At 49.7% G+C, this 144,179-nt stretch overlaps 1 long non-coding RNA gene and 1 pseudogene across 3 annotated transcripts; one reads left to right on the forward strand and one right to left on the reverse strand.

Annotated features, from left to right (window-relative positions):
- Positions 1–858: 858 nt before the first annotated feature.
- LOC136794359 (uncharacterized) lies at positions 859–104,112 on the forward strand. Of its 3 annotated transcripts, none has more exons than XR_010841017.1 (5): positions 859–1,027; positions 13,057–13,131; positions 66,842–66,939; positions 74,009–74,085; positions 102,465–104,112. It is a non-coding gene; the product is annotated as an uncharacterized lncRNA (long non-coding RNA). The 3 variants fall into 3 exon arrangements; XR_010841018.1 differs by lacking the exons at positions 859–1,027; positions 13,057–13,131 and adding an exon at positions 65,524–65,719 and having other exon boundaries at positions 102,465–103,597; positions 103,644–104,112; XR_010841016.1 differs by lacking the exons at positions 859–1,027; positions 13,057–13,131 and adding an exon at positions 65,524–65,719.
- Positions 62,685–63,525, reverse strand: LOC136794434 (NADH-ubiquinone oxidoreductase chain 1-like; annotated as a pseudogene).
- Positions 104,113–144,179: the final 40,067 nt, after the last annotated feature.

The raw sequence follows: 144,179 nt of genomic DNA on the forward strand, positions 1-144,179 counted from the left end.
CATTGCTGTAGAGAGATTCCATATATTACTGGCATAATTCCGTTTTGAGGCCTTTGTAATGGAAGGAACCTGTTACATAGTAGGTATCTGACGAATTTGCAGGTGTTTGACGAAATTGTAAGTACTTGAAAACAACCAAAGTGTATTTAACATCGTTTCCCAGGAAACTTAAAGCAAACGGGGCTATTCTGCTGTTAAATTGCCCCACCCAAACGGGCAATCACATAAATCGGCCTAGTAAGAGACCTCCTAGGGCCCTTTAAGCCATCCGTACCATCTACGCTACAGCCAGTCTCTTGGCTTTCACTGCCCAAGCTCCCTCAAGTTCTGCTTGTGGCTGTTTAAAGCCCGTCCTTACAGTTTTTGCCAAGAAGGCCCAGATGCAGCAGGTCTCACGACGTTTCAGTAAACGAGTTTGACCGGGGGGTCGGGAAGGTGGATTTGCGGTCCTCTTCGCAGAGGGGCTCGCCGCGGGGAAGCTCCACAGCCAGCGCGGGCCAGGGCGTCTCCTGGATCCGGGCTCAGGGCGCGCATCGAGAGGCAAGAACTCGTTTGCAGAAAGAAGCATCCGGATAGGTGACAGCGTTTCTCAACTTTGCCCCCGAAGGCGCCTCCCTGCAGATTGCTACTCCGAGGGTCTCCCTCCCCTTCGCTAAATTTATTTTAAAGTCATGTATTATTCTAAGAACGCATGCATATGTTACATTTACTTCCACAGCTTAGCCTCATTAGCTTCAATATAAAAATAAAAGCTCACTTTTCCCCACCTCCACGCACCTATTTCCGTTCCTGCCGCAGCGGAAGGTTTGCGTGTCCTCCCCGGACCCCGCCCCTCGCCGCCTCCCTGTAGGGAGCGGAGCCCACGACGTCCAGGGGAAGGGGAGGCCGAAGGCTCTCGCGTGGCCGTGGCCGGGCTTCCGAGACCCGCCGACTCCTCCCGACTGCGCCCGGCGGGGGCTAGGGGAAGTTTCCTGCGGACGGCCGGGATCCTGGCGCATGTCTGCGGATTGACCCAGTGCAAGAAAAGGTAACAGCCGCCCAGGGGCCTGCCCGCAGCGGCCAGGGCCGCATCTCCCGCGAGGGCTTCCCTTGGTGAGCTCATTCCCAAAAGCCGCCGAGCCGAGGCGAGCCAGCCACCTCAGCGAGGCCCGCCCCCTCCTCGAATTCGCTGGCATTCCTTCCCTCTCCTGGAAATCGAGTCTAGTCGCCACTGACCCATCCCATTTTCTTTAGTCGGATGTGAGTAAATAAGAGATGTCAATTTGGTTTCCAAAACTAGGAGAGAGAACCAGAGGAAGAGTTTAAATTTTCTATGTATTTGCTTCTGGAGAATGCAAGAACCAGAGAATTAGCCCCTGGGACTTCAAGTGTTGCTCCAAGTATGAGGTGTACCTGTGGGAACTCTGCTGCTTGAGGAAGACTAGTTTCATGATTGGGGTCACACAGCATAGGTGAGAGAGGGGTTTTGTTTTTCCTGTCACACTCTAAATGAAGACCATTTATTGAGGATCTCCCACAGAAGTAAAAAGCAGCTGATGTGGGACTTCCCTGGTGGCACAGTGGTTAAGAATCTGCCTGCCAATGCAGGGGACACCGGTTGGAGCCCTGGTCTGGGAAGATCCCACGTGCCGCGGAGCAACTAAGCCCGTGCACCACAACTACTGAGCCTGCTCTCTAGAGCCAGTGAGCCACAACTACTGAGCCCATGTGCCACAACTACTGAAGCCCGCGTACCTAGAGCCCGTGCTCCGCAGCAAGAGAAGCCACTGCAATGAGAAGCCCGCGCACTGCAACGAAGAGTAGCCCCCGCTCACCACAACTAGAGAAAGCCCGCATGCGCCCAGCAATGAAGACCCAATGCAGCCAAAAATAAATGAATAAAGACATAAATTATTTCAAGAAAAAAAGCAGCTGATATTGAGATAGCACCATTACTCTTTAAAGAGAAACAGAAAAGGTTATCCTTGCTTGATTTTGAACTTGGGGAAAATGTCAGATAAAATGGATATGTTTATCTAGGCAGTCACCTAAATGTGAAATCTTTAGATTGCCCTTAATTAAGTAATGTTGGGGCAAAAATCTCTCCTGGGTGTGCAGCTGTATAGGGCATTTGGATTACACCTGGGCAGTGAGACTCCCAGCGTGGACATCTCTGAAGACACAACAGCAGCAATAACATATTTATTGAGCATGTGCTATGTGTGATTCTAAGCATATGAAGTAGCTGATGTCGTTAGTCCCATTTTATAGACGAGGAAACGGAAACACTGTGTTTTTCAGGTGGGTAGGTGCCCTCATTCTCCAGCTGCTATGAGTATAGGCTGCCAACAGCTCACAGTTGTACCTTCTCTCAAGAACTGCCCTCGCTGATGGAAGCTGCCTTTCCACGACATGCCCAGGTGGTTATACCCCAACGCTTTCAGGTGTGGTCTGTAGCTAAAGGATGATTGCTAGGAGGACTCCTTCCTGCTCCAGAGGGAACCGGTTGGCAGTGTCTTTCCTGCTCCACAGCTGCTTGTGGGATCAGGCTGGGGTGGACTACAGTGACACCCACATCTTTGCTTTGCTTCTTCCCTTTTCCTGTCTTGCACGCCCCATTTCCTTATAGTTTTCACCTAAGAACCTCAGATCACTAGCACAAGAATCCCCACCTCAGGCTTCTGTGAAACCCAACCTAAGACAGTTACTGTGCTCTACAGGCATACCTCAGGTTCGGTTCTAAACCACCGCAATAAATCGAATGTCACAATGAAGTGATTCACATGAATTTTTAAAAATTTCCCAGTGCATGTAAGAGTTATGTTTACACTATACTGTTGTCTGTTAAGTGTGCAATAACGTTATATCTAAAAAATGTACATACCTTAATTTAAAAGTACTTTATTGCTAAAAAATGCTAACCATCATCTGAGGCTTCAGTAAGTCGTGATCTTTTTGCTGATAGACTTGCTCAATGCAGGGTTGCCACAAGCCTTCAATTTATAAAAGCAAAACAAAATGCAGTGTCTGCGATGCACAATAAAATGAGGTATGCCTGTACTCTATTGTGAAGTTTTCAGAATTTTATTTTTAATTCCCTAGAGTTAATTCTGTGGAAAGACAACCCACTAGTTTCGAATATATTTCAGATGAGTTTTTCCTTTGGTTAACACAATGAAATACATTAAGGAAGCTATGCTGCTAAAATACTACTTTATTTGCATAAAGGAAATAATAGAATGGCTTCTTTTAGATGCCGTTTGGCCAAGAAAACACTATTTCTACCAGGGATGGAGATAGCCAGAGTAGGTGATAGATAAGTAATTATTCATTAATTTCTTTTTTTTCCACTTTTTCAAATATATTAGGAGTAAATAAATACCCAGCTTGGAAACTAAAAGAAAAACAATGAGGTTGAGTACTTTTCTTAATCTATGGAAAATCTCCAAAGTTTAGTGTTTTGCTAGTCATATATTTTGTGATTTTTTAACATCTTTATTGGAGTATAATTGCTTTACAATGGTGTGTTAATTTCTGCTTTACAACAAAGTGAATCAGTTATACATATACATATGTTCCCATATCTCTTCCCTCTTGCGTCTCCCTCCCTCCCACCCTCCCTATCCCACCCCTCTAGCTGATCTCCCTGTGCCATGCGGCTGCTTCCCACTAGCTATCCACCTTACGTTTGGTAGTGTATATATGTCCATGCCACTCTCTCACTTCGTCACAGCTTACCCTTCCCCCTCCCCATATCCTCAAGTTCATGCTCTAGTAGGTCTGTGTTTTATTCCCATCCTACCCTAGGCTCTCCATGACATTTTTTTTTCTTAGATTCCATATATATGTGTTAGCATACGGTATTTGTTTTTCTCCTTCTGACTTACTTCACTCTGTATGACAGACTCCAGGGCCATCCACCTCACTACAAATAACTCAATTTCGTTTCTTTTTATGGCTGAGTAATATTCCATTGTATATATGTGCCACATCTTCTTTATCCATTCATCTGTCAGTGGACACTTAGGTTGCTTCCATGTCCTGGCTATTGTAAATAGAGCTTCAATGAATATTGGGGTGCATGTGTCTTTTTTTTTTTTTGTGGTATGCAGGCCTCTCACTGTTGCAGCCTCTCCCATTGTGGAGCACAGGCTCCAGACGCACAGGCTCAGCGGCCATGGCTCACGGACCCAGCCACTCCGCGGCATGTGGGATCTTCCCGGACCGGGGCACGAACCCGTGTCCCCTGCATCGGCAGGTGGACTCTCAACCACTGTGCCACCAGGGAAGCCCCATGTGTCTTTTTGAATTATGGTTTTCTCAGGGTATATGCCCAGTAGTGGGATTGCTGGCTCGTATGGTAGTTCTGTTTGTAGTTTTTTAAGGAACCTCCATACCGTTCTCCAGAGTGGCTGTATCAATTTACATTCCCACCAACAGTGCAAGAGTGTTCCCTTTTCTCCACACCCTCTCCAGCATGTATTGTTCGTAGATTCTTTGATGAGGGCCATTCTGATCGGTGTGAGATGATATCTCATTGTAGCTTTGATTTGCATTTCTCTAATGATTAATGATGTTGAGCATTCTTTCATGTGTTTGTTGGCAATCTGTATATCTTCTCTGGAGAAATGTCTGTTTAGGTCTTCTGCCCATTTTTGGATTGGGTTGTTTGTTTTTTTGATATTGAGCTGCATGAGCTGCTTGTAAATTTTGCAGATTAATCCTATGTCAGTTGCTTCATTTGCAACTATTTTCTCCCATTCTGAGGGTTGTCTTTTGGTCTTGTTTATGGTATCCTTTGCTATGCAAAAGCTTTGAAGTTTCATTAGGTCCAATTTGTTTATTTTTGTTTTTATTTCCATTTCTCTAGGAGGTGGGTCAAAAGGATCTTGCTGTGATGTATGTCATAGAGTGTTCTGCCTATGTTTTCCTCTAAGAATTTGATAGTGTCTAGCCTTACATTTAGGTCTTTAATCCATTTTGAGTTTATTTTTGTGTATGGTGTTAGGGAGTGTTCTAATCTCATACTTTTACATGTGCCTGTCCAGTTTTCCCAGCACCACTTATTGAAGAGGCTGTCCTTTCTCCACTCTACATTCCTGCCTCCTTTATTAAAGATAAGGTGACCATATGTGCGTGGGTTTATCTCTGGGCTTTCTACCCTGTTCCATTGGTCTATATATCTGTTTTTGTGCCAGTACCATACTGTCTTGATTACTGTAGCCTTGTAGTATAGTCTGAAGTCAGGGAGCCTGATTCCTCCAGCTCCATTTTTTGTTCTCAAGACTGCTTTGGCTATTCGGGGTCTTTTGTGTTTCCATACAAATTGTGAAATTTTTTGTTCTAGTTCTGTAAAAAATGCCAGTGGTAGTTTGATGGGGATTGCATTGAATCTGTAGATTGCTTTGGGTAGTAGAGTCATTTTCACAATGTTGATTCTTCTAATCCAAGAACATGGTATATCTCTCCATTTGTTTGTATCCTCTTTAATTTCTCTCATCAGTGTCTTAAGGTTTTCTGCATACAGGTCTTTTGTCTCCTTAGGTAGGTTTATTCCTAGGTATTTTATTCTTTTTTTGCATTGGTAAATGGGAGTGTTTTCTTAATTTCACTCTCAGATTTTTCATCATTAGTGTATAAGAATGCCAGAGATTTCTGTGCATTAATTTTGTATCCTGCTACTTTACCAAATTCATTGATTAACTCTAGTAGTTTTCTGGTAGCATCTTTAGGATTCTCTATGTATAGTATCATGTCATCTGCAAACAGTGACAGCTTTACTTCTTCTTTTCTGATTTGGATTCCTTTTATTTCTTTTTCTTCTCTGATTTCTGTGGCTGGAACTTCCAAAACTATGTTGAATAAGAGTGGTGAGAGTGGGCAACCTTGTCTTGTTCCTGATCTTAGTGGAAATGGTTTCAGTTTTTCACCATTGAGGACAATGTTGGCTGTGGGTTTGTCATATATGGCCTTTATTATGTTGAGGAAAGTTCTCTCTATGCCTACTTTCTGCAGGGTTTTTATCATAAATTGGTGTTGAATTTTGTCAAAAGCTTTCTCTGCATCTATTGAGATGATCATATGGTTCTTCTCCTTCAGTTTGTTGATATGGTGTATCACGTTGATTGATTTGCGTATATTGAAGAATCCTTGCATTCCTGGAATAAACCCCACTTGATCATAGTGTATGATCCTTTTAATGTGCTGTTGGATTCTGTTTGCTAGTATTTTTTTGAGGATTTTTGCATCTATGTTCATCAGTGATATTGGCCAGTAGTTTTCTTTCTTTGTGACGTCTTTGTCTGGTTTTGGTATCAGGGTGATGGTGTCCTCATAGAATGAGTTTGGGAGTGTTCCCTCTCTGCTATCTTTTGGAAGAGTTTGAGAAGGATAGGTGTTAACTCGTCTCTAAATGTTTGATGGAATACACCTGTGAAGCCATCTGGTCCTGGGCTTTTGTTTGTTGGAAGATTTTTAATCACAGTTTCAATTTCAGTGCTTGTGTTTGGTCTGTTCATATTTTCTATATCTTCCTGGTTCAGTCTCAGCAGGTGGTGCATTTCTAAGAATTTGTCCATTTCTTCCAGGTTGTCCATTTTATTGGCATAGAGTTGCTTGTAGTAATCTCTCATAATCGTTTGTTTTTCTGCAGAGTCAGTTGTTACGTCTCCTTTTTCCTTTCTAATTCTATTGATTTGAGTCTTCTCCCTTTTTTTCTTGATGAGTCTGGCTAATGGTTTATCAATTTTGTTTATCTTCTCAAAGAACCAGCTTTTAGTTTTATTGATCTTTGCTATCATTTCCTTCATTTCTTTTTCATTTATTTCTGATCTGATCTCTGTGATTTCTTTCCTTCTGCTAACTTTGGGTTTTTTTTTGTTGTTGTTGTTCTTCTTTCTCTAATTGCTTTAGGTACAAGGTTAGGTTGTTTATTCGAGATGTTTCCTGTTTCTTAAGGTAGGATTGTATTGCTATAAACTTCCCTCTTAGAACTGCTTTTGCTGCATCCCATAGGTTTTGGGTCGTTGTGTCTCCATTGTCATTTGTTTCTAGGTATTTTTTAATTTCCTTTTTGATTTCTTCAGTGATCACTTCGTTATTAAGTAGTGTATTGTTTAGCCTCCGTGTATTTATATTTTTTACAGATCTTTTCCTGTAATTGATGTCTAGTCTCATAGTGTTGTGGTTGGAAAAGATACTTGATATGATTTCAATTTTCTTAAATTTACCAAGGCCTGATTTGTGACCCAGGATATGATCTATCCTGGAGAATGTTCCATGAGCACTTGAGAAAAATGTGTATTCTGTTGTTTTTGGATGGAATGTCCTATAAATATCAATTAAGTCCATCTTGTTTAATGTATCATTTAAAACTTGTGTTTCCTTATTTATTTTCATTTTGGATGATCTGTCCATTGGTGAAAGTGGGGTGTTAAAGTCCCCTACTATGATTGTGCTACTGTTGATTTCCCCTTTTATGGCTGTTAGTATTTGCCTTATGTATTGAGGTGATCCTATGTTGGGTGCATAAACATTTACAATTGTTATATCTTCTTCATGGATCGATCCCTTGATCATTATGTAGTGTCCTTCTTTGTCTCTTGTAATAGTCTTTATTTTAAAGTCTATTTTGTCTGATATGAGAATTGCTACTCCAGCTTTCTTCTGATTTCCATTACATGGAATATCTTTTTCCATCCCCTCACTTTCAGTCTGTATGTGTCCCTAGGTCTGAAGTGGGTCTCTTGTAGGCAGCATATATATGGGTCTTGTTTTTGTATCCATTCAGCCAGTCTGTGTCTTTTGGTGGGAGCATTTAATCCATTTACATTTAAGGTAATTATCAATATGTATGTTCCTATTCCCATTTACTTAATTGTTTTGGGTTTGTTCTTGTAGGTCTTTTCCTTTTCTTGTGTTTCTTGCCTAGAGAAGTTCCTTTAGAATTTGTTTTAAAGCTGGTTTGGTGGCGCTGAACTCTCTCAGCTTTTGCTTGTCTGTAAAGGTTTTAATTTCTCCATCAAATCTGAATGAGGTCCTTGCTGGGTAGAGTAATCTTGGTTGTAGGTTTTTCTCCTTCACCACTTTAAATATGTCCTGCCACTCCCTTCTGGCTTGCAGAGTTTCTGCTGAAAGATCAGCTGTTAACCTTATGGGGATTCCCTTGTGTATTATTTGTTGTTTTCCCCCTTGCTGCTTTTAATATGTTTCCTTTGTATTTAATTTTTGATAGTTTGATTAATATGTGTCTTTGAATGTTTCTCCTTGGATTTATCCTGTATGGGACTCTCTGTGCTTCCTGGACTTGAGTAACTATTTCCTTTCCCATATTAGGGAAGTTTTCAACTATAATCTCTTTAAATATTTTCTCAGTCCCTGTCTTTTTCTCTTCTTCTGGGACCCCTATAATTCGAATGTTGGTGCATTTAATGTTGTCCCAGAGATCTCTGAGACTGTCCTTAGTTCTTTTCATTATTTTTTCTTTATTCTGCTCTGCAGTAGTTATTTCCACTATTTTATCTTCTAGGCCACTTATCCATTCTTCTGCCTCGGTTATTCTGCTATTGATCCCATCTAGAATATTTTAAATTTCATTTATTGTGTTGTTCATCATTTTTTGTTTGCTCTTTAGTTCTTCTAGGTCCTTGTTAAATGTTTCTTGCATCATTAATTTCTTGATTGATGAAACTGATTATGAGAAGGAAACCTGTTAATACTGTTTTTAACAGCTTTATGGAGGTATAATTGATATAATGAAGGTGCATATTTTGATAATATATATGTATACCAATAAACCATCACCACATTCAAAATAGTGAAAATATGCATCACTCCTCAAAGTTTCTTCAGCCCCTTTCTGGCTCCAGGCAACCACTGCTTTTTGTTTTAGTAACATAAGTTTGAACAAGGTCCTGAGCTTCAGGTGTTCAGTAGTTGGGCATGCCTGAGTACAAGACATATGGGGATTTCCATGGGGTAAGAACATGAGTGAAGTTGAAGTAACTGGGGCCAGGCTGCCATCTGCTTATTGGAAAGCAGATGGATACAAAGTTGTACGCTGATGACAACATTGGCATTCAAGGCAGAGATTCTTTAGCGTGTGGCAAATTCTGATGAGGTTCAGGCAAACTTTGGGATTGGGACAGCCTGAGGTTTTGTTACAGGTTAAAGGAGGCTCTGTGAGGGAGTGATGCCATCTTTGAAATGCACAACCAAAATAAAAACATACAAACAAAACTCTCCATCGAGACTCAGAACTCCCAGGCTGACACTGGAAAAGGAATATCCTGGGTGGCGGGGCATGGGAGGCGAGGGGAGTTGGACAGCTGATTTCTGCCCTTCCAGTTCATTGTCCTCTTGGTTCTCTTATTGGCAGCTCCTGGATACAGGAGACATACTTTCCCATTTTAACCCTTTGGCTCAAGCTTGCTACCTCGTAGTCCAGCTCAGAAATGATTAGAGTGTTCTGAGGCACTGCTGAAGGCTCTGGAAGAAGCAGCAGAGACATAGCACAGTGAGAGCCATAGTTCTAGAAAATCTGACATTTAAAACCTAGTTTTCTCATCTTTGCTTTATGGTCCTTTCTCCCATGCCTGGAAATCCCCTTCTTTGACTCCACAAAGTTCCAACCAAACCCAGTTCACAGCTAGCTCCTTTCTCCTCTCATTTCTTTGCTCCTTTCTGGAATTCTTAGAGCAAAACAATGGATGGTTAGCTTCATAATCTAGCCCTTGATCTCAGTGGTCTAGATCTCAATGGTGTAGGTCACTGCTGTCCAATAGAAATATAATAATGTGAGCCACACATGTAATTTTAAATTTCCAGTGGCCACATTTTTTTAAAAAGGGGAAGGGGACCAACAGGTGAAATTATTTTTTAATGATATATTTTCAACTCAGTATTTCCCAAATACAATCATTTCAACAAATAATCTATATAAAAATTATAATGAGATATTTTACATCCTGTTTTATACTAAGTCTTTGAAGTCCAGTGAGTACTTACAGCACATCTCAGTTTGTATGAGCCATATTTACGTACTGCACATTATAAGTCTAGATATAACATCATGGCCTGGATCCAAAATTAACTAAGTGTTCTGCGGGGAAGAGAGGAAGAATATGCATTTTCTTTTGGACACACTGAGTTTGGGGTACTGGTAGGTATTCTGTGGACAGTGACAATAAACTTTTGGAAATGCAAATCTAGAACAGCAAGACAGCATCTTTCAGCTTCATTTGTCAGAGCAACATATACACCTCCACAGTAAGTTTACAATTTCATCTTGTTTTTTGAATCCATACCTTAGAGTTTTTCCCCACATCCTAACTTGCATGTTAAACCATGTATGTTCTACTCCAGTCAGTTCATCTCCACGTTAGCTGGTTTTCCTGCACGTTTTCTCTATCAAGTAAGTACTTATCATATACATTATTTTCTGTATATTTAGATCGTCTCTCCTTCAGGTGCCTTGAAAAGAGTTGAGGAGAAGGATGGGCACTGTTTTACTTGAACATAAAGAACCATTTGGCTAATGAACTTTTATTCAGCATGAGCAATTATCCTAAATATAACTTGCTTAGTATTTTTTAACTACATCCTAATTAATAGCTTTCTAGTTTTAAGAATAGCAAAACCTGTAATGTCTTAATTTTTTTTCTAATTGTAAAAGCGATGAATGATAATGATATCACTCTGAAGGTTTAAAAAAGGGTGACAGTACTCAGTATTTAAAAGATACAAAGAAATGGGCACTTTTATCCATTGATGGTGGGAATGTAAATTTCTACACGGATTTTGGAGGGCAATTTGGCAATATTTATTACAATTCAAAATGTGCATACCTCTGTCTCTGCAACTCCAGTTTTAGAAATTTATGCCATGGGAATAATTGGATAAGTGCACAGATTTATGTGTGCAGGAATGTTGATTCTATTATTGTATTTTTATTTAAAAAAAGGAAACAACTTATATTTCAACAGCTATTTATTGGGCACTATAGTAGGTATGGGGCTACAATATTTACTCAGACATAGATGGTCCTTTATGGTTTAGGAAAGAAGACAGTCAACTAGACATTCATTGAGTACAGTGTTGACAGATAGATTGTGGTTGAAATGCATCTGAGGGGAGCTGAATCCAGACTTGGGAGGAAGTGAAAGCTTCTTAAGTGATGTCTAAACTGGGTTCTGAGGGGTAATTGATAAATTATATAATGGAGTACAATGCAGCTATTAAAAGTAACTGTGTACATGTGGAAAGAAGTAAATAGTATATCACTGAAGAAAAAAAAATCAAGCCAAAAAACAATAGTATAATTTTGTTTTTATAAAATTATGTATGTTTCTTTAGTGTGCAGATATGTATATATGTGAATATATATTCATGTACACACACAGAAACAGAGACACAGAGCTCTAGAATGCATCAAAATATAACTATGGTTGGTAGGATTTCAATAGATTTTCGGTTTTAAGTGTAAATATATTATTTTCATAATAAGAAAAAACTTGAGCTATTTTTTAAAATTTGAAATAAAAGTAATACAGGTTAAGTGTAGGAAATTTGGGTTTTAAAAAGATGAAGAAGAAAATAAAAATGACTAAAAATTCTATACCCAGGGTGACAGATCATCAATTATGACATTCTGGTATATTTCCCTCCATTCTTTATATGTATGTGAATATATTAGATCTTTTCATAATGATATGTGTTTTGTAGGCCAGTTTTAAATTTTAATATATTCAGTATTAAAAATAATTTGAACTTGTATGTATTCTATCTATCACAGAGTAAAAGTTAATTCCCCAAATTACAGTTTACTATGCTTAATAGAGTTAAATTCTTATATATATTTGGGGACTATATTGACATCAAATGAAACAACTCACTTGCCTCTGTTTTCTTTTTTTAATTTGGCACAATTAAATTGTTTATGTTAATCCTATCAGTAATTTCTTCTTGTTGCTGGCATTTGTATGAGTAGATTATGGGTAAAAATTCACTTTTCATGAGCACAGATGAATAATATTACTAGATCCCATTAGAACAGTGCCAGCCATGATAGGAGTGTGTAGTTTCCAGTGTAGGCAGGAGATGTAGTGAAGCACAGTTCCTTGATTTAAGGATTATGTGTTGCATCATCTCTGCTATATTGCTTGGGTAGACTGTGGTAGTGTTATCATTCATTCCATTTTAAAAATAGCTACTACAAACCAGAAGAATTAAGTCAGCATATTCCCTGTGTCATTGACAGGCATGTTAAACAGCCAGTTTCTTCCTTATATAGGAATTCAAAAAATATAAACTGCTTTTATGAGTTAATGGATGTAAAGTACTTGAAACAGTGCCTGATACATAATAAATGCTCAATAAATTGTTATTATTACTATTAATAAGAACAATCAAGCTATCAGAATACATCTAGGAGTATCTTAGATCTATATTCAGTTTCTCATCATTGGCTATGGGATATGAAGAGTAAATTGATATCAAGATTTGGCTGGAGGTCATGCTTTTTCATGTTTATGCCTAAGACCTGGAATAAAAAGTTAAGGAAGGACGCTGCATTGGGATAAATAAACTTAACTAAACTGAGTTGTATTTCACCTCATATTTCACCTTAGAGTGTAGCCCTCAGTCAGTAACACTGTTTTGAAACTGAATTCCCTAGATAAAAAGGAAACAGTTACTCTTGATACTTTTGTGTAGGTTCATGGAGTCTGGTGAATGTGATCTCTATTCAACTGAGCTGACATGAGAGTAAGTTACATTCATGGGGTGACTTGTAACAAGCAAACAACTCTCAATTTGCTATAATGGTCCTGTTAGTTAGAATCAAACTTGTCTATCTATAACATGACCAGTGAATTCCATGCTTGGTACTTTAGTTGTTTTAAGTAAATCTGTTTCTTAAAGTTATTTCAACAAAGTTTAAGTGCAAAGTTAGAAGTCACTATTACATAAATATAACACTCTATGTTACCCAGGCTATAAATGCTTTCCAAATTTTTAGAAGAAGTTGTATCCTTGGGGACAAGTGGGATGCATTCAATGTAAATACACTTTGTTTTACAGAGCAAAGAATTTGGAAAGCTGAAAACATTGTTGTTCATTCAGCCTAAGCAAAGAAGCCAAGAAAATCTCAGAGAGGTAAAGAAATTTTTAAAGTTTTTTTTCTGATAATGATTATTCCAGTGTTATTAATAGTGCTTTTCTTCTATAATTTTAAGCAAATACAGGTTAACACTATGAAAACATCGTGCCAAACTATTTTTCTTACACTTCTACTCTCCTAATCCTTGACTTAATTTTACTATTTTAGAAAACAAAATGGGATTAAGTAAAGATGGTTGTAATATTTATATTTTCTTTTGGTCTAGTGAAGCAATCTTTCATTTATTTCATATATGAATTAAAGAAATACTGATCATTGAGTTCCTACTGTGTGTTATGTTTGAGGTATGTGTTTAAGATAAATAATTGATTTTAATATAAATAAATTTATTTAAGCCTATTAAAATGTTTTCTGTAATTTTAATTTACTAATCTTTGAACAAACTTCAAAGCAATCCATTATGTAGCTATGAATTTCTGTTCCTAAGATATTAGGTGGACCTTCTCTACTTCTATTAAAGTTTTAATATACTTAGGTAAATTGGATTTACATTTGTTGTTTTTTAGCCTCTAAAGGATGTTTTGTAAACCAGCTCTAAAGTAAAAAGAGATATTGATTTTAAACATTTTAAGATATAAAGCATTTCAGAGTATCCTAAAAAATAAAGTGCTATATTACAAGTATTCATCATCTTTGGCATGAGACGTTTCTAAAAGTCACTGTTTTCTGTGCCTATGACATTGTCTTGAATCCACCTATACCATTTTAGTCCAGGAGATTCCAACACTGGTATCATAGCCATGTAAGTTCTTATAATAACGAGCTAAAATTCTTGTCTGGTTACAGACAGTTCTCGACTTAGCAGTGAATTTACAATTTGGAAAAAGGAGTATAAACAAACATGATTTAAGTTCAATTTATCTTTCTTACAGAATCTAATTTAAATACAGCATTGTGTTCCTGAAGGTGTAAAAATAGACATTTACTCACTCTTTATGAATCATAGGCGTACTATGAGAGATTTTAGTTTGGAAAACTTGGACATTCAGGTTGCATGGGTGAATAGTAATAACTGGATACAGCTGATTTGCTTTTATTTTGGGCTTCAGTTACCTGGGATTGAGACCCATTTATTTCAAATTACTGAGTTTAGATGAAGCTAAAAAATTTTAAAACTTTTTATGTTGATAATTTTAGGCTTACAGAAGAATTGCAGAGATAGTACAGATAATTCTGGTATACTCTCTACCCAGTCTCCCCAGATGTTAACATCTCATGTAGCCATGGAACAATGACCAAAACTAAGAAATTAAGATTGGTTCAACAAATACTGTAAATTAAACTACAGACTATTTAGATTTGCCCAGTGCTTCCACTGTCTTTTTTTCTGTTCCAGGATTCAAGTCAGGAGACCACAGTGCTTTTAGTCTTCATGTCTCTTTACCCTCCTTCAATCTGTGACAGTTCCTCATTTTTTTCCTTGTCTTTCATTACATTGACAGTTTTGAGGTGTACTGGTTAGATGTTTTGTAGAATGTCCTTCAGTTTGGGTTTACTTTTTTTCTCATGATCAAACTGAAGTTATAGACTTTGGGTGCATGACATTAATGTCTAATTACTGGCAATGTTATCCTTGATCAGTTGGCTACGGTAGTATCTGCCAGGATTCTCCATGGAAAGTTACCATTTCCCCTTTCCATATTCTGTCCTTTGGAAGTGAGTTACTAAGTCCAGCCCAGTCCAGGGGAATTGAGGTCCATCTTCTGGAGGGAGGAATATTTAAGAAATTATAGACACATGTTAAGCCTCCACAGTTATTAATAAATATTTTATGGGAGATACTTGGAGGCAATGTGGATACCCTGTTTCTCTCACACTAATTTTAGCATTCATCAGTGGATCTTCCCTGTAGCAATTATTACTCTGGTACTCTAGTGTTGATGCTCTGTTTTCCTCATTCTTTTTGCACTTATAATTCTTCTGAGAGGAAGAATTGCCTCTTTCCATTTATTCATTCATTCATTCACTTGTATATTTATATCAGACGGGCTCATATTTATTGCCATATGGATATTTATTTTATTCTCTGGGTTATAATTCTTTATTATCATTGTTTATTATATTGCTTAAATTATTCCAGCTCTGGGTATCAGGACCTCTTAAGGGTGGCTCATGTGTCCATTTGACAGACCCATGTCTTTTATTTTTATTTCATTTATAATAATAATTATTATCACCAACTTACTTTCTGGCACTGTAAGATTCTCCAGGCTTATCTTGTATTTTCTATGCCCTGGCCCAAGAACCAGCCATTCTTTAAGAAGTATAGTTCCTTTTATTGGAAAATGGTATTTAGAAACCAAAACTTGTCCACTAGGTGTTCTTGTTACAACTGGAAAGTAATTACTTCTAGGCCCTCTCAGTGCACAGAGCTGGCAAGTGTTTGTAGTATATTAACCCATTTATCTATATTCATTTCTGTATATATCCATCTGTATATATATTAAAATAAACATTCGTTCAAATGGATGTCTCCAACTTCAGCCTGTTACCATAGGATTTATTCTAGCATTCCTCCTTTGCTGTTTGAAACATCTTTCTCCCACAGATACAGACCTGACTGTCATTATCTGTTGTACAGTACCATTTGTTGGAGAGACTATCCTCTCCCCATTGTGCATTCATGGCACCCTTGTTGAAGATCAGTTGACCATACATGTGTGGATTCATTTCTGAGCTCTCTATTTTGTTCAATTGATCTATATCTGTCTTTATGCCAGTACCATACTGTTTTAATTACTGTAACTTTGTAATATATTTTGAAATCAAGATGTGTGATATTTCCAGCTTTGTTCTTCTTTCTCAAGATCATTTTGGCAATTTGCTGTCCTTTGTGGTTCCATATGAATTTTAGAATGTTTTTTCTGTTTCTGAAAAAAAAAACTGTTGGAGTTTGATAGGGATTGATTGAATCTGTAGATTGCGTAGTATGGACATTTAAACAATATTAAGTCTTCCAATCCATGAACATGAGATGTCTTTCCATTTGTTTGTATCTTCTTTAATTCCTTTCATCAATGTTTTATAGTTCTTAGTGTACAGATCTTTTACCTCCCTAGTTAACTTTATTCCTAAATATTTTCTTTTTGATGCTATTGTGAAGGGGACATCGATTGTGACAGTGATCTTAGCAATTATTTCATTGATATGACAGAAGCTCAGGCAACAAAAGCAAAAATAGACAAGTGGGACTTGGAACTTCCCCGGCAGCCCAGTGGTTAAGACTCTGCGCTTCCATTGCAGGGGGCATGGGTTATCCCTGGTTGGGGAACTAAGAGCCACATGTGGTGCAGTGCAGCCAAAAAAAAAAAAAAAAAAAAAAGCATAGACAAGATGGGACTACATCAAACTAAAAGGCTTCTGCACATCAAAGGAAATAATCAACAAAATAAAAAGGCAACCAATGGAATGAGAGATAATATTTGCAAACCATTTATCTGATAAGGGCTTAAAATCCAAAATATGTCAGAAACTGCAACAGCACAATAGCAAAAAAACAAATAACCAGATTAAAAAATGGGCAAAGGAACTAAATACACATTTCTCCAAAGAAGACATACAAAAAAACCAACAGGCAAATTAAAAGATGCTTAAGATCAGGAAAATGCAAATTAAACCACAATAAGATATCACCTCACACCTGTTAGGATGGCTATTATCAAAAATTCAAAAGACAGCAAGTGTTGGCAAGGATGTGGAAAAATTAGAATCCTTGTATACTGTTGGTGGGAATGTAAAATGGTGTAACCACTGTAGAAAACAGTATGGAGGTTCCTCAAAAAATTAAAAATAGAACTACTCTATGATCAAACAGTCTCACTTCTGATATTTTTCCAAAAGAATTAAAATCAAGAACTTGAAGAGATATCAACACTCTTGGGTTCATTGCAGCATTATTTACAATAGCCAAGATGTGGAAATTATCTAAATGTCCATCAACAAATGAGTGGATAAATAAGTTGTAGTATATCTGTCTAGTGGAAAGTTATTTAGCCTTCAAAAGGAATGACAGTTCTGATACACATAATCATATGGATGACCTTGAGGACATTATGTTAAGTGAAATAAGCCAGTCAAAGAATGACAAATACTACATGATTCCACTGACATGAGGTATCTAAAGTAGTCAAACTCAGAAGCAGAGAGTACAACAGTGCTTGCCAGAGGCTGGGGTGAGGGGGTTATGGAGAGTCATTACTTACTAGTTACAGAGTTTCTCTATGGGGTGATGGAAAAGATTTGGAAACAGTGGTGATGGTTGCACAACAGCATGAATGTAATTAATGCCATTGAAATGCACACTTAAAAATGGTTAAAATGTCATTAAAAATTTTAAAGGTATGGTCATAACATGTAGAAGTTGATACTTAAGGTTTTAAGCACCCTAAAATTTCAGAATTTTTAATCGAATTGCCTTTGTAGAAAACTTACCTAGCAAGTCATAGAATGAGGTCTTTTAGTTAGTCAAGTGTTTTTATAAATAGTAAATTAAGTCTGTACATCATAAATACCAAATTTCAAAAAATTAAAATAAAATATTAACACAAAACTATACTCATTTAGGAATTAAATGGAATTTTAATTATTTAGTAATGAAAAGGGAAATTTAAGGATCATCCTTATAAATATCCTTCAACAGATGAATGGATAAACAAACTGATATAGCCATACAATGAAATATAACTGAACAATAAAAAGGAACAAACTGTTGATTCATACAAGACACGGATGATCTTAAATGCATTTTGCTAAGCCAGACACAAAAGTAATGCATTGTATGATTCTATTTATATGATACTGTGGATGGTAAAACTGTAGGGAAAGAAAACAATTAGTGGTTGCCAGGAATTAGGTGTCAAGGAAGGGGTTACCTAAGAGTGGAATTGCCGGGTCGTATGACAATTCTGTAGCTTTTTGAGTAATTGCCATACTGTTGTCCACAGTAACTGCACCAATTGCATTCCCACCAACAATGCCCAAGGGTTCCAATTTCTTCACATCCTCATCAATACTTGTTATTTTCTACTATTACTACTACTATTATTATTACTGATGTGCTAGTAGGTGTGAAGTGGTATCTCATTCTGTGGTTGATTTGCATTTCCCAAGTGACTAAGGTGGTTAAGCATCTTTTCATGTACCATTTCATGGCCGTTTGTATATCTTCTTTGGAGAAATACCTATTCAAGTCCACTGCCCATTTAAAAATTGGCCTGTTTGTCTTTTTGTTACTGAGTTGGGAGTTCTTTATATATTCTGGGTATTAAACCCTTGTCAAATATGTGACTTGCAAATATTTTCTCCCATTCTATAGGTTTTCTTTTCATCTTCTTTGATAATATCCTTTGATGCAAAAAGTTTTAAGTTTGGATAAAGTCCAGTTTATTTTTTCTATTGCTGCTTGTGTGTTATATCTAAGAATCTATTACCAAATCCAAAGTCATGAAGATTTACCCCTATATTTTCTGGTTTAATATTTTTGGATGTTATATTTACATCATTGATCCACTATTTGAATTAATCTTTGTATATGGTGTGAGGTAGGGGTTATGAACATATCTTTGTTTTCAGACCTTTTAGAAATGCAAACATTTTAAAGATTTAGTAGCCACCTCATAGTTCTTTCTCAGTGATAGCAGGCAGATGCAATATTAATGCGTATTAAAACCTAATACTTTGGAAAAGGAAAAAAAAGGCATGCTTGAACTTTTTACCTCAAAGTCTTCCAGTAAAGGATTCCTGGACACCATCAGATTTTACTTTTCTGGTCCTTGGTTTGTCCTAACTGTTTTGCTGGGCAAGCTAGGTTCTGAAGTATTCCTTACCAACTTCTTCACAGAGGTTGAGGGCCTAACACCATGGAACTTCGTAAGTACTGGGGAAGACCATCTCCTCACTATCTCAATGTCTCCTTCCCTTCCATAGGAAAAGTTTTGCTCTGTTAGGATCATACCAAATTCTCATGAATCCAGATATGGAAGATTTTAATTACCAATGTCTATCACATAAAAAATGGCTGGACCTTGGGGAACACATAAAATATACTCTTGTTTTGGTTATCAGAAACGTTGAAGGGATCTGAGCTAATTGCAGAGCATCATAATCTTTTTCCTTTAGCTCTTTTCTATGCTATTATTTATTTTCTTTCTTCTTTTTTAAAAAGCTTCAACTATGTCTAAAGAAGAATAGGTCGTTACACAGTTTGCCAAATGAAGTACAGCTTTAACTTTGCCAGACCACAATCTATCAAGAGTGACACGAAAATATTCCATTTGGGTCTTGGCAATCCCCTAAGAAAAGCAGTGGCAGATGGTGAATAGAGTTTAACAAAACTTTGAAGACAAAAGACATGTTACAAATTGAATATTAATTAAAAGAAATGTGTAATAATTTGGGGTTTGTGCTTTGAACTCTGTAATGTAATGATGAATTTTCCAACCAACCTGAAGGAACCTAGAGTTGAAAATAGGATGAAGATCAAAACTTATAAGCAAAATTCCAAAACAATAAAAAAAATGGCTACTTATTTGTCTAGAAAGAGGAAAAACATGCCAAATATATTAGATAAGTTACCCTGAATTTTATCATAAAGTTGAAGTTGACATTTGCAATCTGAGGTTACCCAAAATCTTTTGAAAAAGCTCTACATTTTTATATTTCCCCATAATGTAAACCCTGCCATCTCAGTGTAGAATATTAACCAAAACAAAACAAGAATCTGCCTTTTCCAGCCCCTCCTCACTTTCTTTTAGCATATCAGTACAAGGTTTAGTTTCTGACAGATATATCTTCATGACTTTTGGTTTACAATTAATATATGGGGCGAGGAAGGGTAGGACATGGCACGTCCGTTTTGCTGGTGCAGGAACTGGCAAAACCCACAGGATTCTTTGTTTAGGTGTGGTGGCCCCAGTTTCCTGACTGTGGTGGAGACAAAGTGGTTCTGGGATCTGCCCAGCATTTTCATCAAAGTTATTCCTGTAAGTTTGGCTTAGAAACTATTTCACTAACCTTTCCAAAGATTCTATAAGCTATCTAATACCTGTAGTAAATCCTTTCTTTCTTTAAAGTGATCAGAGTGGATTCTTTTGTCTGGAACCCAGAACCCTGCTTAATACAAGATCCATTGTGTATGTGAGTCTTTCTTGGAAAAAGTTAAATAATGTAGTATTAACATGAAGCCTCATTTTTAAAATCATGGATATTTAGAAATTTTAATGGGGAGTTACTTTTATTAAGCACCAGGTCATTCAGTGAAGAGTGATATTCATATTTATTCAAACTTACCCTTTTAAAGGGAGAATAAAACCAAAATGAATCAGTGTATCTATAAATAATAATATTCATAGGTTCTTCTTAGAGTTCAATATACAATATACATGTATAGCCATATGTATATTAATGAGGACATTTTCATTTTTAATTGTGAGGATATTAAGTCTTCCTTTTTCTGTTCCTAACAGAAGTACTCTGATTTCTATATTTGTCAGGTTGGAGCAGTTGTAGCTATATACTAAACAAGAAAGCAATGCTTGAGGAAGATGATGATTCGAATCAAACTGTAAATATTCACAAGTGTGTCCAATGCTCTGGAAGTATAAAATTAAATGTTTAAGCATGAGAAACCTATTTAGTATTGGCTATTGAAGAATCACATCACTCATGCAGGCTATTGAAGAATCATTCCAGAGTTACAATATAATACAAAAGTAGAGTACAGGCCCATGTGAATATTTTATGGTTTACTGTATGTGTGGCGTTCTTAAATTTTAATGCTGCAGAAGAAATGGGTAGCCCTGGAGTCCTTGTGTCAACGAGATATAGAGGAAACTGGTGATCCAATTAGTGTAATGGGCATCTGGCAGCCAAATGATGCACTTCAAATCCTGGCTGGGAATGACTGGCTCTCATCTGCACTTGCACAGTATAACAGAGAGAAAACAGGATGAGGAATCCTCCTGCACTTTCTGTGATGCTTTAAATCCAATTGAGTGTTGAATTCCAGACTTTTTTTCATTAAAGTGCTTGTCCTAAATTTATTAGTTTTCAATTCCACACACCTTCTCCTTCCTTTTCCATCACATACTTATTACTGGCCTCATTCTCATGATTCCTCGGTGCTCCTATTGACTATTCTCCTATTCTTGGTTCATGGAAACGAATCATTATCTTGAGGATATTTCTGTGATGTGGCAGTTACTTCAGGAATTTTTGATATTTTGTTCAAGTCTACAGAATTTGAGTAGTGGTTTTTAAAAATTGCTATTAACATAATCGAAAGTCAGGAGTCTTTACATTGTAATCTCGTGATCCTTTTTTCAAAGGCAGTGAAAATAGCATTGTAAAACTTCTCCTTGTATTTTTTTCCTTTTGGAACTAGAGTCATCATTCTTTAGGTAACCATCTAGCTTTATTTTAAAATTCCATTCATTTGTATCATTATGCCCTGTATGTTGAGATACAGTCTGCTTGGAGCTTCTTGTGTGCCTAAACTTCTTACTGAATGTGCCAAAATCCCAAGGCTTTGACTATTCTTTTACCTGGGCCATTTCTCAGATTGTTTATGCAGCTGGCAGTCCTGAGAAAAGTAATGCATTGCTGTTCTTCATGGCACCTCGTTGCCTTCCAGACAAACCAGCTTGCTTACTGTAAGCCTGTTATAAAAGCATCAGATTCCCTATGCACAGGATCCTCCCCTGTGATTCACCCCACTGCATATGCAGGCTCCACTGGGCCCTCCACATTGCCTTGAGGGATTTGGGGACTGGTGCAACAATACTGATACTCTTGTTACTCCTTTTGCTGCAACTAGTAAAGTCCTTTGTCTCTGACTCAAGAGTCCCATGCCTTCTATCAGCATCTATGGAACTGTGACAGGCTTACTTATCAGCTTGTATGGTTGTTTTGTTGGGAGTTTTCCTCTTTCTAACTCTCCTTCACAACATCAAACTTATTGAAGTAGGGCAAAATCCCAATACTTTATAAAATATCTTCCTTTTGAATAATTAAAATCACTGCTATATATTCCATGTTTTTATGTCTATTAAAGTTTACCATGTATTATTACTAGGGGTAGGTTGTTTCTAGAAAGTAAGGGTGGACAAACTGCTATTTCTGGCTAAAGACCTATGAATAGGGGAAATAGCAGATTTGCAAAACTGATCTTGAATATGGTACTTAAAAAAAGTCTTGATAGGGCTTCCCTGGTGGCGCAGTGGTTGAGAGTCCCCCTGCCGATGCAGGGGACACGGGTTAGTGCCCTGGTCTGGGAGGATCCCACATGCCGTGGAGCGGCTGGGCCCATGAGCCGCGGCTGCTGAGCCTGCAGGTCCGGAGCCTGTGCTCCGCACGGGAGAGGCCACAACAGTGAGAGGCCTGTGTACTGCAAAAAAATAAATAAATAAATAAAAAGGAACACCAATCAACACCAAATTTATGTCTCCCAGAAAGTGAAAAATCTGGCTTTACATCATGAATTCAGCAATAGTAGTTTTAAAAAATACCTATATTTTGTGAAGTAGCAGGGCTCATCTAATGAATTAATTTGTAGGGAGACCTTCTGTTCTGTGGTTGTGTGGCACCCCTATTTTGCCTATTCATAAATCTACTCAGTATATATTCATTGAGTGTCTACGTTCTGAGCCAAACACCATTCTAGGGTCTGATGCTACAGCTGTGGACAAGTTGGCTAGGGTCCCTGCTTCAAGGTCTTTACCAGAAGAGGATGATAATTGCTTCTTAATAAAAAGTAAAATTCTTTACATATGAAGTTGACAGGATTTTGTTAGCCAGTAATGACTTCAAACTTACCATTTTACAGAAGAGATGTTTTTAATATTCTTTCTCCTGAGATTTGAAGCTGAAAGTATGATTCTAAGACAAGGACACGTACCCTTAGAACGCTACTTGGTTCTTGCTGGTCATTTAAAGGTCATGTCAAGTAATACAAGCACAAACAAAAATACCAACTCTGAAATTTTAAGTGAGTTTGAAGAAGGTGACTTTATGGGGTAACTACTATCTTAATTTCTGAGTCTCTCATCATCATTTTTTAGATTAAAATGTAAAAAAATTATATGTGTCATTGCATTAAAATAATAATGAAGATTAGCCCCTGCTCGCCACAACTAGAGAAAGCCCGTGCGCAGTAATGAAGACCCAACAGAGCAAAAAATAAACAAATAAAATAAATAAATTTTAAAAACTAATAATTAACATAGTATGCTATAGTATTGTCCTTGAATATTAAATTATTTCAGTAATTGAAGTGCTTAGAAAAAACATGTTTCCTTAACATTGTAGAGCCAATATATAACCTGTTATATAGTTTATCAATGTACAGGGCACACAACAAGATTCACAAATGATAGCTATATGAATGACTGACAAGTTAAATGAATGAGTTACAAACCATGTAGCTTGGAGGCAGGGTGGTATTAAAAAATAGAGAAATTATACCAAAACATTTATTGATTCAAGGAGCTCTTTTTAATTTTTTTTTTTTTTTTTTTTTTTTGGCGGTACGTGGCCCTCTCACTGTTGTGGCCTCTCCCGTCGCGGAGCACAGGCTCAGCAGCCATGGCTCACGGGCCTAGTCGCTCTGCAGCATATGGGATCCGCCCGGACCGGGGCACAAACCCGTGTCCCCTGCATCGGCAGGCGGACTCTCAACCACTGCGCCACCAGGGAAGCCCTCTTTTTGATTCTTTAAAGAAACTTATGCTTCCAAAATATTTTATGCAAAAGGGATAAGATTTAGGCTTAGAAAGGAAGCTTGTATGTAATGGTAAAACTTGCTTCATTTCTATATTTGGTCAAGGGCAGATTGGATTTAGATATCCTTGAATCCAAAAGTAAGTGTAGAGATCTTGGGAGGTGAGAGCAGTTGCTGGGATTGAGGTCAGATACCACATTGGAAACAATGCTAAAGAGTCTGGACTTAATTCTACAGGCAGTGGAGCTCACTGAGGGTTTTTAATTAGGGAGGGAGATGGATCAGATTAACATTTAGATAGATGACTGGTGAGATGATGTGGGGCTGTATTATCAGAGAAGGGACAGCATGGAATTGGAGAACAGTTGGGAGATCAGTGAGCAGACCCTGGACCAGGGCACTGATAGTGGGGATACTAATTAGGAGATGAATTCAAGATATTTTATTGGTAACAAATTCAATGAGAAGGGCAGAGAAGAAATAAATCAAACCTGATTTTTCCATGGCATTCCCACTGTTAAATTAATTATGAGTCGTCATCGGTGGGTAAAAAATTTCTTGATAGGTTGAGCAGTGGTTAAGGGTTGGCCAGCCTGGGCCTGAATGGACCCTCTAGTGCTAGAGGCTCTTTGGAGGCACTCTTAGAACCTGATGATCCTCCGTGGACTCCAAGATCTTCCCCAGGATCAGAGACTGGTAGTGTTAGATGGAGCCTCACAAGTCAGCCACACAGTGCCTTTCACTTTACGCCTTAATGAATGGAGAACCAGAGTGGTTCACTGATTGCTCACATTGACACAGGTAGTGGCAGAAATGGGAGCAGAATCCTGAATTCAGTGCTCTGGTCACTCTGCCGTGCGGCCCCAACTGTGTGCAGATTAAATAGAGCCATTGGTTTTTCAACTGAAGAGAGGAAACCTGGAGATTATCTGTACTGGCGTTTCTCAGCCGAAATCTGTACTAGTCAGCGTTTTCCAGAGGAACAGAACCCATAGGATATACTATATAGATATGTATAAGAGGAGATTTATTATAGGAATTGGCTCATACTTTCATGGAGGCCGAGAAGTCCTATAATAATTTGCTGACTGCAAATTGGAGGACTAGGAAATCCAGTGGTGGAATATGGTCCGAGTCCAGAGGCCTGAGAACCAGGGGGACCAATGGTGTAAGTCCCAGCTGGATTCCAAAGGCCTGAGAATCAAAGGGCCAGTGGTATGAGGTCCAGTCCAAGTCTGAAGGCCTGGGAACTAGGAATGCCAATGTCCAAGGCAGGAGAAGATGGATATTCCAGCTCAAGCAAAGAGATTTAAAATTCTTGCCACTCTCCTTTCTCTAGGATAATCAATCTCACCTTGATTCTTTACTGCTAAATCTTTCAATATTATAATCATTAAAGTGTTACAGTTTTTGTATACAAGTTACACTAACATCATCCCCCCTAACTGAGCATCATGGATGCAGGTCAGCATCTCTACCCCAAGTTTGCTGTCTTCGTAACAAAGCACCCTCTTTTCTTAGTAATAAAGTGTTGAGTGGAGCTAGAATATAGCCTTGTGCATGTTTGTAGATCATGCTGCTGTTTTAACACATAAATATTCCAAACTAAGAACTCATTCAGCCGGGCTTCTGTTTTTATAATGTAGTTTGGGGGCTACAAATTAATCCTGCTGGGGCTGATAGATCATATGACAGTCCAGGCCAATCATTATTTGTTAATCCTATAAGCTCAAGTTTTATTTAAAAAATCATTTGCTTACAATGATGCATACTTATAATTTCATATGTTCCCAGAGTTTCATTGTAAGAATAATGTCAGAAATTATTCTACAAGATATGCATTTGTTTTTATTTTTCAGGAAATTTGCCTTTCAATGAATGCAAATTGACCTACTTCAATTTTATGTAGAACAGGTGTAAAACTTCTAGTAATAAGTATTTGATGATATTCATAAAAATGATTGGTTTTTTTTTTTAGTTTTTTTGTTTAACATCTTTATTGGAGTATAATTGCTTTACAATGGTGTGTTAGTTTCTGCTTTATAACAAAGTGAATCAGCTATACATATACATATATCCCTATATCTCCCCCCTCTTGAGTCTCCCTCCCACCCTCCCTACCCCACCCCTCTAGGTGGTCACAAAGCACTGAGCTGATCTCCTTTTGCTATGTGGCTGCTTCCCACTAGCTATCTATTTTACATTTGGTAGTGTATATATGTCCATGCCACTCTCTCACTTTGTCCCAGTTTACCCTTCCCCCTCCCCGTGTCCTCAAGTCCATTCTCTACGTCTGCATCTTTATTCCTGTCCTGCCCCTAGGTTCTTCATAACCATTTTTTTTTTTAGATACCATATATGTGTGTTAGCATACGGTATTTGTTTTTCTCTTTCTGACTTAGTTCACTCTGTATGACAGACTCTAGGTCCATCCACCTCACTACCTCACTACAAATAACTCAATTTTGTTTCTTTTATATGGCTGAGTAATATTCCATTGTATATATGTGCCATATCTTCTTTATTCATTCATCTGTCAGTGGACACTTAGGTTGCTTCCATGTCCTGGCTATTGTAAATAGAGCTGCAGTGAACATTGTGGTACATGACTCTTTTTGAATTATGGTTTTCTCAGGGTATATGCCCAGTAGTGGGATTGCTGGGTCGTATGGTAGTTCTATTTGTAGTTTTTTAAGGAACCTCCATACTGTTCTCCATAGTGGCTGTATCAATCTACATTCCCACCAACAGTGCAAGAGGGTTCCCTTTTCTCCATACCCTCTCCAGCATTTACTGTTTATAGATGTTTTGATGATAGCAAAATGATTAATATTTTAAGGAAACTTTCTTGGGAAGCCTAGATAAATTTCAAAGCCAAAAATATTTACATTGAGAATGAATCCTAAGGCAAATTAAGTGTCTATATTTTTTAAAAATGTTAGATCTTAATGCTTTGTGCTGATGGGTCAGTGGATTTAATTAGATACCAAACCATCACAGATGTAGGTGAGGCAAAATTTTCTCTCTATCCTCTTAGGGTTTTTTTGCGAGGCCTGAAAATTAAACTAACATGAAACAGATTAACAGAAAAGCATACCAATTTCCATGAAAACCCAAAGAAGTGACAAAATCTAAATACTTTATACCATGTTGAACAAAGAGGCAATTGTGGGAAAGTAACTAAAATACATGGGGAGGCTGAAGGAAGATAAGAATTATTTTAACAAGATCTGTTTGTGTATAATTCTCTTGGCTTTGACTGCCCATGGAAGAATGTTTCTTTTGGTACAAGGAGGGCATCTTTCACATGGGAATTTTTAATATTCTATTTTCAGGAAGAAAAGGGAGATTAGAATACCCTTCTTAACATGTTGTTTTTTAAGTGTCTTTAGCTCTAAATAATTCTTATGACAAACTGGTGTATTTTGGGGTGATATATTCTGTCACCTATCACAGACCATAAAGATTTTTCAGGTATTAAAATAGATAATGCACATAAAATAATAGATCGGTGCCTGGCAGAACAACACTCCGTAAGTGGTAGTTGTTACTTTTGTTGTTACTAATTATAATAACAACAATCATGTGCTATTGATAGATACATGCCCTTCAAATTAACTTTAAAACTGTGCTTATAACTGCTGCATTGTTAATGAAGATGGTTGGCTGGTTCATTGCTAGGTTTATAATTTGAACTTAAAGTGCTTATTCACAGGGATGTGCTGTGATGCTGCTGAAATTCTTGCTGAGGCAGGAGTTGTGTGTGATTCTCTTGGTTGGCAGTTGAAGTGCATTTTGTTACACAAGCCTGTGTCAGGCGCAAAGCAGAGTTTTTCATTTTCATTATTTTTGGAAACTGATTTACAAGTGTTTAACAGTTCTTAGAGCAGGCTCAGGGGTGTATTGTCATTCCCGTATTATTTAAAAAATATTTCTCAGATAAATCTCATGAGACGTTGCATTAGTTTCAGGGTGTTGGTAATCCAACAGCAGCTGCTATAAGTTGTGTGTGTGTGTGTGTTTTTTTTATTCATTACTCAAGACAAATGGCTTTCCGAAACTATTTAGGCCATGTGTTCCTAATCTGCCTATAAATCTTGATGTGCCAGGTACTGGAGCGATTGCTTAGTTGATCCCTTGGGAAGCCTGAAGTGAAAGTATTGATTAGGCTTTTTTGGGCTGAGAGCCCTATTCAGCTCTTTAGCTGGCAGGAAAGTCTTCCTTTCTTCATTAGACAAGCTAGTGGCAGGAGAATCTTGCCTAGAGCCATTTATTACTTTTAGCATGGCCACAAGCTGGCTACTATCTACTCACAAGTTCTGTTGGTAAGCCATCTGGAAGCAAAGGAATGCTCTTGAATCTGTGTTTGTTTAGAATGTTTTAAATAGATATCTTTGTCAATACTTAGCAGATAAAGCTCATAAGATTTGCTGTATATTTGCTAGGATAAATCATTCTGTGATACACTCCTCGAATTCAGAGTGGAATGTACTATAATCTGATTTGAAAATGTCATAGGAAATTTCATGAACATTTTAGTATTGATAAATATCAATTTAATAGACACATGCTGTGTACTTCTTTACTGAACCCGTGCTGTGGGAACTTGATGGACTGTAACAGTTATGGCCATAGTAAATGCCAGTACTCAAATGTCCTATAAAAAAAGCATCAGAAATACGATGATGTGCAGGATGTGGTTTTCTTTTTAAATATAATATTTGATTTATTATTTATGGACTAAAAAAGGAAGGTGAGCTCCATTAACCCAGTGACCTTTATTTTTTCCCATACAGGATAATTGCATTATAATGGAAATATAGGAAGAGTAGGTATTGTAAATACAACTCCCTGTACAAGTGGGGCTGCTCACTTTAGCCTCTGAAAGCATCCAGTGGGTTTCAGCATAAATTTATAAGCAACTCAAATTCTTTACTACACAAAGTAGAAAAATGATGCCAATGTGTTAGCATCAGGAAAATCTAATAATGTTCCTGTAGTTAATCTTATATTTTATTTAAGTGTATTTTGTTCTCTTTAAAGTAATGGTCATCAGTTTCATTCAAGACTGAAATTACAGCCTTCAATGTCACTGTGGCATATCTCAAAGACTGCAGCCATGTGCTCTTATTAGGGAGTGCTATGCACATCTTGTGTGAAAACCACAAATTTAGGGCTCCTATTCTGTCCACTCCTCACAGACTTTCTGTATTTTTTGATCTGATCACATCTTCTGAATCTTAAGAGACTTAATTTTGAGAACTTCCTGGAATCCAGCCAGGAGAAGGATGGAGTCTCAGTTCTGCTTTTGGGTCCTTGGTGTTCTGGGGTCACAGAGAGATGCCCAGGGGAGGCTGTCAGTGGCTCATAAATGCTAGTTCATGCATCGTTGATATTCTCTGATATTTCTTCACCTGCCAGAGAGCAAATGAGAAAGATATGGACAAGGTATGCTTTTCAGAAAGCTGAATTTATTCAAAATTTAAAAACAAGGTCCTGTTTTAGATTTTCTTTTTCTTTCTTTCTTTCCTTTTCTTTTTCTCTTTCTTTCTTTCCTTTTATTCTCTTCCTTCCTTCCTTCCTTCCTTTCTTTCTTTATTTCTTTCCTTTCTCTCCTTTCTCTCTCTTTCTTTCTCTTTCGTGCTTAAGTATCATTTATTTCATGAAATAATGTTGACAGTCCTTGGTAGTTGTTGTTTTAACGTTCTTACTTGACACACACAAGCAAAAAAGAGGTTGCCAGCTGTACATCGTATTCTTCCAATGCCAAAATTTTTTAAAAATGAACTGAACAGGGAAATCCCCAAATCTGGATGCTAGTGTACTTTGTTAAACTGTTTTGTCTTTATGAGGGCTCAGAGCTCAGTGTTGGGAAATGCATCCTCTAAACTGCTGGTTTGCTATTACTAGTTTTATGTTATCTGTCAAAACAGCATTGCTTAGTCTTGAAGAGCCTGGGCTGTGAGCCCAGGCAATCATGGTTCCAATTTCAGTGCTGCCTCTGTGAGCACTGGGCCACTTATTTAATCTTTCAGAGCCTTAGGTTCTCTTCTGTGTAAACAGTGACAACAGATTCGTAATTCATAGAGGGTTGTGACCATCAAGTGAATTAATACATGTAAAATGTTTAGGATAGTGGCTGGCATATATTAACATATATGAATTTTGCAACTGATTGTATTTTTCTTCTTTGTTTTGGTAACAGAACATTTATAGCCAGACTTGTCCCTATTTAGCCCAAGACTGTCTGGGACACGATCAAGTGAAATCATATGGCTGGCCTTGGTTTTTCCCTAGCTGTATTCTCTCCACCCTCTGATTTTCTCAACTGCTTATTTCCACCATTGATTATGTACATTTTTAAAACATCCCACCAATATTGGGATTGGGGTAAGATATAAATACATTAAATAATTAACTTAAAGGACTTCCCTGGTGGTCCAGTGGTAAAGAATCCGCCTTGGAATGCAGGGGACACTGGTTCCATCCCTGGTCAGGGAACTAAGATCCCACATACCGCGGGGCAACTAAGCCCGCACGCGCCACAACTACTGAGCTTGCGCCCCTCAACTAGAGAGCCCACGTGCCTTAAACTACAGAGCCTGTGTGCCCTGGAGCCTGCACGCCACAACTAGAGAGAGAAAACCCTCACACCACAACTAGAGAGAAGTCTGCGTGCCACGACAAAAGATCCCGCATGCCTCCACAAAGATCCAGTGTGCCACAACTAAGACCTGACACAGGCAAAAATAAATAAATAAATAAATAAAATAAATAATAAATAAATCTTTAAAAAATGTAATTAACTTAAAAGTCCCATTTCTTGCACCAAGCCTTCACATGCCTCTTCAGGCTGGAGTGATTTCACCATCCTCTGACTTTAGAGCTGCTTTGATTATACAACTCACTTGGCCATCCATGGACTCTTAGAGTATTAGAGCAGGGAATGTAAGTGAGTTGGCTATGGCCATAAGGGTCTGTGGGACCCCAGAGAGCCAGCTGCCAAGAAGAGGCCATTGATAGAGCCAAGCCCAAGTAGGAGAAGATCAGAGGAACTGACACAGCTGTAACTCAGAGTATCAAACACTACCATTTATTGGACATGTTTTAAAAAAATTGGATTTGTGATAAGTATATTACTTGCAGTAATATTTAATTCATTTAAGTCTCATGATAACTCTATTAGCTGTTATTCTTATTCCCTTTCACAGATTAAAGAAAAAAGCTAAAGGATCTTTTAAAAGTTGTTCCAGGGTCCAAGACTAATAAGCTGTAGGACTTATTAGCCTCACAGTCAGAGTCCCTGACTCTGAAACTTTGCTCCTAACCCCTGTAGTTTGTCCATTAAGTTATCTCTAGGGAGTGAAGCAATGAAAGATATAGGTCTCCCAGAAAGTTCCAAAAGATTTCCCTGGCAAGCTTGGAGAGATAGTTGTGAAACTTCCTGATTTCCAGGATAATTACAAAGGCCTTTTACAGAAATATAGATCAATGGAACAGGATAGAAAGCCCAGAGATAAACCCATGCACATATGGTCACCTTATCTTTGATAAAGGAGGCAAGAGTATGCAATGGAGAAAAGACAGCCTCTTCAATAAGTGGTGCTGGGAAAACTGGACAGCTACTTGTAAAAGAATGAAATTAGAACACTCCCTAACACCATACACAAAAATAAACTCAAAATGGATTAAAGATGTAAATGTTAAGGCCAGATACTATAAAAAACTCTTAGAGGAAAACATAGCACTCTATGACATAAATCACAGCAAGATCCTTTTTGACTCACTTCCTAGAGAAATGGAAATAAAAACAAACAAATGGGACCTAATGAAACTTAAAAGCTTTTGCTCAGCAAAGGAAACCATAAACAAGACGAAAAGACAGCCCTCAGAATGGGAGAAGATATTTGCAAATGAAGCAACTGACAAAGGATTAATCTCCAAACTATACAAGCAGCTCATGCAGCTCAATATCAAGAAAACAAATAACCCAATCAAAAAATGGGCAGAAGAGCTAAATAGACATTTCTCCAAAGAAGATATACAGATTGCTAAAAAACACATGAAAGAATGCTCAATATCACTAATCATTAGAGAAATGCAAATCAAAACTACAATGAGATATCACCTCACACAGTTCAGAATGGCCATCATCAAAAAATCTACAAACAATAAATGCTGGAGAGGGTGTGGAGAAAAGGGAACCCTCTTGCACTGTTGGTGGGAATGTAAATTGATACAGCCACTATGGAGAACGGTATGGAGGTTCCTTAAAAAGCTAAAAATAGAACTACCATATGACCCAGCAATCCCAGTACTGGACATATACCCTGATAAAACCATAGTTCAAAAAGAGACATGTACCACAATGTTCATTCAGCACTATTTACAATAGCCAGGACATGGAAGCAACCTAAGTGTCCACTGACAGATGAATGGATAAAGAAGATGTGGGACATATATGAAATAGAGTTATTTGTAGTGAGATGGATGGACCTAGAGTCTGTCATACAGACTGAAGTAAGTCAGAAGGAGAGAAACAAATACCATATACTAACACATATATATGGAATCTAAAAAAAAAAAAAGGTTCTGAAGAACCTAGGGGCAGGACAGGAATAAGGACGCAGATGTAGAGAATGGACTTGAGGACACGGGGAGGGGGAAGGGTAAGCTGGGACGAAGTGAGAGAGTAGCATGGACATATATACACTACAAAATATAAAATAGATAGCTAGTGGGAAGCAGCTGCATAGCACAGGGAGATCAGCTCGGTGCTCTGTGACCACCTGGGATAGGGAGAGTGGGAGGAAGATGCAAGAGGGAGGGGATATGGGGATCTATGTATAGTATAACTTATTCACTTTGTTGTACAGCAGAAACTAACACAACAATATAAAGCAATTATACTCCAATAAAGATGTTAAAAAAATAAAAGGCCTTTTTATTCATTTGTGTCAAGATTTATTGTATAGCAGTCCATCCCATAACATGCCAGAACATATGTATGAACCTAGCTTTGTGGCCTGACTCACTGTCTTACTCACAGACTTGTACACTCTATGCTTACCGTCTGGTTAAATCACGGGTAGAAATGTTTACTTACTATTGTTTATACTTCCAATTTTCCCTAATTAAAGGTGGTGCTGGGTACTGAGCAGTAAGCAGTTGGCACTCCTAGGCCACTTTGCACTTGGCAGCCGAGCAGTCAGGGAAACATGAGCAATGGAAGTTCATCTCAGGACGTAAGCATGTCCCAGAAGTCCATGACTGCCCTGTATTTAGGATAAGAGTTTCATGCAGGTACCTCTAGTACCATGCAGGTATCCTTTTCTTGTCAGGCAGTGGGGTGGTCTCAGCAGTGTTTGCTTTTTGGGGAAAACAGTTACTGTGCTGGAGACTGAGTAGCCACAGGAAACATGGAAACCCTCATTTTATATTTTGAACACGTGCATTACAGGTTGTACCTAAAATTGAGTGGGTGGTTATCAGCAGTACCTGGTGTGGTTGCCTAAGAAAGTTGTAGTGGACATTACAGTCTCACAGTTTTCTTTTACTAGTTTTGTTTGTTGTTTGCTCAGAAACTCAATGCATCAAAACTATTTCAGGTTTTATGTGATCTGGAGTCCTAGAAAAGAGAGTTCTAATTATTGAGAACTGAATATTCCTTTGGGAATGGCAATGAAGCCTCTTCAGCAGCATGCTGCTGATTGTTCAGCCAAGGTCCATATTATGTAAAAGCTTGTCCCCAACAACTTTAGGAAATTGAGTGATTTTTGCATGTATTTTGCCCAGTTATTCACAGCACACTTATAGTTTCCAGTCTTGACTTTATTTCTAATTCAGTTGGAACAACTCATTTAATATGAGCAACTTATTCAAGAAGTCTGAAAGCACCGTAGAGTAGTGAACAGAGTTTTGCAGTCAGAGAGGGCAGAGTTCTAATCCTGGTTCTGTCACTCACTTGCTGTGCGACTTTGGGTAAATGACTTACCCTCTCTGAACCTCAGAGAACTCAGTTTTAAATAAGGAATGATAAGGCCTGTCATGCAGAGTGGGTGCAAAATGAATTCAGGAAAGCAACTCAAAGTAGTTACTGAGCCCTTACTATGTGTCAGGGGCTGTTCCAGGCTTATGAATACAATGGTGAACTTGAACTTGCCTTCAAGGAGCTTGTGTTCAAAGGAGAGGGCCAAGCTAATGAGTGATTACAATAAAGCAAGATGCAGGCTAAGATAGTTTGAAGCATGAGAGGCCTCAGGTGCTCAGGGAAAATAAGTAACTCAGTTTAGCTCAGTGGTTCTCTGCCTTGACTATTGATTAGAATCCCTGGAGAGTTAAAAAAAAAAAAAAAACCAATACCTTGGACACACCATTGACCAGTTAAATCAGATTTCTAGGCTGTAGCTTGGGGACCAATAATTTTCAAGTCCCCCCAGTGATTCTGATGTGGAGCTAGGTTTGAGAAACACTGGTTTAGGCTGTGATCCAGTGGGTTATCAGAGGAAGCTGAACTCTTGAGGCTGAAGCCTGCAGGATGATCCAGAGATGGCCAAATGTAGAGGGTTGTGAACCATATGTAAAACAAGAAAAGCCGTGTGTGTGTGCGTGCATGCGTGCGTGCGTGTGTGTGTGTGTGTGTGTGTGTGTTTATAGAGCTGCAGGGGAAAGGTAAACGATTCTGTCTGGGTTGAGCACGGAGTCAGAGAAGAGTGGGGTGGGATAGTTAAGCTGGGGTTGGAACCCAAGCATCTTGAATTACATTCTAATGAAATGGCTTGTGTAGAGGGCTTAGCGCTGGCTCATGGCAGGTCATCAGTAAATGATAGGGATGGCTATTAAGTTCTTAGACTCATTTACATCTGGGGTGGGAGGGACATTCTAACTATGTCTGCTCAGGGGTCTTAATGGAAAATTAATTCTCAGAACATTTCAATATCCCAGCCCTGTGAGCGGGAAGAAAAGGTTACATTGTCTAGGTTGTGGGTTTCACTCCATTCAAATTGTGCCTTCTGAGTCTAGTGAGTGACTAATTCCTCACTAGATTTTTTTTTGTTTTTATTGTGGTAGGATATACGTAATACAAAACTTACCAATTTTGAGTGTACAGCTCAGTGGCGTTAAGTACGTTCACATTGTTGCACAACCATCACCACCATCTATCTCCAGAACTTTTTCATCATTCCCCAGTGAAGCTCTGTACCCATTAAACAAGAACTCTCATTCTTCCTTCCCCTGGGCCCTCGTAACCTCTCTTCTGCTTTCTCTATGATTTGACTATTCTAGGTACCTTATATGAGTGGAATCATACAATATTAGTTCTTTTGTGTCTAGTGCTTTTCACTTAACACAATGTCACTAGATTTTAATAGGTCTTTTGCTTGGAACTTTTTTTTTTGTAAATTAATTTATTTATTTACTTTTGGCTGTGTTGGGTCTTCGTTTCTGCGTGCAGGTTTTCTCTAGTTGCGGCGAGCGGGGGCTACTCTTCGTTGCGGTGCACAAGCTTCTCATTGTGGTGGCTTCTATTGTTGTGGAGCACGGGCTCTAGGGCACGCGGGCTTCAATAGTTGTGACAAATGGGCTTAGTTGCTCCACGACATGTGGGATCTTCCCGGACCAGGGCTCGAACTGGCAGGCAGATTCTTAACCACTGTGCCACCAGGGAAGTCCCTGCTTAGACCTTAAACTCCAACCTTTTAACAGCGTAGGAGTAGCTTCAATGTTAGGGAGTTCATAATGTTTCAACCCAGCATAATATGACAAAGCAGTGTCTAGAGTATGCACAAAGTCCTGCTGAGTCTCCATGACAAACATATGAGCATCCTGAATTACCTGCTATGGCTTATCTCTCTCTGTTTCCTCAGATGACATAAGGACAACGTACGGGTTGTTATTCTCTCTTTATTTTTCTGTCAATCATATTTTTTGGTTGTAACTTATCACTGTAGGCTATTTATACCAGAGTCAAGTACTAGACAAATACAGTGGACTTTCAGATGTCTCTTTTCTTCAAGCTGGATAATACGTAGGAAATGGTTTTTAAATAATCTCAGTTTGTGTTTATATTAAAGCAGGAACAACTTCATCTTCACAACCTTGTGTTGTAATGAGTAGTCCAGTTACATGACTGATCTGTTTTCATAGTTTTCTCTGTCCTCTGAAAATATTTATGAATAACTACTCAAAAGGATGGAAAGCACTTGGCCTAACAGTCAGCTTAATCTTCTGGAAAGAACCTGAATTCTTTCTCTTTTTTTCCTTATTTTACTCTTTCCTTTCTTAAAGTTTTATTTATTCAAAAATATTTCGTGGGTCCCTAATATATGTCAAGCACTGCATTAGGGCCCAAAACAAACAGAATAGATATAGTGTCTATTCTTGTACAATCTAATGGGGTTGATATCGGTTATTGATTTGTAGAGTTGATTTCTGATTCACCATCATCTAGTGCTAAGTTCACAGGATATAAAGTGGATCATGTATTCTTACATGTTTCTTTTTTTGTAACATGAGAGGGTAGAACCACTTAAGAGGGTCTAGCTGACTGGCTGCTAAGATGCCCCACTGGTGAAATTCCTGTCATGTGGGTCTGATGTTAGATTTGTAGTTCCGGAAGTTTATGTGCCAGTGCCTCATGAAATACCTCCTGATATAAGAGGAGAAGACAGACTCATGTTAATGTATAAGAGAATGGTGTAAATCCAAATGTTGGTTTATTAATTTTGTTGGAGAATATCTGTTTCCAGCCACAAAAATATTCATTTTTATCATTCTATGAATCCTTTCTGCATCAGGGTAACTGAGGGGCTGAATTCATAGTCAAAGGATAACTTAAGTGAAGACAAAATTGAAGTGAAGTTATGTAAGTGGTCTCAAGGGATGTTTTATCCAGACCAAGGAGATGCCTGGTATAATCCAAACCCCGTAGCTGAGAGCACATGGAGAGTGAACCGATTTAATCCCCCCAAGGCGTGTCTGGCCAGTGATGGGTCCTTACTGCGCTTTCCTTTCTATGCCCTCTTTCCTTCTGGTTCTAGGCTGATTACTGTTCTGAGTGACACATTCCCTCATCACATATGCTAACATCATCAAGATTGAGCTATAGTCAGATCAGACTCTTAATTTAGCTATTCCATCTCTTATCTTTGCTTAACTCTGATCTCATCCGTAATGGGTTATGATTGCCAGCCAAACTCTAAGAGTTCTAGGACTCTTCTTGTATCTCTGTCTAATCATATTGTCCTCTCCCTCCACTTATCACTGCATTCAAAAAAGTGCTGGATTTCTTTAGGACAGAAACATTATCCTTACATAATCCATGAGGTTTTTTTAAAAAAATTAATTAATTAATTAATTTTATTTTTGGCTGCGTTTGGTCCCCGTTGCTGCACACGGGCTTTCTCCAGTTGTGGCGAGCAGGGGGGCCACTCCCCGTTGCGGTGCACGGGCTTCCCATTGCGGTGGCCCCCCTTGCTGCGGAGCATGGGCCCTGAGCGCGTGTGCTCAGTAGTTGTGGCACACGGCCTAGCCACTCCACAGCACGTGGGATCCTCCCGGACCAGGGCTCGAACCCATGTCCCCTGCATTGGCAGGTGGACTCCTAACCACTGCATCACCAGGGAAGCCCCTTGGTTAGGCCTTTCTATTCCTTTATCCATTGAATCCATTTCTACTGTATTTGCTTATTGACTAAATTTTAAGAAGTGCTTTGAACTGAATTCAGACTCAAGCTTTCAAGGAAAGAAGATTTGGTTCTTCATCATGACCTAGACTGCAAGGGTATAGTTTGAAAATATCAGAAATACCCATTTTTCACTCTTTCATCACTTTCTCAGGGATCCCACTTTGCCCTGAGACTGGGTCAGTTTCCCTGCTTCTGGATGCCAGTCTCCTCCTTTTTCTTGTGGGCCCTTTCTAGACGGCAATGTCTTGACTGGACCTACTTGAGTTATAACCATCTTGAATTTATGTGCCATTTTTATGAGAGTCTTTGAAATGTGATAAGGTAAGCAGCCATCTGTTTTATATGTACTAAGTCTGGACCTTTGTCCAGATGTCTTTATATTTTCAAAATAATACCTACTTAAATTTTATACTTTTATATTATATTCCTGACAATTTTACATTATCTTTCATAGCTGGAGAGAACTGAATTTCTTTTGTTCATGGACTTCTAACAGTGACTTCACTCCCCTGGACTTCATCACCCATTTGCAACCATCTGTTGGTAAATGCAAACTAGAGTTTAACCCTTCACACTTCCCGCGTGGGAATCTAGTACATTGATATCATCTTTGTCATCACTTATGATATTGCTTACCTCTGGAAAATTAATGTGCTGGCTAGTGGCATTTTCAGTTCCCATTTTAGCACTTTCGGGTGTGATGCGTTTTTATGAACTGTCCAGTATATTAATAATGGACGAGTGATGGAGTCATACAGGCACATGGGGCCTTGGCGATTAAGGTCCCTGGAGATTCAGAAGAGCAAATTATAGAGCACATTTTATGTCTCGGAAAGGGAGCAGCTACTATAATGAATTTTTAAGTTAGCCTTTTGTTTAGTCTTCTGAGACCCTGGGAGCTTGCTGAGTTTACAGGGGTAAAAAGCGCCTGCAGAGAGGAATTTCTCAGCCAGAACAGACATTTAAAGTAGTGGTGTGTTAATGCTGAGAAAGAAATCCTGCATGCATTTTTTAAAACTTCTAGCTTTTGCAGCTGGATCTAACGAATGATGCTCCAAGAGGTTGAGCCAGCGTGCCATTTTCCAGGCTCCAGTTCCATTATTTATGTCCTTTCTAATAAAGTCTAAGGCATATACTTAAATTAAAGACTTAGCTTTGCTAAAAGTACAGCCCAGCACCTGAATGGAGGCCTGTGTAAATGCCATTGGACCTCCATGGTTTTCTTCTTAACCCTGCTATTCTTATTTAGGTATACCCAGCGATTTAACTTAAAATCAAGTACGTTTTCAAAGATTCTGAGTTCTTGGGGCTCTTCTTTGAAGAATGAATCTTATGTGATTAGTGTTTGATTAAGTGTTCAAAGAGGACAGTTTTCATCACAATGTCAAGTGGAGATGTGTCCTAAAAAATCGGATCAGAACTCAAAGGTAAATTGAAGATTCCCTGAATTTTTATGATATTAGCACAGAGGAATTTGAGATTAAAAAGAGAAACCAAGTATTTTGGCCTTCAGCAACAGGCTAAAGATGTATGACCTAAATTCAAATGTAATCCTATAGGCCACAGTTTTTTTAAGGGACCGAAACCATGGAAGTAAGGAATATATAATCTACTCTCCTGTCCACCCCCCATCAGAGCAGAAGCTATGGACCTTGACTCTTGGACAGGCTGGCTAACTTCTGATACTGTGTTTGACAGTGCACACGTGAGCCCCATATAGGCCTTGAGTGCCCATGTAGTCCTATTGTTGTCCAGATCATAGTAAGTCTTGGCCACCATTTTATCCTTTCCTTAAATGTCCCTCCGTATTTCAGTCATCCCCAAGGTGGTACCCGTTGTGTTCTGAAACTTATGCACTCAAGTTCTTTTTCTGCCCTGGGAATGTTTCTGGTCACAGAGCCAATTCTAGACTATGATCTTTCGGTCTGTTGCTGGATGGGGTGGGCTTCTTCTCCAGGGCCTTCAGTTTCATGGTTAAACCTTCTTTCCATTACGGTTCAGACCAAGGCCTTGGACGGTGAAGGGGAAGACTCCATCCTATTCCATCCATCCATCTCCTTGTCTTTCTTCCTCCAGGCACCCCTGCTAACCCAGAAAAGAACGGATTCTTCAGTCAAAGAATGATCCACTTTGATTACCAACTCAGGCTGATAGATTTCTGCAAGGATCACTAGGTCATCAGTTCTGTAGACCACAATCAGTTTGGACACAGGACACTCTGCTGCAAATGCAGTTTACTTGAACAGCAGGAAATGAAGGAGCTGTAGAGATACACTAGTCAGTGCAACAGTGAGTTTTCAGAAAAGCTTAAAACACAAACAGGATTCATCCAAGGAATGTTAATACCTTTTGATTGATCTTTGGGATTCTCTGCTGGCCATGATAAATAGAACCTTATTTATTTATCCTTCATTCCTCTGTGCTACAACTGGACACTAAAAGAGATGTAAAAACTGTAGAAACTTCAAAATGGAAATTCAGTGTTTCCACACTCAAGAAGTAAGCCCTAAAAATGATCCATCATATATAACTCTTTTTCACGTGTGCATGCTCTCTTTCTCCACACACACACATACATTCTGTATGTTGTATGACATATCTTCCTTTTTTCTCCTTTATTGGCATATATAGATGTACTTCATTTTTATAAATTTATTTTATTTATTTATTTTTGGCTGCATTAGGTCTTTGTTGCTGCACATGGGCTTTCTCTAGTTGCGGTGAGCGAGGGCTACTCTTTGTTGTGGTGCGTAGCCCTCTCATTGCGGTGGCTTCTCTTGTGGCAGAGCACGGGCTCTAGGCATGTGGCCTTCAGTAGTTATGGCACGTGGTCTCAGTAGTTGTGGCTCTCGGGTTCTAGAGCACTGGCTCAGTAGTTGTGGCACATGGGCTTAGTTGCTCCGTGACATGTGAGATCTTCCTGGACCAGGGCTCGAACCCTTGTCCCCTGCATTGGCAGGCAGATTCTTGACCCCTGCGCCACCAGGAAAGCCCAAGATGTACTCCGTTTTTAATAGGCATATTGTATGGTATATTATGTAGAAAATTAGAATTTTATCAACTAGCCATTCATTCATGGACATTTGAATTATGAAATATTGTATTTAGAAACAAAGCAATATAGCAAGATTATCTGTCATAAATAACACTTGAATGCCTGACAGTGTCACAATGAATTTTTCAGCAGAATCAAGTCTGAATACTTTCTGTTCTGATGATTCTAATCAATGTTCACAGCAGCAAAGAACTCTGAAGAAGGATCTTGTTTTTGCTTATTCCATCTAAGTAAATCAGTTGTGTGTTTTAATTATAGGTTTGCCAAATCATTAGTGTTACAAGTGTGTTTGAGGCCATAAGTTTATTTCCAAAGCATTCTTGGAATTTTGTAGTTTCACAATTCACAGCAAGAACCAAACTGATTCAATTCTTTCTAATAAATAATATCTTTAATAACTGTCCTACTTAAGCAGGTAAATGATTATTCTTTGTTGAACAATAGAACCAGAACTGTGATTAATTAATTTTCTGGTTCTTTCTTTCTGTTCTGTTGTGCCTGCACTGCCAGCCCCTCCCTGTGTACAGACAGGTGAAGGAGGCCCTTAACCCCTGGCTTCTTGCACAGGCCACAACACTGTCAAGGTCAGCAGGAGAGGACTGTTGCCCAGTGGCCCCGCGTTGTTCAGCTTGGCCTGGACACCCAGCCTCCCCAGGGGCTCATCAGAACTGATCCCCTCAGCCTCACATCCCACCTGAAGTCCACACCCCTCCAAGACTTCCACATTGTCTGTGCTCTCTGCTACCATTCACCACCTCCACTCATCTGACCCAATTTCCCGCTGTTCTCCAACCTCCCAAAACTCCTCCCTGTGCCATTAGAATTGATGGACTGCCAGGGCAAACTGGTGCTCTGAAGGCCCTTACCACCTGCCTGACCTAATCGAAGCCCAGGTGCTTCCTATGGACATCACTTCCCCTGCAGCCCTCTTCAGTGGAAGCAGCTTATTATCACTCTTCTATTATTATTATGTTATTAATAGTAGTAGTAGTCACAGTGCAAGTACCACAGGCCCTTGAGCTTGAGGTGAGTGTCCTCCTAGCACCCCATTGCAGCTTCCAGACCATATCTCTTCTATCGTCCTTAGAACACCCAGCTCCTTTGAATTTTGTGCCTTCAGACTTTACTTCCCATCTCTTTTGCTGTTATTTACAGCCCCTAGGCCCTTCCCATTCATTGCTGACCAGACTGCTTCACTGTCTTCCTGTCACTAGTGCCTGGCATTGTTCTTGATATTTTGCATCCAGCACCTCGCTTCTTTGATCCTCTCCCACTCTGTCACTCCTACAGTCCTGACTTTGACCTTTCTGTCACCAGTAACTGGACTACCTCCCAGATCTTTACTGTGGACATTCATCTTTTTTTTTTTTTTTTTTGAGGTATGTGGGCCTCTCTCTGCTGTGGCCTCTCCCGTTGTGGAGCACAGGCTCCGGACGCGCAGGCTCAGAGGCCATGGCTCACGGGCCCAGCCGCTCCACGGCATGTGGGATCTTCCCTGACCAGGGCACGAACCCGTGTCCCCTGCATCGGCAGGCGGACTCTCAACCACTGCACCACCAGGGAAGCCCGGGCATTCATCTCTTGACCACTATCTTCTGTGCTTCCAGCTTGCCTCTTTTCGTCCTCACATTTCAGGTCATTTGGACCTTTACTCCTCTGACCTTTCTTTCTCTTTGTTTTTCTTTTACTATCATTCTTCTGCTCCTATTGTTGGTTCCCTCCATGTCCAACTTAGATTCTTTGTTCTGTCACTGTGATCACACCCCAGCAACTATCTGTACCCTTTCTTGTCCCCCTCCCTCTCTTAAACCTGAAACTAAATAAATAATGTTAGCCAGGCTCTCTTTAAATTCTTGGCCATGGCACCGTAATTCTACTTTATTTCCTTGATGTATTAGCTTTCGCTTTCCCTAAAGTGACAATTTCAATTATTTTCCGCTCCTGAATTCTTCTCCCCACTTGCATTGATCCAATGAGCTTGCCTTTTATACTGCTTAATCAGATAAATAATAAAGCAGGAACCCCCTTATCCTTCTGTCATGGTTCCATCGAACAGCTTCTCTCTACCTGTAACCACAGTCTTCAATTCACTCCTGTTACTGTGGATGAAGCTCTCCTGAGCATATTTTTTAATAAAAAAATTTTTTAATTGAAGTCTAATTGGCTTACAATATTATATTAGTTTCAGGTATACAACAAAGTAATTCAATATTTTTATACATTACAAAATGATCACCATGATAAGTCTAGTTACTGTCTGTCACCATACAAGATTATTATAATATTATTGATTATATTCCCCATGTTGGACATTCTTGAGCGTATTGAACATCAACCTCCTGTTGTGTCCTGGTCCTGTCATAGTGAGAGCTACGAGTTTCCGTTTTATTTGGGAACTTGCTGAGGACTATAGCCCGGGAGACAGCCTCTCAGTAGCTCTGAGGAACTGCTCTGAAGAGGTAGGAGAGGAGCCAGGATGTATATATGAATTTTCCAGGCTGAGAAATACATGTAGTCAAGCATACATCTTGGCAAAAGGTTACCGCTAGCCATGAGGATGACATATCTTAGTTAATGAATTTAGTGCTTTTCTATGTATGGGAAATGCAAGAGTCTGGGCTCATTGAAATTCTCCCTTAGATATGCATTTTAACTATCAAGGGGCCCATATATCCAAAACACAGAATGCTTCATCCTGAATTCCTCTCAGGGTGTCCTTGTAGGTCAGCGACTGCAGTGGCCAATGACTTCACCCTTGTAGGACCGGAAAGGTGGGCAGTATTCTTTGCTGACAGTCCCATATCCGCTTTCATTCATGTCTTGGGGTCTGGACTCCAGTGGTAATCGCTTGCCTTGGTGGCTAAGTACGCAGGCAAATCTCATCTCTGCCACCTCCTAGGTGCATTTAGGAAAATTATGTAACTTTCCTGTGCCTCAGTTGCCCCATCTGTGAGATGCGGTGTTAATGTTATATACTTTGCAGAGTTTTTATGCAGATGAAAGGTGAATTTAGTGACGTGCATAAGACAGGCTGTGTCTGCCTTAGCTGTTCGTCACATGTCAGCCCTTCCTTTCAGCAGGCAGACTTGCTCTAGTAATTTCATCTTGAACCAGTAGACCCTTCCCTTCTCTTTACATTTCCTTAGACCCCCAACTCCCACTTTGTTTCTCTGCTCCTCCAAACCGCAAAGCTTCTTGTTTTCATCTGCTTCTCTTCACCTTCAATCTTCTCACTTTAGTCCAAACTTCTCTTGCCTGGATTGCTGCAGTGGTTTTATGATACCTTCATTGTTAATCAGATAATGTGACCGACTTTAAAAACCTCTCCCAGGAATAAAACCAACACGCTTATTCTGGCATACAGAGCCCCATAAGATCGGGACTGGTTAGATATTGCCTCAGTGATACTGAGAAGCAAACCACCCTAAAAACTTGGGCTTAAAACAACTCTCATTCTCCTGGATCTGCTGATGTGCCTGCAGGTTGGTGGGGAGGGCCAGGGTTGCTGGCTGACCTGGGCTCTGCAGACTGGGCAGCCCTGCTTTATGCTGCAGGTTTGCCCAGGACCAGTCTGCTCCAGATGTCTATCATTCTCCTCTTGGCATCAATCACTAGTGGGCGGTAGCAGAGCACAAGAGGGCTGCCTACATACCTGAGCACAATTCTTGTGTCCTATCTGCTGACATCCCATCGACCAAAGAAAATGTCATGGCAAATCTGAAGTCCAGGGGTAGGGAAATACTTCCTCTTTTGTGAGAGGAGTTGCAAAGTGACATGGCAAAAGGCATGGACACGTGTGTGTGTGTGTGTGTGTGTGTGTGTGGTGTGTGTGTGCATGCACGTGAGAGAGAGAGGGAGAGAGAGATAGACTGGGTCTAATATTTCAATTTACCACACCATCCTCTGACATCTCACACCAGTTACCTCCTCGCCCACAATGCTCCAGCCATATGGGGCCTTTTCCCTGTTCCTTGAACACAACCGATTCCTTCCCATTCTAGGGCTGTTTGTACTACATTACACTATGTTATAAATTTACATGTAGATTTAGCACTAGTTTGTTTTCCAGAGGATTCCAGTGACATGACAGCTATTCCTTTTCTCTTCACTGTTTTTAGCCCTTAAATTTTATTTTATTTTTGATGATCTATTCCCTTAGAGTCTTCATTGACTTGAGGATACATCTGAAAGCCTTTCAGATTCACCATCAAATCAACAAAACACTTTTATTTTCCTCAAATACTGTGAAACCTGCCAAAAGATGAAAAACTAATTTGCTCTACATTTGCTCAATAGGAATAATGGATAACAGGCAGAACACTAGGAAGAAAAACCAAATTTAATGGAACTTTAGACTTTGGGAGTTGAGATGATTTGGATTTTGTGAACTTCATTTAATAGATGTCATTTTCTAAGCATTTGTGAGCTCATTTATTTTCTTTATTCACATTACAACATATTCAGCGGTCAGTTGGGTGTTAATTTGCCAAGTGCATCCCAGGCAGCTAGTGGAGTATATCCTGTGACTCTGGGGGAGCAGGGTTTGCAAAGACTGAAGGACCCAATATAAAGTGCAGGTTGGGGTTGGGGGTTGACCCAGGAGGCACTTCAGCAGCAGGTTCATGGATGAAAGGGACCAGTGGAGGGGGAATTCAAGGCATGGTACTTTTTGCTTCCAAGAGAGGAGTTTGGGACCTGGGAGACAAGGCATGCTGTTTTCTTATTCAGCAGGCATAGGGAGAGCAGGCAGGAACCACTTTCCTGGTGGAGAAAAAGGGCAGCTTTACAGCAGTACTTGGTGACCCCAGGCCCAAAGTTGGGGAGGTGTGTGTGTGCATGTGAGCGTGTGTGCGTGTGTCCTTCTGCACAACTGAAAGGTACATGTGTATCATGATCGTGATGAACATAACAGCAGTAGCTAACATAAGTGAGGGCTTTCTGCAGGTCAGCTATTATGACAAATGCTGTACAACTGAACTCATCTAACCCCTGTAATAACCCTCAGCAGCTCTGTTAGTGTCATTTCCATTTTAAAGATGAGTTAATAGAGGAGCAAAGAGTTTTCAGAGGACATTCAAGTGATAGAATCAGATTTGAGCTCAGGTCTGTCTGAAGGTAGCACCGTGCGCTTAACCGCTGTGTGACTCTGCCCCAAGCAGGGCTGCTACTGCCAGCGTTTCAGCCCCTCTGGGAGGGAAAGGTGTTGTGACTGCGGTGACCAGAGGTGAGGATTGTGGCAGAAGCAGTGAGCTTGTTGACATCTGGGTCAGGAACAATCTGTGGGACACCATGGGCCCCTTCTGGACACCAAAGGGCCTAACACCGCTAAGAGCCCTGGCTGAGTTGTATCAACTAGGAATTCACCTACCTTATTACCTATCCCATCATGTTATTTATTAACATTAATCCAACAAGGTACACCTGGAGCAGACACCCTGCCTTCTCATTATGAATATTTCTATTGCTCTTCAGGGAAGCAGCTGCAGGCTGGCACAGCTCCATGCCCTCAGATCTGATGACCAGGCTTCACTAGCCTGGGGCAGGGGCGGGGAGTTCCTTGGGTCCCACTACAGCCCTGTCCTGTCACTCCCCTCCCCTCTGGCCACACCCACTCCACTCCTGGGATTATTCGCGAGGACAAGGAATTGGGAGCACTCAGAAGGCGGGAACTAGAATGGATGAAGCTGGTGGGCATGAGAGCAGCTTGGAAGGGGCCTTGGCCTGACTTGGTCCCTCCCCTTGTGTCAGTATGATTGGCTGATGTGGAAGACCAGAAATAGCAGAAGCAGTGCACACTGATGAGTTCATTCAGCTGAAATGCTCTGCAGCATATTCCCACTATCCTGTACCTTGTGTCACCAGGGCCTGTTATCAGGATCAAATGAGATGATATAGATAGCCTATTTCATGAACTATAATCCTAGGTATAGGGTACTTTTTGAGCTTGCAGAAGACTGGTTTTTGTTTTTTGTTTGTTTGTTTGTTTTTGGTGTTTTGCGGCACGCGGGCCTCTCACTGTTGTGGCCTCTCCCGTTGTGGAGCACAGGCTCCGGATGCGCAGGCTCAGCGGCCATGGCTCACGGGCCCAGCCGCTCTGCGGCATGTGGGATCTTCCCGGACCGGGGCACAAACCCGTGTCCCCTGCATCGGCAGGCGGACTCTCAACCACTGTGCCACCAGGGGAGCCCAACTGTATTATTTATAAACATTTAATGTATCTCTGTGGAAGGATTGTTCATCCCCACCCTGTTGCTATCAGGCTTGGTCATGTGACTTGCTTTGGCCAATAACCTGTGACTGGAAGTGATATATATGTCATTTCTGGGCAGAAGCTTAAAGACTCAGCCATGGTTCTCCGTGTTCTCTCTTCCCTGCCTCTGTCTTTGTTAGGATGGAGCCTGTGTCAGCTTGGGTTCCCTTGTGATTCACTGAGCAAGCAAAGCCCATTGCTGACCCAGGATGGATATGCACATGAGTGAGAAATAAAGGTGGTTTTAAATTGCTGAGAGTTTTCAGGTTGTTTGATCCTGCAGAATAGCCTAGCCTAGCCTGAATGATACACAGATAAACCCTGAACATCTTCAGATATTTCTGGAAATTAGTGCTCAGTTGTGAAATGCAAATGCTGCTATCAATAACCAAGTTTGAAGCACTTAGGAAAAAAGCAGAGGAACAACCCTATCCATGGTTTCAGTTTGAACAGAATAGAAAGATGCCTTTTTATTCATTGTTGTATTTTTTATTTTTCTCCGTATCTTGTGCTTTGGTCTTCAGTGGGAGTTTGATTTTAAACTGGCATGTACACATCCCAGCATGCAGAAAGTGCAATACAGTGAATTTCTTTACCTTCACTGCACAAATTTTATATATTTTTTTATATAAGTGCTGGGGGATATGATAAAACTGATTATTGTCTTAAAAATTATTTTATACATTTGTATTCCATTATCTTTTTATGTAGTATTATGCACTTTGTGGAAAAATATCATCTATGACATAGATTAACTTGTTTGAAGCAATTAGTAATGTCACTATAATTTATATCATAGAAAATATGCAATTTAAAAATTAAGGAGAAGTTTATTTTAACAAATTTACTTTAGAAAAATTAAGCCTACCTGAAACTATCGTGCATTTATTTTTAAGTGAAAGTAGAAATACTTTAAAAATATTACTGCCATTGAAATTTATTTCATGAAATAAATGATGAATTTTTTTTTAACAAATCTGCACCCCAGGGAAGGTATATGAGATTAAAAAAAAATTCAAGTCTTGTGGCTTGACTGGAGGAAGATAGAGCAGATAACTTTCACAGAATCAAGGCCTCAGTTAGGGAAAGCTTCAGGGCCTGAGTTAGGCACAGCCTCAGGTCTTTACTTAAGGACAGCAACATGGCTTTCTTTCGGACAGTGTCAGGACCTTGGATAGAAATGTGTCAAGATATTAGCTGAGGATAGTGTCTGGATTTTAGTTATTGATTGTAGCAGGGCCCATGTTAGGGACAGATTCCCGGCCTTAGTGAGAGATAGTGTCAAGGGCTTATTTAGGATTAGTCAGGGCAGTAGTTAGGGAGAGTATTAGGGTTTCAGTTAGGATAAGATGCAGGACATTAGCTTGGGATAGAGTCACGTTCTGAGCCCGGGATAGTGTCAGGAAATTAACTAGGGTTGGTGTCAAGACCTTAGTTACTTAGAGAATCAGGGCCTAATTTAGGACCTGTCAGGGCTTCCGGTAAGGACAGTGTCAGAGCCTGACTTAGGGAGAACATCTAGGCCTGAGTGAGGCCTAGCTGAGCCCCCTAGTTGGATACACAGTTAGGGCATGACGTAGGCGCAGCATCAGGGCCTTTGTTGGTTCAGCATTCGGGTCATAGTTAAAGACATGAGCAGGGCCTGAGTTAGTCACAGAATCAAAGCCTCAGGGAAAGCTTCAAGGCCTGAGATAGGCAGAGCCTCAGGTCTTCACTTAATGACAGCGACAGGGCTTTCTTTGGGACAGTATCAGGACCGTGGATAGAAATGAGTCAGGATATTAGCTCAGGATAGTGTCCGGTTTTTAGTTATTGTTTTCAGCAGGGACCATTACGGACAGATTCCGGGCCTTAGTGAGAGATAGTGTCAAGGCCTTTGTTAGGATTAGTCAGGTCTTAGTTAAGGAGAGTATTAGGGTTTCATTTAGGGTAAGATGCAGGACATTAGCTTGGGACAGAGTCAGGTTCTGGGCCAGGGATAGTGTCAGGAAATGACCAAGGGAAAGCGTTAAAACATTAGTTATTGAGAGCATCACAGTCTTAGTTAGGACCAGCATCAGTGCCTAAACCACGACCACTGCCAGGGCTTCATATACGGACAGCGTCAGAGCCTAACTATGGTACAGCCAAAGGGCCTAAGTGAGGCCTATCTTTAGGGCCTGAGTTATGGACAGTGTCAGGACATGACTTAGGAGCAGCATAAGGGCCTCTGTGGGATCAGCGTGAGGGTCTTCATTAAAGACATTATCAGGGCCTCCGTCAGGGAGAGACTCAGGGCCTCATTTATGGACAGCATCAAGAATTACTTTGGGCCAGTTTCAGGACCTTGGTAAGACCTGGTCACGATATTAGCTGAGGATAATATCAGGACTTTAGATATTGGTGGCAGCTGTGCCTTAGTTAGAGACAGTGTCAGGGCCTAAGTTATGTCTAGCATTATAGCCTGTGTTAGGTACAGTGTCAAGGACTGAGCTAGGAGTAGTGTCAGGGCATTAGTTAGGGAGGGTGTCAGTGTCTGAGTTAGGTGTAGTGTCAGGGCATTTGTTCGGGGCAGTGTCAGGGCCTGTGTTAGGACGCGCCTCGAGGCCTCAGTTAGTGACAGGTTCATAGCCTCGGGAGTAATTTCAGGGCCTTATCTAGGGACAGCATCCGGGATTTAGTTGGCATAAGAGGAGCCATTCCTGCAGGCACCCGGAAGACCAACACACGCGAATGTAGAATTGAACCGTGCACGCTGCTATGAAAGAATATTCCACAGCAGTTGAGTTCAATTTGTTTAAGGTTAGTAAGAGTTTAAAAATTATTTTTTTAAGAAAACAATATTCACAAGATCAAAGAATTTCTTCCTAAAAATCTCTTTAGCTAAACTTGACATTAGCTAAGGACAAGGTTAGGTTAAGGTCTAGGGTTAGTGTCAGGTAATGACCTAGGGTTGGTGTCAAGACCTTAGTTACTTAGAGAGTTGGGGCCTAATTTAGGACCTGTTGCCGGGCTTCGGGTAGAGACAGCGTCGGAGCCTGCCTTAGGGAGAACGTCAGAGTCTGAGTGAGGCCTAGCATCAGCCAACTAGTTGGAGATACGGTCAGGTCATGACTTAAGAGCAGCATCATGTCCTTTGTTGGATCACATTCGGGTCATAGTTAAAGACATGAGCAGGGCCTGAGTGAGTCACAGAATCAAGGCCTCGTTAGGGAGAGCTTCAGGGCCTGAGTTAGGCATAGCCTCAGGTATTCACTTAAGGACAGAGACAAGGTATTCTTTGGGACAGTGTGAGGACCGTGGATAGAAATGTGTCAGGATATTAGCTCAGGACGGTGTCCGGATTTTAGTTATGGATTGCAGCTGGTCCCATGTTAGGGACAGATTCCGGACCTTAGTGAGAGAGAGTTGTCAAGACCTTAGTTACTGAGAGCATCAGGGCCTTCTTTAGAAGCAATGTCAGGGCTTCAGGTAAAACAGCATCACAGACTGGCTAGGGGCGAGCGACAGCGTCTGAGTGAGGCCTCGTGTCAGTCCGTTAGCTGGGGACACTGTCAGGACATGATACAGGACCTGCATCAGTGCCTTTGTTGGATCAGCATTATGGTCTTCGTTAAAAACATGATCAGGCCTTATCTTAGGGACAGCGTCAGCGCTTACTTAGGGACATTTTCAGGACACTGGTAAGAGATAGGTTAGTAAATTAGCTTAGGATAATGTGAGGACTTTAGATATTGAAGGCATCAGGGCCCTAGTTAGGGACAGTGTCAGGCCCTGACTTAGGCCTAACATCCAGGCCTTAGTTAGGGACAGTGTCATGGTGAGGGGACTCAATTCAGGTCCTGACGTCGGCACAGCATAAGGGCTTCAGTTAGGATAAGATGTAGGACATTAGCTAGGGACAGACTTAGGGTAAAGTCTAGAGATCGTGTCAGCAAATGACCTCGGGATAGTGTGAAAACCTTAGTTACTGAGAAACTCAGGGCCTTATTTAGGACCAGCATGAGGGCCGGACTTAGGGCGAGCAACAGGGCCTGAGTGAGGCCCAGCGTCAGGCCCCTAGCTGGAGACAGTGTCAAGGCATGACATTGGAGCAGCATCAGGGCCTTTTTTGGGTCAGCATTCGGGTCATAGTTAAAGACATGAGCAGGGCCTGAGTGAGTCACAGAATCAAGGCCTCAGTTAGGGAAATCTTCAGGGCCTGAGTTAGGCACAGCCTCAGGTCTTCACTTAAGGACAGTGACAGGGCTTTATTTGGTAAAGTGTCAGGACCTTGGATAGAAATGTGTCAGGATATTAGCTCAGGATAATGTCTGGATTTTAGTTATTAATTGCAACAGGGCCTATGTTAGGGACAGATTCCGGGCGTTAATGAGAGATTGTGTCAAAGCCTTAGTTAGGATTAGTCAGGGCCTTAGTTAGGGAGAGTATTAGGGTTTTAGGTAGGAAAAGATGCAGGACATTACCTTGGGACAGAGTCAGGTTCTGTGCCAGGGATAGTGTCAGGAAATTATTGAGAGCATCAGGGCCTTAGTTCCGGCCAGTGTCAGGGCCCTAAATCAGGACCACTTCTAGCGCTTCATATACGGACAGCGTCAGAGTCTATTTAAAATACAGTGAAAGGGCCTAAGTGAGGCCTATCTTCAGGTCCTGAGTTAGGGACAATGTCAGGGCATGACTTAGGAGCAGCATACGGCCTCTGTGGGATCAGCCTTAGGGTCTTGATTAAAGACATTATCAAGGCCTCTGTTAGGGAGAGCCTCAGGGCCTCATTTATGGACAGCATCAAGGCCTACTTTGGGCCAGTTTCAGGACCTTGGTAAGTAAGGCCTGGGTCAGGATATTAGCTCAGGATTATGTCAGGACTTTAGATATTGGCGGCAGCTGGGCCTTATTTAGAGACAGTGTCAGGGCCTGAGTTAGGTCTAGTATTATAGCCTTTGTTAGGTACAGTGTCAGGGTCTGAGCTAGGTGTCATAGGTGTCATAGTTAGGTGTCATGAGTGTCATAGCGTTAGAGAGGGTGTCAGTGTCTGAGTTAGGTGTAGTGTCAGGGGATTTGTTAGGGACAATGTCAGTGACTGAGTTAGGAGTAGTGTCAGGGCCTTAGTTAGAGACACTGTCTGGGCCCCATTTATGATGAGCATCTAGGCCTCCATTTGGGACAGTGTCATGGCCTTCAGAGTAAATTATGGATCTGTGTTAGGCATAGCATAAGGGCTTACATTAGCATAAGATTCAGGACCTTTGCTAGGGGAGATATAGGGTAAAGTCTAGGGGTCGTGTCAGGAATTTACCTAGGAATACTGTCAAGACCTTAGTTACTAAGAGTATCAGGGCCTTATTTAGAACAAGTGTCAGGGCTTCCTGTAGGGATAGCTTCAGAGCCTGACTTAGGGAGAGTGACAGGGCCTGAATGAGGCCCAGCGTCAGGCCCCTACCTGCAGACACTGTCAGGGCATGACTTAGGAGCAGCATCAGGGCCTTTGTTGGGTCGGCATTCAGGTCATAGTTAAAGACATGAGCAGGGCCTGAGTGTGTCACAGAATCAAGGCCTCAGTTAGGGAAAGCTTCAGGGCCTGAGATAGGCACAGCCTCAGGTCTTCACTTAAGGACAGCGACAGGGCTTTCTTTGTGTCAGTGTCAGGACCGTGGATAGAAATGAGTCAGGATATTAGCTCAGGATAATGTCAGGACATTAGATATTGGCGGCAGCTGGGCCTTAGTTAGAGAGCGTGTCAGGGCCTGAGTTAGGTTTAACATCAGAGCCTTTGTTGGGTACTGTGTCAGGGACTGAGTTAGGGAGAATGTCAGGGTCTGAGTTAGGTGTAGTCAGGGCCTTAGTTAGACTAGAGACTCCAGGACCTTCCCTGAGTTCCAAAGAGCTGATTTGAATAGTTGCTAATCAGGGAAGGGAGGGGATGCAGAGACCAAGGAGGAACAGACTAGAATCAACAGTGCAGCCTTGGGGCAAGATCCTGGTTTTGCCTCAAGGGATACAGTTAAGAGTATCTTTGGGCTGTTTAGCAACCTAAAACCCCCACAAAATAGAAGATTTTAGTCTTCTTCATTCCAGAGAAGCTCCTCAAGAGACTGTCTGAGGTCAGATTAAAGTGAGTTAAGGCCTTGTACACACACTAATCCTTAGGATCACCTGTGTCCTTAAACCATTGCTGTAAAACTCCTCACCAGATCCTCCTGCATTGGGACACATGGTTTTTGAGGGTAGGAGTTTTCTGTGTCCACCTTTGGCTGCCAAAGGAGTAAAGCTATTCTTTTCTACTTCCTGCAAACCTCTCTCTCTGAGATTCGATTTGGCACTGGTGCACAGAGGTTGAGTTTTCAACATCAAATTTAGTACCCAATGTGGGGCTGACTTGGGGATGGCCCCTGTGGGTCCCCTGACTTGATCGGACACTGAGATTTTCTCCACACTAGCCTCTATCGAGAGAGTGTATTGTTGGAGAATTCCTTTAGAGGCCAAACCACCTGGGACCCTTGCCTGGAAAGGCCAAGCCCCAGTCATCCCAGCAGTTAGAACTCTGGGGCAGGAGTAGATGGTGGAAGAGAGACCACGCTAGCAGCTGCAGAGGCCATCTTTGCCTTGAGGACGTGGCTGCGGAGGCCATGTCCGTGTGTCCTGATGCAGGGCCGGTGGGTTTGTTTTCAGCTGGGAGGAGCCCTGCCGGTGTGTGTGCATGGACTTCGCTCTCTGAGGCCCGATTGTTTCAGAATTGGTTGCATTTCCCCGCTGAGTACCAGGCTTTCCATTGCCCCACAGCCTGCTGATATTTGATACTATGTCTTTCATGTCTGCCATTATGGTAGGTGTCTGCACAGTATTTTTCTTATGCTTTTAATCCCTCGGTGGTTAGTGAAGTTGTGCATCTAGTGGTATTCATGGACTATTTCCTGTTGGTTTTAAAAAGTTTAAAAAATTGTGGTCCAAAACACATAACATAAAATTTAGTATCTTAAGCATTTTTAAGTGCACATTTCAGGGTGAAGAAGTAATTGGCACTGTTGTGCAAATCTGACCGTCATCGTCCTCCAGAACTTTCTCATCTTGCAACATTGAAACAGTCCCCATTAAACACTCACTCCCCATTCTCCCTCCCTCAGCCCCTGGCACTCAACATCCTACATTCTGTCTCTATGTTTCCGACTGCTCTAGGGGCCTGTATGAGTGCAACGAGCTCTGTGTGTTGTTTTGTGTCTAGCTTACATCACTGAGCATAATGCCCTCAAGGCTCATCCCTGCTGAAGGCTGTGTCAGAATTGCCTTCGTTTTTAGGCTGAATAACATTCCCTTGTATTGATGGACCGTGTTTTTCTTCTCCCTTCATCCATTAGTGGACACATGTAATATCTACATTCATTTCTCCTGTCATAATAATTGTGGAATAACGTCAGAAAGTCGTATGAATCAAAAGTCATTTGCCAGTGCTTCCCTGGTGGCGCAGTGGTTGAGAGTCCGCCTGCCGATGCAGGGGACGTGGGTTCGTGCCCCGGTCCGGGAAGTTCCCACATGCCGCGGAGCGGCTGGGCCCGTGAGCCATGGCCGCTGAGCCTGCGTGTCCGGAGCCTGTGCTCTGCAACGGGAGAGCCCACAATAGTGAGAGGCCCGCGTACCACACACACACAAAATAAAGTCATTTGCCATTAACTTTTTTCTTAAAGTTTTTATTGTGAAAAACATCAAAGCTAAGAAAAAGGGAAAAATACATGTCAGCTTCACTTGCTTTCAGGAATTAATGCTTTAAGAAATCACTTTATTCCATGTGTGTGTTCTACGTGTGTGCATGTGCCTGTTTGCATACATATGCTGTGCATGTGCATAGGTATGTGCACTTGCACACGTTAGTGTGTGCATGGGCATATGTGTGCATGTGTGTTCATATGCTAGTGTGTGAATATATTTGTGCTGTGCACGTGCACATGTTTGTGTGTGTGCTGTGTCTACCTGTGTGCACACTTGTGTGTTTTCAGGAACCACTTGCAAGTTGGTTGCAGACTGAATTGTGCCCTAGATATGTCCGCACGCACCTGCTCTAACAATCCTGCATAGCCACATAAAGTGCAGAGATCTCAGGGATTTAAATGGATGGAGAAGGATGTCCTGACACAGGGTCTGTCTTCCAATGACTGTCACTGTCTCGGTAACATCCTTCACACGTTCTTAAGCCCCATTCAGGGTCCAGTTTAGACCCCATTACATTCAGTCACCTGCCCCAGGTCCCTTAACGCTACAATGTCACAGTTGGAGAGCCAGACCAAGGCTGGAGGTGCTCGTCCTGTTGGCCTGGCCTCTAGGCCCTGCACTTGGCTCCTGTGTTCCCATCTTTCAGGCACGCCCCAACTTGGATGGGGCCACCACCTCTTTCCTCACAGGGTCCCATCGCCCAGTCAAGGGGGTTCATTCTCCCCCAAACTGAACATCAGGAGTGGGGGAGTGGGTGACAGTCCCCAATGAGTCTCCTTCATGTGAGACCCTGTGCTGTTGAAAGAGCAGGCACCCTGCTCTCGGGGGTGGGGGGCTGGGGGGTGGCATGCGGCCCACGATGGGTAGGCCGGTCCCTGGGTGGGGCGAGCCAGTGTGCAAGGAACTCCGCGGTGGGTACTCCTCTCCAATGGCTTCTGTGCCCCTATCTCTCCCCGTGCCTCCCCTTGAAGATAGCATGGTGCCTGGGACGGGAGCCATGGGAGCGGTCAGCCACTGCCCCCTCTACACACAAACACACACATGCACACACACATGCTGCAGGGAAACAGGACCTGAGTGCAGGGCTCTCAGCGGCCCTGAGCGCCCCGCCCGGAATCAGCCAGCGGAATGGACAGACAGGATCTCCCAGCCCGGACCCTGAAGTACTGTCCTGCCTGGGCTTCCAGTGTGGCCGCCTCCTTCTGGAAGCCTGGAGGCTGGAATCAGGCCACTTCTTGTCTGGCCTGGCAGCAGACTGGGCTGCACTCTAAGAAGATCTTGGATCACACGTGGATCCTGACCATCAGGTGGCCAGAGACACTGGTAACATTTCTGTTTGGCCTGTTGAAATGTTTAATGACAATGATATTGTTCAGTTCCCTGATGTGGGTGTCCAAAGATGAGAGACCCATATGTGTGATCTGTACCTCCTATGAGATCAGCCCTAAGCTAGTTTAAACATGATCAATTTCTGTCTACATGGTAAATTTAGACCTCTCCATGTCCTGTCTACTGTTTATGTTTAGAGCTGACCATGTGTTGTCTATAATAAGAAGATTTAGACCTGACCATGTTCTGTGTACGCTAGGAGTATGGAGAGGTGGGAAGAGAGCCAGCCTGGCCTCAGTACTGGGAAGCTCCGTGACTGCATCTGAACGTCAGTGCTTAGATGTCTGGGGTCTGCAGCTGAGGTGTGCTTGTCTAGGTAACAGCCTCTCTTCTGAGTGTGGTGACCTGGTCCTCCCAAGGGTCAGTGCTATGGTCGGGGCCTTAGTCTTTATTTCTGCAAGGTTCACCTTCCTTGGGGCTCGTGGAGAATCCTCAGGAGGGCTACCTGTCGATTATTCCAATTTACCAGCATGTGCATGGTGCGTAGGGAGGCAGGTTTAGCTGGTGAATTGATTGCAGGGCACGCAGATCGGGCAAAAGGCCGATGGGCAACAGCTGAGGCTGCTGCTGAACTCTCCTTCCTGTCTCCCGTCCCTACTCAGCAGCGTCCAGAGCTGCCCCTCGGCTTCCAGCCCTGCTGTCCTGTGAGTTTTCTCAACAAGTAAGGGAGACAAGAAAGGACTGCGCCTGCCAGAACCAAGTAATGTGTTCAACTCTAGCATGAAAGCTTTAAAAAGAGGTAAAATCACAGAGAACCAAAGTGAAAAGACAGGGACTTCTGTGGGACAAGTGTGGGGAGAGGAGACCCACCCTACACTTACTCCCATCCCAGGAAGTCTCAGGAACCCAGCTTGTTTCCACATTAGGGAGCCAAGAGCAGAGCCATGGTGCCCTGACCAAGGGGACGTGTGACCCCAGGTGCAGGGTCTGGGGAGGTGAGGTCACCCTGGAGTATGTGCACGTGTGACTCCAGTTGGGGGAGTCTGGGGAGGGCGGTTCACCCTAGGACTGTGGACATGTGACCCAGGTGGAGGGGTCTGAGTAGGAGGGGTTACCTGTTGTGAGAGAACGTGTGACTTTAGGTGCAGGGTCTGGGGAGGTGGGGTCACTGTGGTGAGTGTGGATGTGTGACCCAGGTATAGGGCGCAGGGACTGTGTGGGTCTCACCACATCTGCATGGGTCAGGATCACATGTATGGGGAGACCACATATATGTTCTTTGCCTGCAGTGTGTCTTTACCCCTTTGAGATTTCCAACCTCTGCATTAAGGGTGTTGCCCTGATTAACCTGTGGTTCCTTTTCTTCCCTTAATCTTGTCACATTCATATGAGGTCATGCATGCTTGAGTGGGTTGCTGCTCTGTGTTCTGGTGAGTGACAACGTTTGGTGGTGTCATATTAATATCATAGCATATCATATGTCTAATCTATGGGGGTCACCACTTCCTGGGTCCCACTGGACACAGGTCCAGTGAGCACAGACTAGGCCCCCCTGAGAATGGTCTCCCATGTGCCATGTGAGGGTACCGTGATGGTCCCTAAGGTAGGGGACTGTGTTTAGGCCTCCGACCTTTGTGATGAACGGGAGTTGAAATGGAATCTTATTTAAAAAGACATTATTTTATGAATTTATTTTAAGTGAAATAAAACACATGTCACATAACGTTTACCATCGTCATCATTTTAAGTGCACGTTTCTGAGGCATCAGATCTATTCACTTTCTCTTGGAGCCATCACCACCATGCCTAGAACTTTTCATCTTGCAAAACCAAAATTCCACAACCATGAAAATCTCCCTCCCCATCCCCTCACACTGGCCCTGGCCCCGGTATCCTCTTCAGTCCCTGAGTTGTCAACTCCAGGGTCCCCACTGGAGCGGAATCCTGCAGTGTGCTGATGGAGAATTTTGGAAGAGCTGACTTTCAGTCTGAAGCTCTGCCTGTTTGCATCTGAAGAATCTGCATTAAAGAAGGGGGTGTATGAGGAAGGGGGTGTCTGAGAGACTAAGGTGTCTGGGGTGCAGTTGGGCCAGGACCTGACCAGCTGCCTTTTGTGTCCTCTGGTCCCATCTCTTGGTCTGTGCCTCATTTGCATCATCACTGTCCCCGCTGGCACCCCTGGGTGTTGTTGTCTGAGTGAGATTCCCCTTGTGCCCCTGCTCTCCTCCCCTCCTCCTGCTGGTTGGGGAGGGAACTGCTTGCTGGGTGGTCTCTACTCCTGAGGCACGAAGGATCCTGGAGCATGGACCTGAAGAGTGTGGGGCGTGGTCCCCAGAGCATGGGATCCACATAGGACACAACATCGGGGCGTGACAAGTGCTAGGTTGCCTCATCACTGACAGGGAATGTTGCCAAGATCCTGCTCGGGAGGGTGTGGTGTGGGTGGCCTGGGACCCCAGAGGTCCATTGAACCAATAATGGCCCATTCCTATCCTGGAGCTTGGAGAGTGCATCCCCACGGGCTCCAGATTCATCCCACATCTCAGCCATATCCCTCTGCCCTGTCTTTTAACTCAGGAAAATGAGCTCTCTTGTCCAACAGCATAGGCCTGGTCCTGTTGGTATTGAGATTCTTTAATTTAGGCGTCGTGGGATAGCAGCCCTTTTTAGGCCTGAGAAGGAACAGCTCAGGAGTGTACAACAATTTCAGATGAAACGAATATTCAATGACTATCTCTAACTCCGTGGTTGTTGACTTCTATTAGTCATTATTCTCCTGGTTTTAGTTCTGATGTGGGGATTACAGAGGAGTCAACATTTAAATCTTCATAATCTGTATTTGTAGCTTCAGTATCATTACTGACCCATAGTTTTTATGGTTTGGGAAGAGTTATTGATTTCATGTATCATGTAAAGGATTCACAATGATGATAGGGCAATTAAGATGGCAATAATGGCTGGTAAATTGTTCAAATTTTCTCTACATGTGCATCTATTGTATGTATATGAGTTAGTTTAGTTTTCAATATTAGTGAAATAATATAGAGGACTAGAGAACTTCTTTTAAAAATCACTATTAATGTGTGTGATGAAAATGTAAAAGTTCTTCCATAATCGGTGATGTTGTATCTTGAGAGCCTAGATGAAATTGATATGCCTTCGTGATATACAGTATTTTAGCTTATAATTTAACTTTGAAAAATTTACATCACTTTTTACTTTTATCTCATTTATTGAGAAAGACATAATTGTTATGGTGTTGGCTTGAAAGTGGTTGAAAAGGACTTGAGTCCTTCCTTTTTTTACATTTACATAGGTAGGATCTTGAAACAGAATACGGTGGAGGGCATTCGTGCAACCATTGTAGGTTAAGAGTAGCAGTTTCTACTGCTGACACTTCTCATTTGTACACAAATGTTTTTCACAGTATGAAGATTATTAGCATTACTGCTGCTACTGAGATGAATGAGCCTTAAGACAAAATATTTCATGTTGCGTGTGCCTCAGGGTACTCAGACTAACGTAGTGACGTCCCTGAGAGGCCAGAAAGTGCTGCGGGAAGTCATATTTACTACTACAAATATACCTGTGAAGTGAGTTTTTGTTACTGCTGAGTTTAGTGTATAAGCTGATAATAGTGGGAATCTGTGTAGGAAGCCTCCTATAATAGTGAAACCTGCTCCCATGGGCACTACATCATGTAAGTGTGCTGCTACATAGTATGTATCCTGGAGGACAGTGTCCGGGGATCAGTTGGCTAAGATGATTCCTGTCAATCCTCCTACTGTAAAAAGGAAAATAAAGCCTAAAACTCATAATATAGTGGGAGGTCATATAATATTACCTCCGTGAACAGTTGCTAACCAGGGACTTTCCTGGTGATGCAGTGGTTAAGAATTGGCCTGCCAATGCAGGGGAATCAGGTTTGATCCCCTGTCTGGGAATATTCCACATGCCGCGGAGTAAAAAGCCTTTGTGCCACAACTACTGAGCCCGACCTCTAGAGCCCGTCGTGAGCCACAACTACTGAGCCCATGCACCAGAGCCCGTGCTCTGCAACAAGAGAAGCCACTGCAGTGAAAAGACTGTGCAACGCAACGAAGAGTAGCTGCCACTCACCACAAGCAGAGAAAGCCCACATGCAACAACCAAGACCCAACACAGCCAAAATAAAACAAGAAAAAAGAAAAATTAAAGAAAGAGTTGCTAATCAACTAGATACTTTTGCTTCTGTAGGGATAGAAGTAATTATGGTAGCTTTTGCAAAGTATGCTCCTGAGTGGACAGCTATCCCTATGGTAAACATATGATGGGCCCACAAGAGAAATCCTAAAAAGCCAGTGGACATGACTCATACTATTCCCAAATAGCTGAAAGATATTTTTTGTCCTAAATAGTATGTAATGATCTGTGAGTTTATAACAAACCCTGGTAGGCCATGAATACAGACTTCAGGGTGACCAAAGAATCAAAATAGGTGTTGGTATAGGATTCGGTCTTCTCCTGCAGGGTCAAAGAAAGTAGTGTTGAGATTTCTATCTCTTAACAGTATGTCAGTTCTGGCTGCTCGGACTGAGAGTGGTAATTATAGTAATATGGCTATAGTTGGGGAAGATTAAACAAATAATTGTGTTTGGTATTGGGGTATGACTGCTGGTTTTGTATGAAAGACTATAGTAATAAAAGTAATAGCAACAAGAAATGAAGAGACACCTGCTAAATGCAAGGAGGAAATGGTTAGGTCAACAGAGGCTCCTGCGTGGGCCAGATTGCAGGCTAGGGCTGAATACACGGTCCACTGGAACCAGAACCAGCTTCTACTATTGGTGATATGAGTAGGAGTAAGAATGATGGGGAAAGTAGTCAAAAGTTTACATGATTTATTTGGGAAAATGCTATCTCAGGTGTCCGAGTTATTAGTGGCCCAAGTGAGTTTTCAAACCCTGCAATATAAGGGGTACAACAATAAAGAAAATTATTACAAGTGCAGGGACTGTTATGACCACGTTACAGATTTGTGCATCTCCAAGTAGCGCTCCAGGTTAGCATAGCTCAGCCTGGATTAATATTCTTAAGGTGCTGCCTGCTACTCCAGCTCAAGCACCAAATAGTAATTATAAAATGCCAATATCTTTGTGATTTGTTGAAAATAATCAGCAGTGTATGAACAGAGGTAAAATGACTGAGCTAGCATTCGACTGTAAATCTGAAGACAGAGATTGAGCCCTCTTTCTCACAAACCCTGTGGTGAATCAACAAATTGAATTGTAATTTCAGAGAAGCAGCTTCAATTCTGCCAGAGATTTTCCTGCCTTTTTTCTTTTTTTCTTTCTCAAATGAAGGAGAAGGAGATTGAAGCCAGTTGACTAGAGGATTTGTCTGTTAACTAAAGTTTTCTGGGGTTAAAACTCATCAATATCATAAAGATTTGGCTTAATTACAATGTTTGCTTTACATTCAATTGATGTAGGATGAAGTCTTGCAATCCTTATTTTTAGAAATTAAATACATTTTACTTGTTTTGGGTTATGAAAGCTCTTGGTCTGAACTAACCTAAATTCCTAGTCCAGCACTGATAGAATGGGTGTTATGTGTAGTAATCGTCTGGGTATTATGATTGGTAATGATAGGAAGGTTATTTCTTTGAATGTTCAAAGTGTTTTATTTTTGTGTTGTTTCATGAAGGGAATAGAGTTAGTGATGTGGAGTATGTTAGCTGCAAGTAGAAATATATGCTGAAGACTGCTATGATGGCTATTAGTGTTGGTAGAATGATGTTATCATTTTTGTTATCTCTTGGATAATTATTCATTTGGGTAAAAGCCCTGATAGTGATGGGTGATGTCCTAATGATACTATAATGGTGAGGAAAAGGATTGTGATGGGAGTTGTTTTATCTCACGTGTGTGATAATGATACTCTTGTAGTACATGATCTGGGCATAAATAATAAGAAGAGAGTGTTGTTATGATATAAATTAGTATGTTTAGGATTGTTATAATTGGAATATACTTTATAATAGCTGTTATTCATCCTATATAGGCAATTGATGAAGAGGGTGTAATTTTTTCCAGATGAGTCTGGCTAAATCTCCCTCAGCCTCCAGCTATGATTTATAATATCACTATGATTAATAGTATATTTAGGTTGATGGATGGTGACATGTGGTATAAAACTGATAGGGTTGCACTTTTGTCATATTAATAACATCAGGCCTGCTGTTTATGGGACGCCTTGTGTGACTTCAGGCACTCAGAAGTGAAATGGGGAAAGTCCTACTTTTGTGACAAGGGCAATTGTCATGAGGGTGGAGGCTGCTGGATTAAAGATTTTTGTTATTCATTGTGTTCCTTGACCAGAGTATATTAGATTAATGATAATAGCCATTATAAGTAGTATTGGTGTGGTGGATTGTTTTAGGAAATATTTGTTGGATGCTTCTGTAGCTTATGGGTTCGTGTTTTTTATTAGAATGGGGATACCATTAACCAGTGTGAGCTTCTTATACAATTATATTTCCTGAGATAATGGTCAGTAGAATGAGAGTAAAAACAATGAGTGTTTATTAGTACAGGAAGGATATACGACAACATGTTGGGGGTATGGGCCTGAAGCTTACTTGGAGAACCTTAGTATAGAGCATGTGGTGTAATGTGGTAACATGGAGAATATAAAATTCTTAGAAAGAATTCAATTCCAGGAATAAGAGCATTGAAACCTCTATGATTTACTCTATCAAAGTAACTCTTTTGTCAGACATATTTCTTAAGTTTGTGGTGGGTTGCCTGGTATGATGACAGGTATTGAAAACTCTCATATAAGTCGGACTAATGTTAGTAGTAAAAAAAATTTTATAAGAGATGTAGACATTGATCATATCAAAATTGTGGGTAGGATGCTCAAATTCATAGAAAGGAGATTGTTAGATGTGTTTTAATGATGACTTGGGGTGTATATAATTCTGGCACCTAGGGATTGTGGAATGCTCCTAAAAATGGATTGTTGTGGAAATGTTTATTTTAACGAAATTGACATATTCTCTAGGAAGGACAGGGTGAATGAGCCTGCTACATTTTCTACATTGAAGACATATACAGGTTTTGATTCTACTTCTGTTAAATCAAGTGGGGCTTCATTGGATTTCTGCTACTGTGGAGATAATCAAATTCTGGGTAGTGGTCAAGAGAAGATTAGTCATAGGTGTTCTTGTGTAATAATTAGTGTTGAAAGTGTAAATGATCCATTTATCAGTAAGACTGAGAATAGAATAACTGCTACATTACTTCATATGAGATTGTCTATGCTACTGTCCCTAGAGCTCCAGTGAGTGAGTATTTTTAATGTGAAGCTCATCCAGAACTGAGGATGGAATAAATGGCTAGGTGTGATATGGCTAATATAAAGAGTATGCCTACATTTATATTAATTAGTGGATAAGATATGGGAAGAGGAATTCATGTTGTGAGAGCCAGGGTTAAGGCTAGCATTGGGGCAATAATATATAAATTGATGCTGTTGATGGACATAGTGGTTCTTTAATAAGTAACTTGAATGCCTCAGCGATGGGTTGTAATAATCCATGTGGGCAGATGATTGTTGGCCCTTTCTGGATTTGTATATAGCTTAGGATTTTCCATTTAGTTAAAATGAGGAATGCTATGGTGAATTAAATTGGGTAATTTGTGAAAGAATGTTGATTATAAATGTATTCTTAGGAAGAGGACTTGAACCAGTGCAGATAAAAGTTTCAGTTTTACATAATTACTGGGCTCTGCCACCATAACAAATCCTGCTCTACAGTAGGGTATGTATAAATTAACTGAATGTAGATTATATCATCATTTAGTTTGAAGACATTTTGTAAAGTAAGCCATATTGCTCTTGTCCTTTCATACTGGAAGAAATCTGCAATAGACAGAAACCAACCAGGATGACTCCAGTCTGAAATCACATCACGTGAGACTTTAATCGTTGAACAAAGTGACAATTAATAGCAGTTATACCATTGAAATGTTGTGATCCAGCATCAAGGTCATAAACCATATTGCCGATATGAACTCTAGAATACAATTACACCGTTATCCCTAGTAAAACTTGTTACGTTTATCAGTGTTTTAGAAGAACAGGTGATAAAGAATTTTGACTAGCTGGTCTAAATTGTAATCACTCAGAGGTGGTTTTATTCTCCAAAAATAAATGGCGCACGGTCTCAAGGCGCACCAGCTTCAGTAGTTGTGGCGTGCAGGCTCACTAGTTGTGGCCCACTGGCTTAGTTGCTCCGTGGCACGTGGGATCTTCCCGGACCAGGGATCGAACCCGTGTCCCCTGAATTGGCAGGTGAATTCTTAACCACTGCATCACCAGGGAAGTCCCAGAATCGCAGTCGCCCTTTTAATACACCTTAAGCCCAAAGAATCCATGGAAGATTGTTACAGAAAATAAGAGAATAAAATATTGTAAGGACTATAACAGAAGCATATAGTACACTGTTCATATAGACACATCCCAAGCAGTTACAAAGTATATTAAAAAGGAGGCTGCAATTTGCAAAGAATAACATAAATTTTACCCACAAACTCCCAATCTTTCCTGAAACGTTGCAATCTGAAACCCTATTGTGGGAAGCAGAAGATTCCAGGAGACATTCTACAAATGAAGGACTCTAAACCCTGTGGGTGGATAAGGAATTCTGGAAGGAAGGTATCCTCACCCAAGGAGAGCAGGTTCCTATACTTTTCTCACATCACATCCCTGTACAATTCCCATTGATCTCGGTCCAGGCATTCCCAGTCCTCTTGAGAGAAATCTATGGGCACATCCTGAAATGTCAGCAGTCCCTGAAATTAAAAGTACACATGGCATGTGGCCATGGGAAGAGTTCATAATGTGACCCAAGAAGAAAACAGCAAATTAAGAGAACTGGTTTTAATTTCGAAGAGTGTCTTCAATTATCCACTAATATATATATATATATGTAATTTTTATTACAAAGTAACTTTCTCTATTTCTGACTACAAAAAAGGAGTATGTCATGTGATCCACAAAACCAGTATAGAGACTATACTTATCTGGAAAAGAAATGATAAAATGATGGTTTCAACACTGGCATATGCATTTTTGACTGTTTTATTTATACCAAACTGGATAAAATGTGTGTATTTCTCAGAGATAAAAGACATGTCGAGGTAGAAATGTACCTTTCAACTATTCATGGGTCCACAAGTACACTGGGGAGATTGTAAAATTGCAGATTCTGGTACAGTAGGGCCGGTGGGCCTGATTTCTATTTTTTTTAACAAGCTCACTTTTAACTAGTGATGCCACAGTCTCTGATTCATTAACGACAATTGTGAATAGCAGAGACATAATAAGGAAAGGTAAAAATTCATAGTTAACTTTTAACATCAAGTGTTTTATGGATTTCACATGTTTAATACGATAGTAAGCACAGCAGCAACAATCATTTGTGAACATTTACTGTAGACCGTGGATCTTTCTGACTTTTTGTGTAGGATTCCAGGGAAAAGGCCTGCGCTGCGGCCACAGTGGGCGGGGCCCCCAGGCCGGGCCGCCCCTCCAGGACCCCCGACGGGGCCCTGCGCTCCTGGCGGCTACTCCCCCGGCGCCTCGCTCCCTCCCGGGAGGCCTCGGGGCAGAGCGGCCCCACCCGCTGCGCCCAGAACGGAGGCCGCGTTTCCGCAGAGCTGGAGCACCCGGCTGGGGGTCTCTTCCCTCCGCTGTCACGGAGCTGCCCCGGGGCCCGAGGGGAGGGCGGCCTCACTGACGCTGCCGGCTGCGGAGGGGCCCCGGCGGCCGAAGCCGCGACAGTCGTGGGGACGGCGGGCTGGGTAAGTGAGTCCGGTGCCCAGGCGGCAGGGCAAGAGCAGCTTCTGAGGGGCAGGGGTTCGCTGCCACCTCCCGCTGCTGTGCAGAACGAGCGGCGCCGGGGTCTGGTCCCGGGGAACTTCGGCCCCTCCTCTCGGCCCTGCCCTCGGCCTGGCTCGAGGGACCCGGAGGGCGTGGGGAGGGGGCGTCCTGAGCGTCCTGAGGGGACATTGGTCAAGGGACCCGCAGGGTCCGGCTGCAGCGTCAGCGCCCCTCCTTCCAACGGCGGGGAAAGCGGCCGAAAGTTCCTCCCGAGGCTCGCAGGCTTCTTATTCAGCCGAGCCCCTCTGCGCCCCTTCCTCCCTGAGCTAAAGTACCGGGGCGGAGGGGACAGGGCGGGGGGCTGGCGCAGGTGATGGGGGACGTGAAAAGGTGATTGTCAGCTAAGGAGAACCTGCTCTCCCAAGGTGAGGAATGCAGGGCTTTCCTTTGTATAGGAAGAGGCCTCACCGAATTCCTTCCTTTGATATACACCTTAGCTCTCTGGGGCCTGCATTCTGTATTTGCATATCCTGAATGCCTCAGGGCCTGCCGGCTCACATTGGAGGGCCACAGGTGCTGATGGCTGTGACATCTTTTGTTTACTGAGATGGCAAGAAATATTCCATTTCTCACAAGCTTGAGGGGCAGACAGTGAAAAAGAGTCGGAGAATCTCACTTGGCATGTACTTTGGTTTACATATAGATAATATTTATACTTACTTAACTGTGCTAATAGAGGCTCTCGAGTACAATCAACTTGTACTACTGCCCTCTGTATTAATGTCATCAATATCATAAGATAAATGCCTATAGAATTGACTTAATCCAGTTAAATAACATAATGATTTTTAAAGGAAACGTAAGAGAAATATAACAACAAAACCTTTACCACTAAATGCTGGGTCTGGAACAACCTAAATAAATTTTCCATTGTTAAAATATTGAAAGAGTATTCAATAGAAATATCAACAAAAATGACAAATAATAAGGGCAGCAGAATGTTGAAATGTTCTATCTTTATCATTAAAGTGGCAGAAAATCATTTATTAGTAGGCACTGGGGCAGAAGATGCCTGATTTTATATCTTTGTCCTATTTGTGCAGTTGTTTCAACAAGTAACTTAAAGACAAAATGGAAAAACAAGGAGATTTGTGCCTGAGATCATGTTGATGTGAAACCAGGGATGTCCACCTTGTACCAGGTGAGTTAAGTTTACCTCGCAGGTAGACCTCAGAGCTCCTGAGAAACAAGGGTTGGAATTTTTCTTCTGCAATGAATAGGAGCTGTTGAGTCCAGTTCAATGAGCAAGGAGTAGGTCTTGTCTATTACGTATTTGGTTTTTGGAACGGTATCTGTGCTAATTTCAAACTCTTGTTTTATGAATAACCCCACCACACCTTTCCCCTGAAGCAGGCCTAAGTGTTTTTTCTAATTGTGTGACTCTGTTCTAATTCAGTTCATGTGTAGCCATGTTTACATTCCCTCTATAAGTGATATGTTATGATAAGTTTCTTTTTCTGTGTGACCTATTTCACTTCGAATTATTGTACCTAAATCCACTCATTATGCTGCTACTAGACTTATGACATTGATTTCATGGCTGAGTGATATTCCATTGTACATAAGTTCCACAACTTCTGTATCCATTTTTCTCTTTCCTGGGATATTGAACGTGTACCGAAGTCAAGGTTCTTGTAAACAGAGCAGCCCTAAGCTTTGGGCTGCCTGTGTCTTGTTGATTTTTAGTCTTCCCAAGATATACGCCCATGAGTGGAAGTGCCCTATGCTCTGTAGCTCTGTTTTTTAGATGTTTTAGGCAACACCATACACTTTTGCAGAGTGTCTGTCAGCAATTTTCATCCTGCCCGTCAGCGTAACAAGGTTCCCTGTTCTCCATGGCCTGTCCTGCATTTGTGGGTTTTACACTTTTTTCGGATGGCCCTTTTGACCAGGGGGAAGTGAGACTTTTTGTAGTGCTGATTTGCATTGCCCGCTTGCTTGGTTGGCCAAAAAGGGCATATGCGTTTTTACCTGAATATATTCAGGAAAGAACGCTTTAGCCCTTTTTGGCCAACTGCATCATTGTCCAAGTTCTGCCGCTTTTCATGTGCTGTCAAGGCCAGTCCGATCTACCTCTTGAAATCTGTTTCCCTGCAATTCTGCCTTGCTTTCAAATCCTCTTCGTTGCCTTAACTCAATATATTTTTGGATGGTAGTTGTCATTTATAACTGTGTAGGTTTGTGAGTTGCAGTGCCCCTGAGCTCCATGTTTCAACTCGCTTTTTTGTGAGCTCGCCGGAAAACCACAGGATCGCTTCAGGCCCTATTCTGGTTCCGGGACGTCAGGCTGAGCGTTTGGTTAGTTCTTCTTCGTGATGGGAAATTAGAGTGACATGTGCCTGTCCAAACACCTACAGCTAGTCTCTCATTGGTTCCCCCTCTTCCCGTTCATCCTCCACACATATTGCAAACTGTGCGAAACAGGAGGTTAAAGGTGCTGATTCTCCAAGTGGGGAGATTGTTAGTAATGCAGCTGGAATGGTGAACACGAGCACCAGGAGATGAAAAATGAGGTGCGCTGTAGAAACCTTTCATGATCACACGGTGTACCATCCTCTGGGCTTCCCATGCATCTTTTAGCTGTAGGAAGATTCCCTTGAACATGGAGAGTTGGGACCCATGGAATGGGTAGTACGCAGTATTACTTTAAAGGATCTGCATTTGCTCACTCAACCTCACCAATCCTGTCAGTCCCAAGAGTGTCCAGCCTTATGTCTCATCCTGCTGTGTGTCTAGATGTGTTCAATCCATTTTGCATCACAGCCCCTGAGCAAAAGTTATAAGGGTTTTTATGTCTGTCGCTGTCTTTTTTTATTATTATTATATTGGTTACAGCTGATTTTCAATGCTGTTTGTTGCTGTTCTACATCTACTTGATTCACATAGAAACAGACATCAATAAATTCTTTTTCAGGTTCTTACCAGTTGTATATAATTTTTTCTGGTGACTTGAGTGTTCCGAGTGCAGTTCTTTGAGGTACCGTGTAGGCCTTGTCTATCATCAATTTGGTATTTGGAACAGTATCTTTGCTAATTTCAACCTCCTGGATAATGCCTCACCCCTCCCCACCTTTCCCCTTTAGCAGCCTTATGTGTGTTTTCTACATATTTGACTATGTTTCTGTTTTGTAATTATTTCATGTGTAGCCATTGTTGATTCTACCTTTAAGTTATATCTTATGATATGTGTCTTTTTCTTTCTGACTTACGTTGCTTAGAATGATCGTACATAACTCCTGAGTTGATGCAACTGGCCTTATTTCATTGATTTCCTGGCTGAGTTATATTCCACTCTACATACGTACCACATCTCTTTTATCCATTTTTTCCTTCCAGTTATATTTAGGTTTTATCCGAGTCGAGGCTCTTTTAAACAGAGAGGCGGTAAACGTTGGGGTGCCGGTGTCCTGTCGATTTTTATCTTTCCCAAGATATTCGCCCATGAGTGCAAGTGCCCTATGCTCTGTAGCTCATCGGTTTAGATGTTTTAGTAAACACAGTACACTTCTTCAGTGTGCCCGTTGGCAATTTACATTTCCACTATCAGCCTCACAGGGCTCCCTTCTCTCCTCGCCCCGTCCTGCATTTCTGGTGTTTACACTTTATGGGGATGGCTCTTCTGACTGATGCGAAGTGATACCTTTTGTAGTATTGATTTGCAATGCCCACCTGTTTGGTTGGCTAAAAAGGGTTTATGCCCTTTTCTTGAATATATTCAGGAAAAAAGCATACGCCCTTTTTGGCTAACTGCACCGTTGGCGATGTTCAGCCCCTTTTTTGTGCTTTCATGGTGAGTCCTTTCTACCTCTTCAAATCCCTTTCCTGCCATTCTCCCTTGCTTATAATTCCTTTTCGGTGACTTCCCTCAAGACATTTTTCAATGATAGATATTTTCAACTCTGCAGTTTCGTGAATTTTAGTGATCCTGAGTTCCATTTTTCAACTTGTGTTTTTGGGAACTGGCCACAAAACAGTGGGATTTCCTCAAGCCGTATTCTTTTTCCATGGGCAATCTTAGCCTTTGGTCAATTCGTCTTCCTGATTGGAAATTAGAGTGACATGTGCCTGTCCGAACACCTAGGACTTTTCTCTCATTGTTTCTCATCCTTCCGCTTCATCCTCTGGACAGATTCCAAACTGTGAGCAACAGGATGTTGAAGGTGCTGACATCCCCAGGTGGGGAGATTGTTAGGAAAGATGCTGGAGGGGTGAACCTGACTACCAGGAGATGAGGAGATGAGATGCCTTTTCCAAACTCTTCCCGACCAAACGGTGTACCACCTTCTGGGTGTCACAGGCATGTTTTAGCTGTAGGAAGGGTCCCGTGCATGGTAAGAGAACACCAGGGATGTTTCCAAATCAGTGTCTCCCCGACCCCCAAACTGGGGAATTTTATGCTACGGCTACACGTATGTTCATTAAGGGTCTTGGGCAGTAGGCAGAGTCTGAACTTAAGATGATTGAAGTCTTCAGGGTCAGAAGCGCTGACCATCGGCCTCCCTTAGGTTACATTTTATCTGTCATTGATAGATGATGTCAATAAAATATCTATTCGTTTTCAGATTATTTCCACTTATAGGTTATTACAAAATATTGAGTGTAGTTCCCTGTGCTGTACAGTAGTTTTGTGTTGATGATCTGTTTTATACATAGCAGTGTGTACGTGTTAATCCCAAACTGTTAATTTATCCCTCCCTGCACCTTTCCCCTTTGGTAATAATAAATTATAAGATTTTATGCTTCTCAGAAATGGGGGAGCCAAAAGAGAGGTATCATTTTCAATGGAAAAGCGTTCAAAACAATATTGAAGCTTCAGCCAAGATTATTAGATGTACATCCTTGGAAAGAAATCACTTCATTTCTCTAATGTTGACCTGACAAATAAGACAAACCCCTTCACTGAATTTGCTTATACTAAAGTGATGGAACTATCAAATGGAAGTGTTGGAAACATCTTATTTACCCGAGACTTATACACGGCTCTAGGTTAATTACAGTTTGGCTCACACATCTGTTCATTGAAGTTACAATGTTCTCAATTTCTGTCACTGATCCTGCAGAGTGGGCCCCAACAAGGGTCCCCTGCCCCGTGTCATTGGAGCCAAGAGAACAAGACTGAGTTTGGTTCAGAAGCAAAGGAACCTTTATATTCTGATCAGAGAACGGGGAGAGGTGAGAGCGTGCGCTCCCCCAAGGGCTGTGGGCGGGGCTGCTGTGTGGGGATCCCGGCAGCGTCAGCGGGACGGAAGGGGCGGAGTCTCAAGGGCCGGGTTGGCTGGAGCTCAGGCTCCATGTCGCGGAGTCTGCATGGGGCCCCGCGAGCTGAGGTGTCGGCCCAGCCATTTTGCACCAGGAAATAGGTTCTGAAGTGCCGGGTGTGGGACCTCTGCATGTGGAAACCTAGGAGCAAGTGAAATTAGACAAAGCACAAAGGAATAAAGGTTAGACTTTATTTTATTGCCCGGATTCTATGTTTATCTCCCAGGAATTTTTAATGGGCTCTGCTGGTGAGAAACCCCTCCTCTACCTTTTGTCCCATTCCTCATTGTTGGGGCGCTGAGGGTGCAGACCCCGCTTCTGTAACTGCTTCGTGCTGAGTCAGGAGTCCTCATACCTGGGGGGAGGGGCAGAACTTCTCCCCAGCAGCCTCCAGGTGAGGTTGACTGTCCCCAGGGCTCCTCCCTCACTCCTCGTCTGCCTGAGCCCCAGCATTTGAAGTGTTGTAGATTCTAATGACCTTTAACGGTGCAGGAGAGAGATGCGCAGAGACGCTGGGGGGGGCCGGTTTTACCCCGCCCACATTTGTTCGGCCACCTTAGGCTGATGGTTTCTGCCAGCCTAGATGCTCTGACCAGTAGTCTGCGCTTTCTTCAATTAGGCCCCTGAATTAACGTACAAACAGCACCAGGTGTCAGAACCCTGCCTGCTCAACTCCCACACAATCCAGGGCTGGTGGTGATCCAGACCCATGACGGCCACTGAGTCAACGGCCTTTTCAAGTAGCCAGGAGTCCAGCCCGTCTCATCGGCCGCCGTCACCGCGGTGTCTGTAGGCTTTTCTATGGTGACAGCGTTATTTACGGTTCCCCCGCCAAGCTTATTAGCTCCGCTCTGGGTGCAGCAAGTCCTGCAAGCAGTAGTCTGCTCTTCTGGGGCACACTCTTGTTGTTTTCTGAGAGAAGATCCACGTCAAGTGATGGTCACACGGGTCATCATGGGGACCCGTTGCCCCCGGTTGTCCCTCTGGAGGTTGGAGTTGGAGGGTTTCCTCACTCGAGGTCAGTGTGCCCACGGAGCGACGCCTGCAACTTCAGGGCATGGTGGGTGGTTAGGATCACCGCGTGCGGTCCTTTCCCCTTAGGAGGGAGTTGGCCTTGCGGGCTGCGGATTCCAGGTTTTTAGATACCCCCAGTATCTTGGCCGGATGGGGCGGCGGGCCAAGCCCTTGGTGACCGTACTTTCTCCTACCTGGAGGGCATTCTTGCATTGTTCCATTTCAAGAGGTCCCAGTTTTTGCACTAATACTCCAAGGGCGATTCACTTTCTACCCAGAATGTAAAGGTCAAAGGGTTTAGCTAAATTAGGGAGGTCCAGGGCAAGGGTCTGAATTAACTGCTCTTTCCATTCTTGAAAGACCGCTTCTGGATTCTATTCGAACAGATCATCATCTTTTCCTTTCAATGTTTCCTATAGAGGCCCAGCTATTAGACTGTAGTTAGGGATCCAGATGCAGCAAACCCCGACCTCCCTAGGAACCCTTAAGCTGTCTTCTAGGTTTAGAAGGGGTAAGGCTGCAAATGACTTCTTCCCTTTCCTGGGATGGGCTTCTCCGACCTTCTGTGAGAATGAAGCCCAGGCAGGTCACCTTAGTCTGTGATATTTGAGCCTTTGTCTTGGACACCTTCTATCCTTTATTGGCTAGGTAGTTCAGAGGCCTCCTTAGTAGGGCTGGGGATCAGAATGTCGTCTGCATATTGAAGGAGGGTTCCCTTCTCCAGAGGTAGATCTTTGAGGTTTTAGTTAAGTTTCCCCAAAGGTGGTGCGGGAAGTTTTGAACCCTTGGGGGAGGACGGCCCAGCAGTACTGTCTTCCTTGTATGCTGAGTCCTGCCAGTCACAAGCCAAAATTTCTGTGACCTCTGGGACTAATGGAATACAGAAGAAAGCATCATGTAAGTCTCATACAGAATACTATGTCCTGGGGGATGGTACAATGACCAGCAGGGTGTAGGAATTAGGAACTATTGGATGCATATCCTCAGTGGCTTCACTGACTGTCCCGACATCTTTACCAGTTCCCCAGTAGCCCACGGGGCTCTCGTGGTCAGGCCCCTCGCAGGATATACAGCTCACCTGGGCAGGTACCCAGCAGCCCACGGGGCTCTCGTGGTCAGGCCCCTCCCAGGGTATGGAGCTCACCTGGGCAGGTACCCAGCAGCCCACAGGGCTCTCGTGGTCAGGCCCCTCCCAGGATATGGAGCTCACCTGTGCAGCTACCCAGCAGCCCACGGGGCTCTCGTGGTCAGGCCCCTCCTTGGATACGGAACACCCTTGTGCAGGTACCACGGCAGGGCTGGGCACACAGGAACCGTGTGCATAGCCCTCATTGCAGAGCACCCCCATCTCACCTGTCACTCAGAGCTGACACAGAGCACCTCAGAGCAGGACTTGAACTAACAAACAGCAGCTCCGACAGGTCTGTGACCCTGGGCTTCACTCTGTGTGGCCTCCCTCCGCCTGGTCTTCCAGAGACTTCCACTGCAGCCGGGGCACCAGGTCTCTGTCTCCACCCACCACCCCTCCTCTCCCTGACTCCTGGGTTCCTCTTATTAGGAGAGGGTCTTCTTGAAGTTGTCTCCCACTCATGGGCCAGATAAAATGATTAGAAAACAAGCCAGGGCTGCAGCCCCTTGTCTATCCTGACCCTCAGGACCTACACGTGTTCCTTGGAACTGACCGGTGCAGCAAGGTCCATTTTATGCAACTGTGAGCCCCTGAGGGGCGAGGAGTGGCTGACCTGGGCAGTCTGACCCGGCCGGCCAGTCCTCCCCAGGTGTGCCACGGCTCCAGGCAGCAAGAGCCCCTGCAGCTGTGCCTGACGCCATATTCTCTGCCCCATCGGCAGTCTCGGGGCTGGGCTGGTGGGAGGGAGTAGGGCCCACGGCTCTGTGCGTGGCCCGGTGCGAGTGGGGCTCTGGTGGACTTTCTGCAGGAGTTGCCGCGCTGCCACCTGCTAAAGAAGAGGATGTGTCACCCATACCTGCCGCTGGAACTTCTCCCCGGGCAGAGGTGAGGACGGAGAAAAGCGGTGGGCGCCGGGACAGGAGGGGTACATTGGGCAGGGAGATGGAAAGCTTCCAGAAGAGCGCCCGGGGCCAGGACCATGCTGGCTGGCCTGCAGGCCCCAAGTTGGCCTCCGTGCTGGTGTGGCTCCATGGCCCTTCCTCTAGGCTTTCAAGTCCTTGCACACATTCAGGTGTTTTAGCTGGGAAGGGTGGGAACAGTTCAGCAGCAGCTGGCCTGGGGGTCAGCTCATGTTTACTCAGGGACGCCTTGACATGGTCCCCCAGCTTTGCAATGAGGACGTTCCTTGCGGGGGGGCTGCTGGCTGCATGAGAGATGATTCCCCACCTCTGACCAACTTCAGAATTGTTTACCACTGGAGCAAGGGTTTTCCTGATAGGGTTTTCCTCTGTGTAACTAGTGGGTTCTTAATTGGCAGCGTGAACGGTGATATCAGAGGTCCCGAATCAGGATGGAAATACTTATCCCCAACTTGTACAGGCAGGCATATAAACCTGGGGAGGCCGTGTGCAGCCGGCACCCTTAGGGATTGGCTTCCGACTGACCCCTCAACGTTCTGGTGTCCAGCCACTGCTTTAGAATTTCTGGGGCCCAGTGCTGACTCTAAGGGTTCTGTAACCCAGCCTCTGTTGGTCTTTAATGAGACCCGCACTTCCAGGGTCCCACAGAGCAGGGTCCGTGTGACTGTTCTGTGGCTTCTGTAACAAATGACCACAAGCTGGGTGGTTTAAAACAACAGGAATTCATCCTCCCCCAGTCCTGGAGACCAGACATCTGAGATCAAGGTGTTCCAGGATGGACGTCCCTCCAGAGGCTCCAGGATAGGGCTCTTCCTGCCTTTTCCAGCTTTGGGGGGCTCCAGGCATCCCCAGGCTTGTGGCTGCAGCCCTCCTGTCTCTGCCTTCACGTGGCTTCTCCTCTATGTTTGTGTTTCTCCTCTTTTGTCTCATAAGGACTCTCTCAGTTAGATTGGGGGCCACGCTAACCCCAGATGGCCTCACCTTGAGACCCTTAACTACATATACAAAGACGCTTTTCCCAGATATGGTCCGGTTCCTGTGTTCTGGGGGGAACATATTTTGGGACCAGCATTCAACCCATTACCTGTGTATAAAATAACCCTAATTTTAGGAGATTACCAAGGTCCCGTATAGATAGCAGCCAGCAGCCATGTGGGTGGGGGTCTGGGGAGAATGAGGACCCTGGAATCACCTGGAAAGGATGAAGTCCTGGCTGCATTAGGTGAGCTCTTCCACCACGGGGCCCGTGGAAACAGCCACTCCACTCTGTCCGTGGAAAGGGACCCAGTGCCGAGTCCAGAAATGGTGATATTGCAAAGCTGGCTCTTCTGGGATGTCATCATCAGTAGCATCATGTAACCAGTAACTACGGGCTTGGAGGAGTCACCCTGTGGCACGTGATGACAGCACTGTCACTTTAGGCTCATCAAGCTTAGAATAGGAATGTTTGAAGGAGAAGAGTTTGGGAGATTGCGAAGCTTGGTTGTTAAGGAAACTGAGCAGGTTTGTCAAGGTTGTTAAGGAAACTTCTCGCTTAAACTGAAGGCAGGGCGGGGAGAGCTGAAATCCAGGGATCTTTTAAAGGGGCTGCTCTGAAACACCATCACCTGAGAGGTGGTCTCAGCGTGAGCTGGTGTTTGAGAAACGTGTGATGAGATGAAGCCTGACTTTCTGTGACAGCTGGGGAGGGGTTTGTAAAGCAACTTAGCGTTTAAGGCCAAGTTTGTTGCTGGAACATAGTGTCTCCCCAAACTGGGCTGAAGCTCAAGATGTCTCTGTCCCCTTCCTGTGAGAGTCCAGGGCAGGTGGGTGTCAGTTCCCAGGCTCTGCCCCCACTTTGTTTCTCCTCCCTGCTTCCAGGTGAGTGTTTCAACCAGCGGGGTGGGGTGACCACAGGGACATCGTGCCCTCCGTCCTAGGATGCAGGCTGGCCAAGGCCCTCACCACCTCCACCCCTTCCCCTTGGTAACACGAGACACTGTGCCCCAGCTGTAAGGGGTGGGAAGGCTGGGATGTGCAGGGTAGCTGTGCACAGGAAAAAGGGAAATGGGTTCTGATGGGCAGCTGTGCGGCTCTGTTGTGAGGGTCGCCCAGACACTAGCGCACAGATTCTGGGTTCTGTGAAGCTTCGATGCTCTGTGGTTCTGGAAATCCTATAGGAGATGGTCCACAGCAGGTGAAGCTAATGCTCGCAGTGGAGGTGGTGAAGCCAAAGGTCTGCAGTTCAGACTAAAGGTGCCGATGTACATGCAGGACAAAACCACCTCAGGTGAATGGACTTCAGGCACGTTTAACATGAATGCAGTCGTGCTAATGCCTAGCATCTTCTATCTTGTGCCTCCTCAGGGACCCCCTCCTCAGTGCCTGGGGCTCCTGTAACTCACGTACAAGGGGATGGAGAGCGGGGTCTGTCCAGTCTGAGCCCTGAGTTACCCTGTGAGTCTGCTCGGGACCACCGTAACAAATACCACAGACTGCGCAGCTTGAATAACAGGCCTATCTCCCAGTCCTGGATGCTGTCGGAGATCGAGGTGTCTGCACGCTGGCTTCTCCTGAGGCCTCTCTCCTTGGTGCTTAGACAGCCATCTTCTCCCCAGGTCCTCACATGGTCTCCCCCTGTGCCTATCTGTGTCCTAATCTCTTCTTGTAGGACATCAATCCTATTGGATTAGGATCCACCCTAGTGACGTCATTTTTACTTTGATCATCTCTTTAAAAATCCCATCTCCAAATACAGACACATCCTGGGGTCCTGGGGGTTAGGCATTCAGCATGTGGATTTGGGGAGACATGACTGAGCCTATAGCATCCTCCTTAGGAACCAAGTGTGCCTCGGTCCTTCCTTCCCTCAAGTCATACGAGGTGAGCTAATGGCTCAAGGAGAGGCCACTCGTGCAGAGTTTGTGTCCCAGCTGGGGAACCCTTCTCTGCTCTCTTTGATCAGGCAGTGGCAGGGCCAGCCCCCTCCTGAGGTGAGCAGTTCTGGGGTTTCCTGCCGTGTCACCTGGCCTGCTGAGGTGCTCAGTGTCTGGGAACCCAGGAGTCAGCAGCCTAGTGGGGCTGCCGGGGACTCTCAGGGCCTTGGCAGATACGCTAGCGAAAGTGGGGAAACTTTGGGGGATTACAGGAGGGAGAGAGTCACAGTCTCGTTTATGCTTCAGAAAGACCACGTTGGGGTGGGATGTGAGACGCACCGTGGGGCAGGGAGGTTTGTCAGGTCTGATGGAGGAACCAGGCACAAGATCGGGCTTGGGCCAGGGCTGTGGGCGTAGAGGGGAATTAGTGTGGGAACTGGCCACAGACCGTTGTCAAAGTATCGGTTTCCCTGTGCACCGAGGCCGAACAGAAATACGGAGACACGGGTTTTGGAGGAAGAGACAGATGGCTTTATTTTTCTGCCAGGCAGCAGGGAAGACACAGCTGGCTAGCACCTCAAGAACTGGGCACCCCTCTTTGAGAATCAGGGAAGATTTTATATGTGGGGCTTCCGCAGTCCAGGGTAGAGGATAAGGATCAAAGTAGTGAAGGTCTTGCATTCCTCCTTTCTTTGCATTATTTCAAAACAGTCATCGCTGGCATCAGGTCGCCGGTAATTGGGGTCCAGCAGACTGGTAATTGCGTCCGTTTGCCTCTGGTTTATTGGCCAGTGACCTTGTTTCTGAAATGAAAAACTAGGGGGTGATTTGTTATGAGGAGCGTATAGAATCTAAGTGCGTTACATAATAAGGTTAGGGAGTGAGAAGCAGGGGCTGTAACACACACAGTGAGGGGTGATGGGTGCCGAAGGTAAATTCCATAGTGTCAGAGTGAGGTTAGCTTTGTAGAGTAGTTACTAGTTACTACAAATGAATGACAAAGTGAAACAAGGAGTGATGAGCTCTTTCAGGCCAGGTTACGTTTCTTCTCTAGTCTTTTCGCTGTCCCCTTGTTCTCAGGGCAGGGAAACTTCGTTTCTGTTTTTGCTGCAACAAGACTGTGGAGGAGGAGCTGACAGTCACTGGGGCACAAGGCGAGTGGGAGCCTGGGAGGCCCCAGTGTTACCGAACCGAACGTGGGTCCGCTCGCCCGAGGGCAGCAGAGCCAGTCTACTGACACCGGGGGTGGTGGAGGAAGGTGCAGCCTGAATTGTCAAAGTGCCGATACAAGGAGGCCAGGTGGCCTGTGCTCTAAAACCCCGAGCTCCCTGAAGGATTTCAGCAAAGCAATTTTCAAGGCCAAGTGAAGGAGGGGGGTCGCAGGGTATGTGATCAGCTGGTGCACGATTCTCTGATTGATGGTGAGGTAACGGGCGGTTAACGTTATAAATTCTTAAGCACCAGGAGCTCCGGGGTTACCTGTTCCTGATCATCAAGTAGTTAATTCCTTCCACTTGGTGGTGGAGGAAGCATGCATCGGGCACTGTTATCCAGGTACTTCAGAGAGGAGCTACAGCAGAGGGTGTGGGGGAGGGGTCTGTCCTGGGAAGGCCCCACAGGGTCCTGCTCGGTTACACCTGGTGCCTGGGCTCAGCAACCTGGGAAGGTGGGGCTGCTCCTGGGTGTGGGGAGCTGCAGGATCCCAGTCCTCTGAAACCCTGCTAAGCCCCCAAGGTGAGATGGGTGTGCAGTGACTGGACGGAGGCGTCTGGCCTGGGAGAGGGGTCCGGGCTGGAAATGTCACTGGAATCATCGCAGGGAGGGAGAGGAAAGGCAAAGTGGGGGCAGATGGGTCACAGCAGACTAATGCAGGTGACTGCGGTCTTGTTGGAAGCAACTCAGAGCCAGAAAGGAGTGGCCGTCAGGGGCTCAGCTCCATTCTCTTGTACCTTTGTAAAACCACTGTGTCAGAGTTTGAGACGCCGCCAGGAGACGTCTGGGCCCAGTGCTGCCATGGCTTCATCAAAGGGCCCAGGGGGAACACAGAACCACTGCAGGCCCCGCCCATGTCCTCACTGGGAATGAGTCCCATCGGGGCTCCTGGGCTCACAGACTTCAGGGCACCTCTGTCCTCAGGACTGGTCTTCCTCCTTCCTCTCACCTGCTGGTCAGAGGCCCAGGAACCCCCAACCTGGCTCCACCCCCAGGGCCTGGATTCAGAGGCCCAGGAGCCCCCAACTTGGCTCCACCCCCAGAGGCTGGATTCAGTGTCCCAGGAATCCCCAAACTGTCTCCACCCAGGGCCTAGATTCTGGGACAGCTTAGGGGTAAGCAAGACCCTCATGCTCCTTTATCTGCTTAGGGGTGAGAATGTCTTAAACGCTGCAGTTGACTGATTACGGAGTGCTGAGTGTTTCCAGCAGGTGTGGATGGAAAGATGGGGTGTGAAGTTCCTATGTCTGCAGGGTCTTCTCGGCGTGAAGATCTGTGTGTTCCCCCCGGCCAGTCGGCATCCTCCCAGGAAGCCCAGATCCAGGATTACGAGGGCAGAGGCTCTCCCCTTGCGTACCTGTAACTTCGCACTCCCACAGCAAGGAGCCTGGCTCCCACGATCTGCCATTTATCTATGCATTGCTCCTTTCCACATTACATGTGCAGAGGTTGCAGAATTGTTAGCTACTACACCCTGGAAAGAACTTCATAAAACAAAGCCCACTGTATATATACGGGCCATTTTGCCTTTAGCCTACAGATTCCATTCATTTCCAAAGGTAACTTAAGTCAGCAGCTTTTACCCCATCCCCTACAGTGAGTTGTTTCCATATATTTCTAATACCGTTAGATTCTGTCACATGACGTATTCCATCGTGCAACATCCTACACCCTAAATAACTAAATTTGAGTAGATTATGATTGGCCCCTTGGGCTACACACATCTATGGGCTTAGACAAATGCATAGTGACAGGTATCCATCCTAGAGTATCACATGGACTACTTCAAACCCCCCACCCCATGATCTGCTTATCATCTATGTAGCTTTGCCTTTCCCGGGATGTCATCAATGGGGTCATACTGTGTGCAGCCTGCTCAGGCTGGATTTTTCACTTAGCAGTACACGCTGAAGGTTTATCCATGTCTTTCCATAGGTGGATGGTGCATTCCTTTCTGCTGAGTAGTATTCCACTGCATGTGTATGGGAGGAAAAACAATTTTCCCTCTACTTTTCTAGGTTCTTGGTTGAGGCCCCCCCCCCGCCCCTGTAATAAAAGACAGATTACCAGGAGAAAAGCAGAAGTTTAATAACATGTATACCTTCTGCATAGAGGGGGGATACCACGGAAAACTGAGTCACTCCCAAAACCATCCCCTTCAATACCGTCTTCAGCTAAAAACAGAAAAGATGCTGGGGAAGGGGGGAAGGCCAGTTATGGAAGGTTATCATGCAAAGCACAGTAAACAAGGGTATGGCTGTGTGCACATTTAAGTCAGGACTTCCCCATTGAAAAGAGTTACTTAAGATTTAATTATCCTTCTATTTTTGGTGCAAAGAGGGACATACCCTTATAAATGGAGATTTCTCTATTGTAAATGCCCTTCATAAAACGGCAATCTCAGTTTTCTGAGATTTTTTTTAAAATAAATTTATTATTTTATTTTTGGCTTCATTGGGTCTTCGTTGCTGCGTGCAGTCTTTTCTCTGGGTGTTGGCGAGCAGGGGCTTCTCATTGTGGTGGCTTTTCTTGTCACGGAGCACAGGCTCTAGGCATGCAGGCTTCAGTAGTTGTGGCACACGGGCTCAGTAGTTGTGGCTCGCGGGCTCTAGAGCACAGGCTCAGTAGTTGTGGCGCACAGGCTTAGTTGCTCTGCGGCATGTGGGATCTTCCCGGACCGGGCCTCGAACCTGTGTCCCCTGAATCGGCAGGTGGACCCTTACTCACTGAGCCACCAGGGAAGCCCTATTCTTTTTAAAGCAGACCAATAACCCTTATGCCAGAGAGACATATTTTGAGGTGGCATATTCTACTCGCCTTGACATGGATGTATCCCAATTTGCTTATGCATTCATCTTTTGAAGGATATCCTGATTTCAAGTTTTTAGCCATTATGGAAGTGCTGCTGTGCATAATTGCATCCTTGTTTGCATTTGGACATAGATTTTCAAAGCAGTTGCCTAAATACTGGAAGTATGATTGTTGGATCCCAACGTGAGACTTGTTTAGCTTTGGAAAAAACTGCCAAATTGTCTTACAAAGTGGCTGCACAGGCATCCCCCCAGCTATGAGGGAGAGTTCCTTTTGTTCCTCACCCTCTAGCAATTGGTATTGTCATATTTTTGGAGCTTAGCAGTCCCAATTGGTGTGCTATGGTGTCTCATGATTTTAATTTGTAGTTCCCTAATGGTATATGATGTTGAGCTTTTTTCTGTATGACTTTTACTATCTGTAACTTTTTTGGCAGGATGTCTGTTCAGATCACGCTGTTCATGTTCATGCTGGGAGGAGCCCTGTCTCCTCGGGACCTGCTGGGGCTTTGGCTTCAGGAACACGCGGGGCTGAGTCCACGCTGATGGCCGGGCTTCGGTACAACCCGGGGTCAAGTCCACACTAACGGAAACCGGGTCTCCTCAGGACCCGCCGAGGCTTCAGCTCTGGGACACTGGGGGGTCCAGTTCAGGCTGACATGAGCCTGATCTCCTCAGGACCTGCTAGGAGGTGATGCCGCTGAGGGAGAAGGTGAGGAAAAGTGGGGAGAAGGTTCCTGTGCAGGGCTGACCGCTGTGGGTGTCTGTCTCCAGAGGACCCAGGAGAGGAAGGGCTTGATGTGGAAAACTGGGTTTTTGGCCCATTTTGTGTGGGGTGTAGACAGTTGAATGTTGTTCTTTGGCGTGTGGTGTCTGGTTTTCCCAGCACCGTTTATTGAGGGGCCTGTCCTTTCCCTGGTGTATGTTCTTGGCTCCTTTCTTGTGAATTAACTGATCACATACCTGTAGGTTGATTCCTGGGCTCTCTGCTCTATTCCTCTGGTCTGTGTGCCTGTTTTTCTGCCAATGCCACAATTTTGGGGGACTAGCTTCATAATGAAGTGTGAAGTCAGGGAGCGAGATGCCTCCACGTGTTCCCCTGCCTCAGGGTCGCTTTGGTTCTTCTGGGTCCTTTGTGGTTCCACACACAACCTAAGATGGTTCGTCCTGTTTCTATGGAAAATGTCATTGGACTTTTGGTAAGGATTGCGATGAATGTGTACATTAACAGGATCTTAGCTGGAGAAACTGTCAGGGCATGACTTAAGAGCAGCATCAGGGCCTTTGTTGGGTCAACATTATGGTCTCAGTGAAAGATATGATCAGAACCTGAGTTACTAAGAACATCAAGGCTTCATTTAGGAAAAGCTTCAGGGCCTGAGTTAGGCACAGCCTCAGGACTTCACTTAAGGACACTGACAGGGCTTTCTTTGGGACAGAGTCAGGAACCTGCATAGAAATGTGGCAGGAAATTATCTCAGGATAGTGTCCAGATTTTAGTTATTGATTTCAACAGGTCCCATGTTAGGGACAGATTCCAGGCCTTAGTGAGAGCGAGTGTGAAGGACTTATTTAGGGTTAGTCAGGGCTTAGTTAGGGGAGACTATTAGGGTTTCAGTTAGGATAAGATGCAGGATATTAGCTTGGGACAGAGTCAGGTTGCGGGCCAGGGATAGCGTCACGAAATGACCCAGGAGAAACGTGAAGACCTTCGTTATTGAGAGCCTCAGGGCCGTAGTTAGGACCAGCGTCAGGGCCTAAATCAGGACCACTGCCAGGGCTTCCTATACAGACAGCGTCAGAGCATAAGGAAGGTACAGCCAAAGGGCCTAAGTGAGGCTTATCTTTAGGGCCTGAGTTCGGGACACTGTCAGGGCATGACTTAGGAGCAGCAGAAGGGCCTCTGTGGGATCAGCGTCAGGTTCTTCATTAAAGACATTATCAGGGCCTCTGTTAGGGAGAGCCTCAGGGCCTCATTTATGGACAGCATCAAGGCTTACTTTGGGTCAGTTTCAGGACCTTGGTAAGACCTGGGTCAAGATATTAACTCAGGATAGTATCAGGACTCTAGATATTGGCGGCACTAGGGCCTTAGTTAGACACAGTGTCAGGGCCTGAGTTAGGAGTAGCATTATAGCCTTTGTTAGGCATAGTGTCAGGGACTGAGCTAGGAGGAGCCTCCAGGCCTAAGTTTGGGACAGGTTCACAGCCTCGGGACTAATTTCAGGGCGTTATTTAGGGACAGCATCAGGGATTTAGTTAGCATAACAGGAGGAATTCCTACAAGCACCCGGAAAGCCAACACACGCAGATGCAGAAGTAAACCATGCACGCTGGTATAAAGGAATATTCCACAGAAGTTGAGTACATTTTGTTTAAGGTGCGTAAGAGTTTAAACATTATTTTTTTCAGAAAACTATATTCAGAAGATGAAGGAATTTCATCCTAAAGAATATCTTTAGCTAAATTTAACATTAGCAAAAGAGAAGTTTACGTTCAGGTCTAGGGCTAGTGTCACATAATTACCTAGGTTTGGAATCAAGCCCTTAGTTACTTATAGAATCAGGGCCTAATTTAGGACCTGTGCCAGGGCTTCAGGTAGGGACAGTGTCAGAGCCTGATATAGGAAGAATGTGAGAGCCTGAGTGAGGCCTAGCATCAGGCACCTAGATGCAGACACTGTCAGGGCATGACTTAGGAGCAGCATCAGGGCGTTTGTGGAGTCAGCATTCAGATCATAGTAAAAGACATGAGCAGGGCTTGAGTGAGTCACAGAATCAAGGCCTCGCTTAAAGAAAGCTTCAGGGCCTGAGTTAGGCACAGCCTCACGTCTTCAGTTAAAGAGAGCGACAGGGCTCTCTTTGGGACAGTGTCAGAACCTTGGATAGAAATGTGTCAGGATATTAGCTCAGGATAGTGTCCGGATTTTAGTTATTGATTGCAGCAGGACCCATGTTAGGGACAGATTCCAGGCTTTAGTGAGAGATAGTGTCAAGACCTTAGTTACTGAGAGCATCAGGGCCTTCTTTAGAAGCAATGTTAGGGCTTCATGTAAAAATCGCATCCCGGACTGGCTTGGGGTGAGCGACAGGGCCTGAGTGAGGCCTAGCGTCATTCCTGTAGGTGGGGACACTGTCAGGGCGTGACACAGGAGCAGCATCAGTGTCGTTGTTGGATCAGCATTATGGTCTTCGTTAAAGACATGAGCAGGCCTTCTGTTAGGGACAGCGTCACGGCTTACTTAGCGATATTTTCAGGACCTTAGTAAGAGATGGGTTAGTAAATTAGCTGAGGATAGTGTGAGGACTTTAGATATTGATGGCATCAGGGCCTTAGTTAGGGACAGTGTCAGGCCGTGACTTAGGCCTAACATCCAGGCCTTAGTTAGGGACAGTGTCACGGCCTGGGGACTCAATTCAGGTCGTGACATCAGCACAGCATAAGGGCTTCAGTTAGCATAAGAGGCAGGACATTAGCTAGGGACAGGGTTAAGGTTAGGGTAAAGTCTAGGGATTGTGTCAGCAAATGACCTCGGGATAGTGTCAAGACCTTAGTTACTGAGAACCTGAGCGCCTTATTTAGGACCAGCATCAGGGCCGGAATTGGGCAAGAAACAGGGCCTGAGTGAGGCCCAGCTTCAGGCTCCTAGCTGGAGACAGTGTCAGGGCATGACGTCGAAGCAGCATCAGGGCCTTTGTTGGGTCAGCATTCGGGTCATAGTTAAAGATATGAGCAGGGCCTGAGTGAGTCAGAGAATCGAGGCCTCCGTTAGGGAAAGCTTCAGGGCCTGAGTTAGGCACAGCCTCTCGTCTTCATTTAAGGACAGCGACAGGCCTTTCTTTGGGACTGTGTCAGGTCCGTGGATAGAAATGTGTCAGGATATTAGCTCAGGATAGTGTCGGGACTTTCATTATTGACTGCAGCACGTCCCATGTCAGGGACAGATTCTGGGCCTTAATGAGAGATAAGGTGAAAGTCTTAGTTAGGATCCGTGAGCGCCTTAGTTAGGGAGAGTATTAGGGTTTCAATTAGGATAAGATGCAGGACATTAGCTTGGGACAGACTCATGATCAGAGCCAGGGATAGTGTCAGCCAATGACCTGGGTTGGTGTCAAGACCTTAGTTACTTAGAGAATCGGGGCCTAATTTAGGACCTGTGTCAGGGCTTCGGGTAGGGACAGCATCAGAGCCTGACTTAGGGAGAACGTTTAGGCCTGAGTGAGGCCTAGTGTCAGCCCAATAGCTGGAGACACAGGGCATGACGTAGGAACAGCATCAGGTCCTTTGTTGGGTCAGCATTCGGGTCATAGTGAAAGACATGAACAGGGCCTGTGTTAGTCACAGAATCAAGGCCTCAGTTAGGGAAAGTTTCAGGGCCTGAGTTAGGCACAGCCTCAGGTCTTCACTTATGGATTGCAACAGGCTTTCTTTTGGAAAGTATCAGGACAGTGGATAGAAATGAGTCAGGGTAATAGCTCAGGACAGTGTCCGGATTTTAGTTATTGATTGCAGCAGGGACCATTAGGGATAGATTCTGGGTGTTGGTGAGAGATAGTGTGAAGGCCTTTGTTAGGTTTAGTCGGGGCTTAGTTAGGGAGAGTATTAGGGTTTCATTTAGGATAAGATGCAGGACATTAGCTTGGGACAGAGTCAGGTTCCGGGCCTGGGATAGCGTCGCGAAATGACCAAGGAAAAGCTTGAAGACCTTCGTTATTGAGAGCATCAGGGCCTTACTTAGGACCAACGTCAGGGACTAAATCAGGACCACTGCCAGGGCTTCCTATACAGACAGCGTCAGAGCATAAGGAAGGTACAGCGAAAGGGCCTAAGTGAGGCTTATCTTTAGGGCCTGAGTTAGGGACACTGTCAGGGCATTACTTAGGAGCAGCAGAAGGGCCTCTGTGGGATCAGAGGTATAGTGTCAGGGACTCAGCTAGGAGTTGTGTCAGGGCCTTTGCTAGGGACAGTGTCAGGGCCTGAGCTAGGATGAGCCTCCAGGCCTCAGTTTGGGACAGGTTCACAGCCTTGGGAGGAGTTTCCTGAAGTTATTAGGGACAACATCAGGGATTTAGCATAATAAGAGTTAGTTAGTTAGCATAAGAGGAGGCATTCCTTCAAGCACCCTGAAAGCCAACACAGGCAAATGCAGAAGTAAACCAGGCAGGCTGGTATAAAGGAGTATTCCACAGAAGTTGAGTACATTTTGTTTAAGTTCAGTAAGAGTTTAAACATTATTTTTTTCAGAAAACTCTATTCAGAAGATGAAAGAATTTCATCCTAAAGAATCTCTTTAGCTAAATTTAACATTAGCAAAAGAGAAGTTTACGTTCAGGTCTAGGGCTAGTGTCACATAATTACCTAGGTTTGGAATCAAGCCCTTAGTTACTTAGAGAATCAGGGCCTAATTTAGGATCTGTGCCAGGGCTTCGGGTAGGCACAGTGTCAGAGCCCGATATAGGGAGAAGGTGAGGGCCTGAGTGAGGCCTAGCATCAGGCCCCTAGATGCAGACACTGTCAGGGCATGACTTAGGAGCAGCATCAGGGCCTTTGTGGAGTCAGCATTCGGGTCATAGTGAAAGACATGAGCAGGGCTTGAGTGAGTCACAGAATCAAGGCCTAGCTTAAAGAAAGCTTCAGGGCCTGAGTTAGGCACAGCCTCACGTCTTCAGTTAAAGAGAGCGACAGGGCTCTCTTTGGGACAGTGTCAGAACCTTGGATAGAAATGTGTCAGGATATTAGCTCAGGATAGTGTCCGGATTTTAGTTATTGATTGCAGCAGGATCCATGTTAGGGACAGATTACAGGCCTTAGTGAGAGATAGTGTCAAGACCTTAGTTACTGAGAGCATCAGGGCCTTCTTTAGAAGCAATGTTAGGGCTTCATGTAATAATAGCATCACGGACTGGCTTGGGGTGAGCGACAGGGCCTGAGTGAGGCCTAGCGTCATTCCTGTAGGTGGGGACACTGTCAGGGCGTGACACAGGAGCAGCATAAGTGTCGTTGTTGGATCAGCATTATGGTCTTCGTTAAAGACATGAGCAGGCCTTCTGTTAGGGACAGCGTCACGGCTTACTTAGCGATATTTTCAGGACCTTAGTAAGAGATGGGATAGTAAATTAGCTGAGGATAGTGTGAGGACTTTAGATATTGATGGCATCAGGGCCTTAGTTAGGGACAGTGTCAGGCCGTGACTTAGGCCTAACATCCAGGCCTTAGTTAGGGACAGTGTCACGGCCTGGGGACTCAATTCAGGTCGTGACATTGGCACAGCATAAGGGCTTCAGTTAGCATAAGAGGCAGGACATTAGCTAGGGACAGGGTTAGGGTAAAGTCTAGGGATTGTGTCAGCAAATGACCTCGGGATAGTGTCAAGACCTTAGTTACTGAGAACCTGAGGGCCTTATTTAGGACCAGCATCAGGACCGGACTTAGGGCAAGCAAGAGGGCCTGAGTGAGGCCCAGCTTCAGGCCCCTAGCTGGAGACAGTGTCAGGTCATGACGTCGAAGCAGCATCAGGGCCTTTGTTGGGTCAGCATTCGGGTCATAGTTAAGGACATGAGCAGGGCCTGAGTGAGTCAGAGAACCAAGGCCTCCGTTAGGGAAAACTTCAGGGTATGAGTTAGGCACAGCCTCTCGTCTTCATTTAAGGACAGCGACAGGCCTTTCTTTGGGACTGTGTCAGGTCCGTGGATAGAAATGTGTCAGCATATTAGCTCAGGATAGTGTCCGGATTTTCATTATTGATTGCAGTAGGGCCCATGTTAGGGACAGATTTTGGGCCTTAGTGAGAGATAGGGTCAATGCCTTAATTAGGATTAGTCCGGGCCTTAGTTAGGGAGAGTATTAGGGTTTCAATTAGGATAAGATGCAGGACATTACCTTGGGACAGACTCATGATCCGAGCCAGGGATAGTGTCAGAAAATGACCTGGGTTGGTGTCAAGACCTTAGTTACTTAGAGAATCAGGGCCTAATTTAGGACCTGTGTCAGGGCTTCGGGTAGGGACAGCGTCAGAGCCTGACTTAGGGAGAACGTTTAGGCCTGAGTGAGGCCTAGTGCCAGCCCCCCTGCTGGAGACACATTCATTGCATGACGTAGGAACAGCATCAGGGCCTTTGTGGGGTCAGCATGCAGGTCATAGTGAAAGACATGAACAAGGCCTGTGTTAGTCACAGAATCAAGGCCTCAGTTAGGGAAAGCTTCAGGGCCTGATTAGGCACAGCCTCAGGTCTTCACTTAAGGACGGCAACAGGCTTTCTTTTGGAAAGTATCAGGACAGTGGATAGAAATGAGTCAGGATATTAGCTCAGGACAGTGTCCTTTTTTTAGTTATTGATTGCAGCAGGGACCATTAGGGACAGATTCCAGGCGTTCGTGAGAGATAGTGTGAAGGCCTTTGTTAGGTTTCGTCAGGGCTTAGTTTGGGAGAGTATTAGGGTTTCATTTAGGATAAGATGCAGGACATTAGCTTGGGACAGAGTCAGGTTCCGGGCCAGGGATAGCGTCAGGAAATGACCCAGGAAAAGCGTGAAGACCTTCGTTATTGAGAGCCTCAGGGCCTTACTTAGGACCAGCGTGAGGGCCTAAATCAGGACCACTGCCAGGGCTTCCTATACAGACAGCGTCAGAGCATAAGGAAGGTACAGCCAAAGGGCCTAAGTGAGGCTTATCTTTAGGGCCTGAGTTCGGGACACTGTCAGGGCATGACTTAGGAGCAGCAGAAGGGCCTCTGTGGGATCAGCGTCAGGTTCTTCATTAAAGACATTATCAGGGCCTCTGTTAGGGAGAGCCTCAGGGCCTCATTTATGGACAGCATCAAGGCTTACTTTGGGTCAGTTTCAGGACCTTGGTAAGACCTGGGTCAGGATATTAACTCAGGATAGTATCAGGATTTTAGATATTGGCGGCAGCTGGGCTTTAGTTAGAAACAGTGTCAGGGCCTGAGTTAGGACTAGCATTATAGCCTTTGTTAGGTATAGTGTCAGGGACTGAGCTAGGAGTTGTGTGAGGGCCTTTGCTAGGGACAGTGTCAGGGCCTGAGCTAGGATGAGCCTCCAGGCCTCAGTTTGGGACAGGTTCACAGCCTTGGGAGGAGTTTCCTGAAGTTAATTAGGGACAACATCAGGGACTTAGCATAATAAGAATTAGTTCGTTAGCATAAGAGGAGGCATTCCTACAAGCACCCTGAAAGCCAACACAGGCAAATGCAGAAGTAAACCAGGCAGGCTGGTATAAAGGAATATTCCACAGAAGTTGAGTACATTTTGTTTAAGTTCAGTAAGAGTTTAAACATTATTTTTTTCAGAAAACTCTATTCAGAAGATGAAAGAATTTCATCCTAAAGAATCTCTTTAGCTAAATTTAACATTAGCAAAAGAGAAGTTTACGTTCAGGTCTAGGGCTAGTGTCACATAATTACCTAGGTTTGGAATCAAGCCCTTAGTTACTTAGAGAATCAGGGCCTAATTTAGGATCTGTGCCAGGGCTTCGGGTAGGCACAGTGTCAGAGCCTGGTATAGGGAGAAGGTGAGGGCCTGAGTGAGGCCTAGCGTCAGGCCCCTAGATGCAGACACTGTCAGGGCATGACTTAGGAGCAGCATCAGGGCCTTTGTGGAGTCAGCATTTGGGTCATAGTGAAAGACATGAGCAGGGCTTGAGTGAGTCACAGAATCAAGGCCTCGCTTAAGGAAAGCTTCAGGGCCTGAGTTAGGCACAGCCTCACGTCTTCAGTTAAGGAGAGCAACAGGGCTCTCTTTGGGACAGTGTCAGAACCTTGGATAGAAATGTGTCAGGATATTAGCTCAGGATAGTGTCCGGATTTTAGTTATTGATTGCAGCAGGACCCATGTTAGGGACAGATTCCAGGCCTTAGTGAGAGATAGTGTCAAGACCTTAGTTACTGAGAGCATCAGGGCCTTCCTTAGAAGCAATGTTAGGGCTTCATGTAAAAATCGCATCCCGGACTGGCTTGGGGTGAGCGACAGGGCCTGAGTGAGGCCTAGCGTCATTCCTGTAGGTGGGGACACTGTCAGGGCGTGACACAGGAGCAGCATCAGTGTCCTTGGATCAGCATTATGGTCTTCGTTAAAGACATGAGCAGGCCTTCTGTTAGGGACAGCGTCACGGCTTACTTAGCGATATTTTCAGGACCTTAGTAAGAGATGGGTTAGTAAATTAGCTGAGGATAGTGTGAGGACTTCAGATATTGATGGCATCAGGGCCTTAGTTAGGGACAGTGTCAGGCCGTGACTTAGGCCTAACATCCAGGCCTTAGTTAGGGACAGTGTCACGGCCTGGGGACTCAATTCAGGTCGTGACATTGGCACAGCATAAGGGCTTCAGTTAGCATAAGAGGCAGGACATTAGCTAGGGACAGGGTTAGGGTAAAGTCTAGGGATTGTGTCAGCAAATGACCTCGGGATAGTGTCAAGACCTTAGTTACTGAGAGCATCAGGGCCTTCTTTAGAAGCAATGTTAGGGCTTCATGTAAAAATTGCATCCCGGACTGGCTTGGGGTGAGCGACAGGGCCTGAGTGAGGCCTAGCGTCATTCCTGTAGGTGGGGACACTGTCAGGGCGTGACACAGGAGCAGCATCAGTGTCGTTGTTGGATCAGCATTATGGTCTTCGTTAAAGACATGAGCAGGCCTTCTGTTAGGGACAGCGTCACGGCTTACTTAGCGATATTTTCAGGACCTTAGTAAGAGATGGGTTAGTAAATTAGCTGAGGATAGTGTGAGGACTTTAGATATTGATGGCATCAGGGCCTTAGTTAGGGACAGTGTCAGGCCGTGACTTAAGCCTAACATCCAGGCCTTAGTTAGGGACAGTGTCACGGCGTGGGGACTCAATTCAGGTCCTGACATCGGCATAGCATAAGGGCTTCAGTTAGGATAAGAGGCAGGACATTAGCTAGGGACAGGGTTAGGGTAAAATCTAGGGATTGTGTCAGCAAATGACCTCGGGATAGTGTCAAGACCTTAGTTACTGAGAACCTGAGGGCTTATTTAGGACCAGCATCAGGGTCGGACTTAGGGCAAGCAAGAGGGCCTGAGTGAGGCCCAGCTTCAGGCCCCTAGCTGGAGACAGTGTCAGGGCATGACGTCGAAGCAGCATCAGGGCCTTTGTTGGGTCAGCATTTGGGTCATAGTTAAGGACATGAGCAGGGCCTGAGTGAGTCAGAGAATCGAGGCCTCCGTTAGGGAAAGCTTCAGGGCCTGAGTTAGGCACAGCCTCTCGTCTTCATTTAAGGACAGCGACAGGCCTTTCTTTGGGACTGTGTCAGGTCCGTGGATAGAAAAGTGTCCGCATATTAGCTCAGGATAGTGTCCGGATTTTCATTATTGATTGCAGAAGGTCCCATGTTAGGGACAGATTTTGGGCCTTAGTGAGAGATAGGGTCAATGCTTTAATTAGGATTAGTCCAGGCCTTAGTTAGGGAGATTAGTAGGGTTTCAATTAGGATAAGATGCAGGACATTAGCTTGGGACAGAGTCATGTTCCGAGCCAGGGATAGTGTCAGCAAATGACCTGGGTTGGTGTCAAGACCTTAGTTACTTAGAGAATCAGGGCCTAATTTAGGACCTGTGTCAGGGCTTCGGGTAGGGACAGCATCAGAACCTGACTTAGGGAGAACGTCTAGGCCTGAGTGAGGCCTAGTGCCAGCCCCCCTGCTGGAGACACAGTCAGGGCATGACGTAGGAACAGCATCAGGGCCTTTGTGGGGTCAGCATGCAGGTCATAGTGAAAGACATGAACAGGGCCTGTGTTAGTCACAGAATCAAGGCCTCACTTAGGGAAAGCTTCAGGGCCTGAGTTAGGCACAGCCTCAGGTCTTCACTTAAGGACACCAACAGGTTTGGGACAGTGTCAGGATCGTGCATAGAAATGTGTCAGGAAATTATCTCGGGACAGTGTCCGGATTTTAGTTATTGATTGCAACAGGTCCCATGTTAGGGTCAGATTCCGGGCTTTAGTGAGAGATAGTGTCAAGGCCTTTGTTCAGATTAGTCAGGGCTTAGTTAGGGATACTATTAGGGTTTCATTTAGGATAAGATGCAGGACATTAGCTTGGGACAGACTCATGATCCGAGCCAGGGATAGTGTCAGAAAATGACCTGGGTTGGTTTCAAGACCTTAGTTATTTAGAGAATCAGGGCCTAATTTAGGACCTGTGTCAGGGCTTCGGGTAGGGACAGCGTCAGAGCCTGACTTAGGGAGAACGTCTAGGCCTGAGTGAGGCCTAGTGCCAGCCCACCTGCTGGAGACACATTCATTGCATGACGTAGGAACAGCATCAGGGCCTTTGTGGGGTCAGCATGCAGGTCATAGTGAAAGACATGAACAGGGCCTTGTGTTAGTCACAGAATCAAGGCCTCAGTTAGGGAAAGCTTCAGGGCCTGAGTTAGGAACAGCCTCAGGTCTTCACTTAAGGACGGCAACAGGCTTTCTTTTGGAAAGTATCAGAACAGTGGATAGAAATGAGTCAGGATATTAGCTCAGGACAGTGTCCGGATTTTAGTTATTGATTGCAACAGGTCCCATGTTAGGGACAGATTCCGGGCTTTAGTGAGAGATAGTGTCAAGGCCTTTGTTCGGATTAGTCAAGGCTTAGTTAGGGATACTATTAGGGTTTCATTTAGGATAAGATGCAGGACATTAGCTTGGGACAGAGTCAGGTTCCGGGCCAGGGATAGCGTCACGAAATGACCCAGGAAAAGCGTGAAGACCTTCGTTATTGAGAGCCTCAGGGCCTTACTTAGGACCAGCGTGAGGGCCTAAATCAGGACCACTGCCAGGGCTTCCTATACAGACAGCGTCAGAGCATAAGGAAGGTACAGCCAAAGGGCCTAAGTGAGGCTTATCTTTAGGGCCTGAGTTCGGGACACTGTCAGGGCATGACTTAGGAGCAGCAGAAGGGCCTCTGTGGGATCAGCGTGAGGGTCTTCATTAAAGACATTATCAGGGCCTCTGTTAGGGAGAGCCTCAGGGCCTCATTTTCGGACAGCATCAAGGCTTACTTTGGGTCAGTTTCAGGACCTTGGTAAGACCTGGGTCAGGATATTAACTCAGGATAGTATCAGGACTTTAGATATTGGCGGCAGTAGGGCCTTAGTTAGAGTCAGTGTCAGGGTCTGAGTTAGAAATATCATTATGGCCTTTGTTAGGTATAGTGTCAGGGAGTGAGCTAGGAGTAGTGTCAGGATCCGAGTTACGTGTAATGTCAGGGTCTTGGTTAGGGTCAGTGTCAGCGCCTGGGTTAGCACGAGTCTCCAGGCCGTAGTTAGGGAGCTGTTCACAGCATCGGGAGTAATTTCAGCGCCTTATTTATGTTCAGCATCAGGGATGATTTAGTTAGCATAAGAGGAGCCATTCCTGCAAGAACCCTGAAGGCCAACACACAAGAATGTAAAAGTGAACCATGCACGCTGCTATGAAGGAATATTCCACACCAGTTGAGTACACTTTGTTTAAGGTTAACAAGAGTTTAAAAATTATTGTTTTAAGAAACCAATATTCATATGATGAAAGAATTTCGTCGTAAAGAATCTCTTTCCCTAAATTTGACATTAGCTAAAGTCAAGATTAGATTAAGGTCTAGGGGTAGTGTCAGTTAATGACCTAGATTTGGTGTCAAGACCTTAGTTACTTAGAGAATCAAGGCCTAAAATTTAGGACCTGCGTCAAGATTTTCAGTAGGGAGAGCGTCAGACTTGAATTATGGAGAACGTCAGGGCCTGAGTGAGGCCTAGCGTCAGCCTCCTAGCTGCAGAAACAGTCAGAGTATGACTTTGGAGCAGCATAAACACCTTGGTTGGGTCAGCGAAAGGTCATAGTGAAAGACATGATCAGGCCTTGAGTGAGTCACAGAATCAAGGCCTCCGTTAGGAAAAGCTTCAGGGCCTGAGTCAGGCATAGCGTCAGGTCTTCACTTAAGGACACCGACAGGTTTGGGACAGTGTCAGGATCGTGCATAGAAATGTGTCAGGAAATTATCTCGGGACAGTGTCCGGATTTTAGTTATTGATTGCAACAGATCCCATGTTAGGGACAGATTCCGGGCTTTAGTGAGAGATAGTGTCAAGGCCTTTGTTCGGATTAGTCAGGGCTTAGTTAGGGATACTATTAGGGTTTCATTTAGGATAAGATGCAGGACATTAGCTTGGGACAGTCAGGTTCCGGGCCAGGGATAGCATCAGGAAATGACCCAGGAAACGCGTGAAGACCTTCGTTATTGAGAGCCTCAGGGCCTTACTTAGGACCAGCGTGAGGGCCTAAATCAGGACCACTGCCAGGGCTTCCTATACAGACAGCGTCAGAGCATAAGGAAGGTACAGCCAAAGGGCCTAAGTGAGGCTTATCTTTAGGGCCTGAGTTAGGGACACTGTCAGGGCATGTCTTAGGAGCAGCAGAAGGGCCTCTGTGGGATCAGCGTGAGGGTCTTCATTAAAGACATTATCAGGGCCTCTGTTAGGGAGAGCCTCAGGACCTCATTTTCGGACAGCATCAAGGCTTACTTTGGGTCAGTTTCAGGACCTTGGTAAGACCTGGGTCAGGATATTAACTCAGGATAGTATCAGGACTTTAGATATTGGCGGCAGTAGGGCCTTAGTTAGAGTCAGTGTAAGGGTCTGAGTTAGGAATATCATTATGGCCTTTGTTAGGTATAGTGTCAGGGAGTGAGCTAGGAGTAGTGTCAGGGTCCGAGTTACATGTAATGTCAGGGTCTTGGTTAGGGACAGTGTCAGGGCCTGGGTTAGCACGAGTCTCCAGGCCGTAGTTAGGGACAGGTTCACAGCATCGGGAGTAATTTCAGCGCCTTATTATGTTCAGCATCAGGGATGATTTAGTTAGCATAAGAGGAGCCATTCCTGCAAGAACCCTGAAGGCCAACACACAAGAATGTAAAAGTGAACCATGCACGCTGCTATGAAGGAATATTCCACAGCAGTTGAGTACACTTTAAGGTTAACAAGAGTTTAAAAATTATTGTTTTAAGAAACCAATATTCATATGATGAAAGAATTTCATCGTAAAGAATCTCTTTTTCTAAACTTGACATTAGCTAAAGTCAAGATTAGATTAAGGTCTAGGGGTAGTGTCAGTTAATGACCTAGATTTGGTGTCAAGACCTTAGTTACTTAGAGAATCAAGGCCTAATTTAGGACCTGGGTCAGTGTTTTGGCTAGGGACAGCGTCAGACCTGACTTATGGAGAAGGTCAAGGCCTGAGTGAGGCCTAGCGTCAGCCCCCTAGCTGCAGACACTGTCAGGGCATGACTTAGGAGCAGCATCAGGGCCTTGGTTGGCTCAGCGAAAGGTCATAGTGAAAGACATGAGCAGGGCTTGAGTGAGTCACAGAATCAAGGCCTCGGTTAAGGAAAGCTTCAGGGCCTGAGTTAGGCACAGCCTCAGGTCTTCACTTAAGGATACCGACAGGGCTTTTTTTGGGACAGTCAGGATGGTGCATAGAAATGTGTCAGGAAATTATCTCAGGACAGTGTCCGCATTTTAGTTATTGGTTGCAGCAGGGACCATTAGGGACAGATTCCGGGCCGTAGTGAGATATAGTGTTAAGGCCTTAGTTAGGATTAGTCTGGGCCTTTGTCACGGAGTGTATTAGGGTTTCAGTTAGGAAACGATTCAGGACATTAGCTTGGGACAGAGTTAGGTCCGTTCCAGGCATAGTGCCAGGAAATTATTGAGAGCATCAGGACCTTAGTTAGGCCCAGTGACAGGGCCCTAAATCCGGACGTCTTCCAGCGTTTCGTATACAGATAGCGTCAGAGCTTATCTAACGTACAGCCAAAGGGCCTAAGTGAGGCCTGTCTTTAGGGCCTGAGTTAGTGCCACTGTCAGGACATGTCTTAGGAGCAGCATAAGGGCCTCTGTGGGATCAATGTGAGGGTCTTCTTTGAAGACATTATCAGGGATTCTATTAGGGATAGCCTCATGCCCCCATTTATGGACAGCATCAAGGCTTACTTTGGGTCAGTTTCAGGAGCTTGGTAAGACCTGGGTCAGGATATTAGCTCAGGATAATGTCAGGACTTTAGATATTGTTGGCATCTGGGCCTTAGTTTGAGACAGCGTCAGGGACTGAGTTAGGGAGAATTTCAGGGCCTTAGTTATGCTAGAGACTCCAAGACCTTCCCTGAGTTCTAAAGGGCAGATCCGAACAGTTGCTAATCATGGAAAGGAGGGAATGCACAGACCAAAGAAGTACAGAATAGAATGAACAGTGCAGCCTTGGGCCAAGATTCTGGTTTTGCCTCAAGGGATACAGTTAAGAGTATCTTTGGGCTCTTTAGCAACCTAAACCCCCCCACAAAATAGAAGATTTTAGTCTTCATTCCAGAGAAGGTCCTCAAGAGACCATCTGAGGTCAGGTTATATTTAGTTAAGGCCCTGTACACACAGTAATCCTTAGGACACCTGTCTCCTTAAACCATTGCTGTAAAACTCCTCACCAGATCCTCCTGCATTGGGACACACGGCTTTTGAGGGTCGGAGTTTTCTGTGTCCCCCTTTGGCTGCCAAAGGAGTAAAGCTATTCTTTTCTACTTCCTGCAAACCTCTCTCTCTGAGATTTGATTTGGCACTGGTGCACAGAGGTTGAGTTTTCGACATCAAATTTAGTACCCAATGTGGGGCTGACTTGGGGATCCCCCTGTGGGTCCCCTGACTTGATCGGACACTGAGATTTTCTCCACACTAGTCTCTTTCGAGAGAGTGTAAGGTTGGAGAATTCCTTTAGAGGCCAAACCACCTGGGACCCTTGCCTGGAAAGGCCAAGCCCCAGTGATCCTAGCAGTTAGAACTCTAGGGCAGGAGTAAATGGTGGAAGAGGAACCACCCTAGCAGCTGCCGAGGCCGTCTTTGCCTTGAGGACGTTCCTCTGTTCCTCCTGCCTGGACTGCCCTGAATGTCCTACTCCAAGGGATTATTTTGGGGAACCAGAAAAATAGCATTTGGGATGTTGCAGCACCTCAGCCAGTGTGTGGTAACTTCCCTGGCAAGCAGTCTGAGGTCCTTTTAGCCCTGTACATTTGGGGGAACCTTGGTTCCCATTTGGGTGACTTTTCATTCCAGGAAATCTCATTTGGAAGGTGAACCACTTGGACAGAGGTCACAGGCTAAGTTGAGACTTGGAAGCTGATTTGAGTCTTGTGCTGTTTGGTTGTTGGTTTCTCTTTGGTTTCTGGTTCCTTTGGTGTGAGGCTTCCATTGGTGTTTAGGATTTTGTTGTGTTCTTAGTCCGTGTGTGAGTGTTCCATGGTTCAAACGTAAGAAGTGCTTCTTCTTCAGTTCCATCTGAGAGCCAATGGGCAAAATCCTGGCAGACTGGTCAACCTATAGTTGTAAACCTAAGAGTAAGAAAAGAATGAAATTCTATTGTAATTTTGTCTGGCCAATGTATGGATACATTCTTGAAAAATGAGGAAAGGTGGTCTTTGAATCATAGCCTAAATGACTATACTATCCTTCAGCTAGAGTTATTTTGTCACAGGAGGAGAAACACAAAAGAAATTCCATATGTTCAAGCATTTATGAAACTACGTAATAAAGAAGGTGAGCGGCTAGGTAACAGGCTGATGGTACAAAGAGAAAAGAAAGTCACTTTGTACTAGAGCTCGTTGTGTCTGAATGCAGAAAAAAATAAGGGACAACATAAGATGGATACAGAAGGTGGTGAACATTTGTGAAAAGGGAACATGGAGGGAAGAGTTGTACCTGACCACGATATTCTAAGATGGATTTTGTTGGAAGTGGGTTAGGGCAAGCCTGCATTTTGTTTCTCCCTCCAAAGTTTTCTTAGAATGCTGCTTTTGATTGTGAACAGCTGGTGAGTTCCTTTGCCTGTGTCTGTGATCTGTATTTTTGTTTGAAATCTCTTTACTTTGGTTCAGTGAATAAGTGTTTTTTGGCCAATTCTAACCGTTCTTTTGATCTCCAGCTAACTTTGGGATGCTTTAGAAGGCCCTTGAGCTATCTCAGAGAGAAATGTTTGATTAGTATATTAAATTACCTGGAATTCCTAAAAATCTAGTATGTCCTGGTAAAATTGGAAGTCCTTCCCCTCAAGCTACTTAGGACTTGGAGCAATTGGATAAATGACACCTCTGTATTGAAGTGTGTATTTATGAAAGTTACTGTGTTGGCTTCATTTTGCCCCGATGTTTAAGAGGAAAGGAAAATTACATAGTGAAGTTATCAGAATGTAATGACTCATGATGTATCACTGTTTGCTTTAGGTCTACTGCTAAAAGCACATGTACAATGCTTGTGTGACAATTGGGTATGAATAATAAAATGTATGGCCTATAGAAAGCGTTTTGTCATTAACATACCTCTGAGCATGTTCACGATACCTGATCAGTATTCCCCCAAAGTGGATTAACTAGGCAAATAACAAGGAGGCCTAGCACTGAGGGACATGATCTACACCAGGGCCAAACAGCTGAATCATTCTGGCACTGAGGGATTGACATTTTGATCATCAGTGCTTTCTATTGAAAGACTTGGAATCAAAAGGGAAAAAAACTTCACGTATTGAGGTGTGAGGAAATCTCTCTGGCTTATACATGGTTTAACTTAAATTATACTGACCAGAGTGGCCTGTTTTGTGGCCTTTTAGATACGAATTGTACATCTGCTTTGGCATTGAGGAAGGGAATGCATTTTACAGTCAAAAAGGAGTAGTAACTATGGTTCAGACATCCAAGATAAACCTAAGTGACCTTTGTAGATGTGATTTAGATGCATTCCTGAATTCTTTTTCTGTTTTCTTTTTAAGTCTTTTTTGGATGTGGACCATTTTTTAAGTCTATTGAATTTGTTACAATATTGTTTCTGTTTCATGTTTTGGTTTTTAGGCCACGAGGCATGTGAGATCTTAGCTCCCTGCCCAGGGCTCAAACCGGCACCCTCTGTGTTAGAAGGCGAAGTCTTAACCATTGAGCCACCAGATAAGTCCCCGCATAACTGTATTGTTGAAATTGAATTTCTGAGCTACATCAGACTCAGGATGCCACTAGCTATTCTGAAAACAATGTCTGCTGGTAGCTGCAACCGTACGTTTTCAAGGACTCCTATCTTAACTATTAAAGTTCAAACAGTGACTTTAGATCAGATACTAATAGAAAGATGAGACATATGTGTAGTGTTCAGTAGCTTCTGTTATGGATATGTCAATACTACATCAGAAGTTAAAACCTACTTAGGTAGAATTAGACAACTGGCTACGAAGTCTCTCTGAAGTGCCAGTTCCAGACCAGGTTTCAGGCTTATTCTGCTGAATTCCTAAGGGGATGCACACTTTGGGATGGCATCAGGACTTTAGTAAGGACAGTGTCAGGACCATGGTAAGAGATGGATCAAGATATTAGCTCAGGATAGTGTCAGCACGTTAGTTATTGGCGGCAGCAAGGCTGATGTTAGGGACAGCTTTAGGGCCTTAGTTAGGGACAGCATCAGAACCTGAGATAGACCAAATATCAAGGCCTAGGCTAAGACTAGGGTCAGGGCCTTTGTTAGGGACAATGACAAGGCCAGGGTTAGGCCTAGCATGAGGATGTGAGTTAGGGACAACCTCAGGGCCTCACTTCGGGACAGTGTCAGGGCTTACTTAGGGAAAGGGTCAGTTAGGGTTAGGGTTAGGGCACAGGTTAGGATTAGGGTAAAGATTAGGCTATGGCTACGGGTTAGGGTTTTAAGGGTTAGGGCACGGTTTAGGATTAGGGTACGGCTTAGGTTTAAGCATTTGGGTTAGGGTTAGGGCACAGGTTAGGATTAGGGTAAAGATTGGGGTATGGATACGTGTTAGTGTACGAGTTAGGATTAGCGTACAGGTTAGAGTTAAGTTTAGGGTTAGGGCACGGGTTGGGATTAGGGTATAGTTTAAGGTATGTCTATGGGTTAGAGTTAGTGTATGGGTTAGATTTAGGGTATGCTTTAGGGTTGGGGTATTTATGAAACCTCTCCCACTCTCCCGATATCACTTAGCAGGTAAAGTAATATTATTTTGGCTCCAGGAATGGAGAAGAATATAGACGCTAGGATAAGACAAATAACACACACATTATAAATAAATCTCATTAGGATTTTGTTTGTAACCTGTACATTAAAACACTAGTGCTTAGGAAATCTATTGGAGGCAGAAGCAGTAAAGGGTAGTTTTATGGGAATAACATCACAGATTTTCTGTAGAATACACAGATTTTGACTGGTTAGCAAGTCAAGGAGGCATGCTTTTGTTCTGAAGATATAAACCCTCATCTAAATTGAGCTCTTATTGGAAGTTAGACATTTTCTCTTGCTGTTGTATTGTTTTGTATTTGCATGATTATTCTGCTTGCATCTCCCTTGTTAAACCGTTGATTTGCGAAAGAGTGCCATTACTGAAAGGAGGTAACAGAATTTTTCTCAAAAACAGAAGGAAATGGTTCTCACCTAACTATTAAGAAATAATCTCTATACTGGTGTACGGACAGAATTATGATTCAGGGATAATAATCCTATGTTGTAACAAGGGAAATTTAAAAAGATTAAGGGAAAAGATAATATTTTACCACTTGCCATCCTTTCCCACTCTCTGAAATGACCAGTATAATGTGGAGAATTCTCATTTCATCTGTAAGGAATGCATGAATTAGGATATGGGGGTTAACAGATAAGTACTGATACATATGAAAGACATAATCAAAAAACACCTAAGGAATACAGAGAGAGGTCGACTCAACACTCTGTACTAACCTACACGGGAAAGGATCCAAAGATGAATAGATCGATACATACATATAATGAACCAGATGCTGTACACCTAGAACACACACCACATTTTTATCCAATTGGCTGTGATACTAGATAACAATTAAATTTTTAAAAACACACAAGAAGTAAGGAGATATAAGCTCTTGGGGGCTTGCCCTGGCACACTGCACTCTCATTTGCAGCCTACGAACACAATTTCCAGGAAGCCTCTGTTGCAGGAAAACCCAGAGTTGGAAATGGAGAAATGCTGCCGCCTTGTGGCCGTTTCCCGCAAGAGCGCCTTTAAACGCATAGCTATGGGTCACTTAACATTCACAAGGACTCAGGCCTCTAAAAGACACCTGCCCTCAAAAAAAAAAAAAAATGTCCTGAGCTCGGCAGTGGTGAAAAAAATTCAAAGCAGGCAAATGTGTCAAAGAGATAGTATGAAGAGGTAAGTTTTACTCACTCTTTATCAAAAAAAGCAAAATGGAGAAAAGCTCAACACCAGGAATGATCAGACTCCTCTAACCTACAAAAAGCTTTCAGCTCACCCAAGTTAACTACCGTCAGCCAAAAGACTACAAACAATAAATGCTGAAGGGGTTTTAGAGAACTCTGTTCCCTCTGTCTGTGGAGGACATGTCTAGTTGTAACAGCCAATAATGAGAACAGAAAGGAGCTGCGTTTTCAATTAAAAATTGAGCCACCCTTCCATCCAGAACACCCACAGCTGAGCCTCTCACCCGAGAAGACAGGCTGCAAGAGATGCACTCCACGAGTTTTCACAGTAGCCAAGACACCGAAGCAACCCAAATGTCCATCAACAGATGAATGGATAAGAAGAGCTGGTCCGTGGACACAGTGGACTATTAGCCATGGAAAACAAGGAAACACTGCTCTTTGAGGCACCCGAGATGAGCCTAGAGATCATCACAGAACATGAGTTAAGTCGGAAAGCAAAAGGCATACCGTATGACATCACGTATAGGCGTTATCTAACAGCTGACACAAATGAACATATTTCCACAAAGAAAGACACTCACACACTTAGAAAACAAACTAAGCTTATGTAAAATGAAAGGTGGGGGGAATGGATAAATTAAGATTAGTGTCACCATATGTGTACAAATACATATTAAATATATATATCAAACAGACCGACCATATAGCAAGGGAGGTCACCAGAACACTCTGCAATAATTTACATGGGAAGAGGATCTGTACAAGAATATATATATATATATATATATATATATATATATATATATATATAAAACGTACAAATGAACCAGATTCTGTACATCTAGGACCAACAATATTCTAATCATTACCCCGATTTAAACAAATTAAAAGAGCGAACAAGAAGTAATGTGACATACACTTCTGGGGTTTTTTCCTGGCACATTCCATTCTAATTGACAACCTGGGAACAGGACTTCCAGAAGGCTCTGCTGCCCTAGTAACCAGATGTGGGAATGTAGCAATGCTGACGCCTTGTGGCCGTTTCCCACAGCAGCAGCTTTAAAGTCAGTGCTAATGGTCACTCAATATTCACACCCATTGCAGGCTTGTAAATGACACCTGCCCTCCAAAACAAAATCCTGGGGTCGAAAATCGACCAAAAAAGTCTAAAGAGGGCAACCTTCCAAGAAGACAATTTCGAGAGGTTTATTGTACTCACGGTTTTTTTTTTTTTTCTGTTTTTGTTTAACAGAATAAAAAAAAGGCGTGGAAAAATGCTGAACCTTAGGAATTATTAGACACGAAAATACACGTTACGAAAACCTATCATGTCACACGACTCAGCATGGCCATCAGCAAAACTTCTGCAAACAAGAAATGCTGAAGGGGTGGTGAAGAAATGCGTACCCTCGGTTCTAAGTGGGACGTGGTAAGAGCCCCTAAGGAGAAGTTGCCTGGAAAGGGTCAACATTGAGCGACCGTTCAATCAAGCACAGCCACTGCTGGGTCTATCACCTGAGAGGATGAGAATCAAAAAGACACGGGCTGGCAATCCTGCAATCCAGCAATGTTTACCATAGCCAACACTTGGAAGCAATGAAAATGCCCAGCCACAGAGGAATGCAGAAAGGAGCAGTGGTCCATGGACACAATGGAAGAGTCCTCCAGTGAAAAGTAGAAATTCCATTTTAAAAACAGATATAAGTAAGGAGACATCAGCTTTGGGGGGTTTCTCCAGACACATCCCACCGTCATTGATAACCGAGGAACACCACTGGCAGGAAGGTCTGTTTCACTAGTTACCAGAGTGGGAAACGCAGAAATGCTGCAGCCCTCTGGCCGTTCCCTGCAACGGCAGCTTGAAAACCCGTGCTAATGGTCACTTCGTGTGCACAAGGCCTGGAGGGCTGTCAATGAAACCTGCCCTCAAAATGTCTTGAGGGAGGTAGTGGCCAAAATATTTCAAAAGGCGGCACATAGTTCAAGAAAAGAATGTGATGAGGTAAGCTACACACACAGTTTGAAGAAAAAAAGGACATCCCTGAAAGCTCAATTTCAAGGCTTTATGAGACGCATGCAAATCCAAGCACAGAGGTATCGGCTCACACCAGTCAGAAGAACCATCAGCAACAAAACTACCCACAATTCATGCTGAAGGGGTTGTGGAGAAGTGCATACCCTCTAGGTTAAGTGGGACTTTGCCGCCAGCCGCGGCGGGTCCTCAAAGTGTAGCAACAATCGACGAGAGGGGGTAGGGAACTGAACGCACCAAGGTATGGGATCAGAAGGGCACAAGCAACTGACGCTTGCAAGGCAAGTTTAATAACAAAGCCTAGCCGTATATATACCCCTAAAGCAGGGAATTTGCTTCGTCACGCCTTATCGGCATCAGCTGGTTGGTTGGCTTCTCGGCTTAGTCACACCTTATCAGCATCAGCTGTTTGGTTGGCTGCTCGGCTTCTCCCTCAAAGGCACCAATTTCCCCTCCAGGGTTGCTTTTCCTAGCTTTAGGGAACAACCAGGGACTCCCAGTAACTGAGCAGGTCCCTGGAGCGATTTGGCCAAAGACCATCTCCTTTTGTATGTTCATACCATAAAGTCCAGGATGCATACCAAGGAGAGTACGGTCGGGCCCTGAGGCTTATGAGGGTCTTAGTGGCGCCTTCCTCAGAGGGCAATGCTCGCCACAGGACTTCACCTGGTAAGAGGCACTAATGGGAACAGAGTGGAGGTGCCTTTACAAGGTAAACACTGAGTTACGATATGATCCGGCAGGCCCACTCCTGGGCCTATAACCTAAGAAAGAAGACAGAAGTGGAAAGACACAGGCAGGCAAATCTGCATTGCAGGAGTATTACAATAGCCAGGACATGGAAGCAAGCAGAAAGTCCATCAACAGATGACTGCACAAAGAAGAACAGGGACCTGTACAGATGGAATGTTAGCCAAGGAACAAAAGGAAACAATGCCATCAACAGCACCATCGGTGAGGCTAGAGTTCATCACGCACCTTGCAGTAAGTCACAGAGCGAAAGATACATAGCCTACGATATCACTTATAGGTGTTCCCTGAAAATTGATATCACTGAAGATATTTCCACAGAGAAAGGCAATCACAGATGCAATAAACAGATTTATGGTTCACCCATGGACAGGTGTGAGAATTGTGTACATTAGGAAATTGGGTTTAAGAGAGAGATACAAACACAGGTGAAATACAAAATCACCAAAGGCCTACGGAATACCAAGAGAAGAGTACTCAACATTGTGTCATAAGCTACATGGGAAAAGGATCCAAAGAAGACTAGATACATGTTTATGTGTAAAAGAGCCACATCTTTCACACCTACAGCAAGCAAAACATTGTAATCAAACTTGCTGTGAGAAAAAATAAACATTGAATTAAAAAACGAACAAGTCAGTCGTGAGGCACAAACATAAGGGGCTTTTTCCTGGCACAGTCCATTCTAATTGACAACCTAGAATACGACTTCCACGGAGGCTCTGTTGCCCTAGTAACCAGGTTTGGTAAAGGAGACCTGCTGCCGCCTTGTGGCCGTTTCTCAAAACAGCAGCTTTAAACCCAGTGCTAATGGTCACTTGATATTCAAAATCATTGCAGGCCTATAAATGACACCTGCCCTCAAAAACGATTCTTGGGTCGTCCATCGAGGAAAAAAACTCAAAAGACGTGCACATTTCAAAACGACAATTTCAAGAGGCATATTTTGTGCACATTTTGTCTTCTCTTTCTTTCTTTCTCTTGTGATAAATAAAAGGGCATGGAAAAATGCTCAACATCAGGAATTAATAAAGCCATGCAAATCCAGTCGACAGAAACGCCTCACCGGGGGCCTAACCATAACCCTAGCCCCAGCCCTGACCCTGACCCCTAGGCCTCCCGCGCAGCCAGAAGCCTGAGGCCTAGCCTAACGGCACGCCGCCCCCTACGAAGCACACGCCCCCTAACACGCATCGGCACCCCGATCTCGACTCTCAGCCTCACCGGGGGCCTAACCCTAGCTCCAGCCCTGACCCTGACACCTAGGCCTCCCCCGCAGCCTGAAGCCTGAGGCCAAGCCTAACGGCACGCCGCGCCCTACGACGCGCAGGCCCCCTAACACGCATCCTCACCCCGATCTCGACCCTCAGCCTCACCGGGGGCCTAAACCTAACCCTAGCCCCAGCCCCGACCCTGACCCCTAGGCCTCCCGCGCAGCCTGAAGCCTGAGGCCGAGCCTAACGGCACGCCGCGCCCTACGACGCCCACGCCCCCTAACACGCATCCGCACCCCGATCTCGACCCTCAGCCTCACCGGGGGCCTAAACCTAACACTAGCCCCAGCCCTGACCCCTAGGCCTCCGCCGCAGCCTGAAGCCTGAGGCCAAGCCTAACGGCATGCCGCGCCCTACGTCGCGCCCGCCCCCTAACACGCATCCTCACCCCGATCTCGACCCTCAGCCTCACCGCGGGCCTAAATCTAACCCTAGCCCCAGCCCTGACCCTGACCCCTAGGCCTCCCGCGCAGCCTGAAGCCTGAGGCCGAGCCTAACGGCACGCCGCGCCCTACGACGCACACGCTCCCTAACAAGCATCCGCACCCCGATCTCGATCCTCAGCCTCACTGAGGGCCTAACCCTAACCCTAGCCCCAGCCCTGACCGTGACACCTAGGCCTCCCCCGCAGTCTGAAGCCTGAGGCCTAGCCTAACGGCACGCCGCGCCCTACGACGCCCACGCCCCCTAACACGCATCCGCACCCCGATCTCGACCCTCAGCCTCACCGGGGGCCTAACCCTAACCCTAGCCCCAGCCCTGACCCTGACCCCTAGGCCTCCCCCGCAGCCTGAAGCCTGAGGACTAGCCTAACGGCACGCCGCGCCCTACGAGGCACACGCCCCCTAACACGCATCCGCAGCCCGATCTCGACCCTCAGCCTCACCGTGGGCCTAACCCTAACCCTAGACACAGCCCTGACCCTGACCCTTAGGCCTCCCCTGCAGCCTGACTCCTGAGGCCTAGCCTAACGGCACGCGGCGGCCTACGACGCACACGCCCCCTAACACGCGTCCGCACCCTGATCTCGACCCTCAGCCTCACCGAGGGCCAAACCCTAACCCTAGCCCCAGCCCTGACCCTGAACCCTAGTCGTCCCCCGCAGCCTGATGCCTGAGGCCTAGCCTAACGGCACGCAGCGCCCTACGACGCCCACGCCACCTAACACGCATCCGGACGCAGATCTCGACCCTCAGCCTCACCGGGGGCCTAACCCTAACCCTAGCCCCAGCCCTGACCCTGACCGCTAGGCCTTCCCCGCAGCCTGAAACCTGAGGCCTAGCCTATCGGCACGCCGTGCCCTACGATGCGCACGCCCCCTAACACGCATCCGCACCGTGATCTCGACCCTCAGCCTCACCGGGGGCCTAACCCTAACCTTAGCCCCAGCGCTGACCCTGAACACTAGTGGTCCCCGGCAGCCTGAAGCCTGAGGCCTAGCCTAACGGCACGCCGCTCCCTACGAGGCACACGCCCCCTAACTCGCACCCGCGCCCCGATCTCGACCCTCAGCCTCACCGGGGGCCTAACCCTAACCCTAGCTTCAGCCCTGACCCTGACCCCTAGGCCTCCCTAGCAGCCTGAAGCCTGAGGCCTAGCCTAACGGCACGCCGCGCCCTACGACACGCACGGCCCCTAACACGCATCCGGACGACGATCTCGACCCACACCCTCACCGAGGGCCTAACCCTAACCCTAGCCCCAGCCCTGACCCTGACCCCTAGGCCTCCCCCGCAGCCTGAAGCCTGAGGCCTAGCCTAACGGCACGCCGCGCCCTACGACGCACACGCCCTCTAACACGCATCCGCACCCCGATCTCGACCCTCAGCCTCACCAGGGACCTAACCCTGACCCTAGCCCCAGCCCTAACCCTGACCCCTAGGCCTCCCCCGCAGCCTGAAGCCTGAGGCCTAGCCTAACGGCACGCCGCGCCCTACGACGCACACGCACCCTAACACGCATCCGCACCCCGATCTCGACCCTCAGCCTCACCGGGGGCCTAACCCTAACCCTAGCCCCAGCCTTGACCTGACCCCTAGGCCTCCCCCGCTGCCTGAAGCCTGAGGCCTAGCCTAACGGCACGCCGCACCCTACGATGCACACGCCCCCTAACAAGCATCCGCACCCCGATCTCTACCCTCAGCCTCACCGGGGACCTAACCCTAACCCGAGCCCCAGCCCTGAACCTGAACCCTAGTGGTCCCCCGCAGCCTGAAGCCTGAGGCCTAGCCTAACGTCACGCCGCGCCCTACGACGCACACGCCCCCTAACACGCATCCGCACCCCGATCTCGACCCTCACCCTCACCGAGTGCCTAACCCTAACCCTAGCCCCAGCCCTGACCCTGACCCCTAGGCCTCCCCCGCAGCCTGAAGCCTGAGGCCTTGCCTAACGGAACGCCGCGCCCTACAACGCACACGCCACCTAACAAGCATCCGCACCCCGATCTCGACCCTCAGCCTCACCGGGGGCCTAACCCTAACCCTAGCCCCAGCCCTGACCATAACACCTAGGCCTCCCACGCAGCTTGAATCCAGAGGCCTAGCCTAACGGCACACCGCGCCCTACGACGCACACGCCCCCTAACACGCATCCGCACCCCGATCTCGACCCTCAGCCTCACCGGGGGCCTAAACCTAACCCTAGCCCCAGCCCTGACCCTGACCCCTAGGCCTCCCCCGCAGCCTGATGCCTGAGGCCTAGCCTAACGGCACGCCACGCCCCACGACACACACGCCCCCTAACACGCATCCGCACCCCGATCTCGACGCTCAGCCTCACCGGGGGCTTAACCCTAACCCTAGACCCAGCCCTGACCCTGACCCCTAGGCCTCCCCCGCAGCCTGAAGCCTGAGGCCTAGCCTAATGGCACGCCACGCCCTACGACGCGTACGCCCCCTAACACGCGTCCGCACCGCGATCTCGACCATCAGCCTCACCGGGGGCCTAACCCTAACCCTAGCCCCAGCCCTGACCCTGACCCCTAGTCCTCCCTAGCAGCCTGAAGCCTGAGGCCTAGCCTAACGGCACGCCGCGCCCTACGACGCACACGCCCCCTAACACGCATCCGCACCCCGATCTCGACCCTCAGCCTCACCGGGGGCCTAACCCTAACCCTAGCCCCAGCCCTGACTCTTACCCCTAGGCCTCCCTAGCAGCCTGAAGCCTGAGGCCTAGCCTAACGGCACGCCGCGCCCTACGACGAACACGCCCCCTAACACGCATCCGCACCCCGATCTCGACCCTCAGCCTCACCGGGGGCCTAACCCTAACCCTAGCCCCAGCCCTGACTCTTACCCCTAGGCCTCCCTAGCAGCCTGAAGCCTGAGGCCTAGCCTAACGTCACGCCGCGCCCTACGACGCACACGCCCCCTAACATGCATCCGCACCCCGATCTCGACCCTCAGCCTGACCGGGGGCCTAACCCTAACTCTAGCCCCAGCCCTGACCCTGAACCCTAGTCCTCCCTAGCAGCCTGAAGCCTGAGGCCTAGCCTAACGGCACGCCGCGCCCTACGACGCACACGCCCCCTAACACGCATCCGCACCCCAATATCGACCCTCAGCCTCACCCGGGGCTAACACTAACCCCAGCCCCAGCCCTGGCCCTGACCCCTAGGCCTCCCCCGCAGCCTGAAGCCTGAGGCCTAGCCTAACGGAACGCCGCGCCCTACAACGCACACGCCCCCTAACAAGCATCGGCACCCCGATCTCGACCCTCAGCCTCACCGGGGGCCTAACCCTAACCCTAGCCCCAGCCCTGACCATGACACCTAGGCCTCCCACGCAGCTTGAATCCTGAGGCCTAGCCTAACGGCACACCGCGCCCTACGACGCACACGCCCCCTAACACGCATCCGCACCCCGATCTCGACCCTCAGCCTCACCGGGGGCCTAACCCTAACCCTAGCCCCAGCCCTGACCTGACACCTAGGCCTACCCCGCAGCCTGAAGCCTGAGGCCTAGCCTAACGGCACGCCGCGCCCCACGACGCACACGACCCCTAACACGCATCCGCACCCCGATCTCGACCCTCAGCCTCACCGGGGGCCTAACCCTAACCCTAGCCCCAGCCCTGACACTGACCCCTAGGCCTTCCGCACAGCATGAAGCCTCAGGCCTAGCCTAACAGCACGCTGCGCCCTACGACGCACACGCCACCTAACACGCATCCCCACCCCGATCAGAACCCTCAGCCTCACCGGGGGCTTAACCCTAACCCTAGACCCAGCCCTGACCCTGACCCATAGGACTTCCCCGCAGCCTGAAGCCTGAGGCCTAGCCTAACGGCACGCCGCGCCCTACGACGCACACGCCCCCTAACACACATCCGCACCGCGATCTCGACCCTCAGCCTCACCGGGGGCCTAACCCTAACCCTAGCCCTATACCTGACCCTGACCCCTAGGCCTCCCTAGCAGCCTGAAGCCTGAGGCCTAGCCTAATGTCACGCCGCGCCCTACGACGCACACGCCCCCTAACACGCATCCGCACCCCGATCTCGACCCTCAGCCTCACCGGGGGCCTAACCCTAACCCTAGCCCCAGCCCTGACTCTTACCCCTAGGCCTCCCTAGCAGCCTGAAGCCTGAGGCCTAGCCTAACGTCACGCCGCACCCTACGACGCACACGCCCCCTAACACGCATCCGCACCCCGATATCGACCCTCAGCCTCACCCGGGGCTAACACTAACCCCAGCCCCAGCCCGGGCCCTGACCCCTAGGCCTCCCCCGCAGCCTGAAGCCTGAGGCCTAGCCTAACGGCACGCCGCACCCTACGACACACACGCCCCCTAACACGCATCCGCACCCCGATCTCGACCCTCAGCCTCACCGGGGGCCTAACCCTAACCCTAGCCCCAGCCCTGAACATGACACCTAGGCCTCCCACGCAGCTTGAATCCAGAAGCCTAGCCTAACGGCACACCGCGCCCTACGACGCACACGCCCCCTAACACGCATCCGCACCCCGATCTCGACCCTCAGCCTCACCGGGGGCCTAAACCTAACCCTAGCCCCAGCCCTGACCCTGACCCCTAGGCCTCCCCCGCAGCCTGATGCCTGAGGCCTAGCCTAACGGCACGCCACGCCCCACGACACACACGCCCCCTAACACGCATCCGCACCCCGATCTCGACGCTCAGCCTCACCGGGGGCTTAACCCTAACCCTAGACCCAGCCCTGACCCTGACCCCTAGGCCTCCCCCGCAGCCTGAAGCCTGAGGCCTAGCCTAATGGCACGCCACGCCCTACGACGCGTACGCCCCCTAACACGCGTCCGCACCGCGATCTCGACCATCAGCCTCACCGGGGGCCTAACCCTAACCCTAGCCCCAGCCCTGACCCTGACCCCTAGTCCTCCCTAGCAGCCTGAAGCCTGAGGCCTAGCCTAACGGCACGCCGCGCCCTACGACGCACACGCCCCCTAACACGCGTCCGCACCCCGATCTCGAACCTCAGCCTCACCGGGGGCCTAACCCTAACCCTAGCCCCAGCCCTGACTCTTACCCCTAGGCCTCCCTAGCAGCCTGAAGCCTGAGGCCTAGTCTAACGTCACGCCGCGCCCTACGACGCACACACCCCCTAACATGCATCCGCACCCCGATCTCGACCCTCAGCCTCACCGGGGGCCTAACCCTAACCCTAGCCCCAGCCCTGACCATGACACCTAGGCCTCCCACGCAGCTTGAATCCTGAGGCCTAGCCTAACGGCACACCGCGCCCTACGACGCACACGCCCCCTAACACGCATCCGCACCCCGATCTCGACCCTCAGCCTCACCGGGGACCTAAACCTAACCCTAGCCCCAGCCCTGACCCTGACCCCTAGGCCTCCCCCGCAGCCTGATGCCTGAGGCCTAGCCTAACGGCACGCCACGCCCCACGACACACACGCCCCCTAACACGCATCCGCACCCCGAACTCGACCCTCAGCCTCACCGGGGGCTTAACCCTAACCCTAGACGCAGCCCTGACCCTGACCCCTAGGCCTCCCCCGCAGCCTGAAGCCTGAGGCCTAGCCTAATGGCACGCCGCGCCCTACGACGCACACGCCCCCTAACACGCATCCGCACCCCGATCTGAACCCTCAGCCTCACCGGGGGCTTAAACCTAACCCTAGACCCAGCCCTGACCCTGACCCCTAGGACTTCCCCGCAGCCTAAATCCTGAGGCCTAGCCTAACTGCACGCCGCGCCCTACGACGCACACGCCCCCTAACACGCATCCGCACCCCGATCTGAACCCTCAGCCTCACCGGGGGCTTAAACCTAACCCTAGACCCAGCCCTGACCCTGACCCCTAGGACTTCCCCGCAGCCTGAAGCCTGAGGCCTAGCCTAACGGCACGCCACGCCCTACGACGCACACGCCCCCTAACTCGCATCCGGACCGCGATCTCGACCCTCAGCCTCACCGGGGGCCTAACCCTAACCCTAGCCCCATACCTGACCCTGAACCCTAGTACTCCCCCGCAGCCTGAAGCCTGAGGCCGAGCCTAACGGCACGCCGCCCCCTACGACGCCCACGCCCCCTAACACGCATCCGCACCCCGATCTCGACCCTCAGCCTCACCGGGGGCCTAATCCTAACCCTAGCCCCAGCCCTGACCATGTCCACTAGGCCTCCCCCGCAGCCTGAAGCCTGAGGCCTAGGCTAACGGCACCCCGCGCCCTACGACGCACACGCCCCCTAACAAGCATCCGCACCCCGATCTCGACCCTCAGCCTCACCGGGGGCCTAACCCTAACCCTAGCCCCAGCCCTGACACTGACTCCTACGCCTCCCCCGCAGCGTGAAGCCTGAGCCCTAGCCTAACGCCACGCCACGCCCTATGACGCGCAAGCACCCTAACACGCACCCGCACCCCGATCTCGACCCTCAGCCTCACCGGGGACCTAACCCTAACCCTACCCCAGCCCTGACCCTGACCCTGACCCCTAGGCATCCCCCGCATCCTGAAGCCTGAGGCCTAGCCTATCGCACGCTGCGCTCTACGACGCACACGCCCCCTAGCTCGCATCCACACCCCGATCTCGACCCTCAGGTTCACCGGGGGCTTAAACGTAACCCTAGCCCCAGCCCTGACCCTGACACCTAGGCCTCCCCCGCAGCCTGATGCCTGAGGCCTAGCCTAACGCCACGCCGCGCCCTACGACGCACACGCCCCCTAACACGAATCCGCACCCCGATCTCGACCCTCAGCCTCACTGGAGGCCTAACCCTAACCCTAGACCCAACCCTGTCCCTGACACCTAGGCCTCCCCCGCAGCCTGATGCTTGAGGCCTAGCCTAACGCCACTCCGTGCCCTACGACGCACACGCCCCCTAACACGTATCCGCACCCCGATCTCGACCCTCAGCCTCACCGAGGCCTAACCCTTACCCTAGCCCCAGCCCTGACCCTCTTCCGTACGCCTCCCCCGCAGCCTGAAGCCTGAGGCCTAGCCTAACGACATGCCACGCCCTACGATGCACATGCCCCCTAACACGAATCCGCACCCCGATCTCAACCCTCAGACTCACCAGGGGCCTAACCCTAACCCTAGCCCCAGCCCTGACCCTGACGCCTAGGCCTCCCCCGCAGCCTGAAGCCTGATGCCTAGCCTAACAGCACGCAGTGCCCTAGGACGCACAGGCTCCCTAACTCGAATCCGCACCCCGATCTCCACCCTCAGCCTCACCGGGGGGCTAACACCAACTCTAGCCCCAGCCCGGACCCTGACACCTAGGCCTCCCCCGCAGCCTGAAGCCTGAGGCCTAGCCTAACAGCACGCCGCGCCCTACGACGCACATGCCCCCTAACATGCATCCGCACCCCGATCTCGAACCTCAGCCTCACCGGGGGCCTAAACCTAACCCTAGCTCCATCCCTGACCCTGACCCCTAGGCCTCCCCCGCAGCCTGAAGCCTGAGGCCGAGCCTAACGTCACGCCGCTCCCTAGGACGCACAGGCCCCCAAACACGCATCCGCACCCCGATCTCGACCCTCAGCCTCACCGGGGGAATAAGCCTAACCCTAGCCCCAGCTCTGACCCTGACCGCAATGCCTCCCCGACAGCCTGAAGCCTGAGGCCTAGACTAACGGCACGCCGCGCCATACGCCGCACTCGCCGCCTACCACGCATCCGCACCCCGATCTCGACCCTCAGCCTCACCGGGGGCCTAACCCTAACCCTAGACCCAGCCCTGACCCTGACTCCTAGGCCAGCCCCGGAGCCTGAAGCCTGAGGCCTAGCCTAACGGCACACCGCGCCCTAGACGCACACGCCCCCAAACACGCATCCGCACCCCGATCTCGACCCTCGGCCTCACCGGGGGCCTAACCCTTACCCTAGCCCCAGCCCTCACCCTGTTCCGTACGCCTCCCCCGCAGCCTGAAGCCTGAGGCCTAGCCTAACGGCACGCCGCGCCCTACGACCCAAACGCCCCCTAACACCCATCCGCACCCCGATCTCGACCCTCAGCCTCACCGGGGGCCTAACCCTAACACTAGCTCCAGCCCTGACCATGACTCCTAGGCCTCCCCCGCAGCCTGAAGCCTGAGGCCTAGCCTAACGGCACGCGGCGCCCTACGACGCACACGCCCCCTAACACGCATCCGCACCCCGATCTCGACCCTCAGCCTCACCGGGGGCCTAACCCTAACCCTAGCCCCAGCCCTGAACATGACACCTAGGCCTCCCACGCAGCTTGAATCCAGAAGCCTAGCCTAACGGCACACCGCGCCCTACGACGCACACGCCCCCTAACACGCATCCGCACCCCGATCTCGACCCTCAGCCTCACCGGGGGCCTAAACCTAACCCTAGCCCCAGCCCTGACCCTGACCCCTAGGCCTCCCCCGCAGCCTGATGCCTGAGGCCTAGCCTAACGGCACGCCACGCCCCACGACACACACGCCCCCTAACACGCATCCGCACCCCGATCTCGACGCTCAGCCTCACCGGGGGCTTAACCCTAACCCTAGACCCAGCCCTGACCCTGACCCCTAGGCCTCCCCCGCAGCCTGAAGCCTGAGGCCTAGCCTAATGGCACGCCGCGCCCTACGACGCACACGCCCCCTAACACGCATCCGCACCCCGATCTGAACCCTCAGCCTCACCGGGGGCTTAAACCTAACCCTAGACCCAGCCCTGACCCTGACCCCTAGGACTTCCCCGCAGCCTAAATCCTGAGGCCTAGCCTAACGGCACGCCGCGCCCTACGACGCACACGCCCCCTAACACGCGTCCGCACCCCGATCTCGAACCTCAGCCTCACCGGGGGCCTAACCCTAACCCTAGCCCCAGCCCTGACTCTTACCCCTAGGCCTCCCTAGCAGCCTGAAGCCTGAGGCCTAGTCTAACGTCACGCCGCGCCCTACGACGCACACGCCCCCTAACATGCATCCGCACCCCGATCTCGACCCTCAGCCTCACCGGGGGCCTAACCCTAACCCTAGCCCCAGCCCTGACCATGACACCTAGGCCTCCCACGCAGCTTGAATCCTGAGGCCTAGCCTAACGGCACACCGCGCCCTACGACGCACACGCCCCCTAACACGCATCCGCACCCCGATCTCGACCCTCAGCCTCACCGGGGACCTAAACCTAACCCTAGCCCCAGCCCTGACCCTGACCCCTAGGCCTCCCCCGCAGCCTGATGCCTGAGGCCTAGCCTAACGGCACGCCACGCCCCACGACACACACGCCCCCTAACACGCATCCGCACCCCGAACTCGACCCTCAGCCTCACCGGGGGCTTAACCCTAACCCTAGACGCAGCCCTGACCCTGACCCCTAGGCCTCCCCCGCAGCCTGAAGCCTGAGGCCTAGCCTAATGGCACGCCGCGCCCTACGACGCACACGCCCCCTAACACGCATCCGCACCTCGATCTGAACCCTCAGCCTCACCGGGGGCTTAAACCTAACCCTAGACCCAGCCCTGACCCTGACCCCTAGGACTTCCCCGCAGCCTAAATCCTGAGGCCTAGCCTAACTGCACGCCGCGCCCTACGACGCACACGCCCCCTAACACGCATCCGCACCCCGATCTGAACCCTCAGCCTCACCGGGGGCTTAAACCTAACCCTAGACCCAGCCCTGACCCTGACCCCTAGGACTTCCCCGCAGCCTGAAGCCTGAGGCCTAGCCTAACGGCACGCCACGCCCTACGACGCACACGCCCCCTAACTCGCATCCGGACCGCGATCTCGACCCTCAGCCTCACCGGGGGCCTAACCCTAACCCTAGCCCCATACCTGACCCTGAACCCTAGTACTCCCCCGCAGCCTGAAGCCTGAGGCCGAGCCTAACGGCACGCCGCCCCCTACGACGCCCACGCCCCCTAACACGCATCCGCACCCCGATCTCGACCCTCAGCCTCACCGGGGGCCTAATCCTAACCCTAGCCCCAGCCCTGACCATGTCCACTAGGCCTCCCCCGCAGCCTGAAGCCTGAGGCCTAGGCTAACGGCACCCCGCGCCCTACGACGCACACGCCCCCTAACAAGCATCCGCACCCCGATCTCGACCCTCAGCCTCACCGGGGGCCTAACCCTAACCCTAGCCCCAGCCCTGACACTGACTCCTACGCCTCCCCCGCAGCGTGAAGCCTGAGCCCTAGCCTAACGCCACGCCACGCCCTATGACGCGCAAGCACCCTAACACGCACCCGCACCCCGATCTCGACCCTCAGCCTCACCGGGGACCTAACCCTAACCCTACCCCAGCCCTGACCCTGACCCTGACCCCTAGGCATCCCCCGCATCCTGAAGCCTGAGGCCTAGCCTATCGCACGCTGCGCTCTACGACGCACACGCCCCCTAGCTCGCATCCACACCCCGATCTCGACCCTCAGGTTCACCGGGGGCTTAAACGTAACCCTAGCCCCAGCCCTGACCCTGACACCTAGGCCTCCCCCGCAGCCTGATGCCTGAGGCCTAGCCTAACGCCACGCCGCGCCCTACGACGCACACGCCCCCTAACACGAATCCGCACCCCGATCTCGACCCTCAGCCTCACTGGAGGCCTAACCCTAACCCTAGACCCAACCCTGTCCCTGACACCTAGGCCTCCCCCGCAGCCTGATGCTTGAGGCCTAGCCTAACGCCACTCCGTGCCCTACGACGCACACGCCCCCTAACACGTATCCGCACCCCGATCTCGACCCTCAGCCTCACCGAGGCCTAACCCTTACCCTAGCCCCAGCCCTGACCCTCTTCCGTACGCCTCCCCCGCAGCCTGAAGCCTGAGGCCTAGCCTAACGACATGCCACGCCCTACGATGCACATGCCCCCTAACACGAATCCGCACCCCGATCTCAACCCTCAGACTCACCAGGGGCCTAACCCTAACCCTAGCCCCAGCCCTGACCCTGACGCCTAGGCCTCCCCCGCAGCCTGAAGCCTGATGCCTAGCCTAACAGCACGCAGTGCCCTAGGACGCACAGGCTCCCTAACTCGAATCCGCACCCCGATCTCCACCCTCAGCCTCACCGGGGGGCTAACACCAACTCTAGCCCCAGCCCGGACCCTGACACCTAGGCCTCCCCCGCAGCCTGAAGCCTGAGGCCTAGCCTAACAGCACGCCGCGCCCTACGACGCACATGCCCCCTAACATGCATCCGCACCCCGATCTCGAACCTCAGCCTCACCGGGGGCCTAAACCTAACCCTAGCTCCATCCCTGACCCTGACCCCTAGGCCTCCCCCGCAGCCTGAAGCCTGAGGCCGAGCCTAACGTCACGCCGCTCCCTAGGACGCACAGGCCCCCAAACACGCATCCGCACCCCGATCTCGACCCTCAGCCTCACCGGGGGAATAAGCCTAACCCTAGCCCCAGCTCTGACCCTGACCGCAATGCCTCCCCGACAGCCTGAAGCCTGAGGCCTAGACTAACGGCACGCCGCGCCATACGCCGCACTCGCCGCCTACCACGCATCCGCACCCCGATCTCGACCCTCAGCCTCACCGGGGGCCTAACCCTAACCCTAGACCCAGCCCTGACCCTGACTCCTAGGCCAGCCCCGGAGCCTGAAGCCTGAGGCCTAGCCTAACGGCACACCGCGCCCTAGACGCACACGCCCCCAAACACGCATCCGCACCCCGATCTCGACCCTCGGCCTCACCGGGGGCCTAACCCTTACCCTAGCCCCAGCCCTCACCCTGTTCCGTACGCCTCCCCCGCAGCCTGAAGCCTGAGGCCTAGCCTAACGGCACGCCGCGCCCTACGACCCAAACGCCCCCTAACACCCATCCGCACCCCGATCTCGACCCTCAGCCTCACCGGGGGCCTAACCCTAACACTAGCTCCAGCCCTGACCATGACTCCTAGGCCTCCCCCGCAGCCTGAAGCCTGAGGCCTAGCCTAACGGCACGCGGCGCCCTACGACGCACACGCCCCCTAACACGCATCCGCACCCCGATCTCGACCCTCAGCCTCACCGGGGGCCTAACCCTAACCCTAGCCCCAGCCCTGAACATGACACCTAGGCCTCCCACGCAGCTTGAATCCAGAAGCCTAGCCTAACGGCACACCGCGCCCTACGACGCACACGCCCCCTAACACGCATCCGCACCCCGATCTCGACCCTCAGCCTCACCGGGGGCCTAAACCTAACCCTAGCCCCAGCCCTGACCCTGACCCCTAGGCCTCCCCCGCAGCCTGATGCCTGAGGCCTAGCCTAACGGCACGCCACGCCCCACGACACACACGCCCCCTAACACGCATCCGCACCCCGATCTCGACGCTCAGCCTCACCGGGGGCTTAACCCTAACCCTAGACCCAGCCCTGACCCTGACCCCTAGGCCTCCCCCGCAGCCTGAAGCCTGAGGCCTAGCCTAATGGCACGCCGCGCCCTACGACGCACACGCCCCCTAACACGCATCCGCACCCCGATCTGAACCCTCAGCCTCACCGGGGGCTTAAACCTAACCCTAGACCCAGCCCTGACCCTGACCCCTAGGACTTCCCCGCAGCCTAAATCCTGAGGCCTAGCCTAACGGCACGCCGCGCCCTACGACGCACACGCCCCCTAACACGCGTCCGCACCCCGATCTCGAACCTCAGCCTCACCGGGGGCCTAACCCTAACCCTAGCCCCAGCCCTGACTCTTACCCCTAGGCCTCCCTAGCAGCCTGAAGCCTGAGGCCTAGTCTAACGTCACGCCGCGCCCTACGACGCACACGCCCCCTAACATGCATCCGCACCCCGATCTCGACCCTCAGCCTCACCGGGGGCCTAACCCTAACCCTAGCCCCAGCCCTGACCATGACACCTAGGCCTCCCACGCAGCTTGAATCCTGAGGCCTAGCCTAACGGCACACCGCGCCCTACGACGCACACGCCCCCTAACACGCATCCGCACCCCGATCTCGACCCTCAGCCTCACCGGGGACCTAAACCTAACCCTAGCCCCAGCCCTGACCCTGACCCCTAGGCCTCCCCCGCAGCCTGATGCCTGAGGCCTAGCCTAACGGCACGCCACGCCCCACGACACACACGCCCCCTAACACGCATCCGCACCCCGAACTCGACCCTCAGCCTCACCGGGGGCTTAACCCTAACCCTAGACGCAGCCCTGACCCTGACCCCTAGGCCTCCCCCGCAGCCTGAAGCCTGAGGCCTAGCCTAATGGCACGCCGCGCCCTACGACGCACACGCCCCCTAACACGCATCCGCACCTCGATCTGAACCCTCAGCCTCACCGGGGGCTTAAACCTAACCCTAGACCCAGCCCTGACCCTGACCCCTAGGACTTCCCCGCAGCCTAAATCCTGAGGCCTAGCCTAACTGCACGCCGCGCCCTACGACGCACACGCCCCCTAACACGCATCCGCACCCCGATCTGAACCCTCAGCCTCACCGGGGGCTTAAACCTAACCCTAGACCCAGCCCTGACCCTGACCCCTAGGACTTCCCCGCAGCCTGAAGCCTGAGGCCTAGCCTAACGGCACGCCACGCCCTACGACGCACACGCCCCCTAACTCGCATCCGGACCGCGATCTCGACCCTCAGCCTCACCGGGGGCCTAACCCTAACCCTAGCCCCATACCTGACCCTGAACCCTAGTACTCCCCCGCAGCCTGAAGCCTGAGGCCGAGCCTAACGGCACGCCGCCCCCTACGACGCCCACGCCCCCTAACACGCATCCGCACCCCGATCTCGACCCTCAGCCTCACCGGGGGCCTAATCCTAACCCTAGCCCCAGCCCTGACCATGTCCACTAGGCCTCCCCCGCAGCCTGAAGCCTGAGGCCTAGGCTAACGGCACCCCGCGCCCTACGACGCACACGCCCCCTAACAAGCATCCGCACCCCGATCTCGACCCTCAGCCTCACCGGGGGCCTAACCCTAACCCTAGCCCCAGCCCTGACACTGACTCCTACGCCTCCCCCGCAGCGTGAAGCCTGAGCCCTAGCCTAACGCCACGCCACGCCCTATGACGCGCAAGCACCCTAACACGCACCCGCACCCCGATCTCGACCCTCAGCCTCACCGGGGACCTAACCCTAACCCTACCCCAGCCCTGACCCTGACCCTGACCCCTAGGCATCCCCCGCATCCTGAAGCCTGAGGCCTAGCCTATCGCACGCTGCGCTCTACGACGCACACGCCCCCTAGCTCGCATCCACACCCCGATCTCGACCCTCAGGTTCACCGGGGGCTTAAACGTAACCCTAGCCCCAGCCCTGACCCTGACACCTAGGCCTCCCCCGCAGCCTGATGCCTGAGGCCTAGCCTAACGCCACGCCGCGCCCTACGACGCACACGCCCCCTAACACGAATCTGCACCCCGATCTCGACCCTCAGCCTCACTGGAGGCCTAACCCTAACCCTAGACCCAACCCTGTCCCTGACACCTAGGCCTCCCCCGCAGCCTGATGCTTGAGGCCTAGCCTAACGCCACTCCGTGCCCTACGACGCACACGCCCCCTAACACGTATCCGCACCCCGATCTCGACCCTCAGCCTCACCGGGGCCTAACCCTTACCCTAGCCCCAGCCCTGACCCTCTTCCGTACGCCTCCCCCGCAGCCTGAAGCCTGAGGCCTAGCCTAACGACATGCCACGCCCTACGATGCACATGCCCCCTAACACGAATCCGCACCCCGATCTCAACCCTCAGACTCACCAGGGGCCTAACCCTAACCCTAGCCCCAGCCCTGACCCTGACGCCTAGGCCTCCCCCGCAGCCTGAAGCCTGATGCCTAGCCTAACAGCACGCAGTGCCCTAGGACGCACAGGCTCCCTAACTCGAATCCGCACCCCGATCTCCACCCTCAGCCTCACCGGGGGGCTAACACCAACTCTAGCCCCAGCCCTGACCCTGACACCTAGGCCTCCCCCGCAGCCTGAAGCCTGAGGCCTAGCCTAACAGCACGCCGCGCCCTACGACGCACATGCCCCCTAACATGCATCCGCACCCCGATCTCGAACCTCAGCCTCACCGGGGGCCTAAACCTAACCCTAGCTCCATCCCTGACCCTGACCCCTAGGCCTCCCCCGCAGCCTGAAGCCTGAGGCCGAGCCTAACGTCACGCCGCTCCCTAGGACGCACAGGCCCCCAAACACGCATCCGCACCCCGATCTCGACCCTCAGCCTCACCGGGGGAATAAGCCTAACCCTAGCCCCAGCTCTGACCCTGACCGCAATGCCTCCCCGACAGCCTGAAGCCTGAGGCCTAGACTAACGGCACGCCGCGCCATACGCCGCACTCGCCGCCTACCGCGCATCCGCACCCCGATCTCGACCCTCAGCCTCACCGGGGGCCTAACCCTAACCCTAGACCCAGCCCTGACCCTGACTCCTAGGCCAGCCCCGGAGCCTGAAGCCTGAGGCCTAGCCTAACGGCACACCGCGCCCTAGACGCACACGCCCCCAAACACGCATCCGCACCCCGATCTCGACCCTCGGCCTCACCGGGGGCCTAACCCTTACCCTAGCCCCAGCCCTCACCCTGTTCCGTACGCCTCCCCCGCAGCCTGAAGCCTGAGGCCTAGCCTAACGGCACGCCGCGCCCTACGACCCAAACGCCCCCTAACACCCATCCGCACCCCGATCTCGACCCTCAGCCTCACCGGGGGCCTAACCCTAACACTAGCTCCAGCCCTGACCATGACTCCTAGGCCTCCCCCGCAGCCTGAAGCCTGAGGCCTAGCCTAACGGCACGCGGCGCCCTACGACGCACACGCCCCCTAACACGCATCCGCACCCCGATCTCGATCCTCAGCCTCACCGGGGGCCTAACCATAACCCTAGCCCCAGCCCTGACCCTGACCCGTAGGCCTCCCCCGCAGCCTGAAGTCTGAGGCCTAGCCTAACGGCACGTGGCGCTCTACGACACGCACGCCCCCTAACAAGCATCCGCACCCCGATCTCGACCCTCAGCCTTTCCGGGGGCCTAACCATAACCCTAGCCCCAGCCCTGACACTGACCACTAGGCCTCCCCCGCTGCCTGAAGCCTGAGACCTAGCCTAACGGCACGCCGCGCCCTACGACGCACACGACCCCTACCACACTTCCGCACCCCGATCTCGCACCTCAGCCTCACCGGGGGCCTAACCGTAACCCTAGCCCCAGCCCTGACCCTGACCACTAGGCCTCCCCCGCAGCCTGAAGCCTGAGGCTTAGCCTAACGGCACGTGGCGCCCTACAACGCGCACGCCCCCTAACACGCATCCGCACCCCGATCTCGACACTCAGCCTCAGCGGGGGCCTAACCCTAACCCTAGCCCCAGCCCTAACCCTGACCCTGACCCCTAGGCCTCCCCCGCATCCTGAAGCCTGAGGCCTAGCCTAACGCCACCCCGCGCCCTACGACGCACACGCCCCCTAACACGCATCCGCACCCCGATCTCGACCCTCAGCCTCACCGGGGGCCTAACCCTAATCCTAGCCCCAGCCCTGACCCTGACCGCTAGGACTCTTCCGCAGCCTGAAGCCTGAGAGCTAGCCTAATGGCATGACACGCCTTACGATGCACACGCCCCCGAACACGCATCCATACCCCGATCTCGACCCTCAGCCTCAGCGGGGTCCTAACCCTAACCCTAGCCCCAGCCCTGAACCTGACCCCTAGGCCTCCCCCGCAGCCTGAATCCTGAAGCCTAGCCTAACGGCACACCGCGCCCTACGACGCACACGACCCCTACCACGCTTCCGCACCCCGATCTCGACCCTCAGCCTCAACGGGGGCCTAACCCTAACCCTAGCCCCAGCCCTAACCCTGACCCTGACCACTAGGCCTCCCCCGCAGCCTGAAGCCTGAGGCCAAGCCTAACGACATGTCGTGCCCTACGACGCAAACGCCCCCTAACACGCATCCGCAACCCGATCTCTACCCTCAGCCTCACCGGAGGCCTAACCCTAACCCTAGCGCCATCCCTGACCCTGACCCCTAGGACTCCCCCGCAGCCTGAAGCCTAAGGCCTAGCCTAACGACATGCCACGCCCTACGATGCACACGCCCCCTAACACGCATCCGAACCCCAATCTCGACCCTCAGCCTCACCTGGGGCCCAACCTTAACCCTAGCCCCAGCCCTGACCCTGACCCCGACCCCTAGGTCTCCCCCAGAGCCTGAAGCCTGAGTCCTAGCCTAACGGCACGCCATGCCCTACGACGCACACGCCCCCGAACACGCATCCACACCCCGATCTCGACCCTCAGACTCACCGGGGGCCTAACCTTAACCCTAGCCCCAGCCCTGACCTTACGCCTAGGCCTCCCCCGCAGCCTGAAGCCTGATGCCTAGCCTAACAGCACGCAGTGCCCTAGGACGCACACGCTCCCTAACACGAATCCGCATCCCGATCTCAACCCTCAGCCTCACCGGGGGCCTAACCCCAACTCTAGCCCCAGCCCTGACCCTGACACCTAGGCCTCCCCAGCAGCCTGAGCCTGAGGCCTAGCCTAACAGCACGCCGCGCCCTACGACGCACACGCCCCTTAACACGCATCCGCACCGCGATCTCGACCCTCAGCCTCACCGGGGGCCTAACCCTAACCCTAGACCCAGGCCTGACCCTGACCCCTAGGCCTCCCCAACAGCCTGAAGCCTGAGGCCTAGCCTACCGGCACGCCGCGCCCTACGATGCACACGCCCCCTAACACACATCCGCACCCCGATCTCGACCCTCAGCCTCACCGGGGGCCTAAACCTAACCCTAGCCCCAGCCCTGACCCTGAACCCTAGGCCTCCCCCGCAGCCTGGAGCCTGGGGCCTAGCCTAACGGCACGCGGCGCCCTACGACGCACACGCCCGCTAACACGCATCCGCACCCCGATCTCGACCCTCAGCCTCACCGGAGGCCTAACCCTAACCCTAGCCCCAACCCTGTCCCTGACACCTAGGCCTCCCCTGCAGCCTGATGCCTGAGGCCTAGCCTAACGCCACGCCGCGCCCTACGATGCACACGCCCCCTAACACGCATCCGCACCCCGATCTCGATCCTCAGCCTCACCGGGGGCCTAATCATAACCCTAGCCCCGGCCCTGACCCTGACCACTAGGCCTCCCCCGCAGCCTGAAGTCTGAGGCCTAGCCTAACGGCACGTGGCGCTCTACGACACGCACGCCCCCTAACAAGCATCCGCACCCCGATCTCGACCCTCAGCCTTTCCGGGGGCCTAACCATAACCCTAGCCCCAGCCCTGACACTGACCACTAGGCCTCCCCCGCTTCCTGAAGCCTGAGACCTAGCCTAACGGCACGCCGCGCCCTACTACGCACACGACCCCAACCACGCTTCCGCACCCCGATCTCGACCCTCAGCCTCAGCGGGGGCCTAACACTAACCCTAGCCCTAGCCCAGACCCTGACAACTAGGCCTCCCCCGCAGCCTGAAGCCTGAGGCCTATCCTAATGGCACGCCGCGCCCTGCGACGCACACGCCCCCTAACACGCATCCGCACCCCGATCTCGCACCTCAGCCTCACCGGGGGCCTAACCGTAACCCTAGCCCCAGCCCTCACCCTCACCACTAGGCCTCCCCCGCAGCCTGAAGCCTGAGGCCTAGCCTAACGGCACGTGGCGCCCTACGACGCGCACGCCCCCTAATAAGCATCCGCACCCCGATCTCGACCCTCAGCCTTTCCGGGGGCCTAACCCTAACCCTAGCCCCAGCCCTGACCCTGACCCTGACCCCTAGGCCTCCCCCGCATCCTGAAGCCTGAGGCCTAGCCTATCGAACGCTGCGCTCTACGACGCACAAGCCCCCTAGCTCGCATCCACACCCCGATCTCGACCCTCAGCTTCACCGGGGGCTTAAACCTAACCCTAGCCCCAGCCCTGACCCTGACACCTAGGCCTCCCCCGCAGCCTGATGCCTGAGGCCTAGCCTAACGCCACGCCGCGCCCTACGACGCACACGCCCCCTAACACGTATCCGCACCCCGATCTCGACCTTCAGCCTCACCGGGGCCTAACCCTTACCCTAGCCCCAGCCCTGACCCTGTTCCATATGCCTCCCCCGCAGCCTGAAGCCTGAGGCCTAGCCTAACGACATGCCACGCCCTATGATGCACACGCCCCCTAACACGAATCCGCACCCCGATCTCGACCCTCAGACTCACCGGGGGCCTAACCCTAACCCTAGCCCCAGCCCTGACCCTGACACCTAGGCCTCCCCCGCAGCCTGAAGCCTGAGTCCTAGCCTAACAGCACGCCGCGCCCTACGACGCACACGCCCCCTAACATGCATCCGCACCCCGATCTCGAACCTCAGCCTCACCGGGGGCCTAACCCTAACCCTAGCTCCAGCCCTGACCCTGACCCCTAGGCCTCCCCCGCAGCCTGAAGCCTGAGGCCGAGCCTAACGGCACGCCGCTCCCTAGGACGCAGAGGCCCCCGAACACGCATCCGCACCCCGATCTCGACCCTCAGCTTCACCGGGGGCTTAAACCTAACCCTAGCCCCAGCCCTGACCCTGACACCTAGGCCTCCCCCGCAGCCTGATGCCTGAGGCCTAGCCTAACGCCACGCCGCGCCCTACGACGCACACGCCCCCTAACACGTATCCGCACCCCGATCTCGAACCTCAGCCTCACCGGGGGCCTAACCCTAACCCTAGCTCCAGCCCTGACCCTGACCCCTAGGCCTCCCCCGCAGCCTGAAGCCTGAGGCCGAGCCTAACGGCACGCCGCTCCCTAGGACGCAGAGGCCCCCGAACACGCATCCGCACCCCGATCTCGACCCTCAGCTTCACCGGGGGCTTAAACCTAACCCTAGCCCCAGCCCTGACCCTGACACCTAGGCCTCCCCCGCAGCCTGATGCCTGAGGCCTAGCCTAACGCCACGCCCCGCCCTACGACGCACACGCCCCCTAACACGTATCCGCACCCCGATCTCGACCTTCAGCCTCACCGGGGTTAACCCTTACCGTAGCCCCAGCCCTGACCCTGACACCTAGGCCTCTCCCGCAGCCTGATGACTGAGGCCTAGCCTAACGCCACGCCGCGCCCTACGACGCACACGCCCCCTAACACGCATCCGCACCCCGATCTCGACCCTCAGCCTCACCGGAGGCCTAACCCTAACCCTAGACCCAACCCTGTCCCTGACACCTAGGCCTCCCCCGCAGCCTGATGCCTGAGGCCTAGCCTAACGCCACGCCGCGCCCTACGACGCACACGCCCCCTAACACGTATCCGCACCCCGATCTCGACCTTCAGCCTCACCGGGGCCTAACCCTTACCCTAGCCCCAGCCCTGACCCTGTTCCATATGCCTCCCCCGCAGCCTGAAGCCTGAGACCTAGCCTAACGACATGCCACGCCCTATGATGCACACGCCCCCTAACACGAATCCGCACCCCGATCTCGACCCTCAGAGTCACCGGGGGCCTAACCCTAACCCTAGCCCCAGCCCTGACCCTGACACCTAGGCCTCCCCCGCAGCCTGAAGCCTGAGTCCTAGCCTAACAGCACGCCGCGCCCTACGACGCACACGCCCCCTAACATGCATCCGCACCCCGATCTCGAACCTCAGCCTCACCGGGGGCCTAACCCTAACCCTAGCTCCAGCCCTGACCCTGACCCCTAGGCCTCCCCCGCAGCCTGAAGCCTGAGGCCGAGCCTAACGGCACGCCGCTCCCTAGGACGCAGAGGCCCCCGAACACGCATCCGCACCCCGATCTCGACCCTCAGCCTCACCGGGGGAATAAGCCTAACCCTAGCCCCAGCCCTGACCCTGACCACAATGCCTCCCCCTCAGCCTGAAGACTGAGGCCTAGCCTAACGGCACGCCGCGCCATACGCCGCACTCGCCGCCTACCACGCATCCACACCCCGATCTCGACCCTCAGCCTCACCGGGGGCCTCAACCTAACCCTAGCCCCAGCCCTGACCCTGACCGCTAGGCCTCACCCACAGCCTGAAGCCTGAGGCCTAGCCTAACGGCACGCCACGCCCTACGACGCAAACGCCCCCTAACACGCATCCGCACCCCGATCTCGACCCTCAGCCTCACCGGGGGCCTAAACCTAACCCTAGCCCCAGCCCTGACCCTGACCCCTAGGCCTCCCCCGCAGCCTGAAGCCTCAGGCCTAGCCTAACGGCACACCGCGCCCTACGACGCACACGACCCATACCACGCTTCCGCACCCCGATCTCGACCCTCAGGCTCAACGGGGCCCGAACCCTAAACCTAGCCCCAACCCTGACCCTGACCACTAGACCTCCCCCGCAGCCTGACGCCTAACCTAATGGCATGCCGCGCCCTACGACGCACACGCCCCCTAACACGGATCCGCACCAAGATCTCGACCCTCAGCCTCACAGGGGGCTTAACCCTAACCCTAGCCTCAGCCCTGACCCTGACCACGAGGCCTTCCCCGCAGCCTGAAGCCTGAGGCCTAGCCTAACGGCACGCTGCGCCCTACGACGCACACGCCCCCTACCACGCATCCACACCCCGATCTCGACCCTCAGCTTCACCGGGTGCTTAACCCTAACCCTAGCCCCAGACATGACCCTGACCACTAGTCCTCCACCGCAGTCTGAAGCCTGAGGCCTAGCCTAACGGCACGCCGCGCCCTACAACGCACACGTGCCCTAACACGCATCCGCACCCCGATCTCGACCCTCAGCCTCAGCGGGGGCTTAACACTAACCGTAGACCCAGCCCTGACCCTGACCACTAGGCCTCCCCCGCAGCCTGAAGCCTGAGTCCTATCCTAACCGCACGCCGAGCCCTGCGACGCACACGCCCCCTAACACGCATCCGCACCCCGATCTCGACCCTCAGCCTCACCGGGGGCCTAACCCTAACCCTAGCTCCAGCCCTGACACTGACCCCTAGGCCTCCCCCGCAGCCTGAAGCCTGAGGCTGAGCCTAACGGCACGCCGCTCCCTAGGATGCACAGGCCCCAGAACACGCATTCGCACCCCGATCTCGACCCTCAGCCTCACCGGGGGAATAAGCCTAACCCTAGCCCCAGCTCTGACCCTGACCGCAATGCCTCCCCCTCAGCCTGAAGCCTGAGGCCTAGCCTAACGGCACGCGGCGCCCTACTATGCACACGCCCCCTAACACGCATCCGCATCCCGATCTCGATCCTCAGCCTCACCGGGGGACTAACCCTAACCCTAGCCCCATCCCTGAACCTGACCCCTAGGCCTCCCCCGCAGCCTGAAGCCTGAAGCCTAGCCTAATGGCACGCTGCGCTCTATGACGCACACGCCCCCTAGCACGCATCCACACCCCGATCTCGACCCTCAGCCTCACCGGGGGCCGAACCCTAAACCTAGCCCCAACCCTGACCCTGACCACTAGACCTCCCCCGCAGCCTGACGCCTAACCTAATGGCATGCCGCGCCCTACGACGCACACGCCCCCTAACACGGATCCGCACCAAGATCTCGACCCTCAGCCTCACAGGGGGCTTAACCCTAACCCTAGCCTCAGCCCTGACCCTGACCACGAGGCCTTCCCCGCAGCCTGAAGCCTGAGGCCTAGCCTAACGGCACGCTGCGCCCTACGACGCACACGCCCCCTACCACGCATCCACACCCCGATCTCGACCCTCAGCTTCACCGGGTGCTTAACCCTAACCCTAGCCCCAGCCATGACCCTGACCACTAGTCCTCCACCGCAGTCTGAAGCCTGAGGCCTAGCCTAACGGCACGCCGCGCCCTACAACGCACACGTGCCCTAACACGCATCCGCACCCCGATCTCGACCCTCAGCCTCAGCGGGGGCTTAACACTAACCGTAGACCCAGCCCTGACCCTGACCACTAGGCCTCCCCCGCAGCCTGAAGCCTGAGTCCTATCCTAACCGCACGCCGAGCCCTGCGACGCACACGCCCCCTAACACGCATCCGCACCCCGATCTCGACCCTCACCCTCACCGGGGGCCGAACCCTAAACCTAGCCCCAACCCTGACCCTGAGAACTAGACCTCCCCCGCAGCCGGAGGCCTAGCCTAACGGCATGCCGCGCCCTACGACTCACACGCCCCCTAACACGGATCCGCACCCCGATCTCGACCCTCAGCCTCACAGGGGGCTTAACCCTAACCCTAGCCCCAGCCCTGACCCTGACCACTAGGCCTCCCCCGCAGCCTGAAGCCTGAGGCCTACCCTAACGGCACGCCGCGCCCTAAGACGCACAGGCCCCCTAACATGCATTCGCACCACGATCTCGACCCTCAGCCTCTCCGGGGGCCGAACCCTAAACCTAGCCCCAGCCCCGACCCTGACCCTGACCCCTAGGACTCCCCCGCAGACTGAAGCTTGAGGCCTAGCCTAACGGCACGCCACGCCCTATGACGCACACGCCCCCTAACACGCATCCGCACCCCGATCTCGACCCTGAGCCTCACCGGGGGCCTAAACCTAACCCGAGCCCCAGCCCTGACCCTGACCCGTAGGCCTCCCCCGCAGCCTGAAGCCTGAGGCCTAGCCTAACGGCACGCCGCACCCTACGACGCACACGCCCCATAACACGCATCCGCACCCCGATCTCGACCCTCATCCTCACCGGGGGCCTAACCCTAACCCTAGCCCCAGCCCTGACCCTGACCCCTAGGCCACCCCAACAGCCTGAAGCCTGAGGCCTAGCCCAATGGCACGCCGCGCCCTACAACGCACACGCCACCTAACACGCATCCGCACCCCGATCTCGACCCTCAGCCTCACCGGGGGCCTAACCCTAACCCTAGCTCCAGCCCTGACCCTGACCCCTAGGCCTCCCCCGCAGCCTGAAGCCTGAGGCCGAGCCTAACGGCACGCCGCTCCCTAGGATGCACAGGCCCCAGAACACGCATCCGCACCCCGATCTCGACCCTCAGCCTCACCGGGGGCCTAAGCCTAACCCTAGCCCCAGCTCTGACCCTGACCGCAATGCCTCCCCCTCAGCCTGAAGCCTGAGGCCTAGCCTAACGGCACGCGGCGCCCTACTATGCACACGCCCCCTAACACGCATCCGCATCCCGATCTCGATCCTCAGCCTCACGGGGGGACTAACCCTAACCCTAGCCCCATCCCTGAACCTGACCCCTAGGCCTCCCCCGCAGCCTGAAGCCTGAAGCCTAGCCTAATGGCACGCTGCGCTCTATGACGCACACGCCCCCTAGCACGCATCCACACCCCGATCTCGACCCTCAGCCTCACCGGGGGCCGAACCCTAAACCTAGCCCCAACCCTGACCCTGACCACTAGACCTCCCCCGCAGCCTGACGCCTAACCTAATGGCATGCCGCGCCCTACGACGCACACGCCCCCTAACACGGATCCGCACCAAGATCTCGACCCTCAGCCTCACAGGGGGCTTAACCCTAACCCTAGCCTCAGCCCTGACCCTGACCACGAGGCCTTCCCCGCAGCCTGAAGCCTGAGGCCTAGCCTAACGGCACGCTGCGCCCTACGACGCACAGGCCCCCTAACATGCATCCGCACCCCGATCTCGAACCTCAGCCTCTCCGGGGGCCTACCCCTAACCCTAGCCTCAGCCCTGACCCTGACCACGAGGCCTCCCCCGCAGCCTGAAGCCTGAGGCCTAGCCTAACGGCACGCCACGCCCTATGACACACACGCCCCAGAACACGCATCCGCACCCCGTTCTCGACCCTCAGCCTCACCGGAGGCCTAACCCTAACCCTAGCCCCAACCCTGACCCTGATACCTAGGCCTCCCCCGCTGCCTGATGCCTGAGGCCAAGCCTAACGGCACACCACGCCCTACGTCGCACATGCCCCCTAACACGTATCCGCACCCCGATCTCGACCCTCAGCCTCACCGGGGGCCTAACCCTAACACTATCCCCAGCCCTGACCATGAATCCTAGGCCTCCCCCGCAGCCTAAAGCCTGAGGCCTAGCCTAACCACATGCCCTGCCCTGCGACGCACACGCCCCCTAACACGCATCCGCACCTCGATCTCGACCCTCAGCCTCACCGGGGGCCTAAACCTAACCCTAGCCCCATCCCTGACCCTGACCCCTAGGCCTCACCCACAGCCTGAAGCCGGAGGCCCAGCCTAACGGCACGCCATGCCCTAAGACGAACACACCCCCTAACACGCATCCGCCCCCCGATCTTGACCCTCCGCCTCACCGGGGGCCTAACCCTAACCCTAGCCCCAGCCCTGACCCTGACCCCTAGGCCTCCCCCACAGCCTGAAGCCTGAGGCCTACCCTAACGGCACGCCGCGCCTTACGACGCACACGGCCCCCAACACGCATCCGCACCCCGATCTCGAGCCTCAGCCTCACCGGGGGCCTAACCCTAACCCTAGCGCCAGCCCAGACCCTGACCCCTAGGCCTACCCCGCAGCCTGAAGCCTGAGGCCTAGCCTAACGGCACGCCGCGCCCTACGACGCACACGTCCCCTAACACGCATACGCACCCCGATCTCGACCTTCAGCCTCACCGGGTGCCTAACCCTAACCCTAGCCCCAGCCCTGACCATGACCCCTAGGCCTCCCCCGCAGGCTGAAGCCAGAGGCCTAGCCTAACGGCACGCCGCGCCCTACGACAAACACGCCCCCTAACACGCATCCGCACCATGATCTCTACCCTCAGCCTCACCGGGGGCTTAACCCTAACCCTAGCTCCAGCCCTGACCCTGACCACTAGGCCTCCCCCGCAGCCTAAAGCCTGAGGCCTAGCCTATGGCACGCTGCGCTCTATGACGCACACGCCCCCTGACACGCATCCGCACCAGGATCTCGACCCTCAGCGTCACCGGGGGCCTAACTCTAACCCTAGCCCCAGCCCTGACCCTGACCGCTAGGCCTTCTCCGCAGCCTGAAGCCTGAGACCTAGCCTATGGCACGCTGCGCTCTACGACGCACACGCCCCCTAGCACGCATCCACACCCCGATATCGAACCTCAGCTTCACCGGGGGCTTAACCCTAACCATAGCCCCAGCCATGACCCTGACCCCTAGTCCTCGCCGCAGTCTGAAGCCTGAGGCCTAGCCTAACAGCACGCCGCGCCCTACGACGCACACGCGCCCTAACACGCATCCGCACCCCGATCTCGACCCTCAGCCTCAGCGGGGGCTTAACACTAACCGCAGACCCAGCCCTGACCCTGACCCCTAGGCCTCCACCGCAGCCTGAAGCCTGAGGCCTATCCTAACCACACGCCGAGCCCTGCGACGCACACGCCCCCTAACACGCATCCGAACCCAGATCTCGACCCTCAGCCTCACCGGGGGCCCAACCCTAACCCTAGCCCCAGCCCTGACCCTGACCCCCAGGCCTCCCCCGCAGCCTGAAGCCTGAGGCCTAGCCTAACGGCACACGGCGACCTACGACCCACATTCCCCCTAACACCCAACCGCACCCCGATCTCGACCCTCAGCCTCACCGGGGGCCTAACCCTAACACTAGCCCCAGCCCTGACCATGAATCATAGGCCTCCCCCGCAGCCTGAAGCCTGAGGCGTAGCCTAACGACATGCCCTGCCCTGCGACGCACACGCCCCCTAACACGCATCCGCACCCCGATTTCGACCCTCAGCCTCACCGGAGGCCGAACCCTAAACCTAGTCCCAGCCCTGACCCTGACCCCTAGGCCTCCCCCGCAGCCTGAAGCCTGAGGCCTAGCCTAACGGCACGCCACGTCCTACGACGCACACGCCCCCTAACACGCATCCGCACCCCGATCCTGACCCTCAACCTCACCGGAGGCCTAACCCTAACCCCAGCCCCAGCCCTGACCCTGATCCCTAGGCCTCCCCAGCAGCCTGAAGCCTGAGGCGTAACCTAACGGCAGGCCGCGCCCTACAATACACACGGCCCCTAACACGCATCCGCACCCCGATCTTCACCCTCAGCCTCACGGGGGGCCTAACCCTAACCCTAGCCCCAGCCCTGACCCTGACCCCTAGGCCTGCCCCGCAGCCTGAAGCCTGAGGCCTAGCCTAAAGGCCCACGGCGCCCTAGACGCACACGCCCCCTAACACGCATCCGCACCCCGATCTCGACCCTCGGCCTCACCGGGGCCCTAACCCTAACCCTAGCCCCAGCCCTGAGCCTGACCCCTAGGCCTCCCCCGCAGCCTGAAGCCTGAGGCCTAGCCTAACGGCATGCCGCGCCCTACGACGCACACGCCCCCTAACACCCATCCGCACCCCGATCTCGACCGTCAGACTCACCGGGGGCCTAACCCTAACCCTATCCCCAGCCCTGACCCTGACCCCTAGGCCTCCCCAACAGCCTGAAGCCTGAGTCCTAGCCTAACGGCACGCCGCGCCCTATGACACTCACGCCCCCTAACACGCATCCGCACCCCGATCTCGACCCTCAGCCTCACCGGGGGCGTAACGCTAACCCTAGCCCCAGCCCTGACCCTGATCCCTAGGCCTCCCCCGCAGCCTGAAGCCTGAGACCTAGCCTAACCGCACGCCGCGCCCTACGATGCACACGTCCCCTAACACGCATACGCACCCCGATCTCCACCTTCAGCTTCACCGGGTGCCTAACCCTAACTCTAGCCCCAGCCCTAACCCTGACCCATAGGCCTCCCCCGCAGCCTGACGCCAGAGGCCTAGCCTAACGGCACGCCGCGCCCTACGACAAACATGCCCCCTAACACGCATCCGCACCCCGATCTCGACCCTCAGCCTCACCGGGGTCCTAACCCTAATCCTAGCTTCAGCCCTGACCCTGACCCCTCGGGCTCCCCCGCAGCCTGAAGCCTGAGGCCGAGCCTAACGGCATGCCACGCCCTACGATGCACACGCCCCCTAACACGCATCCGCACCCCGATCTCGAACCTCAGCCTAACCGGGAGCCTAACCCTAACCCTAGCCCCAGCCCTGACACTGACCCCTAGGCCTCCCCCGCAGCCTGTAGCCTGAGGCCTAGCCTAACGGCACGACACGCCCTACGACACACATGCCCCCTGACACGCATCCGCACCCCGATCTCGAGCCTCAGCCTCACCGGGGGCCTAACTCTAACCCTAGCCCCAGCCCTGACACTGACCCCTAGGCCTCCCCCGCAGCCTGAAGCCTGAGGCCTAGACTAACGGCACGCCGCGCCCTACGACCCACACGGCCCCTAACACCCATCCGCACCCCGATCTCGACCCTGAGCCTCACCGGGGGCCTAACCCTAACCCTAGCCCCAGCTCTGACCCTGACCCCTAGGCCTCCCCAACAGCCTGAAGCCAGAGGCCTAGCCTAACGGCACGCCGCGCCCTATGACACTCACGCCCCCTAACACGCATCCGCACCCCGATCTCGACGCTCAGCCTCACTGGGGGCCTAACCCTAATCCTAGCCCGAGCCCTGACCCTGACCCCTAGGCCTCCCCAACAGCCTGAAGCCTGAGGCCTAGCCTAATGGCATGACACGCCTTACGATGCACACGCCCCCGAACACGCATCCGCACCCCGATCTCGACCCTCAGCCTCCCCGGGGGCCTAACCCTAACCCTAGACCCAGCCCTGACCCTTACCCCTAGGCCTCCCCAACAGCCTGAAGCCTGAGGCCTAGCCTAATGGCATGACACGCCTTACGATGCACACGCCCCCTAACACGCATCCGCACCACGTTCTCGACCCTCAGCCTCACCGGGGACGTAACCCCAACCCTAGCCCCAGCCCTTACCCTGACCACTTGGCCTCACCCGAAGCCTGAAGCCTGAGGCCTAGCCTAACGGCACGCCACGCCCTACGACGAACACACCCTTCTAACACGCATCCGCACCCCGATCTCGACCCTCAGCCTCACCGGGGGCCTAACCCTAACCCTAGCCCCAGCCCTGACACTGACCCCTTGGCCTCCCCCACAGCCTGAAGCCGGAGACCTAGCCTAACGGCACGCCACGCCCTACGACGCACACGCCCCCTGACACGCATCCGCACCCCGATCTCGACCCTCAGCCTCACCGGGGGCCTAACTCTAACCCTAGCCCCAGCCCTGACCCTGACCCCTAGGCCTCCCCCGCAGCCTGAAGCCTGAGGCCTAGCCTAACGGCACGCCGCGCCCTACGACCCACAGGACCCCTAACACGCACCCGCACCCCGATCTCGACCCTGAGCCTCACCGGGGGCCTAACCCTAACCCTAGCCCCAGCCCTGACCCTGACCCCTAAGCCTCCCCAACAGCCTGAAGCCTGAGGCCTAGCCTAACGGCACGCCGCGCCCTACGAGGCACACGCCCCCTAACACACATCCGCACCCCGAACCTGAGATTCAGCCTCACCGGGGGCCTAACCCTAACCCTAGCCCCAGCCCTGACCCTGAGCCCTAGGCCTGCCCTGCAGACTGAAGCCTGAGGCCTAACCTAATGGCACGCCGTGCCCTACAACATGCACGCCCCCTAACACGCATCCCTACCCCGATCTCGACCCTCAGCCTCAGCGGGGTCCTAACCCTAACCCAAGCCCCAGCCCTCACCCTGACCCCTAGGCCTCCCCCGCAGCCTGAAGCTTGATGCCTAGCCTAACGGCACGCCGCGCCCTACGACGCACACACCCCCTAACACGCATCCGCACCCCGATCTCGACTCTCAGACTCACCGGGGGCATAACCCTAACCCTAGCTCCAGCCCTGACCCTGACACATAGGCCTCCCCCGCAGACTGAAGCCTGAGGCCGAGCCTAACGGCACGTTGCGCCCTACGAGGCACACGCCCCTTAACACGCATCCACAACCCGATCTCGACCCTCAGCGTCACCGGGGGCCTAAACCTAACCCTAGCCCCAGCCCTGACCCTTTCCGCTAGGCCTCCCCCACAGCCTGAAGCCTGAGGCCTAGCCTAACGGCACGCTGCGCCCTACGACGCACACGCCCCCTAGCACGCATCCGCACCCCGATCTCGACCCTCAGCCTCACCGGGGGCCTAACCCTAACCCTAGCGCCAGCCCTGACCCTGACCCCTAGGCCTCCCCCGCAACCTGAAGCCTGAGGCCTACCCTAACGGCACGCCGCGCCTTACGACGCACACGGCCCCCAACACGCATCCGCACCCCGATCTCGACCCTCAGCCTCACCGGGGGCCTAACCCTAACCCTAGCGCCAGCCCAGACCCTGACCCCTAGGCCTACCCCTCAGCCTGAAGCCTGAGGCCTAGCCTAACGGCACGCCGCGCCCTACGACGCACACGTCCCCTAACACGCATACGCACCCCGATCTCGGCCTTCAGCCTCACCGGGTGCCTAACCCTAACCCTAGCCCCAGCCCTGACCCTGACCCCTAGGCCTCCCCCGCAGGCTGAAGCCAGAGGCCTAGCCTAACGGCACGCCGCGCCCTACGACAAACACGCCCCCTAACACGCATCCGCACCCTGATCTCTACCCTCAGCCTCACCGGGGGCTTAACCCTAACCCTAGCTCCAGCCCTGACCCTGACCACTAGGCCTCCCTCGCAGCCTAAAGCCTGAGGCCTAGCCTAACGGCACGCCACGCCCTACGACGCACACGCCCCCTGACACGCATCCGCACCCCGATCTCGACCCTCAGCCTCACCGGGGGCCTAACTCTAACCCTAGCCCCAGCCCTGACCCTGACCCGTAGGCCACCCCCGCAGCCTGAAGCCTGAGGCCTAGCCTAACAGCACGCCGCGCCCTACGACGTACACTCCCCTTAACACGCATCCGCACTGCGATCTCGACCCTCAGCCTCACCGGGGGCCTAACCCTAACCCTAGACCCAGCCCTGACCCTGACCCCTAGGCCTCCCCAACAGCCTGAAGCCTGAGGCCTAGCCTAACGGCACGCCCTCCCCTACAACGCACACGCCCCCTAACACGCATCCGCACCCCGATCTCGACCCTCAGCCTCACCGGGGGCCTAAACCTAACCCTAGCCCCAGCCCTGACCCTGACGCCTAGGCCTCCCCCGCAGCCTGAAGCCTGATGCCTAACCGAACAGCACGCAGTGCCCTAGGACGCACACGCTCCCTAACTCGAATCCGCACCCCGATCTCGACCCTCAGCCTCACCGGGGAGCTAACCCCAACTCTAGCCCCAGCCCTGACCCTGACCCCTAGGCCTCCACCGCAGCCTGAAGCCTGAGACCTAGCCTATGGCACGCTGCGCTCTACGACGCACACGCCCCCTAGCACGCATCCGCACCAGGATCTCGACCCTCAGCGTCACCGGGGGACTAACCCTAACCCTAGCCCCAGCCATGACCCTGACCGCTAGGCCTTCTCCGCAGCCTGAAGCCTGAGACCTAGCCTATGGCACGCTGCGCTCTACGACGCACGCGCCCCCTAGCACGCATCCACACCCCGATATCGAACCTCATCTTCAACGGGGGCTTAACCCTAACCATAGCCCCAGCCATGACCCTGACCCCTAGTCCTCGCCGCAGTCTGAAGCCTGAGGCCTAGCCTAACAGCACGCCGCGCCCTACAACGCACACGCGCCCTAACACGCATCCGCACCCCGATCTCGACCCTCAGCCTCAGCGGGGGCTTAACACTAACCGCAGACCCAGCCCTGACCCTGACCCCTAGGCCTCCACCGCAGCCTGAAGCCTGAGGCCTATCCTAACCACACGCCGAGCCCTGCGACGCACACGCCCCCTAACACGCATCCGAACCCCGATCTCGACCCTCAGCCTCACCGGGGGCCCAACCCTAACCCTAGCCCCAGCCCTGACCCTGACCCCCAGGCCTCCCCCGCAGCCTGAAGCCTGAGGCCTAGCCTAACGGCACATGGCGCCCTACGACCCACACGCCCCCTAACACCCAACCGCACCCCGATTTCGACCCTCAGCCTCACCGGGGGCCTAACCCTAACACTAGCCCCAGCCCTGACCATGAATCATAGGCCTCCCCCGCAGCCTGAAGCCTGAGGCGTAGCCTAACGACATGCCCTGCCCTGCGACGCACACGCCCCCTAACACGCATCCGCACCCCGATTTCGACCCTCAGCCTCACCGGGGGCCGAACCCTAAACCTAGTCCCAGCCCTGACCCTGACCCCTAGGCCTCCCCCGCAGCCTGAAGCCTGAGGCCTAGCCTAACGGCACGCCACGTCCTACGACGCACACGCCCCCTAACACGCATCCGCACCCCGATCCTGACCCTCAACCTCACCGGAGGCCTAACCCTAACCCTAGCCCCAGCCCTGACCCTGATCCCTAGGCCTCCCCAGCAGGCTGAAGCCTGAGGCGTAACCTAACGGCACGCCGCGCCCTACAATGCACACGGCCCCTAACACGCATCCGCACCCCGATCTTCACCCTAAGCCTCACGGGGGGCCTAACCCTAACCCTAGCCCCAGCCCTGACCCTGACCCCTAGGCCTGCCCCGCAGCCTGAATCCTGAGGCCTAGCCTAAAGGCCCACGGCGTCCTAGACGCACACGCCCCCTAACACGCATCTGCACCCCGATCTCGACCCTCAGACTCACCGGGGGCCTAACCCTAACCCTATCCCCAGCCCTGACCCTGACCCCTAGGCCACCCCAACAGCCTGAAGCCTGAGTCCTAGGCTAACGGCACGCCGCGCCCTATGACACTCACGCCCCCTAACACGCATCCGCACCCCGATCTCGACCCTCAGCCTCACTGGGGGCCTAACCCTAACCCTAGCCCCAGCCCTGACCCTGATCCCTAGGCCTCCTCCGCAGCCTGAAGCCTGAGACCTAGCCTAACGGCACGCCGCGCCCTACGATGCACACGTCCCCTAACACGCATACGCACCCCGATCTCGACCTTCAGCCTCACCGGGTGCCTAACCCTAACTCTAGCCCCAGCCCTGACCCTGACCCCTAGGCCTCCCCCGCAGCCTGAAGCCAGAGGCCTAGCCTAACGGCACGCCGCGCCCTACGACAAACATGCCCCCTAACACGCATCCGCACCCCGATCTCGACCCTCAGCCTCACCGGGGGCCTAACCCTAATCCTAGCTTCAGCCCTGACCCTGACCCCTCGGCCTCCCCCGCAGCCTGAAGCCTGAGGCCGAGCCTAACGGCATGCCACGCCCTACGATGCACACGCCCCCTAACACGCATCCGCACCCCGATCTCGAACCTCAGCCTAACCGGGAGCCTAACCCTAACCCTAGCCCCAGCCCTGACACTGACCCCTAGGCCTCCCCCGCAGCCTGAAGCCTGAGGCCGAGCCTAACGGCACGCCACGCCCTACGATGCACACGCCCCCTGACACGCATACGCACCCCGATCTCGAGCCTCAGCCTCACCGGGGGCCTAACTCTAACCCTAGCCCCAGCCCTGACACTGACCCCTAGGCCTCCCCCGCAGCCTGAAGCCTGAGGCCTAGACTAACGGCACGCCGCGCCCTACTACCCACACGGCCCCTAACACCCATCCGCACCCCGATCTCGACCCTGAGCCTCACCGGGGGCCTAACCCTAACCCTAGCCCCAGCTCTGACCCTGACCCCTAGGCCTCCCCAACAGCCTGAAGCCTGAGGCCTAGCCTAACGGCACGCCGCGCCCTATGACACTCACGCCCCCTAACACGCATCTGCACCCCGATCTCGACGCTCAGCCTCACTGGGGGCCTAACCCTAATCCTAGCCCGAGCCCTGACCCTGACCCCTAGGCCTCCCCAACAGCCTGAAGCCTGAGGCCTAGCCTAATGGCATGACACGCCTTACGATGCACACGCCCCCTAACACGCATCCGCACCACGTTCTCGACCCTCAGCCTCACCGGGGACGTAACCCCAACCCTAGCCCCAGCCCTGACCCTGACCAGTTGGCCTCACCCGAAGCCTGAAGCCTGAGGGCTAGCCTAACGGCACGCCACGCCCTACGACGAACACACCCTTCTAACACGCATCCGCACCCCGATCTCGACCCTCAGCCTCACCGGGGGCCTAACCCTAACCCTAGCCCCAGCCCTGACACTGACCCCTTGGCCTCCCCCACAGCCTGAAGCCGGAGACCGAGCCTAACGGCACGCCGCGCCCTACGACCCACAGGACACCTAACAGGCACCCGCACCCCGATCTCGACCCTGAGCCTCACCGGGGGCTAAACCCTAACCCTAGCCCCAGCCCTGACCCTGACCCCTAAGCCTCCCCCACAGCCTGAAACCTGAGGCCTAGCCTAACGGCACGCTGCGCCCTACGACGCACACGCCCCCTAGCACGCATCCGCACCCCGATCTCGACCCTCAGCCTCACCTGGAGCCTAACCCTAACCCTAGCGCCAGCCCTGACCCTGACCCCTAGGCCTCCCCCGCAACCTGAAGCCTGAGGCCTAGCCTAACGGCACGCCGCGCCCTACGACAAACACGCCCCCTAACACGCATCCGCACCCTGATCTCTACCCTCAGCCTCACCGGGGGCTTAACCCTAACCCTAGCTCCAGCCCTGACCCTGACCACTAGGCCTCCCCCGCAGCCTAAAGCCTGAGGCCTAGCCTAACGGCACGCCACGCCCTACGACGCACACGCCCCCTGACACGCATCCGCACCCCGATCTCGACCCTCAGCCTCACAGGGGACCTAACTCTAACCCTAGCCCCAGCCCAGACACTGACCCCTAGGCCTCCCCCGCAGCCTGAAGCCTGAGGCCTAGCCTAACGCCACGCCGAGCCCTACGACCCACACGACCCCTAACACACATCCGCACCCCGATCTCGACCCTGAGCCTCACCGGGGGCCTAACCCTAACCCTAGCCCCAGCTCTGACCCTGACCCCTAGGCCTCCCCAACCGCCTGAAGCCTGAGGCCTAGCCTAACGGCACGCCGCGCCCGATGACACTCACGCCCCCTGACACGCATCCGCACCCCGATCTCGACGCTCAGCCTCACCGGGGGCCTAACCCTAATCCTAGCCCCAGCCCTGACCCTGACCCCTAGGCGTCCCCAACAGCCTGAAGCCTGAGGCCTAGCCTAATGGCATGACACGCCTTACGATGCACACGCCCCCGAACACGCATCCGCACCCCGATCTCGACCCTCAGCCTCACCTGGGGCCCAACCTTAACCCTAGCCCCAGCCCTGACCCTGACCCCGACCCTAGGTCTCCCCCGCAGCCTGAAGCCTGAGGCCTAGCCTAACGGCACGCCGTGCCCTACGACGCACACGCCCCCTAACACGCATCCACACCCCGATCTCGACCCTCCGCCTCACCGGGGGCCTAACCCCAACTCTAGCCCCAGCCCTGACCCTGACATCTAGGCCTCCCCAGCAGCCTGAAGCCTGAGGCCTAGCCTAACAGCACCCCGCGCCCTACGACGCACACGCCCCTTAACACGCATCTGCACCGCGATCTCGACCCTCCGCCTCACCGGGGCCTAAACCTAACCCTAGCCCCAGCCCTGACCCTGACCCCTAGGCCTCGCCCGCAGCCTGAAGCCTGAGGCCTAGCCTAACGACATGCCGTGCCCTACGACACACACGCCCCCTCACACGCATCCGCACCCCGATCTCGACCCTCAGCCTCACCGGAGGCCTAACCCTAACCCTAGCCCCAACCCTGTCCCTGACACCTAGGCCTCCCCCGCAGCCTGATGCCTCAGGCCTAGCCTAACGGCACGCCGCGCCCTACGACGCACACGCCCCCTAACACGCATCCGCACCACGTTCTCGACCCTCAGCCTCACCGGGGACCTAACCCCAACCCTAGCCCCAGCCCTGACCCTGACCCCTAGGCCTCCACCGCAGCCTGAAGCCTGAGACCTAGCCTATGGCACGCTGCGCTCTACGACGCACCCGCCCCCTAGCACGCATCCGCACCAGGATCTCGACCCTCAGCGTCACCGGGGGACTAACCCTAACCCTAGCCCCAGCCATGACCCTGACCGCTAGGCCTTCTCCGCAGCCTGAAGCCTGAGACCTAGCCTATGGCACGCTGCGCTCTACGACGCACGCGCCCCCTAGCACGCATCCACACCCCGATATCGAACCTCATCTTCAACGGGGGCTTAACCCTAACCATAGCCCCAGCCATGACCCTGACCCCTAGTCCTCGCCGCAGTCTGAAGCCTGAGGCCTAGCCTAACAGCACGCCGCGCCCTACAACGCACACGCGCCCTAACACGCATCCGCACCCCGATCTCGACCCTCAGCCTCAGCGGGGGCTTAACACTAACCGCAGACCCAGCCCTGACCCTGACCCCTAGGCCTCCACCGCAGCCTGAAGCCTGAGGCCTATCCTAACCACACGCCGAGCCCTGCGACGCACACGCCCCCTAACACGCATCCGAACCCCGATCTCGACCCTCAGCCTCACCGGGGGCCCAACCCTAACCCTAGCCCCAGCCCTGACCCTGACCCCCAGGCCTCCCCCGCAGCCTGAAGCCTGAGGCCTAGCCTAACGGCACATGGCGCCCTACGACCCACACGCCCCCTAACACCCAACCGCACCCCGATTTCGACCCTCAGCCTCACCGGGGGCCTAACCCTAACACTAGCCCCAGCCCTGACCATGAATCATAGGCCTCCCCCGCAGCCTGAAGCCTGAGGCGTAGCCTAACGACATGCCCTGCCCTGCGACGCACACGCCCCCTAACACGCATCCGCACCCCGATTTCGACCCTCAGCCTCACCGGGGGCCGAACCCTAAACCTAGTCCCAGCCCTGACCCTGACCCCTAGGCCTCCCCCGCAGCCTGAAGCCTGAGGCCTAGCCTAACGGCACGCCACGTCCTACGACGCACACGCCCCCTAACACGCATCCGCACCCCGATCCTGACCCTCAACCTCACCGGAGGCCTAACCCTAACCCTAGCCCCAGCCCTGACCCTGATCCCTAGGCCTCCCCAGCAGGCTGAAGCCTGAGGCGTAACCTAACGGCACGCCGCGCCCTACAATGCACACGGCCCCTAACACGCATCCGCACCCCGATCTTCACCCTAAGCCTCACGGGGGGCCTAACCCTAACCCTAGCCCCAGCCCTGACCCTGACCCCTAGGCCTGCCCCGCAGCCTGAATCCTGAGGCCTAGCCTAAAGGCCCACGGCGTCCTAGACGCACACGCCCCCTAACACGCATCTGCACCCCGATCTCGACCCTCAGACTCACCGGGGGCCTAACCCTAACCCTATCCCCAGCCCTGACCCTGACCCCTAGGCCACCCCAACAGCCTGAAGCCTGAGTCCTAGGCTAACGGCACGCCGCGCCCTATGACACTCACGCCCCCTAACACGCATCCGCACCCCGATCTCGACCCTCAGCCTCACTGGGGGCCTAACCCTAACCCTAGCCCCAGCCCTGACCCTGATCCCTAGGCCTCCCCCGCAGCCTGAAGCCTGAGACCTAGCCTAACGGCACGCCGCGCCCTACGATGCACACGTCCCCTAACACGCATACGCACCCCGATCTCGACCTTCAGCCTCACCGGGTGCCTAACCCTAACTCTAGCCCCAGCCCTGACCCTGACCCCTAGGCCTCCCCCGCAGCCTGAAGCCAGAGGCCTAGCCTAACGGCACGCCGCGCCCTACGACAAACATGCCCCCTAACACGCATCCGCACCCCGATCTCGACCCTCAGCCTCACCGGGGGCCTAACCCTAATCCTAGCTTCAGCCCTGACCCTGACCCCTCGGCCTCCCCCGCAGCCTGAAGCCTGAGGCCGAGCCTAACGGCATGCCACGCCCTACGATGCACACGCCCCCTAACACGCATCCGCACCCCGATCTCGAACCTCAGCCTAACCGGGAGCCTAACCCTAACCCTAGCCCCAGCCCTGACACTGACCCCTAGGCCTCCCCCGCAGCCTGAAGCCTGAGGCCTAGCCTAACGGCACGCCACGCCCTACGACGCACACGCCCCCTGACACGCATCCGCACCCCGATCTCGAGCCTCAGCCTCACCGGGGGCCTAACTCTAACCCTAGCCCCAGCCCTGACACTGACCCCTAGGCCTCCCCCGCAGCCTGAAGCCTGAGGCCTAGACTAACGGCACGCCGCGCCCTACTACCCACACGGCCCCTAACACCCATCCGCACCCCGATCTCGACCCTGAGCCTCACCGGGGGCCTAACCCTAACCCTAGCCCCAGCTCTGACCCTGACCCCTAGGCCTCCCCAACAGCCTGAAGCCTGAGGCCTAGCCTAACGGCACGCCGCGCCCTATGACACTCACGCCCCCTAACACGCATCTGCACCCCGATCTCGACGCTCAGCCTCACTGGGGGCCTAACCCTAATCCTAGCCCGAGCCCTGACCCTGACCCCTAGGCCTCCCCAACAGCCTGAAGCCTGAGGCCTAGCCTAATGGCATGACACGCCTTACGATGCACACGCCCCCTAACACGCATCCGCACCACGTTCTCGACCCTCAGCCTCACCGGGGACGTAACCCCAACCCTAGCCCCAGCCCTGACCCTGACCAGTTGGCCTCACCCGAAGCCTGAAGCCTGAGGGCTAGCCTAACGGCACGCCACGCCCTACGACGAACACACCCTTCTAACACGCATCCGCACCCCGATCTCGACCCTCAGCCTCACCGGGGGCCTAACCCTAACCCTAGCCCCAGCCCTGACACTGACCCCTTGGCCTCCCCCACAGCCTGAAGCCGGAGACCGAGCCTAACGGCACGCCGCGCCCTACGACCCACAGG

Source organism: Kogia breviceps, chromosome 6 (assembly GCF_026419965.1).
Source record: "Kogia breviceps isolate mKogBre1 chromosome 6, mKogBre1 haplotype 1, whole genome shotgun sequence".
NCBI lineage: Eukaryota > Metazoa > Chordata > Mammalia > Artiodactyla > Physeteridae > Kogia > Kogia breviceps.